General features: G+C 43.5%; 1 protein-coding gene across 4 annotated transcripts; it reads left to right on the forward strand.

Annotated features, from left to right (window-relative positions):
* The first annotated feature begins 10,840 nt into the window (after window positions 1-10,840).
* UBXN2B (UBX domain protein 2B) lies at window positions 10,841-82,548 on the forward strand. 4 transcript variants are annotated; one of them, XM_077492734.1, is made up of 9 exons: window positions 10,841-11,144; window positions 29,039-29,142; window positions 34,910-34,942; window positions 37,911-38,034; window positions 39,282-39,374; window positions 42,647-42,756; window positions 46,149-46,286; window positions 48,421-48,582; window positions 82,346-82,548. In XM_077492734.1, the coding sequence occupies exons 1-9, from the start codon at window positions 11,001-11,003 to the stop codon at window positions 82,461-82,463; spliced, it is 1,026 nt and encodes a 341-aa protein (XP_077348860.1). In that variant the 5' UTR covers window positions 10,841-11,000; the 3' UTR covers window positions 82,464-82,548. The 4 variants fall into 4 exon arrangements, with proteins under 4 accessions (XP_077348860.1, XP_077348859.1, XP_077348862.1 ...); XM_077492733.1 differs by lacking the exon at window positions 82,346-82,548 and adding an exon at window positions 66,892-80,998; XM_077492736.1 differs by lacking the exon at window positions 82,346-82,548 and adding an exon at window positions 73,131-80,998.
* The last annotated feature ends 61,631 nt before the right edge of the window (window positions 82,549-144,179 follow it).

Consider the following 144,179-nt stretch of genomic DNA (forward strand, 5'->3'; position numbering starts at 1 on the left):
CTGCTGTAAAGGCTTTTAAAGGGTTGCCTATGGATAGTAAAATGTACGTCATTTGACACCGTTGTGTGGGCATGCACAATTTTAAAGCATGTTTGGTATCTATTTACTCAGCATGACATCGTCTTTTATATTTTACAAAAAAATTGGGTTATGTATTGTGTTTGTTTGCATTAACATTTAAAAAGTATTTGTTTCCCAAAAACTGCGCTTGAAAAACTGCTGCGCAAATACCACGTGACATAAAAAAATTACAAAACCCACCAATTTATCCCTTAGGGCCTCTGCTTTAAATATATATATATGTTTGGGGTTCTAAAAAAAATTCTAGAAAATAGAAAAAACACATTTCACATGTAAACAAAAAGTGTCATAAAATGCCTGGTCTTCAAGTGGTTAAAGAAGCTCTTCAGTTGTTTATTTTTTTAATTTATTTTGGCTATAGTTAGCTGATGGGAGTGGCAAATAAAATAATATCTGGGTCATGCGCAGACTAAAGTAAATGTTGAATTCTGACTTAAAGCCTGCTACCAGATGCAGCTTGTCCCTTGCCACTAAAGCCTGTCACTTGCCACTATAAAGCCTGTCACCAAATAAAGCTTGTCACTAAAGCCTGCCTTCAGATTCAGCTCGTCACTTGCCACTAAAGCCTACCTCTAGATGCAGCTTGTCACTTGCCACTAAAGCCTACCACCAGATGCAACTTCTCACTTGCCACTATAAAGCTGGCCACCAGATGCAGCTTTGTCACAGTTTTCTCTGTGCATTCAAGCCTCTTTGTCCTATGCTTTATCTCAGATCAGGGGGCATCTGGCATTATTTTCTCAAGGAGTGGGAAACCTAGATCCCACTCATGCACAGTTTAACCACTTCAATACAGGGCACTTATACACCTTCCTGCCCAGACCAATTTTCAGCTTTCAGCGCTGTTGCAATTTGAATGACAATTGCACGGTCATGCTACACTGTACCCAAACTAAATTTTTATCATTTTGTTCCCACAAATAGAGCGTTCTTTTGGTGGTATTTTATCACCTCTGGGATTTGTATTTTCTGCTAAACAAATAAAAAAAGACCCAACATTTTGAAAAAAAAATTGTAAATAAGGACGTTTTCTCCTTCACTGATGGGGCTGCACTGACGGGCACCGTTGAGGTGGCACTGATGAGGTGGCATTGATGGGCACTAATATGCGGCACTGATATGAGGCACGGATGGGCACTGATTGGCAGCACAGATGACATGGATGGGTACTGATAGGCAGCACGGATGGGCACTGATAGGTGGCATGGGTGGGCACTGATACGTGGCACTGATGTACTGTAACATGTGATACTGATGGATGCCAATCAGTGACAAACAATAATGCCTGCCAGTGATGCCCATTGTGGGCACTGAATGGCATCAATTGTGGGCACTGATTGACATCCATTGTGGGCACTGATTGGCATCCCTGGTTGTGTAGGGTGGCATACCTGGTGGTGGGCATCCCTGGTGGTCTGTGGCCCAGTGTGGGCATCCTCTAGGGGGCTGCACTGATAATCGATCAGCACAGACCCCTGTCAGAGGAGCAGCTGATCGGCTCTCCTCTACTCGCGTCTGACAGACGCAAGTGAGGAAAAGCCGATCACTGGCTCTTCCTGTTTACATCATGATCAGCCATGATTGAACGCGGCTGATCACATGGTAAAGAGACTCCGTCAGAGACTCTTTACCTAGATCATAGTTGCGGTGTGTCAGACTGACACACCACAACAACGATCGCCGCGATGCACACCCCCGGGGGCTTAATATCCTGAAGATGTCATATGACGTCTCCTCAGGATATTTAAACCACTTTGCCGCCGTAATTTTAACATATGGCGGATGACAAGTGGTTAAAGTAGGGTTCGGTTCCTATGGGAATCTAATGCCGTCGCTCACCTTGGCCCAGTTTCTAACAGGCCACGGACTGATACTGGTCTGCAGCCCAGGGGTTGGCAACCTCTGCCTTAAAGGGTCTGTTCACCTTTACCAAAACATGCCTATGCGGAGGCGTGACCGGATGTGAAAGTGAGCAGATGTGAGGTACTTGAGCTCCTGATCCTGACACTTCCATGCAGACTATCCTGCACTATTGGAGAACTTCTCGCCCACCTGTGAAACTTAGCTTTCCCTAACAGAGTAAGCAGCACAACATCCGCTCGATCCCCTCTCTTCCCTGTCTTTCCTCCACAGCCGCCTTCTTGCCCACGTGGCCTTCACCCTCCATCATGTCTGTCAGCACACATACCTCTCCAGGACAGGAGGCGGCTGACTCTCCATCCAGAGAAGAGGTACTAGCAGCTATCGCCTCCAGCTCGGCGAGACTCACAGCAAAGGTGGATGACATGGCTACTGAAATTAGCCATATCAGAAATGACATGGATAATTTTCATTCCCGGATCGCTGAGACAGAGAACCATATCTCAGCAGTTGAGGATATTGTACATTCTGACTCCAGGGAACTGCAGGCTCTAAAGATTCAAGTTAAAGCTTTGCAAGAGCGGGCGATCAATACTGAGAATCGCCTGCGGAGAAACAACATAAGAATCCTGGGCTTGCCAGAAAGGACAGTGGTCAAATTGGCACACAGAGTCCCGCCAACGCCTCCTGCTCCAGACAACCCACCGATGACCTTTCCTGCTGCATCTCTTAAATTACAGGGACCGTGATCATTGGCTGCTGCAAGAGCAACCCCTGACCAGAAGTTTGAAAATACCAAACTCCTCTTATCCCCGACTACTTACAGGAAATACAGCAATGCGGCAGATCCTACACTGATGTTCATAAGAGGCACCGTGACAAGAATATCTGCTTCAGTCTGCTGTATCCCAGCAGAATGCGAGTTGTCGATGGAGATCGGGTCCGTTTCTTTGACACCCCTGAAGTGGCTGCAGATTGGCTTGATGCCCGTTGAACTGGGTATGCTAACTTTTAGACATGTGCAAAAGGAAAAAATTTGTTTAGTTTCGTTTTAATTCGTTAATTCATTAATTTCGTTTAGTTATATTCGTTAACTTCCTTAAATTCGTTTTCGGATTTCGTTTAGTTTTCTACCGAATTCGAAAAATCGGCCACATTCGAAAATATTTCAACCAAATTCGAAAATATTTCTACTGGATTCGAAATGATTTCAACATGATTCGACATTATTTTAACCGCATTCTAAATGTTTTCAACATGATTCGACATTATTTCAACCACATTCGAAAATATTTTGTGACCTGACTTTAGGGCCATGTATCTCGGGTCACTTGGTGCTAGAAACTCCAAATTTGGATATGTTGTAGTGCTAGTACTATTGTGTTTGCATACCAAATTTGGGGTTTTTAGCTATAAGTGACCCCGAGATATGTGGCCCCAAAATCGGGTCGCAAAATGTTATTCTCTGCTCTAATAACTAATAACATTTTGCGATCCGATTTTGGGGCCACATATCTCGGGGTCACTTATAGCTAGAAACCCCAAATACTATACTATACACAATAATACTAGCACTACAACATATCCAAATTTGAAGTGCCTAGCACCAAGTGACCCCGAGATACATGGCCCTAAATTCGGGTCACAAAATATTTTCGAATGCGGTTGAAATAATGTCGAATCATGTTGAAATCATTTCGAATGCAGTTGAAATAATGTTGAATCATGTTGAAATCATTTTGAATGTATTCGAAATTATTTTGAATCATGTCGAATTCATTCGTTATATTTCTTTCGTATTCGTTGTAACTTGTTATTTTTTTATTCGGACATTCGGATGCATCCGAATGTCCGAAAGATGCAAAATTCGGCCGAATTTCGATTCGTTACGAAACGAATTGCACAAGCCTACTAACTTTCATTTGAGATGCTTGCAATAGTGGCTATCTTGTCTATTCCCTGGTTCTTTCTGTGAAGATCCCCCCACCCCAAAACCCCCCCCCCCACCGCACAGTGTTTTTTCCACCACCTGGCACTGAAAATGTTGACTAGACTCTTGTCCGCACAACGTTACCCAGTGCTACACTGGATTTAGTCTAATTGCCTTACCAGTTTTTGTTCTGTTTTGGGTACGAGGCTCCTATCTTCATCCTACCTAGTTTTTGTAGGGTTGTTAGATATGAGCAGGGTATGCAGTTTTGGGTTTTGTTTTCTACCTATAGCACTAACCCCCAAAGGAGCTGCTGGTTTGATTGGGCTTACCGTTACCTTCTTCACCTCGATTTGCGTCTAGGGGTTTCCAGTAGTAGATGGTCCAGAAACTTTAGAGACTGACGACAGATCCGCTTAAAGGGATTTTTATTTGCAAAAACGTAGTTAAGGAACAGTCTCTTAGTATAGGATCAGAGGTTTAGGAGGAAAGTTCAGGTACTCTTAGTGTCAAAGTCAATAATAAAGAACTTGCTTACTTCGACTAAATCCAGAGAATAGCCTTCACAGCTGGATGTTATCTCAAGTTGGATAGTCCCTCTCTCACAAGGCCTAGCAGCCAACAAAGTGCTTAAAGGAATAAGTCTCTGCCACAGACGTTATTGTAGAACATGAAGGGCACTAGGACTTGTAGAACACTTGTTTGGTACCAGGATCTTTCAGCCAGTTTGGCGATACCCACAAAATTGGATTCACTTAGGTACTTCAGCCCTACCAGGCTCTTGCTAAGAAGCCAACCCGTGCGTGGCCTTCTTCTGAATACTCCTTCCCTGGATAGCTACGAAGTTGCTGGGCCTCTCCATGTCCGGAAATGGCACCGGACCACCTCTGAATCCTTTTCTTAGCTTCCTTGCCCCGGGCTAGCCAGCCCCGAGACATAAAGTCGGGTGGATCCGCAGGGGGACCAGGCCCATGGAGTCAGAACATACTTCTGGACCGGAACCCCGAACCATGTGACATCCACATCTTAAGTACCCTCTCCCAGAAAGCACAGCAAGAGTGACACTCTCACTGGGCGGGCTCCAAGAGAAAGTAACCTTAAAGCACCCAACCAAACTGCACTTCCATGCCTGCCAGAAGAAACAGCGACCCCTATGGCCAGGCCGAACACCCTATAGTCCAGTCAGACTAATGCTGAGGTCAACATTTGGAACAATTATACCTAAACCAAACTGCAGTTCAGGTGTAACATTACATTTCAAAACATATAGTGCATGCTCTTCAGGAGCCAGCGCTACACACTGCCACTGCCAATCTAGACGATGTCCCCATCGTCTAGGCAAAAGAAATAAAAATAGTTCCAAACCTAGAAAACTTGAGTACCTGAACTTTGGGGTAGGAATGGGGAAAAGGGAAGAACAATAAAACTTTAAACATTATTAAAACATTTACCTAAACCACCCACTCTCCAGCAGCTTGATAGATGTTCTTTGGTGAATCCTAAAAGAAAGAAGAAAATACACAGCCAACAAATTGCACACAAACTTATTAGAAGGCAGGGTTCCATCCCAGTCTCAATGGAGCCCTCTCTCCTAAACTTTAAAACATTTTTTTTCTTTCAACAGGTAAAAACAGTACTATTGGTGCCGACTCATGCCACCTAGTGGTAAAAGTCACTGAAGTGCAGTCTTTACCTAAAGCAGGTACTGTGACCCATAAGGTAAACTTGACACGGTGTTCTGTTGAACTGACCCTGTTTAAATACCCCACAGTTACTGATTTTCTTCTTTCCTTTTTCAGGAAATCAGGGATAAAAAGTAAAACTCTTTTTTTTTAAGTCCATAAAAAAAAAGTTCCGGTAGCCTTTCTCCTACCAATAGAAACGCGGGTCTGGTAAGGTCAAGTCTTTTCCCGTGCATCCACAGTAGTGATAAAATAAACGGCACTATCTTTCTCCGATCGGCAAATAACAACCTTGTCCCCATAAATGTGCCGACCGTAACTCCAATGCTGTAGACATTCGACAAAGCGTTCATACAGCTCCAGTGAAAAGGCCTTCTTACGAAGCAGCTTTGGTACTTTTAAATAGTTCCAAACATCGTCCTCGTACCATGCCACACGGTTCTCCTCAATTACATCCATAATTTCCCTCGGAATTCCAGTCCATATTCATTGGCTACTCTTTTGTTAAGGAGCCGCTGCAACCTTGCAAGCCTTGGCAGCGCACGGGCACTTCCCTCCCTGGGAGGTATACAGGAGTTTGAGGACCATTGCACCAACACGGCAGAGTCCTTCTGAAGTGTGGGTAAATTCACGGGTTTGGGCAAAGTCACATACACCGTGATGGGGTTTGCCGCACTCGTCGTTCCACCCCCTGAAGTAAGGGACAACCAGCCCAAAACATCTGTACAAGTGGTGGCTACATCATCCCCTCCAGCCCATAACAACTCCTGGGACAGTGTCTCAAAAATGTCATCGTACCCCGTATCTGACAAGGACTCTAAGGCCGCGTACACACGGGCGGATTGTCTGCCCAACTAAGTTCGTCAGACAATCCGACAGACAGTCCGTCCAACTTTCGAATGAACGGACTTGACCACACACGATGAACAGACAGTCCGCCGAAAGCTTGCGCGATGACGTGTACGGCACGTACGACGGGACTAGAAATTCGACGTCCAATACACTGCAATGCAACCTTCGGCCGTGTAAATCCTTTCTGAGCATGCGCCATACTTACTCCGTCGAACTAGCCTACTCACGAGCGGATTGTCCGCTGAACCGTGTTTCAGCGGACAAAATTACGGAAATTCTGAAAGACTAAGTCCGTCAGACTGTCCGCTGAAAAAGTCCGCTGAAGCCCACACACGAGCGGATTGTCCGCTGAAACACGGTTCAGCGGACTAAGTTGGGCAGACAATCCGCCCGTGGGTACGCGGCCTAACACTGAGTCCCGGTACTCTACTGCCGGTAAATAGTTCACTACAGTTTTACTTACAGTCTGCGTAGCTTTCCCCGAAGCAATCTTCTTCCACCGACTGGGTCCAGCCGGATTCAGTATCGGTCTTCCGTTGCGATTCCGGGAAGATTTTGTACACCCCACTTTCTCCAAAGCAGGCATGGTGACTTCGGTAATGGTGGTTGAAGCAGTGTCCATCTGCTCCAGAGTGGTCTCTCCAACAGTAGCAGTCGAAGAAGTAGCGGCATCTCCCTCAGGGGTGTCAACAGCAACAGGTATCACTTCTGTGGAAGGCCTCACTAAAGGAGCAAATATGGCCGCCTCCTCGGTTGTCACACCTGTGGCCCAGTCCACGCAGTAGGGCCACGGTAGCGCGATTGACTGTTCCACTTTGAAGAAGTATTCCCCACAAGCAGGACAGCGGACAAATGGCTGGGGGTTCACAAACAGTCCCTCACACCTTCCACATAGCATCCCCAGGGCCTCAACATCTCCTGATGCGTACAGGATGAACCGCCCTTGAGGGGCCAGGCGAATCCCTGTGTCGGTCAAAGTAGCTCCCGGGAGTCTCACACCCATAAGACCTTCTCCTGACGGCATATGGGGTCCCATGCTGGGTGGCTCTCCCGGAGCTTGGAACATTTTTGTGTTAAAAGTCTCTTTTCTCCGCGTCCAGAAAAGCCAACCTGCTTCTTCCACTCCCGCAACACACTCACACGGTGCCTCGTGCAAGGAAACGAAACAGGCTAGACTCCTCCCACTGGTTCCTTCAACTGCGCAACTCGCTGGCTTTTTCCAGGCTCCTCCCACGCTTACGCACCAACAGTGGATGTCCATCATTTCACAAAATGTCGTAGTCAAAAAAACACAACCCTGTGTCCTGTATTCACCACGTGCATAGTTCTTTGATTGGTTTGATTTGGCTTACCATTACCTTCTTCACCTCGATTTGCATCTAGGGGTTTCCCGTGGTAGATGGCCCAGCAACTTTAGAGACTGACGACAGATCCGCTTAAAGAGATTTTTATTTGCAAAAATGTAGTTAAGGAACAGTCTCTTACTATAGGATCAGAAGGTTAGGAGGAAAGTTCAGGTACTCTTAGGGTCAAGGTCAATAATAAAGAACTTGCTTACTTCGACTAAATCCAGAGAATAGCCATTCACAGCTTAATGTTCACTCAAGTCCCTCTCTCACAAGGCCTAGCAGCCAAAAAGGTGCTTAAGTCAGGAATAAGTCTCTGCCACAGACATTATTGTAGAACATGCAGGAAACTAGGACTTGTAGAACACTCGTGTGGTACCAGGATCTTTCAGCCGGTTTGGCGATACCCACAAAATTGGATTCACTTAGGTACTTCAGCCCTACCAGGCTCTTGCTAAAAAGCCAACCCATGCGTGGCCTTCTTCTGAAGAGTACTCCCCTGGATAGCTACGATGTTGCTGGGCCTCTCCATGACCGGAGACAGAACCGGACCACCTCTGAATCCTTTCCTTAGCTTCCTTGCCTCGGGCTAGCCAGCCCCGAGACATAAAGTCGGGTGGATCTGCACCCCAGGCCATAGCTTTCCTGGGGGCTGCTCACTAAGACCAGGCCCATGGAGTCAGAACATACTTCTGGACAGGAACCCCGAACCACGTGACATCCGCATCTTAAGTACCCTCTCCCAGAAAGCACAGCAAGAGTGACAATCCCACTGGGCGGGCTCTGAGAGAGAGTAACCTTAAAGCACCAACTAAACTGAGTTTCCATGCCTGCCACAAGAGACAGTGCCCCCTATGGCCAGGTCGAACACCCTATAGTCCAGTCAGACTGATGCAGAGGTCAAAATTTGGAACAATTATACCCAAACCAAACTGCAGTTCAGGTGTAACATTAAATTTCAAAACATATAGTGCGTGCCTTTGAGGAGCCGGCGCTACATACCTGTTTGTTTGCTAAACTTTTATGGTACTGCTTTGCTGTGATTGTGCTGCTCATGAGTTGTCCTCTGATATTTATATCCTTACATGCTGACTTATTTCAGATCTAACGTCACCATGGCTGACACTGTCTCCTTTACTGTTCTTTCCTGGAACATCAGGGGCCTAAATTCAAAATTTAGGACAGCCCTTTTGTTTCAATACCTGAAATCCCACTCGCCTCAACTAGTCCTCTTGCAGGAGACTCACCTCAAGGGCAGTAAAATCATGACCCCGAAAAAAAAAACGTCAATACAAAAGGCATTTCATGCCACCTACTCCACGTTTGCCAGGGGGGTTTCAATTCTAATGCACAAAACATTTACATGTTTGATTGAAGAGATATGTACCGACAAACAGGGTAAATTTGTATTATTGGTCTTTACTTTATGGTCTTAAAGATATGTAGTGATTAACATATATGTTCCTCCACCTTTCTCACCTGCATTGTTGTATGCTGTTCAGGAGAGGATTATTCCCCTCTGCCCTGCAAGGATACTGATTATGGGATATTTTAATGCCATATTGTCCTCTGAGCTAGATAGACCTTAGCTGGGTGCCCACAGTACGAATACCGGTGCCTCAGAGAGGAGGGGGAGAGGAGCAGGGCTTCATATGCCTGGATCGCTGGACTGTGGAACAGGTAAGTGTCCGATTGTTAAAAGTCAGCAGTTACACTTTTTGTAGCTGCTGACTTTTAATTTTTTTTTTTTTCGGTGGAACTCCGCTTTAAGGCATACACTAGAGGGCAATATATTTCCCAGCAATGCAGCCTGAACAGTGCCCATCTATGCAGCAGTGCCCATCAATGCAACCTGGCCAGTGGCCATCTATGCAGTCTGACCAGTGTCCAGCAATGCAGCCTGACCAGTGCCAATCTATGCAGCCTCACCAGAGCCCATCAATGCAGTCTGACCAGTGCCCATCTATGCAGCCTGGCCAGTTCCCATCTATGCAGCCTGGCCAGTGCCCATCTATGCAGCCTCACCAGTGCCCATCAATGCAGCCTGACCAGTGCCCATCTATGCAGCCTCACCAGAGCCCATCAATGCAGTCTGACCAGTGCCCATCTATGCAGCCTGGCCAGTGCCCATCTATGCAGCCTCACCAGTGCCCATCAATGAAGCCTGGCCAGTGCCCATCTATGCAGTCTGACCAGTATCCAGCAATGCAGCCTGACCAGTGCCCATCTATGCAGCCTCGCCAGTGCCCATCTATGCAGCCTGACCAGTGTGCATATATGCAGCCTGAACAGTGCCCATCTATGCAGCCTGAACAGTGCCCATCTATGCAGCCTCACCAGTGCCCATCTCTGCAGCCTGGCCAGTGCCCATCTATGCAGTTTGACCAGTGTACAGCAATGCAGCCTGAGCAGTGCTTATAGTATGTACAAGTGAGACCAAGTGCATGCACATTTCCAGACAATTTCCATGTGTAGGGTAGCCCATTCATTTTAAAGCCCCTGACTCTTGCAAAAATGTGCCAAACACAAAGATCTGAACCTAATATAATGGATTGAAATCACCTGAAAACCATGCTCTTATGCTAGGTTCCTATCTTTGCGTGTCGGCAAAAACAACATGCACTTTCCCAAAACGCAGAGAAACATGCTGTGCTTTAGCAGACGTGCAGTGGCCCCCAACATATCTGCAAATGTGTGCACTTTCACATGCGCTAAACCGCCACAGCACCATGCTATTAAGTGTGATTTGATTTTGGAAAGACTTCTTTTCTCCATTTCTCACCATAGGACAGCCCTATGAGGGGAATGGCCTGCTGTCCACACAAAAACACGCCCTGTGCTTAGTCGCACCTGTAAGTGTGAGCCAGTCAAGCCTTATTTCTGTGACACTGACACTTCTTCAATATTATTTAGTAGTTTGCAGGCCAGCTGCAGGCCAATATTATTTAGTAGATTGCAGGCTATGATATTTTGTGACAGGAATTATTTCTGAGGGAATTATCGCCAGACCCAGAGCTGTACTACCATAGAAGAGCACTATACTGTGTGGATCACGTGGAGGAATGACGTCACTCGCAGCCCACACACGCTACACGAAGTGCCTAGCGAGTCTGCGCGGAATGGAGGGTTGCTATGACCACAGGCTAAGCGCCGGTTGGTGACAGACATGTCGGGAGAGATGTAGGCCAGCCCGTGATACGTCAGCGGGGGACGAGTTGGCCTAGTGGCCCGCAGCACTTTACAATAAACATGGAGGAGACAGAGAACGAGATCGATGGAGAAGACGTTCCGACAGCAGAAGCGGGAGGAGCTGATGGCGGAGATGAAAGCACGAGGGAGGAGACAGGAGAGGGGGCGGGGCCACGGCTCAGGCCGTCCATCCTGGACATCCAGGTGTGTGATTAGTGAGGCGCTCAGTGCATGTCCTGTGTGATCATAGAGCACGGCTTCATCACTGTGTTGTCATTGGGCGGCACCCTCTACAGGGCTGGGAAAGCTTCTGACTATATAAGGAGTGGGCCTGCTAAATAATGGGGATGAACAGTGCATGTTCGAATGAGAGCTAAACTTAAACCCCCTTTCACGCTGAGCTGGTTTGCAGGCGTTTTAGCGCCTAAAAACCGCCTCTTATTCATTTCAGTGCGACTTTTCACAATGAGGCAGGTTCGCAGGCGTTTTAACACCTAAAAACTGTCTCTTATTCATTTCAGTGCGACTTTTCACAATGAGGCGGTTCGCAGGCGTTTTAGTGCCTAAAAACCGCCTCTTATTCATTTCAGTGCGACTTTTTCACACTGGGGCGGTGTGCTTGCGGGACATTAGGAAAAGTCCTTCAAGCAGCATCTCTGTATACAGCGCTCCCAATACGCCCTGCCCATTAAAATGAATGGGCAGCGTTTCTGAAGCGATTTGAAAGCATCGCAACACGGTTGTTTTTAACCCCTTCTTTGGGGTTTAAAACGCAGCTTAAAGAGTGCTAAAACGATTGGTACTTTAGCGCTGACGTGGCCACGGCTCGGCGTGGAAGGGGTCTTAGGAAAATTTGTGGGAATTCCTCCTGCTGAATGTCCCATAATGCATTGTTTGACCAAGGACGTGCGCTTGACATCTGGCCAGCAGACAGCCAATCATAGATGGCGAAGGGCGCATGTACACTATATTAGAAAAAGTATTGGGGCGCCTGCCTTTACATGCACAGTAACTTTAAAGCGGAGTTCTACCCAAAAGTGGTGGAAAAAATGTTCCACCCAAAAGTGGTGACTGCCAAAAGTTTTTTTCACCTTGAGTGCCGGTTCACACTAATGTGATGCCAGACATCGCATGTAATTCGCAGCGCACTGCTGTTCACATTACATGCGATGTCTGTGCGGGTGCGATGTCAGCCATACAGATAGTATGGCTGATATTGCACCGCATTCGGTCCAAACACGCACAGGACCCTTTTTTCTGTTCGGACTAGAATAGGATCGCATGTGTGTTCACACATATGCGATCCGATTCATGTCCGAACTGTCAGTTCGCAGTGTGATATGGGGGTCTCGTTAACATATAATGACACTCCCCAGCAGTTCGCATATGGCAGTGTGAATTGCCGTGCGTGTCGAGTGCGATGCGGGAACCCGCAGTTGATTCGCAGGGTTCTCGCATCGCACTAGTGTGAACCGGCACTATTGCATAGGATGCATTTAACCACTTCAGCCCCGGAAAGATTTACCCCCTTCCTGACCAGAGCACTTTTTTGCGATTCGGCACTAAGTCGATTTAACTGACAATTGCGCGGTTGTGCGATGTGGCTCCCAAACAAAATTGACATCCTTTTTTCCCCCCACATATAGAGCTCTCTTTTGGTGGTATTTGATCACCTCTGTGCTTTTTATTTTTTGCGCTATAAACAAAAAAAAAAAAGGCATCAATTTTGGAAAAAAATGCATTATTGTTTGCTATAATACAGTGCCTTGCGAAAGTATTCGGCCCCCTTGAACTTTTCAACCTTTTGCCACATTTCAGGCTTCAAACGTAAAGATATAAAATTTAAATTTTTTGTGAAGAATCACCAACAAGTGGGACACAATTGTGAAGTGGAAACGAAATCTATTGGATATTTTAAACTTTTTTAGCAAATAAAAAACTGAAAAGTGGTGCGTGCAAAATTATTCGGCCCCTTTACTTTCAGTGCAGCAAACTCACTCCAGAAGTTCAGCGAGGATCTCTGAATGATCCAATGTTGTCCTAAATGACTGATGGTGATAAATAGAATCCACCTGTGTGTAATCAAGTCTCTGTATAAATGCTCTGTGATAGTCTCAGGGTTCTGTTGAAAGCGCAGAGAGCATCATGAAGACCAAGGAACACACCAGGCAGGTCCATAATACTGTTGTGGAGAAGTTTAAAACCGGATTTGGATACAAAAAGATTTCCCAAGCTTTAAACATCCCAAGGAGCACTGTGCAAGCGATCATTTTGAAATGGAAGGAGTATCAGACCACTGTAAATCTACCAAGACCTGGCCGTCCCTCTAAACTTTCAGCTCAGACAAGGAGAAGACTGATCAGAGATGCAGCCAAGAGGCCCATGATCACTCTGGATGAACTGCAGAGAACTACAGCTGAGGTGGGAGAGTCTGTCCATAGACCAACAATCAGTCGTACACTGCACAAATCTGGCCTTTATGGAAGAGTGGCAAGAAGAAAGCCATTTCTCAAAGATATCCATAAAAAGCCTCGTCTAAAGTTTGCCACAAGCCACCTGGGAGACACACCAAACATGTGGAAGAAGGTGCTCTGGTCAGATGAAACCAAAATCCAACTTTTTGCCCACAATGCAAAACGATATGTTTGGCGTAAAAGCAACACAGCTCATCACCCTCAACACACCATCCCCACTGTCAAACATGGTGGTGGCAGCATCATGGTGGTGGCAGCATCATGGTTTGGGCCTGCTTTTCTTCAGCAGGGACAGGGAAGATGGTTAAAATTGAGGGGAAGATGGATGCAGCCAAATACAGGACCATTTTGGATGAAAACCTGTTGGAGTCTGCAAAAGACCTGAAACTGGGATGGAGATTTATCTTCCAACAAGACAATGATCCCAAACATACAGCAAAATCTACAAAGTAATGGTTCACAAATAAACGTATCCAGGTGTTAGAATGGTCAAGTCAAAGTCCAGACCTGAATCCAATCGAGAATCTGTGGAAAGAGCTGAAAACTGCTGTTCACAAACGCTCTCCATCCAACCTCACTGAGCTCGAGCTGTTTTGCAAGGAAGAATGGGCAAGAATTTCAGTCTCTCGATGTGCAAAACTGATAGAGACATACCCCAAGCGACTTGCAGCTGTAATCGCAGCAAAAGGTGGCTCTACAAAGTATTAACGCAAGGGGGCCGAATAATTTTGCACGCCCCATTTTTCATTTTTTTTATTAGTTAAAAAAGTTTCAAAAATCCAATAGATTTCGTTCCACTTCACAATTGTGTCCCACTTGTTGGTGATTCTTCACAAAAAATAAAAATTTTCTATCTTCATATTTGAAGCCTGAAATGTGGCCAAAGGTTGAAAAGTTCAAGGGGGCCGAATACTTTCGCAAGGCACTGTATATATCCCCCAAAAATATATTAAAATGTATTTTTTTCCCTCAGTTTAGGTTTTGATACGTATTCTACATATTTTTGGTAAAAAAAAAAAAAATTGCAATAAGCGTTTATTGATTGGTTTGCGCAGAAGTTTACAAAATAGGGGATAGTTTTATGGCATTTTTATTAATAATTTTTTTTTACTAGTAATGGCGGCGATCAGCGATTTTTATCGTGACTGCGACATTATGGCGGACACATCGGACAGTTTCAACACATTTTTGGGACCATTGGCATTAATACAGTGATCAATGCTATAAAATTGCATTGATTACTGTAAAAATGTCACTGGCAGTGAAGGGGTTAACCACTAGGGGGCGGGGAGGGGTTAAGTGTGTTCTGGGGAGTGTTTCTAACTGTCTGGGGGGTGGGCTGTGTGTGACGTGACACTGATCGCAGCTCCCGATGACAGGGAGACGATGATCAGTGTCCTGTCATTAGGCAGAACGGGGAGATGCTGTTTACATCAGCAGCTCCGTGACATGAAGGTCCCGCGGGCATGGTCGCAGAGCTCGCGGCAGGCACACGCACTACGGGAAATTAAAAGTAACATACAAGTACGTTACTTTGCCCAGCCGTGCCATTCTGCCAATGTGTATATATATGCCGACAGCAATTGGTAGGTGAAACACAAGGGTTTATAACCCCTTTAAAGTGGTTGTAAACCCTTACAACACACTTTGACCTACAGGTAAGCCTAGATTAAGGCTTACCTATAGGTCCAAGAAATATCTCCTAAACCTACGGCGGTCAACGGCGATATGCCGCGAGTGGCGGCTCCCGTGCACATGCGTGGGAGTGACGTCATTGCGGCTTCGCCGAAGGACAGTGGCGGAGCAGCGAGACCCACCGAGAAGATGGATGTGCCAGACTACAGGGGACAGCGGTGACTTCGCTGGCTCCTGTGTCAGGTAAGTGACACATAATGAGCTACTATGCGATGCATAGTAGTCCATTATGCTTTACCTTTGCAGGGAATGAAAGAGGAAGTAAACCCATCAGGGTTTACTTCCTCTTTAAATGCAAAGTGCAGAGGTCAATAGTATGATTACAGATTACAAGGGTTAGCCCCCTTTCACACTGGGGTGCATTGCAGGTGCTACAGCGCTAAAAATAGCGCCTACAAAGCACCCTGAAACAGCCGCTGCTTTGTCTCCATTGTGAAAGCCCCGAGGACTTTCACACTGGAGCGGTGCGCTAGCAGGACAGTAAAAAAAGTCCTGCAAGCAGCATCTTTGGAGCAGTGCGTATACCGCTCCTCCACCACTCCTGCCCATTGAAATCAATGGTGCTTTGCTGCGGTTTTTAACCCTTTCTCGGCCACTAGCGAAGGTTAAAACCGCCCCGCTATCGGCCGAATAGCGCTGCAAATCCGACCGTAAAGCACTGCTAAAAATAGCAGCACTTTACTGCCGACGCACCTCCAGCCCCAGTGTGAAAGGGGCCTGCGGATTAAGTACCACAGACTGCAGGGGTCAGCAGTATGTAATACAGAATGAGGAAGATGGTCTGCAACTCCTTGCTTGCTCTTTAACCACTTGCCACCCGCCAATTGTGAAATGACGGCTGCAAAGTGGTTTCAAAATCCTGACCGAACGTCATAGGACATCCTCAGGATTTTGAGCCGCTGCGCGCCCCCGGGGGCATGCATCACGGCGATCGTTGTTCCGGAGTGTCAGTCTGATACCCCGCAACTACGATCTCGGTAAAGAGTCTCCGACGGAGACTCTTTACCACGTGATCAGCCGTGTCCAATCACGGCTGATCACAGTGTAAATAGGAAGAGCCGGTGATCGGCTTTTCCTCACTCGCGTCTGTCAGACGCGAGTAGAGGAGAGCCGATCGGCTGCTCCTCTGACGGGGGGGGGGGGTCTGTGCTGATCGATTATCAGTGCAGACCCCCCCCCGAGGATGCCCACACTGGACCACCAGGGACGCCACCAGACCACCAGGGATGCCCAGCACTAGGTATGCCACCCTAGACCACCAGGGATGCCAGTCAGTGCCCACAATGGGCATCACTGATTGGCATGCATTATTGTTTGGCACTGATTGGCATCCATCCGTACAAAATATGCAATACAATGTCGCTTATCAGTGGCCATCCGTGCCAACTATCAGTGCCCATCCATGTCCATCTATGCCGCCTATCCATGCCCATCTGTGCCGCCTATCCATGCCCATTCATGCCAATCCATGCCAGCTATCAGTGCCAATTTGTGCCACCTGTCAGTGTCCATCCGTGTCGCCCATCAGTGCCACCTATCAGTGCCACATATCAGTGCCCATCAATGCCACTTCATTGGTGCCAGCTCATCAGTGCCCGTCAGTGCAGCCCCATTAGTGCCCATCAGTGAAGGAGAAAACTTACTTATTTACAAAGTTTTGAAACTGAAACAAAAAAAAAATTTTTCAAAATTTGCGGTCTTTTTTATTTGTTTAGCAAAAAATAAAAACCGTAGAGGTGATCAAATACCACCAAAAGAAAGCTCTATTTGTGTGAAAAAAAAATAAAAATTTCATTTGGGTACAGTGTAGCATGACCGTGCAATTGTCATTCAAAGTGTGACAGCGCTGAAAGCTCAAAATTGGTCTGGGCAGGAAGGTGTTTAAGGTCCTGATATTGAAGTGGTTAAAATCTTCAAAATGTATCGATTCTCCATAAAAAGACAGAATAGCAGATAGCAGATGTACACGCATTTCAGCTTTGTGGGCCTTGTTCTCTACATCTTCACTACATTTGCTGTCTGTTATGCACTGTACACATGGTCAGACTTTCCGACGGAAAATGTGCGATCGGATCTTGTTGTTGGAAAATCCGGTCAGACATCTTTTCTCATGATTGCCATTGCAGCTGTGCGACTGCCTTTCAGCACCCAGGTAGCTGTGAAAAAAAAATTCTAATCTTATTGGGAAGTAGCACCTTACCTCTGCTCTATTTTATGTAATGCAGAGTGCATGGATCACTAGTGCGTCATGCAAAGTGTAGGGATCAGCAGTATTTAATGCAGAGTGCACCGGTCAGTAGTGTGTAAGACAGAGTGCAGAGGCTAGCAGTATGTAATGCACAATGCAGGCATTAGCATTGTGTAATGCAAAGTACCAAGGTTACTAATTTGTAAATACAGAGGTTAGTAATGTGTAACGCACAGTGCAGGGGTCAGTAGTGTGTAATGTGAATGCAGAGATCAGTAGTATGTAACATAGGGTAAGGATCAGCAGTAACACATGTGCATGTATGTAACACATGTGCATGGGTCAGCAGTATTTAATGCAAAGTGCACAGATCACCCACACCTGGCCCTCCCCAACCAGCCCTTGCTTTATCACCAAAGGTTCTCTATGACTGACAGTTCCAATGCCTGCACCCTGTGCCGAGGTGAGGTGAACAGGGTAAATCAATGCAGCAGTAAAGAGTGTATCCTAAAATATAAGTAAAGGCAAAACTTTTTTTTTATTTATTTATTTATTTTTTTTGTTTTGGATAAAGGGTAGAGGAATTAGAACATCTGGTTCTTATTTCTAGCTGTGCCCTTTTTAGGGAGATTCACCCTCTTTTTTTTCTCCTGTTTACCGATATTCACCGAATGTAAAAGTAAAAGAAAATCCAAAATGTTGGGTTGTCCACAGAACTGTAATAGAGGGGAAATCTTCCAGTGGTGATATTAGTTCTGGTGACCCTGTTAACAATCAGGGAGTCACTTGCTTTATAAGGATTTCCTCTTATTTCCTGTTTGGTTGAGACAGGAAGTACAGGAAAATCTCCCCAATGGGACACTGAAATGTTTTTGTTTATATAGCCAAAAAAAAAAAATGAAATAAAAACCCAGTGGTGAATATTACTACCAAAAGAAAGCTCTATTTGTGTTAAAAAAAAAAAAAAAAAAAGATACAAATGTAAATTGCATGACCAAGTGATTGTAAAGGATCGTTTTTTTAAAATTCTTTTTAATAGGGGTTACTTTGCGGGCGCGATCCAGAGTCCAGCATTTGTGTCCACAGACACGAATGCTGGACTCGGCCCCACCCCCCCAGCACCTGTGTTATTGGATTTGATTGACAGCAGCGGGAGCCAATGGCTGTGCTGCTATCAATCTATCCAATCAAGAACAGGAACCTGTGGAGAGAGGGACAGTGTGTCCCTGCACGAAGGGATGAAGGGGCTCGGGTAAGTAAAATGGGGGTGCCGGTGACTGCCAGGTGTTTTTTCACCTTATTGCATAGGATGCATTAAGGTGAAAAAATACAAAGGTTTACAACCCCTTTAGGCTGGATTCACACCTATGCATTTTTAGTGTTTTTTTTTTTTTTAATTTTGCAGATTTGCACTACAGAACGTGTTCCATAGGAAACCATGTTAAATGGACTACAGTGCAAATCTGCAAAATGCAAAAAGCACTAAAACTACATATGTGTGAATCCAGCCTAAAATAGCACAGTGCTGAATAGCAAAAAAGAACCTGGTCAAGAGGGAGTTAAACCTTCCTAATGTCAAATGGTTAAATTGTGAGCTCTGAGCAGGGCCTTCCTAAACCTCCTATCTTGAGGCCACACACATCGGATGTATTGCTAACTCTTCTAGAGACTCCTTTCCTCCTGGCAGCAGAGTTTTGAAACACTTGTAAACTCATGTAATGCATTTAAGTGAGTGAGGCACTTTGGGGTTAATTCATTTTAATGGCAAGAATAGTCGTTTATAAACAATGAATATATAAAAGAGATCAATTCAGTGGAAATTTTTTTTATCAGTATGTGATAATGTTTCTTTATATAATTTCTAATTGTATATGCACATGAAAGTACCGTATATACTCGAGTATAAGCCAAGATTTTCAGCCTCTTTTTTGAGGCTGAAAGTGCCCCCCTCGGCTTATACTCGAGTCATCGCCGTCTGCCTGCCCGATCAGCGTGTCGTGCAGACAGACGGCGGACATTCTACTATTCAAAAGCCGCGCCTCCGTCTGTGATAGGCGGAACACTCAATTTCCCAGCAGTCAGTGTTCCGCCTATCACGGACATCCGCTCATCCTCATACTGCGGACGAGGATGAGAGGATGTCCGTGATAGGCGGAACACAGACTGCTGGGAAATTGAGTGTTCCGCCTATCACAGACGGAGGCGCGGCTTTTGAACAGAGGAATGGCCGCCGAGGCGCCGACGAAGAGCGGCGATCCTGGCATGGCAGAAGGACGGAGGCTCGGATGGGACGGAGGCACGGGACGACGGAGGCTCGGACGGGACGGAGGCATGGGACGACGGAGACACGGGACGACGGAGGCACGGGACGGAGGCACGGGACGGAGGCACGGGACGACGGAGGCTCGGGACACAGGTAGGCTGGACACACAAGGCTGCACGGGCACACACACAGGGATGGATGGACACACACACACAGGGATGGATGGACACACACACACAGGGATGGATGGACACACACACACAGGGATGGATGGACACACACACACAGGGATGGATGGATGGACACACACACAGGGATGGATGGATGGACACACACAGGGATGGATGGATGGACACACACACAGGGATGGATGGATGGACACACACACAGGGATGGATGGATGGACACACACAGGGATGGATGGATGGACACACACAGGGATGGACGGACACACACACAGGGATGGACGGACACACAGGGATGGACGGACACACAGGGATGGACAGGCATGTCTCACCCTCGGCTTATACACGAGTCAATAAGTTTCCCAGTTTTTTGGGGGTAAATTGGGGGCCTCGGCTTATATTCGGGTCGGCCTATACTCGAGTATATACGGGTAGCCGTATTTGCTCATTACAGGCACTGCCAAAACGTAGCTAAAGTAGATCTTCAGTCATTTTTTTTTCAACTTTCCATCTATTAAATCTTCTGCCCTTTTTGTTTTAACTTTGGATAGTAAAACTTTTTTTTTTCTGCCAGTAAATACCTACTACAGCCCACTTCGTGTTTCTTGCCTGGTCATTAGCCTAGGCTTATGACATCATGCACAGCTTTCTCTCTAATGCCCCATACAGACGGTCGGATTTTCACCAGGGAATTGTGTGATGACAGACTGCCTAAAATCCGACCATTAGTACGCTCCATCAGACAATTGTTGGCCAACTTTCCACCAGCAAATGTTGGATGGCAGGCTAGTAAATTTTTGGCGGACAACGGTCTGTTGTCAGACTTTCCTATCGTCTGTACACAATTTCATCAGACAAAAGTCCAAATTACAAACACTAATGCTGAGAATCAATGCCTACCAAACACAACATTCGCAGAAGGTGCCCAAAGTGTGGTGCTCAAGAGCTGAAATTCCATGCAGTACGTCACTACGTTCCTGTTTGTTGGCCAACAATTGTGTACTGTTTGTATGCAAGACAAGTGCACACGCCCTTCGGACAAAAGTCTGGCGCTTTGTCTGCCAACAATCCGATCGTGTGTACGAGCCTTAACTCTTGTGAGAATTTGCCAGGGAGGGAGGGAGGCGGGTCATACGAGGGCCAATGAAGGCTGCAGAGCTAGAGGTGTGCTTCTGTGTGTCTGTGTAAATCCAGGAAATTAACAGGCAGCAACTTCAGCTGCCCACAGTTAAAATGGCTGCAGCCAGACTCAGTGGTGGGAGATTTCTGCAGCATATTTGTACAGAATCACAGTATATATAAAATAATATGCAAAGCTGTTAGAGGGAAGCTTCAGAATGGCAAAGATGTTTTTATTACAAATTATGTAAGCAGACTGCAGTTCCTCTTTAAAGCAGTGTTCCAGCCGCAATTTTTTTTTTTTTTTTAAAGTCAACAGCTACAAACACTGTAGCTGCTGACTTTTAATAAGGACACTTACCTGTCCAGCGAGCCCGCGATGTCGGAAGCCCAAGACCGATCCGTCCATCGGATCGGGTGCTGGTTCCACCATCTTAACGAAGGGAAACAGGCAGTGGAGCCTTGCGGCTTCACTGCCAATTTCCTACTGCACATGCACGAGTCACACTACGTTTTGTGAATGGCCCCATTGTTTTCTGGGATACACACATGTCCCAGAAGACAACGGGGCAGCTCGCCGAAGAGGAGGAAGCACTGTGGAATAGGAAGAGGCAGATTAGACTGCCTAGCAACAGGGGTTTCTGGTAAGTAAAAAAAATTTTTTTGCACATTTCTTTTTTTTTTTGTGAATGTTAATATAATTTTTTTTTAGGGTGGCCCTCCACTTTAATCACTTGACCTTTGGAAGGTTTTACCCCCTTCATAACCAGACCATTTTTTGCTATTCAGTACTAATTGCACGGTCATATAACATTGTACCCAAATTAAATTTATATCCCTTTTTCACACAAATAGAGCTTTTGTTTTTTATAACATTTTCTGTTATAAAACATATCCAATCAAATAAAATTTCTTCATAAGTTTAGGCCAAAATGTATTCTGTTACATATCTGGTATAAAACAAAATATCCCAATAAGTGTATATTAATTGGTTTGTGCAAAAAAGATAGCGTCTACAAACTATGGTGTGTATAAATACTGGAATTTACACAGCTTTTACTTTCTGACTACCTATCACATTTCTAGATTGACTGTGTTAGGCCCCTTTCACATATGCGGACCACTTGTCCGTTTTTCATCCATTGGTTGTTGGATAAAAAACAGACATCAGTGGAAAAATGGATGATCATCTATTTACATCCGCTTCCATCAGCATCTGTTTTTTGGAACCAATAAATGCCCTATTTTTCTTCTGTTAAAAAAATGGATTGGATGAAAAACATGCAAAAAACAGATGTAAACAGACAAACGGTCCATTTTGCATGAAAGAATGGTTGCGGGACTCAAGTGGTTAAGAACTATAGCTGGCAGATGTAAAAAGCGGATGACACACTGATGTAAACTTCACACGTTTTTTTTTTTTTTTTTTAAAGATGTGACCGAACGGATGAAATGAACGGTCTGCATGTGTGAAAGGGGCCTTAGTGTTGTGGACAATCGGGGACTGGCGCTAACTGACACTGGCTGGGAGGGTGACTAACTGACATCACTAGTGACACTAATAGAATGATAAGTGATAATAACTGTAACTGATCAGGAGGACAATCGAGAAGTTACCTGTGTGACTAACAGCATTGCATGACCGCGCAATTGTCAGCTAAAGCGACGCAGTGCCGTAACGCAAAAAAAATGGTCATTAAGGGGCAAATTCCTCCGGGGCTGAAGTTAACATGAACAAAAAACATAGCACATTGCAAAAGTTAAACTTAGGTAGTAATCAAATCTTATAGACATACACAGACCATAAACGAGTTGCAGTTTATTCATGTAAGCAAGTCACATAATGGTGCATTGTAGTTGCCCGTGGTGTAGGACAATATATTCCATATCATAAAGTCAGTTAAAATAGCAAAATTTAGATGGTATATTCTGAGTGTACAGTTCACCGTATGTTGGAAACATGACTGCATCCCATAAAGCTCAACCCGTTTCATGGATTCACTCCACTTCTTTAGGAGCAGATGCTAGCATATCTGCACAAAACACATTTCTCTTATAGTCCTAATATGGTTATTGGCTGTACTCATCTATGGTAGCAGCACCTCTTATCCATCATGGTTATACATGGTTCATTTTATTTACTTTACTTTATAGATACTTTCTAAGTTATTACTCTGCACCATCACTGAGTACACTAGGATGAGCCCTATCCTGCTGGGGACATGTGTTTGTGCACCCGGTCCTCCCATTGGCCTCCTATACCTCAGCCCCCAGGACAGATACTCTTAGTGGCCTTTATATGACAGAGCCACAGAATTTGAACTTTGCACCGTTTGTAAGTATTTGTTGGTTGGACAGTTTCTTTGCTTTCGGTTTCGACTTTACTTCTTTTCCGATGTTTGGCCTAAATTCTAGACCACATTGGTATTTATATGTCTTTTGCAGATATGCTAGCATCCGCTTCCAAAGTAGAACAAATCCACAAAACGCCCCAAGCTTTATGGGATGCAGTCATGTTTCGAACATACGGTGAACTTTAACATGGAAATATTGTCCTACACCACGGGTAACTGCAATGTGCCATTATGTGTCATTATGTACATAAACTGCAACTCGTTTATGGTGTGTGTAGGTATAATAGGATTTTTATAACAGCTTGCCTGTAAAATACACAGAGCCATAGTGGTAGCTATATAGGTTATATAGGCCACCTTTAGGTGATGGACACTGGCACACACTAGACAGGAAGTTTTACTCCCTATATAACCCCTCCCCTTACCGGGAGTACCTCAGTTTTTGTAGCAAAGCAATACATGTGTATATTAGAAGAGGGGAGGGACCTCTGTGTCCCATGATGTACTCCAAGAAAAGAATTTTACAGGTAAGCTGTTATAAAAATCCTATTTTCTTTATTGTACATCACGGGACACAGAGCCATATTAGTAACTATATGGGATGTCCCAGAGCAATGCTATCTGAGGGGAGGGAGACACAAATAAAAGCAGGGTGTCATCAGACCTGAGGATCTTTACTGCTGCCTGCAGCACACTGCTCCCAAAGGCGATATCCTCCTGTCTTTTTACATCCGCGTGATAGAATCTGGTGAATGTGTGGACTGAAGACCAAGTTTCGGCCTTGCAGATTTGAGCCATGGAGGCCTGGTGATGCCCTGCCCACAAAGCACTCCTGGTGGAGTGCACTTTGATTTGAAAAGGTGGAATTTTCCCTTTCAAACCATAAGCCTGAACAATCACTTGCCAAATCCACTTAGAGATACTGGATTTTGATGCTGCCTGTCCTTTTCTAAGACCTTCAGGCAACACAAACAAAACATTTGTTTTCCAAATCTGAGCAGTCACCTTCAAGTAGACTTTGACTGCTCTCACTACATCAAGAGAATGTAGCGAATTTCCTTCAGGTAGAACAATATCCTGGTTTAGATGAAAACCTGACACTACCTTCGGTAGAAAGTTAGGATGAGGACGCAATACCACCTTATCCTTGCGAATAAATATGGCTCTTTACAGTAAAGAGCATCCAAATCTGAATATCTTCTTGCAGAAGATATGACAACCAGAAAAACTAACTTCCTTGTCAAAAGGATCAAGGGAGTATGCCATATCAGCTCAAAAGGCTGTTTTTTAAAGCCGACAAAACTAGATTCAGGTCCCAAGGTTTCAAGGGTGACCTAACCGGAGGATTAAGCCGTGTTACCACGCTGTATGAAATTCCGGACCAGAGAATGCGAAGCAAGTGGACATTGGAACAATACAGATAAGGCCAAGACTTGACCTTTGATGGTACTCTACGCAAACTTATTCTCTAATCCCATTTGTAGAAAGCAAGAATTCTACCTATAACATATTTTCTAGGATGCCAACCCCTGGATTCAAACCAGGAAACATATGCCCTGCAGATGCTATAATACATGACTCTGGAAGCTGACTTCCTTGCATTAATCGAGGTAGATATCACTGAACCCGAAAGGCCACGATTCATAAAAATGTGGGTTTCAATAGCCAAACCGTAAAATGTAGCGCTTGTAAGGTAGGATGGAATACTGGTCCCTGCGAGAGCAGGTCTGGACTTGGTGGTAGGGTCCATGGGTCCCCTACTGCCATCCTTACGATCACTGCATACCATGACCTTCTGGGCCACGCTGGGGCCACAAGAACCACCGACTTCTTGTCCTGCTTGATCCTGCGAAGAAGACGAGGTAGCATTAGAATAGGAGGGAATGCATAAATCAGTGACATAAATCAGAATCCACACATGAGCGGGTCCCTTGTTCCTGACACAAAGTTGTCGACTTTGTTGTTGAAACTGGACGCAAACAGACCCACATCCGGGACCCCTCCATCTTTGGCACATGACCAGGAAGATGTCGGGATGAAGGGACTATTCCCCCGGGAACAACTGTTGGCGACTCAAGTAGTCTGCCTGACAATTCTCTATCCCTAGAATGAATTGCCGATATGCATGGCACATGTTCTTCTGCCCAGGCTAGGATATGGTTTACCTCTCCCTGGGCTGCATGATTTCTGGTGCCCCCTTGGTGATTGATATAAGCCACCGCTGTGGCATTGTCGGATTGAATCCTGTCCAGACAATTCTGCAACCTGAACATCCAGGACCTTAGGGCTAAACGTGCTGCCCGAATCTCTAGAATGTTGATGGGCAAGGTCCTTTCAGTCCTGGACCATTTTCCTTGGACAGCCGCTTCTTCCAGGACTGCTCCCCAATCTGAAAGGCTGGCATCTGTTGTTACCACCTTCCAGGTAACTGGCATGAAGGCTTTCCCCTTCTTCAGATTCTTGGATATCCTCCACCAACTGAGGCTCTGGCGCACTTTTGGCGACAGACGCATTCAAAATATAGCACTTGGACCTTCTTGTTCCAAGCAGATAGGATAATGTTTTGCAGCAGTCTCGACTGAAATTGAGCATAAAGAACTGCTTTGAATGGAAACACCATCTTTCCCAACAACCTCATGCAAAGGCGAATAGAAGATCCTTCTTTGCCCTGACCACCTGAACCAGCTCTTTTATGGAACTGATTTTTGCCTGGGGTAAAAACAGCCTTTTCTGGGCTGTATCTATGATCAGACCCAAGTACTCTAGCCTTCTTAATGGTTTTAAAGAAGATTTCTCTAGATTGAGGATCCAACCTAGTTATTTCAGGTAGTTGACTGTGGTGACCATGCTTTGGTCTAAACGGGCTACTGACCGGTCTATCAAGAGCAGGTCATCTAGGTATGCCATAATTGTTATACCTTGGGCCCTTAACTTGGCCAGAAGAGGGGCTAGAACTTTTGTAAACACCGGAGGTGCAGTAGCTAGACCGAAAGGCAAAGCTACAAACTGAAAATTGAGTTTTTCTACCTCGAAACGCAGATACTTCTGGTGAGCCGGAAATATAGGCACATGCAGGTATGCATCCTTGATGTCGATTGACTCCAGACGTTCTCCTCTTTGTAGGATGGAGACAACTGATTGGATTGATTCCATGCGAAAAGAGCGGATATTCAGGAATCGGTTTAAATCTTTGAGATCTAGAATGGGTCTGACATCTCCATTTGGTTTTTGGCACAGTGAAAAGGTTTGAATAAAACCCCAACCCCTACTCTTCCATGGGGACCACCATGATCACTTTTTGAGACCCAAGTTGGTCTATCGCTTGAAAGAGAGACTTATTTTTCTCTGGATTTTTGGGGAAGTTTGACCTGATGAAACGAGGAGACGTAAACTCTCGGAACTCTAGTTTGTAAACTAGATCTATTGTGGAGACCACCCATCTGTCTCCAAGCTCTTCCTGCCAGACCCTTGAGAACTGCAAAAGCCTTCCCCCCACTCGAGTGGGGGCACCCCTTCATAAAGAGGCTTTAGTATTCTGTCTTGTAGGTTTCCTGCCCCAGGACTTCTTTTGACCCTAAGGTTTACCAATTGAACCTGACGACAGAGGCCATCGCAACTGCCTGGAGGCTGCAGTCCCTGGCCCTGGAGAAGGAGCCTGTTTAAATGAGGAACGTTTACTCCTTTTCTTTACTGGCAAAACAGTACTCTTTCTACTTGATATTTTTTGGATATATTTGTCCAAATCATCCCCAAACAGCCTTTCACCGTGGAAAGGAAAACCAGCCAGGTGCCATGGCGCTTCGGCTGACCAACTTTTCAACCATAAGATTCTCCTGCTGAGACCCTCAGCAGGAGGGAGAGGCCAGGAGCATTGACAAGGGACCTAAGAAGAGGAGGATCTGGGCTGCTCTGTGCAAAACCAATTGCACAGGGCAGGTGAGTATAACAGGTTTGTTATTGTAACCACTTCAGCCCTGGAAGGTTTTACTCCCTTAATGACCAGGCCATTTTTTGCGATATGGCACTGTGTTACTTTAACTGACAATTGCGTGGTCGTGCAACACTGTACCCAAATAAAATGTATGTCCGTTTTTTCCCAACAAATCGGGAGTGCTTTCTAACTGCGTGGAGGTTTCTCTGACTGGATGAAGATAGAGATTGGTGTTCCTACTTAGCAGGAACACAAGTTCTCCATCTTATTCCTTGTCAAAACGGCGATCTGCCTCTCTGCAAAACGATCGCAGATGATTGGCATACCCTGTATAGAGGTCGACCGATATATCGGCCGATATTTGGCATTTTTTAATTAATCGGCATCGGCCGATTGTGCTGATAAAAAAAAGGCCGATCATATCTCTTGCAAATGATTTCTGTAATAGAAGTCAGTGCAAGTTGCCTGAAATCTTCAGTGGAGGGACTTCTCCATTCTGGGAAGTCTGCAAAGAAAAGACCAAAGAGATGCAATGTTTACACTTATCAATGACCTGAACTCTGTGTGTAGAGTTCTCAGTTTAACCATTTAAAGACTAAATCTTTTCTGACACTTGTTGCTTACAAGTAAAAATCCTGTATTTCCTGCTAGAAAATCCCTTAGAACCCCCAAAAATTATATATATTTTTTAGCAGAGACCCTAGGGAATAAAATAGCGGTTGTTGCAATATTTTATGTGACATGGTATTTGCGCAGAGGTCTTTCAAAAAATACACTAATGATTTAAAAAACTAAAACAGTAGTCCCATTTTTTTTTGTCCAAAAGTTTTGATTACCTGTTTTTGTGTATTTAATATTTAAGATATAGTTGTTTTTTTTTTTAAATCTAAATTATACATACAAGTGAACTGATTGGAGGTTTGTTTTGTTTAATAAATGTTTAAATGTAAGAAATTTTCTGTATCACTTATTACGTAAGCGGGCAGGCATTGAAGGTAAAACGCTGCTAGTCTTAGCGTCGCTTTACCGTCATTTTAGCGGCGCTATTCAGCTAATAGCAGGGCACTTATAACCCTGCTAGCAGCCGAGGAAGGGGTTAAATGCGCCCGTGAAGCGCTACTGCCAAATCGCATTGCAGGCGCTTTGGCAGCGGTGTCCATTCATTTCAATGGGCTTGAGTGGTGGAGGAGAGGTATACACCGCTCTAAAGATGCTGCTTGCAGGACTTTTTTTAATGTCCTGCCAGCACATCGCCTCAGTGTGAAAGCACTCCGGCTCTCACACAGACTGCAGGGGAGCCGTTTTGCAGGCACTTTACAGGCGATATTTTTAGCCCAAAAGCGCCTAAAAAACGCCCCAGTGTGAAAGGTGTCTGTTAGCTTTTATGAGATGAAAGGGAAAAAAAAAATCGGCCTAACATATCGGCCCAAAAAAAATCGGCATCATATATCGGCCATCAGCCGCTGCGATTTCTAAATATCGGCATCGGCCAGAAAAAAACCCATATCGGTCAACCTTTAACCCTGTATTCAATCAGCGCATGGTCACGCCTCCAGTAGCTGCTGGACAAAATCACATACAGGTACGAGATTTCATGCAACAGAGCTGACTGCCCACAGTAAATATGCGGTAGGCGGTCACAAGTGGTTAAAAAAAAAGGAGACTTTACAATCACTGTATTTAACATGCATGGCGATGCATCAAATATCACAAATAAGTTGTGACCTTGGAGAGCAGTTATCCCTTTTTTTTTTTTATAAGTTTTACATTTTAATTTTTTTATTTACATTGTAGTCAGCAAAATTGTAATGTTGCAATGTATGATGGTACACGCCTCGCACATTATCTAATGCCATGCTTGCTGAGTTCTCTTTTTTTTCCCCATTTAGTTGGCCTTGGAACGCCTATGTGAGGATCAGTCCAGAGACCAACCATCAGAGTCTGATGGGCCTGATTCTTTCTTGGAACCTCATCCAGAGCATCATGAAGAAAGGTAGATAGTATATGTACAGTATATATTTTACAGTTGACCTTTTGATCAGGAGACACGCTCTTAGAGAAAATGATCGAGACTGGAGTAAACAGAATCTGGGGCAGCTGTACATGGAAACCAATCATCTTCTTTTTGTTCAGTTAAAGCCAAATTTTAATCTTTAAACATTTTTTAAAATTGGGCCCCAGAAGCTTTTAGCCATACTGTGTCAGTAAGCGCAGCATATTGGCACATTATGTTAGACTTACCTGGCTAGTGATCCCCTCCAGAACTATGCTGTCAGCACTCCAGTCAGTCACAGATGTTGCCATCTTTTCCCAGTTTTCCTTTTAGGCTCTGACTCTTCAGCTGCTGCGTTGGCTGGGCCATAATGACGTTATTCTCGCTCATGCACACGGGAGTCACATGAGATTGCAGAGCCCATAAGCACCCCTTTTCCAATGAATCTCCTTAAATAAAAGGTGTTAATTTAAATGAAACAACATACACAAATATCATTGGAAAATATTAGGCTGCAGCTTTTTATTGGGGTCAATAGCTCTTAAAAACATTTTTTTTAAATAAACTTCCTTTAAATGTATTTAAATAACCATAAACAAACCAATAATATGTCAAACAAATAGCAAACCCAAAAGCTCAGTCACCAAGACTCGAGCTGAATGTAAGGCCCGATGCACACAGGACGTTTTTACAGCTTAAATACGCCTCTCCATGTTATTCTATGTGTCCGTGCACATACAGGCTTTTAGGAGCTGTAAGTGGCATACACGTTTTCAAGCTGTAAAAAAAAAAAAAAATCCAGGGCCAGCGCATTCTGAAACATCTAACGCTGGTAAAAGCTGCTAAACGCGGCTTAAAGCTGGATACAGCCCCTTTAAGCCTCGTCAAGCTTTTTTTTTTTTTTTCACATATCAAACTCAATGGTTTCCTATTGATTTGAATAGAAGTCGGACCACAAGTCGGATCGTGATGGTCCGATGCGTTGCGGCCTGTGCACTGAGGATCTTGAAGGGGAACCCTCGGCAAAATGAGAAGAAAAACTGGTATGGGGTTCCCCCCCAAAAGGATACCAGACCCTTTGGTCTGGTATGGATTTTACGGGAAACCCCCATGCCAAAAAAATTGGCTTGGGGTCCCCCCAAAATCCATACCAGACCCTTATCTGAACACGCAGCCCAGCAGGTCAGGAAAGGGGTGGGGGGGTGAGCAAGCACCCCCCCTCCTTGACCATACCAGGACACATGCCCATCAACATGGGGACAAAGCACCCTGGCTGGTGGTTGTTGGGGTCTGCAAGCAGGGGGCTTATCGGAATCTGGAAGCCCCCTTTAACATAGGGGCACCCAGATCCCGGCCCCCCCACCTTATGTGAATGAGCATGAGGTACATTGTACCCCTACCTATTTACAGAAAAAAAGTGTCAAAAATATGTTTGGAACTCTCATATTTGTATCTGGAGGGTATGGCACAGCAAAACTATCTGGTGCGCTTACTTCTGCAGTATATTAATGAAAACTGTCATAGAAACATCTAGGTTTTTGTTTAATTAACAAGTCAGGGCAGTGAGAAAATTTACTTCAGGGACCTCAAATTAAAACTATAATCAGAAATGTTTTGTGTATTGTTACCCATAATTCTGTTTCAAACTTAGGATAAGTTTAAAGTAAATCAATGGTCAGAGAATAAACATAAATTTTTAACATCAGCATTGTGAAAGCAATATCATTTTTTTATTTTGGACCGGGGCGGACTGACCATTCGGGCACTCGGGCACCATGAGAGGCTCAGTCTGCCCCTGGATGTGCCCACAGCTTATCATGCAGGATAGAGCAAGTTTATGTGCCGTGGAGGCAGTGAGTTATGTCATCCCTGCCTACAGGGAATACCACCTGGTAGATGGGCACTGGGCAAGAAGGAACACTCAGTCAGCCTGGCTGGTGACTGGGGAAAAGCACTCCGTGTATAGATGTCGGTTTAACACATAGGGAATAGCACTAAGTGCTATTCCCTATATATAACTGACATCTATGCACTGAGTGCTTTTCCCTTAACACTGATAGCTGTATACTGAGTGCGATTCCTTCTATACAACACTGATATATGTACACTTTGGTGGAAAGAACACCCCTTATATTGGTGGTCAGTGAGTATAATGTCCCTGACATTGGTGGTCTGCAGAAAGCATGTTCCTTACATTGGTGGTCTGCAGAAAGCATGTTTCTTACATTAGTGGTCAGCGGAAAGAATGTTCATTACATTGGTGGTCAGTGGGAAGAATGTTCCTTACTTTGGTGGTCAGAGAGAATAATGTTTTTTATTGCATCGGTGGTCAGCGAGAATAATGCTTCTTACATTGGTGGTCAGTGAGAATAATGTCTTACATTGGTGGTCAGTGGGAAGAATGCTCCTTAAATTGGTGGTCAGTGAGAATAATATTCCTTACATCGGTGGCCTGTGGAAAGAATACCACTTACAATGGTGGTCATTGGGAGGAATGCCCCTTATATTGGGGGTCAGATAAAATGTTATAAAGTAAATAAAAATGTAAAGCACACCCATGACCCCCGCACACACGCTCTATATGAAAAGCTGTATGTAGCACGAGCACATGTATGTAAACAATAATTGTGTCACACATGTATGGGATCATCAAGAACGTTGGAGTAAGACCCCTTTCACACCGCCGAGCCTATAGCGTCGGTGGTAAAATGCGGCTTTTTACAGTCGGATTTGCAGCGCATTTCAGCCGCTAGCGGGGCGCTTTTACCCCCCGCTAGCGGCCGAGAAAGGGTTAAAACCACCCGCAATAGCGGCGTTTTGCCGGCGGTAATACAGCGTGCCCCATTGATTTCAATGGGGAGCAGCGGTGGAGGAGCGGTAAACACACAGCTCTAAAGAAGTTGCTGGCAGGACTTTTGCCTGATGCCCTGCCAGTGCAACGCTCCAGTGTGAAAGCCCTTGGACTTTCACACTGGAGACAAAGGAGCAGCAGTTTGGGGGCGGATTGTAGGCGCTATTTCTAACGCTATAGCGCCTGCAAAACGCCCTCGGTGTGAAAGGGGTCTAAGAGCAATTCTAGGGCCATAATTTTGTAACATGCTAGACAGAGCTTTTTATTTTTTATTGTATATATTTTATCAAACTGTTCAGCTAGGAAGACATTTGTTGCATTGTGTTAATTTATGAAATCCTTAATTTTAGAAATGTACCATTGTTGCACTTTCTTTAATGTAAGTTTATTCTTCTTTATATTCTTTACGAAACATTTATTTTGAACATAGTGTAGAGAAATTCTGTGACAAACGCATGTAGTGTGGGCAGTGCAATGTGTAGGTGGGGCTTTGTGTAGTTATGGCTTGAGTGTGGGTGGGATTAGATGGGTGGGCACAGGGGGCCCCAGGATCTCCTATTGCCCGGGGGGCCATGAGTTGTCAGTAACCAATAAAAGCTTACATAAAAAAATCTCCTTTCACATTGTGAGTGCTGCCTGTGAGCTGACCACCTCTTTCCACAACTTCCTGGATTCCTTGCATGCTCTGCAGCTTCCCCTCTGTTGTTCACTTTCAATTTCTAAAGACTACATATCCCATGATACCTTGCTGCCAACCTGTTGAACATGAAAGCAAGTGCTTGGTGGATTACTATATTCCTTATTTCTTTTACATTCTTACAAAAAATCATTATTTGATACATTTCCCCCACATCATCGATTTGTTTACTATAACAGTGATAGGCAAGGTTATGGTGCCTATCAACATAGCAAGCAACACATTTCACTTTGTTGTGGTTTAGTGCTAGTTTGGTAGGTAGCTGTGGGCTCCAATACTTTGTACATTGCTCTTTAACTGGTTTTGTACGCCATATAGTCAAATGACAACCAGAAGGGACCGCTGTAGTTCTGGGAGGACGTCATAAGACGTCCTCCCATTCTTTCCACGTAAGCATGCCCTTGGGGGTGCGTGGCGATCGGTGGTTAGCTGTGTCCATATCCACAGGAGGTTTAAAATCTTGTCAGTTTATTTGTATTTTTAGATTCCATCACTTCCTTAGCTTTCACTTCCTGTTAGGTCATCTCCCAGAAGCCTTCACTTCCTTGTTGCTTCACAGAAGTGGGTGTGATAGGGGTGTGTTCACCACTCTGGACCACACCTTCCTCATTACAATACTAGCTTCCACCTACTTCCTATACAATCTGATCGTACAATCTTCTTTGGATCTCCCATCAGCTATGTAGTACAAGGGCCTGTCTGGTTTGATACAAATTGAATGAGTTGTTCAGGTGTTTCCTCCTATTTCTTACTTCTGGTAAATATAAAGGAAATCGTACAGAGATTGTACAGTCAGATTGCATAGTGTATGGCCATCTTTATGCATGTACATAGGAGGGAGTGGACGGAGACACTCAGTTGTCAGGCCTCATTCACATCTCTACGTAGCAAAAAAACTCACATTCCCGGCTGTGTTTGTTTTGGGTGTTTTGGAGCGTTTTCACTTGTGAATGGGCTGCCCTACTTGCAACAATTGCCCCTGAGAAGCTCCAGAATTTTTGTGGAGCGGAGCATGGTGTGTTACTGTTGTTTTTGGTGTGTTTGCCACACTTGGAGTGCCTTTAATAAGTAATGACAACACAAACACGATGCACATTTGCAGTGTTTCTGAAATGCATGACAAAGTGCACATTTTTAAATGCATTTGGAAGCACACAGATGTGAATGGAGCCTCGTTGTTCTTGTGTAAATGCACAATTTCATTGTCAGGCTCCACTCACACCTAGAGTAGTGGGAGTGCATGTTTTTTGCCTAGTTTTTCCATTGACTCCAATGGACTGCGCTACACGTGGCAAAATAGCTCATGGAAGATTTTGGCGTGATTCAAGTTGCTAATTTTTTTACAGCATTTTTCATGTGTTTTTTCATGTGGCAATTTGTGTGTTTGCTTCTGTGTTTGGTGTGCTGTTATCAATAAATGACACTGAAAGCACAACTAGGTAATTGTGTAAAAACAATTCCATAGCTCAACTCACCAGCCAGTCTGCTGACCAACCAAATTAACCTGTCTAACCGTCTTTTAAAAGCAGGGGTTTAGTAAGCACACATTTGCAAACGCATGTGAAAGCTGCAAGGCCTCATCACAGCACCCTGTGTTGCTTGCAGTCCTAACACTACAAATTTATAAGTGTCTCCACAGTGGAAGCACATGCATGGAATGGTTAGATGTGGGACACGTGAGGCTGCAGGCTGCCCAAGCTGCCTTAAAGGAACAGGAGCACACTGGACACCTAACAACAGCACAATGGCTCAGTGTGCTCCTGTTCCTTTAAGGGGGCTTGAGCAGCCTCCAGGCTCACCTGTCCTACATCCCTTGCTTTTAACAGACAGTTAGACAGGTTCATTTGGTTGGTCAGCAGAATTGTTTTTGTCTTACATGTATTTGCCCTCCACGTGCTCCTCACTGTGAAGGCCAGTTATGGGTGTGGGCAGTGGCCAGTTTTTTGCAACTAGGTAATTGTAGCTGTATAAATGTGGCCATACACTATACAATCTCCTTTAGATGTATCAAAACTATATAATAGGAGGATACACCATCTATCCACCCAGGCAGGTCCTTGCACTACATCAGGGGTGTTCTGTGAGCTGCATGCGGCCCCATGGAGTTTGACTGTAAAGGACACTGTATTCTTTTCTTTAATGGCCTCATTTCTTTTTATGAAAACAGTAGAATGATAAGATTTACTAAAAAGCTGTAATTTTGTTTTGTCTGTCCACAGCACGTTCTCCCAAAATGATTTTGGCTTCCTTAGGTAAGTTTTGTCAAAACTCTTTGATCAGTTTTTCTCTTTTGTCCACGTCCAGGGAGATTAGAAACAATGCCATGGGCTGTAATCTTCTTGACAATGTTGTGCACAGTGGACACAGGAACATTAAGATCTCTGGAGATGGACTTGTGACCTTTAGATTGTCCATGCTTTCCCACAATTTTTGTTCTCAAATCCTCAGACAATTCTTTGCTGTTTCTCTTCTCCATGTGGCACACAACAGAAAGGTTGAGTCAATTTTTCACCATTTTAGCTGGTTACCGGTGTGATTTCTAAATTATCAGTACCTGTTAATTGATACAGATGAGTTTAATCACAAATTACAGGAGCATCACAAACTTGGAATGCAATTATTTCTTACAATTTTGAGAAGGTGCCAATAATTTTGTCCAGTCCATTTTTGGAGTTTTATGTGGAATGTGTCAGATTTGGCTTTTTGTTTCTCCACTTTTTTGTGTCATAACAATACAAACAAAAGAAACATGAGAATGCCTAAACATTTGTAATTGCAACCATTTTCTGGACGAAATGGTGCATTATCTGACAGAAATGCAGGGATGCCAATATTTTTGGCCAAGTCTGTATGTTATCTATAAATCGGTAATTGTATTCTTATATAGATTCTGTTACCTCAGTCACGTTTACCCCCGCTCTTAAAATCGCCCAATTTCAGCACGATTTCAAAGCCGCCGACCAGTGCAATTTCATGTGTGGCTTGCCGACATCTGTGCGACTTCATGCAAAGATGTGTGTACACGCCGCACATTAAAAATCACCAACAACATTGCAGGAACCTTTTCAAAATTGGTGGGAATATTTTAACATTTTTATTTATATAAAATAAAAAAACCTAGTAGTGATTAAACTAGATTCACCAAAAGAAAGCTCTATTTTAGAAATGGGAGGCACCTGAGCTAAATGTCAAGTGTTGTTTGTTGCAAGGGGTCATTATGGGGTACTGAGTGTAGATTAATGAGAAAGAAAATTATTTTAAACAACTGTAATATCAGGCTGCAACAAAACAAAATGAAAAAAGTGAAATGTACTAACATAACAAAAATGCACGTTTCAAACAAAAATGTGAAAGATTATCCATCAACATTTGAAAACCTATAAGTACAGGTCCATGTTTCACCAACCCTTGTGGACTCTTATGCTGCGTACACACAACCGGACTTTCTGGCAGAAAAGGTCCAACGGTGTTCCCGACGGACTTTCGACGGAGTTACGACGGACTTGCTCACACACGAACGGACTAAAGTCCTTTCGAAAGTCTGTTCGTTTTGAACATGATGACGTACAACGAGACTAGAAAAGGAAGTTCTATAGCCAGTAGCCAATAGCTTTCCTTGTGTCATATTTGGTCCGTCGGACCTGCATGCAGACGAACGGTTTGCCCGATAAGAATTAAGTCTGTCAGACAGATTTGAAACATGTTCTATTTCTAGGTCCGTCTGAATTTTTTTAAGAAAAACAATCGGATTAGCCCACACACGATCGGAATATCCAACGGAATGATTCCGTCGGACCTATTCTGCCGGAAAGTCCGGTCGTGTGTACGCGGCATTACTCAGTGTGATGGAGGAACCTTTCAATCTAAAAGAGCCTAAAACAGCATCGTTTCCTTTTTTTGTTTATAAGAAAAAAATTTTGTACATCAGCTACACAAAACAACTTGCAGTGTAAAATACAGAAATTGTGGACATATCGATAGTGCAGGTACAATTCAAGGAGAAACATATTAGTAAACCCCCCAGATCAGTGCAGGGACAATCAGCTATTCCATAGAATGACCACACAAGTTCTCCCAACATTCTTGATCATCGCAATGAGGTATAACCTATAATAACACTGAAAATAGTGTAGTAAGATGAAGCAGGCATGACTCTGGCTTGTCTGCCAAGGAAGTTCAGTTTCCCTCACTCAGGTCCCTAATCAAGCTCCAAAATGGATTAATGTGCGGGCATGTCCAACATATATGTAGCAATGTACTGTCAGCCTGGTGGCCTCGCCAACAGCTAGAAGAGACCAAGGGGTAGATCTTGTGCAGAAGGGTGGGTACCAGTGCAACAAGACTTTATACCCAACCTCTTGAAGTCTGCTAGCGGTAGAGTAACGATGCACAAAGAAAAAAATAAGGTCTCTCTGGTCATTTGAGAGGGTTTGGTCCAAACCTTGTTCCCACTTCCATAAGAAGGGAGGTACATAGTCCTCTGTGGGTTGTAGTAAAGGAGTATGAAATTCATATTTTAAGCCGGGAATAGCTATAATCTGCATGAGCTATTTAAGTACAGTATGCACATGTGTCTCTACTAACTACTGAACCTTGCCAGCTGGATGGCATAGACTAGTACCAGAAAGGACCAAGGCTTGGTGCAGAAGACATCAGGAGAGCTGGATAAAATGTCCTTTATTTGCAAAAACGCAGCCTATTATTTGCATACAAAGGTGCCCTGTGGGTGTGTTAAAAGTAGGGCATGCTTTTTCATTCGTTTTTGGCCCCGGAAGATTTTACCCCCTTCCTGACTAGAGCATTTTTTGCAATTCGGCACTGCGTCACTTTAACTGACAATTGCCCCGTCGTGCGACATTACAGCAAAACAAAATTAACATCCCTTTTTTCCCACAAATAGAGCTTTCTTTTGGTGGTATTTAATTTCCTCTGTGGCTGCCATTGTGCCGACGTATATCGGCGTGCATTGGTAGGCAAGTGGTTAATGTCTTCATTCATGTCTTTCTTTGTCTTCTTAAAGCTTAAAACAGAAAATTATCAGCTAGAGATGGTGGTAGGAGTGGTTAAATGGTAGATGCTTGATTTCCATGAATTAGTTTGGGAATGGTGGCAGCGGAAGCATAACCCGAGTACTTGGAAAGTGAATTTCTATATTGGAAACAAATATTGTACATTGTTCTTACATTCATGTAAGTTGATAATAATCAATAAGATTTATAGCATTTCTAGGATCCATTCCCCTGGGAAAATTGTGAATGAGCTTTTTAAAGAAGCAAAAGAACACGGAGCTTTGACCGCAGAAGAAGTCAGCAAATCATTAGAAAAAAATGTCTTGCAAGCTAAGGTAAGAGCTTCGGTGCATACAGTATCTATTGGCTGTTTATTTAACCACTTAAGCCCCTGACTATTTTGCTGGCCAAAGACCAGAACACTTTCTGCAATTTGGCACTGCGTCGCTTTAACTGACAATTGAGCGGTCGTGCGGCGTGGCTCCCAATCAAAACGGACATCTTTTTTTCCCACAAATAGAGCTTTTTGAAGAAAAAAAACGCATTCTTTTTTACATTTTGCTATAAAAAATATCCCCCAAAAATCTATAAAAAAACATTTTTTTCCTCAGTTTAGGCTGATACATATTCTTCTACATATTTTTGTTAAAAAAAATCACAATATGCGTTTATTGATTGGTTTGCGCAAAAAAGCATTTACAAAAAAGGGGACAGTTTTATGGCATTTTTGTAAATTTTTTTTTTTTACTAGTAATGGTGGCAATCGGCGATTTTTATCATGACTGCGACATTATGGCTGACACATCGGACATTCTTGACACATTTTTGGGACCATTGTCACTTATACAGCAATCAGTGCTATACAAATGCACTGATTCCTGTGTAAATGACACTGGCAGTGAAGGGGTTAACCACTAGGTGGCAGTGTAGGGGTTAAGTGTGTCCTGGGGGCGTGTTTCTAACTGAGGGGGGCGTGGCTGTATGTAACACATCAATGATCTCTGCTCCGATGACAGACAGCAGAGATAAGAGACACTGTCACTAGGCAGAATGGGGAGATGCTTGTTTACATTAGCATCTCCCCATTCTTCCTCCCCGTGAGACGATCTGACCCAGCGCGCACACGCAACCGCACGGCGGCAAATTTAAAATGATGTACAGGTACGCCCATTTTCCAGTCCGTGCCATTCTACCGTGACATATATCAGCGTGCGCCAGTCGGCAAGTGGATAACTGAACATTTAGACAAAAAAGAGAAGTGGGAACCAATCCCCCTTTGTGTGTCTCCCTGCAGAAGCTGAAAGTGGGAGGGAGAGGAGGAGAAGCAGAGGAGGAGGAGGAGGAGAAGCAGACTTTCAGCTGCTGCAGGGAGAAACACACAGGGGATCTACAATGGTGTGCTAATTTATCTTACAACAGGGCAAACTAACATAGACAAAGGTGTGTTATATACTTTATACAAGGCATTTTTTTCAGACTCTATCTACAGTATGAATAATTGTATTTAATATAACTATACTAACAGTAACCTATGCATCAACTTTGTAAAAGATGTATTTCTTGTTTCTTTTTATGTTTCTAGTCATTTACCGGAGGTGGTTATAAACTGGGTGATTCAGCCATAAAGCGGTCTGAATATATACACGATGATGAGCTTTTTCCTGGAGGACCAGATGTATGTGTTCGTCATATCTTTTGTTTGGTTGACTGAATGAGTGTATTGTTGCTACAATCACAGGCTGAGGGAAGGGGGGGTCTGCAACCAGTCTCTATTACCTAAATACTGTGTAGTCTGCAGGAAGATCCAGGACCTTACTTATTATCTGGAAAGGTTTACTGAACCACAAGAATGATGTGCAAGATTAAATCAGATCTTTCTGCATGTAAATCAGTTCACTAATTTATATTTTAACTGTATTTAAACTTGTTCATATACAGTGCTCTGTTGGTCAGGGTTCTTTTCTTTCTCAGAGAATAGGTGCAGGTAGGTACTCCCCTCTTCCCAGTCACCGCTTGTCTCCGCCCCCTACCCAGCTCTCACTACCGTCTCTTGGTTCAACTTCCTACCCATCTCCCAGTGTACCCCCAGCAACAACCCCCCCCCCTCGACAACAATAGACCCCTCCAACAACAATGCATTTGCTAGCAGCCAGCATCACTAGATCCCTTCTTCAACTGTAGATTCCTCCCAGCAACAATTGAACCCCCAGCAACATTAGATCTCCCCAGGGACAATAGATTGCCCAGCAACCAGCATCAATAGACCCTCCAGCAAACCCCACCACACCTTGCCATTACATACATTTAGTGCTGGAGGTGCCAGAACTGTGTTCTAGCCTGTTTCTGCTGAAATAAAGCCCTGCTGTTGGTTATCTTTTGGTGAATTAAAGTGATTGTAAAGGCAGAAGGTTTTTTATCTTGGTGCATGTTATGCATTAAGATAAAAAGCCTTCTGTGTGCAGCAGCCCCCCTAATACTTACCTGAGGTCCCTCTAGATTCAGCGATGTTGCAGGAGTGTCTAGGCTGCCCAGGAGCGCCCCCCCCCCCTATTGGCTGAGATAGCAGCGCGGCACAATTGGCTGTCTGCTGCTGTTAGTCAGTCGGCCAATGAGGAGAAAAGGGGGGGGCGGGCTGCGGCTCCGTGTCTGAATGGACACAGGGAGATGTGGCTCGATTCGGGTGGCCCCATAGCAAGCTGCTTGCTGTAGGGGGACCCAACAGGAGGGAGGGGCCAGGAGAACCAAAGAGGGGCCGGAAAAGAGAAGGATTTGGGCTGCTCTGTGCAAAACCATTACACAGGGCAGGTAAGTATAACATGTTTTGTTATTTTTAACAAAAAAAAAAAAAAAAGACTTTACCATCACTTTAAATTCCCTCTATTTTAACTGGTTCCCAACTGGCTCACGTACTTATACTGCGGCACAATGGCACCGCTGGTCGAAACCCCGTACAGGGTCCCTATAAGAGCCTCCACGAGAGCCAGCACAGGGATTTGTAAACACACAAATTCCTGTTCTGTCACGGGAGAGGAGACATATCGTTTGTTCCTACTAAGTAGGAACAGCGATATGTCTCCTCCCCCAGTCAGTCCGATCCCCATACAGTTAGAACACACACATAGGGAACACATATTTAACCCCTTGATCGCCCCCCTAGTGTTAACCCCTTCCCTACCAGTGACATTTACAAAGTAAACAGTGCATATTTCTAGCACTGATCGCTGTATGAATGTCAGTGGTCCCAAAAATATGTCAAACGTGTCCAATCTGTCCAACGCAACGTCACAGTATGGCTAAAAATTGCAGATCACCGCCATTACTAGTTAAAAAAAAAAAAAAATAATGATAAAAATGCCATAAATCTTTCCCATAGTTTGTAGACACAATAACTTTTGAGCAAACCATATCAATCAACCATAAACCATAACCAATCAATATATGCTTATTGTGATTTTTATTTTTATTTTTTAACCAAAAATATGTAGAAGAATATATATTGGCCTAAACTGATGTAGTAATTTGTTTTTTAAAAACATTTTTGGGAATATTTATTATCCCCCAAAAATTTTAATATTTTATTATATAAAAACATTTTTCGGGATATTTATTATGGCAAAAGTAAAGTTTCAAAATTGTCGCTCTTTTTCGTTTATAGCACAAAAAATAAAAACTTCAGAGGTGATCAAATACCACCAAAAGAAAGCTCTATTTAAGGGGGGGGTGCAAATTTAGTTGGGGTACAGCATTGCATGACCACGCAATTGTCAGTTAAAGAGACGCAGTGCCAAATTGTAAAAAGTGCTCTGGTCAGGAAGGGGGTAAAATCTTCCGGGGCTGAAGTGGTTAAAGTTTGTGCAAAAAAATGCAAAATCTTAATTTTGCACATATTGACTCTGAATCTGGTTGAGTGCATCTACTGCTGCACTTCACTAGTAGTGTTCAGTGAGTCTGCTTATCAGATATGAGGGCAGGAGTGCTGGCTGCCTGCTATACGGCCATATTTGCAGTATGTCTGCTGTGGTCTTGGTTTGGGCCTTGCCAGCTGCAAAATGCCATTGATACTATATGCTGGCCCTATTTTTTTGTTTTCAATTTCTCAAGCATCCATACACTTTATTTAGGTACATTTAACATTATATTTATATAAATGAATCCCTGAAATTATTCTGTATCCATAATTTTCTCAGATTTAAAATTTACCATTGCATATAGGGAATTAAAACTGGTGTGGGCAGCACTGTGCATGATTGGCAGTTATAATTAGGTTGGGGTGATTCCAGCTATCATTTGTTTCTGCACACCCAGTTGCTCCCTGTATGTATTGATAGCCATGTCAAGAATTACAATTGTGTGGGAGGGACTAGCAGGAAACAGTAATTAATAGATTGTGAAAAGCAGGTAATTAGAAGGGCACAGCTGATATATTACTCGTTGGTAGTGTGAAAATGGTCACCTTGGGCTTTAACACAAGCTACTGTATGCTTTATTGTGACATTTTGTGATTAGAGTGGTGCAGTCGGTGTCATCATGTTTTACCTTGAGACTTTTTCGTTTGACTCTCTACATATAACTGTTATCATTCAGCTGCGTCACTGATTGCTGTGTCAAGGCTGACTGACCATTTCAAGGGCATTTCTATGTGTCCGTGCCACTGCACTGGTAATCCCTATCTCCTCTGATGCCAATGCTACTGATTGTCCATGACCTTTACCATAGTTCTGCTGAAGCTAATAGCAAAAGTCCAAAAATCCACAAAAGCAAATACAGAGCTGCAGAATTTTGTGTTTACATTTTTTTCTCTCGATATGATGAAGACGATTTAGTATACTGTACTTTATTATAAGCCGTTAATCTGTAGTCCATGAGCCTGTTGCTTTAGCTTACCACGTGTATAAATAGTATGCCTTTAATGACATTGGTGAATTTAATCAGCTTTATTTTTGGCAGGTTCAAATATTGCTTAAACTCTGGAGTAATGGGTTCAGTTTAGATGACGGAGAGCTGAGGTCTTATACAGATCCAGTGAACGCCCAAGTTCTGGAATCCATTAAGAAAGGGTAATATTTTTTACAATTATGTGGACATGTAGTTGTATACAGCTGGTTACATTATTTAAAGTAGAGCTCCATTCTACAGGTGAAATTAGTCAGATTGTAATGCGATCCATGAAATATTGCAGCTGTGCTGAAGTTAGAAAATCTTTTGTAACTAGATTCAGCAGGTTGTTCGGCAGATTTACAGCCTTTATAACATGATTCTCTGTTTTCCCACTTCCTATTATTCTAAAAAATATTAAAGTGATTGAAAACCTACGGAAAAAAAAGAAACCTGCAAGACAAAGGCATAATGAGCTAGTATGCATAGCATACTAGCTCATTATGAAATACTTACCTTAGATTGAAGCCCCCTCAATGGTCCCAGCACACCACTGTAGCAGGCGACATGTCTCCCGGAGTTATTTCCAGGTATCACGGGCTCCGGTGCTGTGATTGACCAGAGCTGCGATGATGTTACTCCCATGCATGTGGCACGGTAAAGCCACAGCAGCTGAAGAAACGGCACGAGCGATTAGTTTCTTCAATGCGCATGTGCTGATGACGTCGCCACCTGCTGATACAGTGAATATCTCCTATACGTTGCAAGTTTAGGATATATTCATGGTACCTACAGGTAAGCATTATTATAGGCTTACCTGTTCAGTAGCTCACAAAAGTGAGCACACCCCTTACGTTTTTGTAAATATTTAATTATATCTTTTTATGTGACAACACTGAAGAAATTACACTTTTCTACAATGTAAAGTAGAGAGTGTATAGCTTGTATAACACTGTAAATTTGCTGTACCCTCAAAATAACTCAACAGTCATTAATGTCAAAACTGCAGGAAACAAAAGTGAGTACACCCAGAAAATGTCGAAATTGGGCCCAAAGTTTCAATATTTTGTGTGGCCATCATTATTTTCCAGCACTGTATTAACCCTCTTGGGCATTAAGTTCACCAGAGCTTCACAGGTTCTCACTGGAGGTGGTGGATATTAGAGACCTTGCGCTGCTCCACCTTCAGTTTGAGGATGCCCCACAGATGCTCAATAGGGTTTAGGTCTGGAGACACGCTTGACCAGTCCATCACCTTTACCCTCAGCTTCTTTATCAAGGCAGTGGTCTTCTTTAGCAAGGCAGTGGTCATCTTGGAGGTGTGTTTGGGGTCGTCCTCATGTTGGAATACTGTCCTGTGGCCCAGTCTCCGAAGGGAGGGGATCATGCTCTGCTTCAGTATGTCACAGTACATGTTGGCATTTATGGCTCCCTCAGTGAACTGTAGTTCCCCAGTTCAGGCAGCACTCATGCAGCCCCAGGCCATGATACTCCCACCACCATGCTTGAATGTAGGCAAGACACACTTTTCTTTGTACTCCTCACCTGGTTGCTGCCACACACGCTTGACATCATCTGAAACAAATAAGTTTATCTTGGTCTCATCAGACCACAGGATATGATTCCAGTAATCCATGTCCTTAGTCTGCTTGTCTTCAGAAAACTGTATGCGGGCTTTCTTGTGCATCATCTTTAGAAGAGGACCTACCTTATGGGACAACAGACATGCATACCAATTTGATGCATTGTGTGGCGTATGGTTTAAACACTGACAGGCTGACCCCCCACCTCTTCAACCTCTGCAGCAATGCTGGCAGCACTCATATGCCCTGCGTCACCCCCCCATCCCAAAGCACCTCTTCCCGACAACCCTGGCCGTTGGTTGCTGGGTGTCATACCTGATCATGTGCAGCGCTATCTGTTTGCAGATCGAACAGAAGCAGCTTCCTTGGCTTTAAAGGATAGGAGGGTTTGATTCCACCTTAAGGCAGTTAGCATATTGACTTCCACAAACTCAGTCGTGCCTAAAAATGGAGAGCACCTGAGCATATGCAGAGCAGGGAGAGACAATGTATTACTGGATTTTAAACAGTATAGATACTTTTTTTTTATGTTTTACATCGCTATACCTGCAAAAGGGGCTAGCCTGAAGTGATCTAGCAAGACTTAATTTTCTGACTAAAGTTCCACTTTAGTGCCCATACTGTCTGATATCCAGTAATGTACTGTCTCACCCTACTTTGCACATGCTCAGTTGCTCTCTATTTTTAGGCACTGGTGAATTTGTAGAGGCGGATCTGCTGACAGGCTTAAAGCAGAACTAAACCCTCCTATCCTTTACAGTCAAGGAAACTGCTTCTGTTTGATCTGGAACTGCCATGGTGCTACATATGTGATTAGTTATGAAACCAGCCATTTGATGGTTTGACAGTTTGGTTGAGGAAACAAGCAAATGTGACAGTTAGCAATCCCAGCATTCCAGGATTGTAACTTTTTTGAAACTGTTAAATCAATGGGTTCAGTTCCACTTTACGATGGACTTCAGCAAAATTGCAACCTCCAGCAAGAAGAAACGGGGGGCAATGCTGGAAGAAACTTACAGCACACACTAATTTTGTTAGCATAATTATTAATCTGAAATGTATGATCCTTGTTAAAAAATCATTATTTTTTATCAAATTTTTATGGGTAAAGTTCTGCTTTTAAGGGAGAAGAATTTTTTTTCTACCTTAATGATATTTGATAATCACTTTTCAGAATTTAATGAAAGGAGTTGATAAGCTTCGACTCCTCCCAGACTCAGCATGTAGCTTTGCTTTTGTCACACAGTGACGTGTAGCTCTAGCCACTGTCTTTGTTAGGTGTTCGGGGAGCAGCAAAAAATGTGCCCCAAATGCCTGTTTCTAATGACAGTGTGAACAGGGACTTAGAATGGTAGCTTGGTGTTAAACCTGATGAGTATACTTATAGACAAATAGCATGAGAGACCTAATCACAGACTGTTCACAGGAATAAGTACAAAATAATACAGCAAAGCCCTTATTATTAGAGTATAAATGGTTAAGAGAAACTACAAAAATTGTTGTATTCTGTCTCAAATATAGAGATATTTGCAACTTAGTAGTACCCTTAGAGATAACAGATCACAAATGCTAGTGGACAGCAATCATTCTGCCTGCCACATACCCCAAATTTGCAGATTTTTTTTTTTTTTCAGGCAACCTCCACTTTCCATTGTTGTTGGTATGCACCTCTGTAAAATATGCGAATGTACGGGTAAAAGGCAATGTATAGCACCAATTATTTTAGTCTATTTCAGACAGCACCTCTTACCTAAACTGTCATTATGCACATTGAGCTCTTGGATCATTATTATTGGGTTGAATCAGATATCTGTTTTCCCATGTTATCAACTGAAGAAACCCATTCTGCTTTCCTACTGGCTTGGTGATCGCTGGATGGTGGTTCCGGTTATGATGACTTTTTACCAGGGGACTTTGACATCACTGTTTTTGTATATAAATGCAAATGATATCTGAGCTAAAATGATTGTTTGAATATTGATTTATTTCAGGGAAATCCCAGAAGAACTCCAGCACCTGGTTCATAGTGGCCAAGTCAGCTTAGATATGGAAGACCATCAAGACCAGGAATATATTAAGCCAAGATTAAAATTCAAAGCCTTCAGTGGTGAGGGGAAAAAACTTGGAAGGTATACATGTAGCCTTTTTTTTTTTGTTTTTATAAGCCTACTAATTCAGTGGTGGTCAACTTGAACATTTTAGAGAGCCTCAAATGCAGCCCCCAACACTGCCAGATAGTCAGTACAGTAGCAGCGCAATGTTACATTTCAACACTCAATAATTTCACCCCTGTTGCATTTTTTTGCAGCATATCACAATGCAGACTAGCAATAATATCAGTGAGTGCAATAATAACCTCCATCATTGATGTTAGTGGAAACAATAACCAGCCCCAGCATTGATGTCAGCGGATGCAATTATAACCCCAGCATTGGTGTCTGTGAGTGCAATAATAACTCCAAACCTTGGTGTCAGTGGATGTAAAAATAAACCCTAGCATTGTTGTCAGTGACCTCAATGATAACCCCAGAATTTGTGTAGATGAGTACAACAATAACCCTCAATATTAGTGCCAGTGGATGCAATAATATCTCCTAACACTTATGCCAGTGACTGCAATAATAACTGCCCCCCCCCCTGCACTGGTGGTCATGGCAGAGAAAGTTATCCCCACTATCACCTCCCCCTTTCCCGAATTGGTGTTAACCCAACCCACAACATTTGTGGTCATGGCAGTAAAAGCTAACCCCCCCTGCATTGGTGGTCATGGTTGTGAAATGTAACCCCCCCCCCCATTGGTGATCACTTACCTAATAACATGCTCCCACACCACTCTCTTTGCTCAGAACAGTACAGCCTCTCTCTTAATGCTGAGATTTGGAATGCAGAGAGCGTTCTAGCACTCCACACCCCCGCTGCCACTATGCTGCCTATATGGTGCCCAGTAGCCTTCAGGCTGCATACAGAGGGCCTTGCTTTGGGCATCAGGATAATAATCTCTGTTTGCTATAGCATTGAAAACCCATATTTGGTATGTATAGGCTTGACTTGCATCAACCTATACTAATACAGTGAACATAGTATAATTAACTTATAACTAAAGACATTTTTTTCTGGATTGTGTCAAAAAGGATTAGAACACCTGTCAGGTTGTTTTTGCTGTCTATGTCACCATTAAGGGCATTTCACCCTCTCTATTTGTAATATTTACCATTATCACCAAGAGTAAAAGTGAAGGAAAATCCAAAATTTTAGCTTGTCCTCAAAACCGTATTAGATGGGAAATGTTCCAATAGGTACAATAATTCTGGTGACAACCATTGATTCCCTCACTTTGGAGAGAATTTCCCTCACTTCTTGTTTTGACTACGGGACAGGAAGTGAAGAGAAATCTCCCCAATGGGACAAACATTGCAAAAAATAAAAATAGAATGCTCCCTTACACTCCCTTACTCTATCCAAAAGAGTAAGCAAAAACTTTTGGAAACAAAAGTTTTGCTTTTAGTTCTACAAAAATATTTTGTGTCTGTACACCAAGCACATGGTTTGCAAATGGTGGCAATATTAAACCATATGTTTATATAATCATCTTAAAAATGTAACTAACCCCTTGACAGGCCTACTTTGTCTCATTTATTATGATAGACATGATGTAGTAGTGAAAATAAATAGATACTTTATAAGCAGTATACATCAAGCAATGCAGCCCTCAGATGATCCTTCATCACATCCTTCATCCAACCTGAGTGATTTTGGAGCTACTGTAAGTGAGGAAAGTTAGAGATATCCTACCTATGCACAAATCACCTTCTGAAAATGTGTGGGAGCTCATTAGCAACTAAATGCAGGTTTGTTGGCACATCAATGCGATCTGCGGTTTGTTTCCCATTCAGTGGGTTCTTAAAGTGCTTCCTAGGGCCGAAAAAGTTGCCTGCCTCATTTCCTCAGTGCACCAAAAGGCAACGCATGTATTCTTTATTACATCTACTAAAGGATGCTGAGGGGCAGTTGCGTTTGTCTACTCTGTGTATGTGTTAGGGTGCTATTTAAAATGAGTACTAATACACAGCAATAAACTGCACATTGTAGTGCTGTACTTTAAACATTTGGCAGGGGTATCTGGATCACGGAGCTGACTAAGGAGATTTACAAGTCTTTTAAAAGATATATATTGTATATGTATTTCACTCATGTATTTTGCTGTTTGCTTGTAGTTCTGCATTAGCTAAACCTTGACACTTTTCTTGTTTTGCACTCTTACAGCTTAACACCTGAAATAATAAGTACACCTTCATCCCCAGAAGAAGAACATAAGCCATTTTTAAATTCTGAAATTGAACTTGATGAGCATGTGCCAACAACAAAAATTCAGATCAGACTGGCTGATGGGACTCGTCTAATCCAAAGATTCAATCTCAGCCATAGGTAACATTATATAGATGCGTGCAAAAATAATGTATTTGCAGTCTGTAATGCTCATGATTTTTTTTAAAGGTTAAAGAGGCGTTCTGCCCCCCCCCCCATCCCCCCCGCCACGAAAGAATTAAAAGTCAGCAGCTACAAATACTGTAGCTGCTGACTTTTACTATTAGGTCACTTACCTGTCCAAGTTTCCTGTTATGTTTGCACCTCAGCCAATTTTTGGATCAGCTCTCGGGTGCTGCCACCACCATGCCTTGAAGGGGAAAGCGGTAATGAAAAGCTTTTCGGCTTCAAGCAGGTTCTCTACTCTGCATGCGAGAAGCACTCTGCGCATTATAACTGTCCCGGCGGTGGAGGAAGGAGGAGGAGGGCTGAACTTCCGAGGGACGGTGCCGCAGCGCTGTGACCCGGAAGTGGGGAAGCTTACCTGTCAAAAACAGATACCGTTCCCTTTTCCCCCCTGAAAGGTGCCAAATGGGGCACCGGAAAGGGGGGGGGGGGTAGATAAGCGAAAGTTCCACTTTTAGGTGAAACTTTAACAAGCATAATATAGTTAATAAATCTAATTGAAATGTTCTTGCTGAATTTAGAATTTTTATGCAAGGGTTAGGAAAGCACTTTTTTCATTGAATAAATGTTTATTGTTTTGAAAAAAGGGAGAAGGTTACAGTTTTGACAGTGCCCAAAAGTTTGTGATATAGGAGGGTATATACAATGTAAAACAATCTTGTAAATGAACAAGACAAACAGCGCACAACAATGCTAGTGGAAAGGCAGCACAATCAATCAATGGTCCGTGATTAGCACAATGCTCATGGGGTCATCAGCTAGGATGAATCTCTAGGGAACACGTTTGCATCGGCAGCTGCATAGAATATCCTCATGGAACATGCAAAACAGAATGAAGCAGGGTGCCAGATGAGTGTCAGAATATAACAACTACGTTTTCATAAGTAGCCACTTACATGAAATAAACCTGTAAACCACTCCGAGGTCGGTGTGGCATGCACAGCCACAGCTCTCTCTGATCTGGGTGAACCAGCAGCAGCTGCAAGGCATAGAGGAGGACCCACTAGGGCAGGGATATGCAATTATTGGACCTCCAGCTGTTGCAAAACTACAAGTCCCATCATGCTCTGCCTCTGGGTGTCATGCTTGTGGCTGTCAGAGTCTTTCTATGCCTCATGGGACTTATAGTTCTGCAACAGCTGAAGGTCCACTAATTGCATATCCCTGCACTAGTGTAAGACAGTCGGCGGCGTCTCTCGACTCACTCCGGTCAACAGGAGATGGTGACAGGTAGTGAATTACAGATGGGCGGGCCGCAATGCTTTTCTGAGGCCCCCTCCTCCTTTTTCAAGCTTGATAAACCAGTGGGCATTAGGCCTAAGAATTGATGGTGGTAGCTAAAGCAACAGGAGGAAAGGATAGAGAGGGAAATTGTAGGGGAGAAATGGTTGAAAGGAGGAAGGGGAGGGTGTGGCCAGACTTCGGTGTCACTCTGGGGAGGAGGGGGGGACCAGCAGTGGAAATCAAACAGTCATCTAAAGTGTGGTGAGCTGTCAAAAGTATCATGTTTTAAAGATTCTGCGAACCTTGCAGCTGGGCTCTATACCCTGACAGGACGTTTGCAGAGAAGAATAGGAAAAAAATAATTTGGTTAGTGGAAAGTGGGGAAGGGGTGGTGGTAAGTAGTGTATGATACCACTTACTTTTTAACAACGCTATATTTAATACTGTAAATGCCCTGCTGCAGTTAAGATTGATTTTCTATTTCATCTGTAAAAAAAAATATTTTTTCACTTACTGCAGAATGCATACTTATTTATCTTGTCTTGCAGCATCACTTCTGCCCTCATTCCAAAGGCTTTCCAGGAAGCAGATCTCACTGGTCAGCAAATTACCATTCATTCAAAGCCCTAGATAAATCAGGCTGCTTTGATAAATACATTTTATTACTATTAAAAGGCGCAATAAATAAGTGAAATACAATAATACAGGCTCATAGTACACACTGCAAATTATAGGTATTGGTAGGCACTGTGAGAACAATATGGCATAAGTGAGAATGTCTTTTTTAATCAATCTATTTTGTTGTAAATGTGTATGTGGTAAGTTGAGACAATTGCAAGTACAATATAAACCCAGGTTAGTTTATTATTTAAGAAAAAGAGCTTGGTAGGTATTGGTGCTGCTGGGCTACATCTCTCTTGATGCAAAGTCACTCTTCTATGCAAGATGTTCTGTCATTGAATATGCACAGCTGCTTCTCAAGTTAATAGGACAAGCACAGGGATTCAAACACTCTATAAGGAATATATTAACCAGACTGCATTACAGAAACTGTCTGTCACATAGACCTATTTAGCGAGATATGAAAAAACAGAACTGGCATCCATTAGTAACACATTTTACACAGCAATATTGGCAACATTACCTGAAAGTTATCTGTAATAAAATTGGTTTACAGGAACGCGTTTTTTTTTACATACTCTTTCACTTTTCTTCGTATTGGTGATTGTTTGATTCCGCAAATCAGAAAGATGTGATATGAAAAATGTGTCAGCAAATCTGTGTTTCTGTGTGGAAGTTTGGTGCATTAGATACTAGTATTGTAATTTTCTATATGCCTAGAGGAACAGTAGTGGTATAAGTAAGCTACAGATGAATGTAGATGCAATTTTTATTCATTTGCAGCAGGTTTGTCTTCCATTTATAAAATGTAGTTCTTTCTTGTCCATTGTGGAAAACAGTCATATACTGTTGTCGAGTTCTGCTGCCGTATACAGGATTATTGGACAATGGCAAACATTTTTAGGCCGGCACAGGATAACCCACAAGTTTTTTTCATAGTATCCTCGGATGGATTTTTTTTTTTTTTTAGGTCCGCCTTTAAAAGATTAACCATGTTTTTACTAGATTCTTTTATTTTCTACAATCAAGATTCCTCATTACATTGCTGCTTGTGCTGGTCTCTTTATATTAGCTGTCCAGACCAGTCTTTCCTCAGGCTAGCTTTGGAGTGCTGTACCTGAACCTTCTGCAGGGCACTAGGAAGTGATCTTTGCACACTGGGCTCCGCTTGTGGTGCTTTCCAGAGCCAGTATTTATAAAAGGCGCAGAGCGCATTCCAAGCCCAGAGCCGTTGCATCGTCTCAGAGCTTGCTCTGTCTCTCAAGACTCACTTTGTAAGTATGAGAGAACAAGTGTGGTCTCTGTAATTGGTTACTAAAGGTAGAAATAAATAAACTTGTACCATCATCTAGGATTCTAGAAATGAAGAATTGGGAGCCTGGTCCCCAACCAGGCTAGCACAAAGGACATTAGGGCAATTTGGACTACAGTGCCTTGCGAAAGTATTCGGCCCCCTTGAACTTTTCAAACTTTTGCCAGATTTCAGGCTTCAAACATAAAGATATAAAATTTTAATTTTTTGTGAAGAATCACCAACAAGTGGGACACAATTGTGAAGTGGAACGAAATCTATTGGATAATTTAAACTTTTTTAGCAAATAAAAAAATTAAAAGTGGGGCGTGCAAAATTATTCGGCCCCCTTGCGTTAATACTTTGTAGAGCCACCTTTTGCTGCGATTACAGCTGCAAGTCGCTTGGGGTATGTCTCTATCAGTTTTGCACATCGAGAGACTGAAATTCTTCCTTGCAAAACAGCTCGAGCTCAGTGAGGTTGGATGGAGAGCGTTTGTGAACAGCAGTTTTCAGCTCTTTCCACAGATTCTCGATTGGATTCAGGTCTGGACTTTGACTTGGCCATTCTAACACCTGGATACGTTTATTTGTGAACCATTCCTTTGTAGATTTTGCTGTATGTTTGGGATCATTGTCTTGTTGGAAGATAAATCTCCGTCCCAGTTTCAGGTCTTTTGCAGACTCCAACAGGTTTTCATCCAGAATGGTCCTGTATTTGACTGCATCCATCTTCCCCTCAATTTTAACCATCTTCCCTGTCCCTGCTGAAGAAAAGCAGGCCCAAACCATGATGCTGCCACCACCATGTTTGACAGTGGGGATGGTGTGTTGAGGGTGATGAGCTGTGTTGCTTTTACGCCAAACATATCGTTTTGCATTGTGGGCAAAAAGTTCGATTTTGGTTTCATCTGACCAGAGCACCTTCTTCCACATGTTTGGTGTGTCTCCCAGGTGGCTTGTGGCAAACTTTAGACGAGACTTTTTATGGATATCTTTGAGAAATGGCTTTCTTCTTGCCACTCTTCCATAAAGGCCAGATTTGTGCAGTGTATGACTGATTGTTGTCCTATGGACAGACTCTCCCACCTCAGCTGTAGTTCTCTGCAGTTTATCCAGAGTGATCATGGGCCTCTTGGCTGCATCTCTGATCAGTCTTCTCCTTGTCTGAGCTGAAAGTTTAGAGGGACGGCCAGGTCTTGGTAGATTTGCAGTGGTCTGATACTCCTTCCATTTCAAAATGATCGCTTGCACAGTGCTCCTTGGGATGTTTAAAGCTTGGGAAATCTTTTTGTATCCAAATCCGGCTTTAAACTTCTCCACAACAGTATTACGGACCTGCCTGGTGTGTTCCTTGGTCTTCATGATGCTCTCTGCGCTTTCAACGGAACCCTGAGACTATCACAGAGCAGGTGCATTTATACAGAGACTCGATTACACACAGGTGGATTATATTTATCACCATCAGTCATTTAGGACAACATTGGATCATTCAGAGATCCTCGCTGAACTTCTGGAGTGAGTTTGCTGCACTGAAAGTAAAGGGGCCGAATAATTTTGCACTCACCACTTTTCAGTTTTTTTTGCAAAAAAAGTTTAAATTATCCAATAGATTTCATTCCACTTCACAATTGTGTCCCACTTGTTAGTGATTCGTCACAAAAAATTAAAATTTTATATCTTTATGTTTGAAGCCTGAAATGTGGCAAAAGGTTGAAAAGTTCAAGGGGGCCGAATACTTTCGCAAGGCACTGTAGATGTGTAACAAGTATACAATTGTAAAAGATATAAAAATGGTTTTATTAATACAAACATAATTGTCAATTACAAATAAAAACATGACAACAATTCATATATGTCACCAAAACACTTAATCCCAGAATGGGGGGATCACAGTGGGACAATTCATCACAAAAAACAACTCAACTAGTTTCACGGACAGTGGCCGCTTCTTCAGGATGGTATCTGGAATGAATTAACAGATGATCAAAGAACAGTGTAACTGCCCTAAGGCATGAACAGTAATAAAACTTTTAATATGACACGAAATTTAAACAAAGTATTTAGTACATAAGGGGAGAGGAAGTGCTTACCCGTGTCCCGACAGGCCCTGATCGCAAGATATAACCACCAAAGGGGGGGGTCCCCCGTGGTGACTCGGGGGAGCTAAAAAGTTACACATCTATACTTGTCTTACCGTACTGTGATAGTCCAAATTGCCCTCATGTTCTTTGTGGTAGCCTGGTTGGGGACCAGGCTCCCAATTCTTCATCTCCACTTTGTAAGTAGGCCATTTGGTCTAAGCATTGGGAGCTACCTTGTTATTTAGACTGCTGAGAGCCTTCAGACTTTCAGCTTCCTACCAATTTTACCACGAAAGGGATTAAGGTTTAGAAATTGTGCACTGATGTCTTTTAAGAGAGGTGAAGTGTCACGCACGCTCTCTTTTCCACCATTCAGGATTGAGTTGGCATTTTCCTGCCGCTGTTCCTGCTTGAATGAGCCCTGTGGAACTCTGATCCTTGGTCCATTACTGCTGCCCAAATTAGTGCTTTGATCATCTCTGGCCGACTAGCCTTACACCTGCATCCAGTGGTTTGGTTTGTAAATACCTGAGGTTTTGCCTTGTACCTTGAGCTATGTTGCTTTCCCATCTTGCAGGTGCAATGTATCCAGTTCTAGATATGGGGGGGTGGCCAGTCTTGCTATAACATGTGCCTAAAGCTCACACTCCTCTAGAGACTCGTGTGCTCCTTGCAGCGTACCTACTAATATGACCAACATTTGTCCTCTGCTGGAATCTGTGTTTGTGACTCTGACTGGCCACAACCAACTCAACTTACAGTGCCTTGCGAAAGTATTCGGCCCCCTTGAACTTTTCAACCTTTTGCCACATTTCAGGCTTCAAACATAAAGATATAAAATTTTAATTTTTTGTGAAGAATCACCAGCAAGTGGGACACAATTGTGAAGTGGAACGAAATCTATTGGATATTTTAAACTTTTTTAGCAAATAAAAAACTGAAAAGTGGTGCGTGCAAAATTATTCGGCCCCTTTACTTTCAGTGCAGCAAACTCACTCCAGAAGTTCAGCGAGGATCTCTGAATGATCCAATGTTGTCCTAAATGACTGATGGTGATAAATAGAATCCACCTGTGTGTAATCAAGTCTCTGTATAAATGCACCTACTCTGTGATAGTCTCAGGGTTCTGTTGAAAGCGCAGAGAGCATCATGAAGACCAAGGAACACACCAGGCAGGTCCGTAATACTGTTGTGGAGAAGTTTAAAGCTGGATTTGGATACAAAAAGATTTCCCAAGCTTTAAACATCCCAAGGAGCACTGTGCAAGCGATCATTTTGAAATGGAAGGAGTATCCGACCACTGCAAATCTACCAAGACCTGGCCGTCCCTCTAAACTTTCAGCTCAGACAAGGAGAAGACTGATCAGAGATGCAGCCAAGAGGCCCATGATCACTCTGGATGAACTGCAGAGAACTACAGCTGAGGTGGGAGAATCTGTCCATAGGACAACAATCAGTTGTACACTGCACAAATCTGGCCTTTATGGAAGAGTGGCAAGAAGAAAGCCATTTCTCAAAGATATCCATAAAAAGTCTCGTCTAAAGTTTGCCACAAGCCACCTGGGAGACACACCAAACATGTGGAAGAAGGTGCTCTGGTCAGATGAAACCAAAATCGAACTTTTTGCCCACAATGCAAAACGATATGTTTGGCGTAAAAGCAACACAGCTCATCACCCTCAACACACCATCACCACTGTCAAACATGGTGGTGGCAGCATCATGGTTTGGGCCTGCTTTTCTTCAGCAGGGACAGGGAAGATGGTTAAAATTGAGGGGAAGATGGATGCAGCCAAATACAGGACCATTCTGGATGAAAACCTGTAGGAGTCTGCAAAAGACCTGAAACTGGGACAGAGATTTATCTTCCAACAAGACAATGATCCCAAACATACAGCAAAATCTACAAAGGAATGGTTCACAAATAAACGTATCCAGGTGTTAGAATGGCCAAGTCAAAGTCCAGACCTGAATCCAATCGAGAATCTGTGGAAAGAGCTAAAAACTGCTGTTCATAAACGCTCTCCATCCAACCTCACTGAGCTCAAGCTGTTTTGCATGGAAGAATGGGCAAGAATTTCAGTCTCTCGATGTGCAAAACTGATAGAGACATACCCCAAGCCACTTGCAGCTGTAATCGCAGCAAAAGGTGGCTCTACAAAGTATTAACGCAAGGGGGCCGAATAATTTTGCACGCCCCACTTTTCATTTTTTTATTAGTTAAAAAAGTTTCAAAAATCCAATAGATTTCGTTCCACTTCACAATTGTGTCCCACTTGTTGGTGATTCTTCACAAAAAATAAAAATTTTATATCTTTATGTTTGAAGCCTGAAATGTGGCAAAAGGTTGAAAAGTTCAAGGGGGCCGAATACTTTCGCAAGGCACTGTAGATTCTCAGATTCTCCATCTGATCCATCTGATCTGCTTTAGTGACCATTACGGGCATAGACTCTCACTGAAGCACACTTCATTGCTGCCTTCCACAGACTCTCCATTTCATCTGCTTTAGAGGCCTTTGAGCCATTACTAATTGAAACTCTCTCTCTCTGATGAGTCTCTCCAGTCCCTGATGGACGTACCTACCTCTGAGGAGTCAAGGTCTTCTGCTATCACTCCCAAACGTCAACTGTTATTGATGCTGTATGCACCACTTTAAAAGTAGAGGATCAGCCTGTTGCCTCCACAAGTGCTGCTCCCCCCAGTCTAAGATTCTTTAGAGCCCCAAAGACGACCAAGACCTTCCCAGTACATCCAGTGTTCTCATTCTGCCTTTATAAAAACTGGAAACATCCTGAAAAATTGCTGGTATCTCTCCCAACTGCCTAACAGTTCTGTACCTTTTTAAAGGAGGACTTTGTCAAAACATGGTCACCCCCTCTGTGGATCTGCCATTATTCTGCCTTAAAGCATCTACCATCCCAGTGGAGGAAATCACCTGTCTTTAACCACTTGCCACCCAGGCCAATTCTGACATTTCTCTACTATATGTAAAAATCATAATATTTTTTGCTAGAAAATTGCATAGAACCCCCAAACATTATATATGTTTTTTTTTTAGCAAAGACCCTAGAGAATACAATGGCAGTTGTTGCAACTTTTTATCCCGCACGGTATTTGCGCAGCAATTTTTCAAACAAGTTTTCATTGGAAAAGAACAGTTTTGTGCTTTAAAAAAAACAAACAGTAAAGTTACCCTATTTTTTGCATAATGTGAAAGATGAAGTCACGCCAAGTAAATAGATACCTAACAACATGTCACGCTTCAAAATTGCACACGCTTGTGGAATGGCGCAAAACTTCTGTACTTAAAAATCCCCATAGGCGAAGATTTAAAAATGTTTACTGGTTACATGTTTTGAGTTACAGAGGAGGTCTAAGGCTAGAATTATTACTTGCTCTAACATTCACGGCGATACCTCACGTGTGGTTTGAACACCGTTTTCATATGTGTGCGGGACTTACATATGCATTCACTTCTGCGTGTGAGCACACAGGGAAAGGGCGATTTTTTTTTTTTTTTTTTAATTGTTAATTTTACTTTTTTTTTTTGTTTGACACTTTCAAAAATATATAATTTTATTTATCACTTTTATTCCTATTACAAGGAATGTAAACATCCCTTGTAATAGGAATATGGCATGATCGGTCCTCTTTACAGTGAGATATGGGGTTAATAAGACTCCACATCTCACCTCTAGGCTGGGAAGCCTGAAATAAAAAATAAAACGATCTCCCAGCCAAGGTGGCTCTGTTTGTTTGAATGCAGATGCTGGGCGTGACGTCATAACATCACGCCCGTCCTCCGAAAGACCATAGAGACTCCGGCGACCATCTGGTCTGCTGGAAATGTCAATGGTCACCATCTGGGGCCGGTGGATCCTGTGTCCGACTCACTAATGGATTTGGTGAGTTGGTAGATGCACCAGAGGGCAGTGGGAGGGGGGGCGTCCCCTCTCACTGCCCGTAAGAACGATCAAGTGGTGGAACAGCCACTATGATCATTCTTATGGTGTAGGGAGTCGCCGGCTGAAAAAGCCGATATCTAAATGATGCCTGTAGCTGCAGGCATCATTTAGATACACCCACTCAAAGTCAAGGATGTCATATGACATACGGCGGGTGGGAAGTGGTTAAGGACCCTACTGATAAATGGCTGTAGGCCCTCTCTCTCTGACAGGTCCTGCACTTTAACCTTTTTTTTAGCTGTGACCTTGATCTGTAAAACCCTTACTGATTGGTCTAAGGTTATTAGAAGGAATCTGGTCACAATGGCAGTTGATTCCTTGGTCAGAAAACATTTAGAACTCCTGCCTGCACCTTTGAGATACTGTGTTGGACAGATTGTTGAAAGTCTTTTGTCTCATTTCCCATAGGAGACTTTTAACCACTTATGGACCACTGCACATCGATATACGTCCTGACTTTGAAGAGGAATATCGTTGTTATGGCAGAAGCTAGCTGCCATAACCCCCGTATTCTTTTCTTTGGCCAGTGGTCCTCTTTCAGATTAAAGTGGTGTCTGTGGCGGATACCCCCCGCCGCGCTCCGGTGACCTCTGCTGCTTACCGGAGCCGTCGGCAGCGGCGGAGGCGATGGAATGTTGTGTCTTCCTTGGCATGGAGATGACTGAGGGGAAGATGGCCCCCACCCGTCTCCATATCATTGCGGGGCAGAAGCGACGTTAAAACCCATAGCTCTTAAACTGCCTTTTTTTAAATTATTATTGCATTTCAGTGTAGATCTGTGCTCTTTTTGACCCCAGATTTCATATTTAAGAGGTCCTGTCATTCTTTTTTTCTATTACAAGGGATGTTTACATTCCTTGTAATAGGAATAAAAGTGAGCGATTTTTTTTTTTTTTTTTTTTTTTACCACTTTAAGACCGGACCATTTTGCTGGCTTAAGACCAGACCACTTTTTGTGATTCGGCACTGCATCGCTTTAACTGACCATTGTGTGGTCATGCGACGTGGCTCCCAAACAAACTTGAAGTCCTTTTTTCCCCCACAAATAGAGCTTTGTTTTGGTGGTATTTGATCACGCCTGCGGTTTTTATTTTTTGCGCTATAAACAAAAATAGAGTGACAATTTTGAAAAAAAAACGCCAAATTTTTTACTTTTTGTTATAATAAATATCCCCGAAAATATATAAAAAAGCATTTTTTTTCCGTCAGTTTAGGCCCGATATGTATTCTACATATTTTTGGTAAAAAAAACGCAATAAGCGATTATTGATTGGTTTGCGCAAAAGTTATAGTGTTTACAAAATAGGGGATAGTTTTATGGCATTTTTATTAATAATTTCTTTTTTACTAGTAATGGCAGCGATCAGTGATTTTTATTGTGACTGCGACATTGTGGCGGACACACCAGAAATTTTTGACACATTTTTGGGACCATTGTCGTTTATACAGCAATCAATGCTATACAAATGCATTGAATCCTGTGTAAATGACACTGGCAGTGAAGGGGTTAACCAGGGGGTGGCTGTGTAGGGGTTAAGTGTTCCTAGGGGCGTGTTAACTTACTGTGGGGGGCTGGGCTTTGTGTTAGTGAACACTGATCTCTGCTCTAATCACATGGAGCAGAGATCAGCATCACTTGTTGCTAGGCAGAACGGGGAGATGTTGTTTACAACGGCTTCTCCCAGTTCAGCCGCCCAGTGAGACGATCGCGGGTATGACCACGGCGATCGGGTCCGCGGGACCCGCGACAGGACTCACGGGGGTCCTGACCGGCACGCGAGCGAGCGATGGCAGGGCGGCATTTAAAAATGGACGTACCTATACGCCAATATGCCTGCCCGTGCCATTCTGCCGACGGTCGGGAAACTGGTTGAAATAAAAAATAAAAGGTAAAATAAATAAGAAAAAAAAAATATTTTAGCCACTTAAGGACCAGCTTCATTTTGAGATTTTGCTATTTACATGTTCAAAACTGTTTGTTTGTTTTTTGCTAGAAAATTACGTAGAAAAAAAACAATATATAATGTTTGTGGGTTCTAACACCCGAGAGAATAAAATGGCGGTCATTGCAATACTTTTTTTCACATCGTATTTGCGCAGCAGTCTTACAACACTGTTTTTGGAAAAAATTCACTTTTTTGAATAAAAAAATAAGACCGCAGTAAAATTAGCCCAATTTTTTTCATATTGTGAAAGATAATGTTACGAGTAAATTGATACCCAACAAGTCACGCTTCAAAATTGCACCCGCTCGTGGAATGACGACAAACTTTTACCCTTAAAAATCTCCATAGGCGACGTTTAGAAAAAATTCTAAAGGTTGCATGTTTACAGAGGAGGTCTAGGGCTAGAATTATTGCTCTCGCTCTACCGATCACAGTGATACCTCACATGTGTGATTTGAACACCGTTTTCATATGCGGGCGCTACTCATGTATGGGTTCGCTTCTGCACACGAGCTCGGTGGGAAGGGGGGTGTTTAAAAAAGATTTTTTTTATTATTATTATTTATTTTACCTTTTATTTCTACACTGTTTAAAAAAAAAAGTCACTTTTATTCCTATTATAAGGAATGTAAACATCCCTTGTAATAGAAAAAAGCATGACAGGTTGAGATCTGTGGTCAAAAAGTCCGCAGATCTCATATTTAGACTAAAATGCAAAGAAGGGGATACCGCCATAACAATATCCTCCTTCAAACAGCCGACGTAAAACTGCGGCGGGCGGTCTGTAAGTGGTTAAATGCGCCCCGTCCTGCCGAGTTCGTGCGCAGGAGCGAACGCATACGCATATGAAAACGGTGTTCAAACCACATATGTTAGGTATCGCCATGATCGGTAGAGCAAGAGCAATAATTCTAGCCCTAGACCTCCTCTGTAACTCAAAACATGCAACCTGTAGAATTTTTTTTAAACGTCGCCAATGAGATTTTTAAGGGTAAAAATTTGTCCCCATTCCACAAGCGGGCGCAATTTGGAAGCGTGACATGTTGGGTATCAATTTACTCGGCATAACATTTTCTTTCACAACATAAAAAAAATTGGGCTAACTTTACTGATGTCTTATTTTTTAATTCAAAAAAGTGTATTCATTCCAAAAAAAATGTGCTTGTAAGGGTCCTTTCACACGGGCGGATCAGTGCTGATCCGCCCTGTGGATATCCGCTTGCTCAGCGGGGATTGCCTGAGCGATCTCCGCTGAGCAGGAAGATGACAGGTCTGTCTCTGCACACTGCGCAGGGATGGACCTGTCACAGCGCCGCTCTACCCTATGGGAGATCGGATGATGACGGACCACAGTGTCCGTTGTCACCCAATACGATGACGGATGGAAAAATTGCTTTTTCCTCCGTCACACTTTTTCGGATCGGAGCGGGTTGGATGTCAGCGGACATGTCACCGCTGACATCCAACGCTCCATAGAGCTCTATGGAGCATCCATTCAGGTACGCCTGAAAAACTGACAGGTGGACCTGAACGGATCGGTAGTGTGAAAGGGGCCTAATACTGCTGCGCAAATATGGTGTGACAGAAAGTATTGCAACGACCGCCATTCTATTCTCTAGTGGGGTGTTAGAAATAAAAATTTAGAATGTTTGGGGGTTCTAAGTAATTTTCTTGTTCACATCGGTTCCAGTCCTAAAGGTGCTTACTAATGTCCCACACACATAGCTGGGTCAGTTTAGACAGGAGCCAATTACCTTCCAACGTGTCTTTAAAGGCTATTTCACTTTTATAATATATAGAAGCCTCTACTAATGCCCTTTCTGCACCAGCCATCCCAATGTGCTTATCTCTCACCTCATTTTTAGCAGCTTTTAATTTTCATCTATTTCAGTTTTTATGAAATGGTTTATCATCCTGTAGATCTGGGTGCCCAACCTTATAAAGAGCGAGGGCCACTTAAGCAAATTGGTAACTGGATGCGGGCCACAATGAGCGGAGTGGGAGGATGACAGGTCCATGTCCACGGACACAGCCCACTCTACTCTATGGGACCTCTGATCCAATCCGATTCGCCCAGAGGGAAGGGGTCGATCCCTTTCAATTTTTTTAAGGTAGGCGAGTGTAAACAGACACAAGTCCATTTACATCTGCTGCTCCATAGAGGTGAATAGTAAGTCCGATGGGTCAGACCAATCCTAAGGCTGCTTTCACACTGATGCGCTGACCGCAGGTGCAGCGCAGTGAACCTGTGGATTTTCTGCTGGTTAGTTGCACTTTGCCGTAAACTTCTGTTATATCCTGCAGGTGTGGCGCATTTTCTGAAGGCACAACAAACCCGCAGGTAATAACAGAAGTCTACGGCTCAATGCAGGTAACCCACAGCTGCACTGCACCTGCGGATCAGTTTGAAAGCAGCCCAGTAACCACTGCAAAACAGATCTATTTATATATACTGTGAATTTAGTAGTAAACTTACCTTTAATAACCGTCTTCTATTCTGGTATCGCTGGCTGTTGCTGTCCTAGGTGGAGTGCATTTGATATCACTCCGCCTGTGACAGGAGCAGGCACTATACAGTAAGCATTGGCTTATGTTGCTCTGCAGCCACTTGCTTCCACTTCCAACGGCTTCATTCACAAAACTGCTGCTCTGGGATGGCTGGTCGGAAACCCGTGATCTGGGCTTGCCAACCTCTCATCTTAGAGCAGGAGGTCGAGGGCCACATCAGAGGCAGTGGCGGCTGGTGAAGTTTTAGGATGGGGGGGCGCCAGACCCCGCCCTTCCTTTTTGACCCCTCCCACTTGGTTAAAATGGGCGTGGTTTCAGCGAGATAGCAGGTGTGGCTCTAAGGTGGTGTGGTTAGCGTCTTAGAGGGAGGGACAGTAGGCCCAGATCCTACACAACAATAGAAATGTGTATTCTAGAAAGTTTAACAATCAGCAGATAAAGATACTCCAAACACCTGATGTTAGCACTTCAATCATCCCAGCACCATGGTTGCTGTGGTGTCAGGATGATTGAAGCACATTATTTCTATTATTACATTGTCAATTACACCATCAATTTTACCAAGTGTTTATTAATTAAACCGATCATTGTCACCAAAGGGCATCTGAGGTAATCCAAACCTCAATACCTAAATTGTTATAATAGTGCAGCTTTACCTTTGAGATATTAATAGACATTTCATTGTTTGAAAGTTGCTACAAATATATCTTCTATTACAGGAAAATGCTGCTGGACACAAGGCTGAATTATACACCAAAAAGCTACATACTGCACTCAATAAAAGTGCTCTAGTGCAATAACTTCAAAATTCATATATAAATTATCAAATTATCAAAGTGCTACAGTGCAAATTGTTTCACATTATTATAACGCTATTAAACAAAAAAATAAAGTACTCGTGTGTATTCCAAATAAATATAAATATTCCAACTGGCTTCATAAAACATAAATTGAACCGATTCTGTGAGAAATCCACACTAAAGTGTAATAAACAGATTCCAACAAAGTGCTTCTGTGCCAAGTATAAATAAACTGAGTCCCAGAAAGTTAATAACTTATTAGGTGAACTAGTGCAATAAGAATCAACTCCAGCTTCACTGCTGTGCAGCCACCACTACGCATGCACAGTTCAGAATCAGACATTTTTTTTCCCCCAAAGTGTTTTACTGACAACCATTTGTGAGTTGTGGTTGGCCAGGCTGCCAAGGGAGCCAGAAGTACTCACTGCATGCTTCCCCGCAGAAATTGCAGGTAGCAGGGGCAGAATTTGTGATGACAGGCCAGGCTACTGCTGAGCAAGACAGGTAATCTTAGGCTTGGTTCACATTGCAGCGATGCGGGAACCCTGCAAATCCAGTATGGGTTCCTGCATCGCATACAACTTACAGGCAATTCACACTGCCCTTTGCAAACTGCTGGGGGGGTCAATACAATGTTAATGAATCCTCCAGTAAAGTTTGCATATCGCAGTGCGAACTGTGAATTTGGACAGGAATCAGATCACATGGGTGTGAACACTCATGTGATCCGATTCTGGTGCGGACCAAAAAATGGGTCCTGCGTGAGTTTGGTCCGAATTCAATTTCAGCCATTTGCATCACACAGACATCACATGAGATTTGCACAGCAGTTCGGTGCGAATCGCATGTGATGTCTGACATCGCAGCAGTGTGAACCGGGCCTAAATGTGCCCCTCTTCTACTCTGGTGTTTGAGGGATCTCAGGGAGATTCACAGCAACCAGGCATGCAGAGAAAGCAGGGACAGGAGGTGTGCAGTCTGTGAGGCTGAAAAGGAGCCATTATAGTGACCTCTGTTATCAAGCCCAAGTAGAGGAAGGGGAGAGCAGGGGGGAGGATCAAAGAGGCACTGTGCAGTGGTTGGAAGAACATCAGAGACAGTAGCTGGCTGGAGAGGACTTTACCTCCATTATCAAGCACATGGAGAGGAGGGGGGAGCGCATGGGAAGGATCAGAGGCATCTGCTTTGCAGCTACAGGGCTAGAGTTTTGTCAGGGACAGGCTGGAGCCATGTGATATCAAGTGTACTCACTGGCAGGGCTCTTCTATTTGCTGTTATGTCCAAAGTTAGTGCGGGAGGGAACAAGCAAAGTTACAGCTGCCCAGGAAAGCTGCAGATCAGAACAGCAGAGCTCTCTCTGTGTTCTCTCCAGACAGGCAGGGGCATGCTCAATCGCTCAGAGAGAAATAAAACCACAAAAAATCCAGCAGCTTTAAAAAATGTTACAGATACCCCCCCCACCCCCTTCTCCATGGGAGCACAGCATCGGCACTTACCTTGATGACTGTGTTCTCCGCTCCTCTCCTGCGGTGTGCTCCACTCCTCATACTTCCTGTTTTCTCTCTCGGGTGCAATGGGAGAGAGAAGACAGGAAGTGACACCTGAGTCAGATGTCAATCAAACCGCCCGGCCGTAGTAATACATACTACGGCGCCGGGCGGAAACTACTCATCAGTCTAGGATTCACCCCACTCTTCGCTTTTGCATGAAAGTTCTGTGGTTGAGGATAGCTTTCTTTGAGACAGTCCCATTTGCCTAGTGTCACTACAGATTTTTGACACAACTTGCTGTTGTGGGACAAATCATTGTAGTCCTTGGACAGACTGATTTGTCTGGCACTGAAGACCAGGTTGTCCCAGACTTGATGGCTCAAGAATCTGGCTGTGGAGCTGGGGAAGGCCTTACTTCATGTCTTCTAAAAGGTCCTTATGCAGGATACCATCCTGTCGGGCTGGGGAAACCCTGGCACCCTGTTGATGCAGGGAATTAGGACGTTGGAGGAGTCTTATCCCCAGATCAATATTCTGGTACTTCAGGTGATTTTGGTTGTCCTTGAAACATGACCTCCTGGCTGGATGGTCCCCATTTAATCCAGCCAAACAACACCACAACAGTGGCATATATTAGCCATCAGGAAGAGATCAGAAGTCTTGCTGCAACTAGATGAAGTGGACCCTGTCCTGGGCAGAACTTTACGCTACAGCATTGTCCACCATTTACATCTTAGGTTTAGACAATTGACAGGCAGACTTCCTCAGCCAGCAGCTCTTGCATCCAGGGGAGTGATTTCTACACCAGACCTCTTGGCTTTCAGGTTCAAGAAAAACTGGGCAGGTTCCTCTCCAGGTAAAGACCTGGGTAGGTTCCTCTCCAGGTACAGGGTCCTCCAGCAGAAGCAATGGATGCTTTATAGACTCTGTGGGATCAGTACATCCTGATCTGTGCTTTTCCTTCCTGAAATTCCTTCCTAGCCTTATTTCTTTGCAGGAACGAGATGGAGGGCATGCCGATGATCCTCATAGCTCTAGATTAGCCCAAGTGGATTTGACTCACATGGTAAGACACCTGGCACACACCTTGTGGGCTCTTCAGTTCATCCAGATCTTCTGTCTCATGGACCCAATTTCCAATCCTGCTTTATAGTCGCTGGCTATAACGACATAGTTGTTGAAGCCCAGGTCCTGAGGGAGAAACACCTCCCTGTCTGTTATTCTCCCAATGCAGAAAGGTACAAAGTCTACTTCTCACAAGGTCTATCACCGTACGTAGAAAGCGTACTTTGCTTGGTACGAGAAGCAGGGCTAACCCCCCCCCCCCCCCAGTACGTCTGGACCAGCATTTCACCCTCTGCAACATTAAGGGTCAGGCTCTTCCCTCTTATTTTAGAGACCAGTGGTTTTCAATTATTTGATTAAGACCTTTGGGCAGGGTATCTCCCACATTGCCTCCCCAGTTTGATGTCCCATAACTCTGTGGGATCTGAATTTGGTTTTCTCGTTACTTTAAAATAGCCCTTTGAATCAAGGGTATTTTCCCTTTCCTCTCTTACCCATAAGGTGGCATTATTGTTGCCTCTGTGAGGCAAATATCTAAGCGTGTGGCCTTATCGTTTAAAGAACCCTTTTTGGTCTTGTACAAGTGGAAGGTGGTGTTGAAATCCAGAATGTCCTTTCTACCTAGGGTAGATTTAGCCTCATATCTTAACCAGAACATCATTTGTCTATCCATCTGTCTGGCTCCAGTTCATCAGAAATCAATATCCCTCCATCTAATAGATATGGTTTAGGATGGGAGAGTCTATCGTTCAGCCATTGCTTCCTTCTTTGTTATTCTGGATGGGTCCTGAAAAGGTAACACCGCTTCTTGCTCCACCATTTATCAGTGGCTTAGACAGACACTCAAGCTTATGGTTTCAAGAATGAGATGCCATTATTGCTCATTAAAGCGCATCCTAACTAGATCTGTAAATACCTCTTGGGCTTTTTGGGATTGGGCTATTCTTTCTCAAGGCTGCCACCCTGTTATCTTCTGTTCAGATGTTTTACGAGTGGATATTCAGGCCCCATCTGATGCCACCTTGAGGTGTAATGTCCTTCAGGTGGCTTTTTGAGCTGTAGGCAGTGCACAGTTCTGTTCTTTTTTTGTTCATGGGCCTGTTAGTGTTTTGTTTGCTTTTCCCACCCTACAGTTGGACTGCTTTTGGATGCCCCAGCCAGTATATGACTTATGCCCCTCAATGGATCCAAGAAAAGGATATTATATTAAGCAAAAAAATCCTATTTTCTTTATCTGATCTCTTTCAGGATCGTGGATGTGCGCCAGTTTATTACGCAGTCTCGATCAGAATTTGCACACACTGACTTTACTTTGGTCACCACTTTTCCAAACACAGAACTGACAGATGAGAACCAAACGCTGGAAGAAGCTGATTTACTGAACACTGTGCTTCTTCAGAGAATAAAGTAACAATGGTTATTCATGAGCTATAGCTGAAGAAATATAAAAAGTGTCCTTCACAGCCTCCAACCAGTAAAGGCCAGTAAAAACTCAGACTCACGTGACTGTTCCATTTATGCATTTGATTTTTGTATTTTGTTGGTCTCTGTAAAAAAATGATTATTGCAATTTATCATTTTGTTTTGATAGCAAGTTGCATTTCAGAACATCCTGCTAAACTTGATGAGGTGTACAGTGTGTGTTACTCATGTTTGAGGTCACTGCATTTTAATACAGATCGTGACAGGTTCCAGACAGGTAGACAGTTTACTCTGGACACTGCAGATGGTGTTTCTTTTTCATTTTTGTCAATAGAAGCACTTTTTTTTCCTGGTAGCTTAACTAATGTAGTCCTGGAGCCATTTTTTCAATTTATTGTTTACATATTTCAAAAATAATTTTAGGCCCAAAAAATACTTAAAACCCCCAATGTTATATATTTTTTTAAACCATCACCCCAGAGAATAAAATGGTGGTAGTTCTAATTTTGTGTCACATGATATTAGCGCAATAATTTATCAAATGTAAAATTTCAGTAAAAAATACTAATGTTAATTTTATGGTATATAAACACAATAAATTATGCAATTTTTGGTAAAATACAAATAGATACCCAAGCCTTAAAATTGTGTCCATTTGTAAAATGTGAAAAACCTTCAAAACCCTCAATTTTGAAAAAGGGACACTTTAAAAGCCCCCTATGGGTCATCAGTTTAACATTTACATATGTACTCTGGTGCTAAAATGATTTCTGTCACTCTGGCGTCGATATGTAACACGGAGGGCAATCACGATTTTCATACGTCCCAATGTATGTGTTTTCATATGTCTGTGGGGCTTTAAAAATTATATTTTTTTTTTCATGTGTCGCTTCAAATGTTTTAAACTTTTTTTTTTTTTTTTACACATAACTTTTATTGCTAAAACATAGGGACCAACAGCCCCCTATGTGATAACATATAATTGACAGGTTCTTTTTATGAGACATCTGTTGTCTATTGGATCCTGGATGTACTCCACTGCAGCTAATGGAACACAGATCATGTTCCATCAGCTGCTTCACTGGGCACTGATCCCAGTGATTGACAGCTCAGGACCAGGAAGTGACATCATATATGCCGCTTCCTGGACCATTCACTGGGGGCAGGTCTGTGAAGGAGTATTTTCATAGAGCTGCCCCCACCCTTCCAAGCAACACCCACGATGACTGCATGGGGCAGGAGATGGGACAGTAGAGCCCAGTAAATTTGGTAAAGCAAGGGTCGGGTGGGGGAGGCGTTACATTGCTCCTGTTGTGGAAGTGATTGGCACTTCCAGATGAAAGCTGACAGTCGGCTTTACAAATGTAAGCACACTGCGGCTGGTATAGCAGCTGGGAATGAGTTTAAAAACACACGTTGCCAGTACTGTGTTTTAAAACAGCGCTGGGACTAAAGTAGTTCATTTGCTGTATCCATGCATTTCGATTGAACTGATTGGATTCTTCCATCCTTTGTTTAGCCATATTACCCTTTCATAACTAGGACTCATTTTCCTGCATTGTGTTTAAAGCTTTTATTCGATACACTGTTTAAAAAAAAAAATCTATATTTAATGTCATTTGATTTATCATAATCGTACAGTACAGGGCAGGAGGTCATATGCTACACCTGCAAGTGAATAAATGATGAATGAGAAACGCTCCCAGTGCACCCTCATATTATTCTACCTATTCCGGGGGGACTCCAGTTTTTTTCTAATGTCTTTAGGTGATTGACATTTCCTATGGGGTAGTTTTTTTTTTTTTAAACCATTCTTTTTAATTTTACTTTACTACTTTGCCTGACACTTCTATCAAAATCCAACTGTTTATTGGCTTGAGGCTCACTAGTAGTTCCCAGATTGGTTACCCTAAATGTACATCTTTAGAACTATACCTAGACTCCGCAGCAGCACAAGCCAGCCTTCAATGTTTGCTTCAGACACTGGTTCCTGCAGTAGGAGCACACCTTGCCATGCAGTGCAACAAGTGTATTTAGCTGAAGGGGGCACCTATACCCTGAAGACTTCTTTGGGGGTATGCCCACAGTCACGTGTGAATTTTGGTCCCCACTGAGAACCTACAGTGGGCATAAAGTATGACAGGGTTTCCTTGTATACGTGACTGTGTCTTTTTTCACATGTGGGTGTTATTCACTTTATTGTGTCATCCCCTTCTGTAAACATCTCTACTACATTGGTGAAAGGCAACATTATTAGAACATTTATCTCTTTTTAGGCAGGTTTTGCCCACACAGCATTGCTGCTTGGGTGGTGACGTAGTTGTGCTTTGCTTTCTGGCTGACGCACTTGGCAGGTCAGACCAGGTCAGATTCATTACAAAATTTCGAACACAATGGAAAACCATTAGAGAAGTTCTGAACACTGGCATATTCTTACTTCTAACTCTCAACTTGCGAAGGTAGTGGGACCATATCCTCAGATAGTAGCAAGAAGGGCTAATAACTTGATGGACCTTTTGGTCCACTCAGAGTCCTCTAGAGTTCACCAAAGGACCAGAAATCTAAAATAACAGGAATGTACACCTGTGGGCACTGTAGCATGTAGGGGCAACCAAAATATATGAAATCAAAAGTTTAATTAACTGTTCAACAGACAAGATCATATTTACATGTTGGAATGTCCTTGCCACAGATCCTACATTTAGGAAAGCAAAAAGACCCCTTAGTTTTGGGGAGCAAATCCGTGCAATTAAAAAGAAGAAATCAGACTTAGAATCTGACCAAAACCTGATCCCCATGGTACAGTGCTTTAGAAAGGTACAGTACATGATGGGAAGATGGAAGGCCTCAAAGTAAAGGGCATAATTGCCCTGAAACTACCACAAAGAAAAAGAGATTTTGACAGAGTCCTACAACAGGTAGAAAAGAGGTGGATTTTTGAACTGGGTACTCTTTCCAAATGGTATGAACCATGAACTGAACTTTGGAATCTTCCTGGAACAATAAATATTTCTTACAATATATGAACCTGTAGGACATCTTATTAAAAGGATACTGCCTCCATCTAAATATGAATTGGGCCAATCTCTCTGTCCTCTCCCCTTTTAGCTATACTCAAAAAAAAAAACACCTCCTTTAGAGATTGATATACGATCCCCTTACTCTAAGTAGTTATGTGAATGAGGGTGTCACTATATTGAAGAGACACAATTATGTTGATTATCTTCACTATTGTAGATCGACACTGCTCAGTTGGGCTCTTTACCTAATTGATATCTCAATCTAGATAGAGGACAGTCTTCCCCTCTCTCCATTCAAGTGGTGCTTGTGGGCCCAGTGTGTGTGTGTTCATTTTATTAATAACAATGTTGTTATTGTGGTGATCGGTTGAGGGTTGAGGCTTAATATTGTTATGATGTTTTGAGTCCAAAAAAATGTGTTCGTTTTTTCATACCGCATACCTTCTGGGGTCACTTAATACCAACTCTTTTGGGATGTTCTCCCAACTTTTTCTCTATTGCACTCTTTTGGTATGTAGACCCACCCAAATTTTTGGTGAAATGGCGGATACGTGAAAAAATGTCCCTCACTGATTCCCCTCTGCTGCACTGTATATTTATGCACTTCCACTTGCCTTTTCTGCTAAGAATACAAGAAGCACATCTGCTGATCTTCCAGCTGCCTTTTGTTCCAGAGACACAGCCACATGAGATCAGTTAGTTTATGGGAAATCACGGCTCCTTTCTGAGACATGCTAATATCCTCTTATTTCACATGCACTCATCCCCTCACTTAGCAATGGTCGAGACAAGGCACAAGGAAGCTGACAAAAGGGGCATATTAGCACTTGTGTTGCAGATGGCACTGAGAAAAACCAGCAAAGCACTCAGGGTAATAGCTCCCTCTCAGGTGTGTAACAGATGGCCTATGTGACTAAAGCAGATTTCATTGCAACTACGTACGTCTGAACTCTTTACTTCTTTGCTCTTCTAGAACCTTTGGTCTCCAAGGCCCAAAGCATTCTTCTACTTCTCCGCCACATGAATTTATTCATTGGTATGACCCTAAGTCTCCTAACCTTTCTGAGGAAGATATTGAGGAAGGTGAGGTGGAACCCATTAAAGTAACCTACAGACAAGTTCTCTTCCTTTTATGTTATGAGGCACAAGCCAAGACTCCATGCGATTTGAGTTCTTCTGTGAGCTCACATGTTAATGCAGGTAAATGCTGCCATTTCAGTTCTCACTAAGTATATCACTGTTTCTCTTGAAGATATTCTCTCTTTTAAGGATTCTGTTGATAGACACTTTAAAACCCTATTTGACGGCAACCTTTGCTGTCATCCATTCTATTTTAGAAACCTTTGGCTTTGCACTTATCAGTCAAGACCTTTTTTACAAGGTGTTGCTTGTGTTAAACCTCCATTCAAACCTTCTGTGTCTCCATGGGATCTGAATTTGGTACTTTAAGTTGTTTAATAACCTCCCAATGACCAAGTAGGGATATTCCATTGAGGAATAAAGTGGCCTTTTTTGTGGCCATTGCCTTTTGTCAGACTTGTCCCTGAATGGGTTTCTCCTTCTCAAACTGAACCTTTTCTTGTCATAAATAGGGACAATGTGGTCCTGCAACCCAGACCCTCCTTCCTCACCAAGGTAGTCTCTTCCTTTCATCTCATTCCGAATATTGTTCTCCCTTTTTTATGGCCTGCTTCAAAATGTGTCAAGGAGATTTTTCTCCACAGCCTGGATGTGGTCAGAGCAGTTAGGATCTACGTAGCTGCAAAATCTTCCTTTAGAGAATCCCCATTTTGTCCTCCCTGAATGAACATTCTGCTTCTTCTTCTTCCACCTTTTCTAGGTGGCTCAGGCTTCTTGTTTCCAGAGCTTATGCCTTCAAGTAATGGCTTCTTCTCTTTCCTACCAGGGCCCATCCCCCCCAGATCTGTCTGTGTTTCTTGGACCTTTCAGCATTGAGCATCTGTTTTATAGGTTTGCAAGGCAGCAACTTGATCTTCATGCTATCTCATAGTGTTTCTGGGTGAATTTTTAGGCCCATTCTAATGCAAGCTTTGGTTGCAAGGTGGTTCAAGTTATCTTATGAGTGTTTCGGGTACATTGATTCCTCCTCTGTTTATTGCTTGGGGACAGACCATGGTCTATAACTTTCTGTTCTGTACTGTATAATTAGGATAATGGAAATTTAGACTTATGGAATATACTGGCATCTTGGAGTACTCCCTTCTGTCCTCTGCTTCTCCTTATTGCTTGCTACAAAACTGGAGTCCCACAGAGTGAGTGGAATAATATGAGTGTAATATGAGTGTTCCCTTTGCCAGTGTCCAGACACCCGAAGGTAGCAGCATGTAACCCATGGTCTATGGCTTCCTGTTCTGTGTAATGTACTGTACTCCAAGATATGGAAAAACTTCTGCCATCAAATATGATATAAGGAGGCTTACTGGATTATACAGATGAGAAAATGAGAGGAGATGAGAGACGTACAGAGCAGGGAGAGCAGAACATCCAATAACAACATCCTTGGATCTATGTCCTAAGTACTGATGAGAAGATTCCAGTTTTGACTCTGAAAGGCTCCATATGTCTACACACAATACTATATTGGCTCTGGTGGCTGTTGGCAAATCATCCTAACTTCAGAAGGTCCACTGGAGAAGATTCCAGCAAACCGTCCATATCTAGGTGTTGAGACACCACTGTTTGTTTGACCCATTTGGTATAAGCTGAATAGGGTCCTTATGTTCGGGTAAGCCTCCTTATATCATATTTGGTGGCAGAAGTTTTTCACAGCTGTGACTCATTTGTTTTCTTGGGTAATTGATCATCACTATTTGGCAACACAAACTCTATAAGCTCACTATTTTTATATATAAACTGTTTGAGTTTTGTTATTATTGTGTTATTAATTCTTTCTCACATAATAATTTATTATTCATTATTAGTATTCATACCTGTAATATTTATGTTTAGCGCTGCACTGTTTATACCTATTAATAGCTGATGTTCTGTGGTTTAAATGATCGACCAGCTTATTTTATTTCATAGGGTCTGTGATCTTAAGATATCCTTTCTACACCTTGTGACACCAATGCAATGAAGTTCGTGGTGCTGTGGAGTCAGAAAATATCTTGCTATTGGAGTTGATAAAGTATTTTTATAAAAAATATGAGGGTTATTTATTATTATTATTCAGGATTTATATAGCGCCAGCAATTTACGCAGCGCTTTACAATATAAAAAGGAGACAATACAGTTACAATACAATATAATTCAAGAGGATTAAGAGGGCCCTGCTCAGAAGAGTTTACAATCTAATAGGGTGGGGCAGGTGGTACAAAAGGTTATAACTGTCGGGAATGAGCTGATGGAAGTGGTAGGAGATTAGTTAGAGACATGATAGGCTTCCCTGAAGAGATGAGTTTTCAGGGATCGCCTGAAGGTAGCAAGAGTAGGGGATAGCCGGACCAGTGGAGGTAGCGAGTTCCAGAGGATGGGAGAAGCTCTGGAGAAATCCTGGAGATGAGCATGGGAGGAGGAGGAGAGTAGGAGGTCTTGAGAAGGTTATTAACTTCATAATAACCATTAAATACTGAAAAATAATTTCTGTGTGCCCTTGCACATATTGCAAATATTTTCACATTAGTAAAAAAATATATAACTATGATGAACCTCTTATCCAGATGCTGGTAAGTAGCTACATTGTAACTGCCTGTTTAATGTTAACAGAAGGTATTATCACAGTCCTTATGGTGCTCTCTAGTTCTGAAATCAGGTTTACACCAAATCTGAGACCTTCTGTCTGGGACGGATCTATGCACAGTCTTGTCAGTTTGACTGGGCTGCTATCGAACAGTCATGGGGAGGCAAAGAGGATCCAGCCAGTGTGTTTTCTTGTAATTGCAGTGCAATTGCTGTCTTTTTGAAGTAGATCATTTTTGGAAATGGAAAAAAATAAGGCCTCTTCTGTCATTTTCTTTCTTTAATTCCACATTAAATCATGTGATTCAACTTGCTAGCAAGTTTTCAGAACCTCAGTCACATTTGGGTGAATGTGGCCATTAGTACTACACACCACTGGTCCTAAATTGGACCATGTGGGAAAAAGTCAGTCTATTGAAGATTACCTGCCAGTCCAGGTAAATTACCCTCCCTGAATTCTTCTACTACCTAATTCTATTGTTAGTGCCAAACTGTGTAAAAGTTCCATGTTAGATAGATGCAGGGCCTACACAAAATTGATAACACTCTTCACATCTTTATGTGAGTGTTTAGGCTTGGTGATTGACCAGTCCTATACACAAGCCCTTTGCTGTTTTGGGTGAAATAAGTCCCCATTTCTTTCTACCAACAGGTCAGCCTGAGCATTGCCACACTGGAGCATGCATATAGATATTCAATTGAGCATTATAAAGTCACTTTCTTTCTCATTTTGTTGAGGAACACAGAAAGTCATATACCATTGGGTTATACTGCGAACTAGAGAAAGATTGGACACTGACAAAGAAAAAAAGCCAGCGCAGGATAAACTCGCCTACTACTGGCATGCCTCCGTTTTTGCTAGTGTCCTGGGAGAATGGTCATCTTTTCTTCAACTCTGCTGGGCAAAGTCTTTTTTTACTAGCCTTTTTTGTTTCTTTCTTCAGTTGTTTCTTAAATTAAGATTTTTTTCACTGCATCACTTCTTGAGCTGGTGTCTACTATGGCAGCTATCAGATCAGCCATTCCTAGATTTGGAGTGCTGCACAGGGATAGCCTGGAAGTGAGCTGCGGTCACTGTTTTTTTTCAGATCCCAATCTGTTTTTAGAGTAAGCGTAGTCTTCTGCCATTACCTCAGATTTACAACAGATTGTTTTGACCCTTAATTAATGTGGTACGTATTACTCTGCCTCTGAAGGATTAGCCTGCTATCCCCAGTCTTGGGTCATTCAGAGCCCCTACAGCAGCCTTCCCATTGCACCCACTCTTTGAGGTTGAGCACAGCAGTGCACAGGGTTATTTTTAGCGGGGGCTGCTGTCAGTCAATTGTGCTTCTCCAATCATGTCCTCTTTCAGAAATGTAGAGAGGTATGAAGTGCTCAGTGTCCTCATACCCTGGAACTCTAAAAAAAGAGGACCTAAGATTTATTTGGTCTGAGGCTATAAAAGCCTTCTCTCACCTAAGGAGACTGTCTTCCTTTACAAAGACATTGTTTGCAATGCCTCTGTCCAATCCCAGTCTTTGGAGAGGTGTTCCATTTTGGTCAGACTTAGCCCTTGTACACACGGTCGGACATTCTGACAACCAAATCCGTTGGATTTTGTCCGACGGATTTTGTCGGAAACTGTTGCATACACACGGTCGGACAAAATTGACGGAAAATCCGATTGAACATAACGTGATGACGTTATTTCGTTACGACGGGACTACGTTCAGGCTAGTAGCCAATAGCTTTGGTCTAGGAATTTGATCTGAGCATGCGTGGCACTTTGTCCGTCGGAGTAGGCTACACATGATTGGAGTATGTCCGATCGGAGCATTTTGTCGGAAAATTTTACGGACAAGTTGGAAAACTTGGTCCGACGGAAACAGTCCGATGGAGACCACACACAGTCGGATTATCTGACAAAACAGTCCAATAGGACACATTCCGTCTGAATCTCTGACCGTGTGTACAAGGGCTTAGGCTATGAGCCCTTCCTTATTGTTTTTAGTTCCTTCTCCTGGTTGGATCAGATAAAACAATTTAATATTATGGTGAATGTTTAGTTGTTCCCTAATACTGTATCTCCTCACTAGTGTGTGCTTTTGGTCTTCTGGCATTAGCTTCAATATTATTGCCACCTGGTCTTGTTCTCTTTTTGCCAGGTGAGGTGTTTAGCCTCATCCAGTGCTAGCTTTTGGAGTTCGTTTTTAAGGAACTAGAACCGAGCACAGTCCCCAGTTGTTGGGCCTCATAGCGGTGGTTTGCAGTTGCCCATCCCCTGATACTATATGACTTTCTGTGTCTCCCAATGGACAAGAAAGAGAAAATATTTTTCGTAAATTCATGTTCTTGGGTTTCATTGAAGTACACAGGTCCCACCCCTCTGTTTATGATCATGCTCTTAGTACTGCTTTGCTACAAAACTGAGGCATGCTTGTAGTAGAAGGGGTTATCTTGCTGACCTACAGTTTTGTTTGGCAGTGGTCATTTTTCCTGTAGGCAGCAGTATAACCTGACAGTATATGGCTTGCTGTGCCCTTCAATATACTCCAAGAAAAAGATTTTATGGTGAGTACAAATAAACAATTATGTGCATGAGGCTCTATGTAGCGCTCGTGGAATGACTGTTAAGAGTTATGTAAGACTTATGATCTAATACTGTAAGATATACACTACCTATAGTTCCTGTTTTAGTTTTAGATTAGGTCTCAAAAGGTATGTAGTCATGCACACAGATTTGAAATTAGTTATGACAAACAGAAGTATTTTCTTTCTAGTGTCCAGTTGCAATGCATATGTAAGTAACTACATCTAGACTATTGCAGTTGGTATGAAAATCCTTAAACTTTTTCTAGCTTTTGTAAAGTGTTACTTTGGTAACATAGTTCTTTACCTTTGTAAAATGTCTCACCTCAGGACCCATGGAAAAAACCTTTCCATGACATTTAAACAATGCTTTACTCACTATTTAGTATAAGTGCTGTGAATGAGTTGGTTCAGTTTTTTAAGAAGACTTTGTCCTTTAGCTTTTATATGAAATTGTGATTTTAAAGGACCAATCCCCCCACAAATATTTTCTTGATTTTTTTTTTTGGTGAAGTGGAACTAGTTCGATCTCCAGAAGGTCTCTTCTATTATTCTACACCAGGGATCTCCAAACCATGGCCCTCCAGCTATTGCAGAACTACACACGAGGCATTGTAAAACTCTGACATTCACAGACATGACTAGGCATGATGGGAATTGTAGTTCCTGAACAACTGGAGGCACATAGTTTGGAGACCCCTGTTCTACACCATTGCAAGATAATTTCTTCCCACCCCCACAAGCTCTGATAAGCCTCTATATTTGTTATAATCCTATAGAGATCCTTATAGTTTTTTCCTTTGTTCTGTATTCCATCCTTTGTGGTGGTTTACCTTAAAGCGGAGGTCCACCCTAAAGTGGACCTTCCGCTCATCGGAACCCTCCTCCCCTCCGGCGCCACAATTGGCACCTTTCAGGGGGGAGGGGGGTGCAGATACCTGTACAGTACAGGTATCTGCACCCACTTCCGAGATAGCTCTCTGCGGAAAGGGGCGTAGATTACGCCCCTTTCTGCAAGTGCCCCGCTGCCTGCTGGGAAACACACAGATCCCAGAGGCAGCGGGGACCGTCCTTATTGCGCAGCGCGACTCGCGCATGCGCAGTAGGGAACCGGGAAATGAAGCCGAAAGGCTCCATTTCCTGATTCCCATACCCAAGATGGCAGCGGCAGCACCCGAGAGACGATCTAGAGATCGGCTTCGGGTGCCGTCATCGCGGGCGCGCTGGACAGGTAAGTGTCACTATTTTAAAAGTCAGCAGCTGCAGTATTTGTAGCTGCTGGCTTTTAAAAAAAAAAATGCGGAGTCCCGGCGGACTCCCGCTTTAATGGTGTAAATGTATAAAATTTTCTTTAAATAAAATCTGATAAAAAAAACCTCTAAAGGGTCTATTAGAGGGTGTGGGATACTATGGGCAGTATGTTTTGCCCTTTAGTTGATTCTCTGTAAGAATATGAGGAGACATCAGGCAAGTGACAAAGGTGGCTCATTGAGGGTAGGAAAGAGATTTTGCAGCTGTGATCTGGAGATTCTGTAAAGATTGGACCATGAGGATTTCACCCACATGAAAGAAATGTAGTTTAGATGTAGCTGTGATGTAATGTTAGCATTGCTCTGCATTTTCCTCTTCATCCAGGCTCTTACATATGTTAGGGCTCATTCACACAATAATGCATGTTGCAGTGACATGCATTAATGCACATTGTGAGCTTTTTTTTGGGGGGGGAGATTTCCTTTTAATGAAATGGCAAATTACATTTTCCACTGTATTCTGATAAGATAAGGTTGCTTTACTAAAGAGGTAGAAGCGTTTCACTTAGCAAAGTCAAAGTTAACTTTGCAAAGTGAATATTTCTTAATAAGGTGAAGCTGTGTTCATTTGAAATACACACATGGTTTGGATATTCCAAGTGAAAGGCTCTTTCACTTATTCACTAACATAAACTTTGCAAAGTATAGTTTCTCACTAGTACTTTAGTAAATCAATCCCAATGCACTGAACAGACCCTATTGTAGACCATGAATTTTCTGATGTTTATACATTGTACCCGCTTTGGAAAATAAATGCATGACAGTACATCTAGATAGGAGCCCTCAATATTGCATTTGTCTGACATTGCCAAGCTTTATTAGAAAGCCATTTCCTACACCAGCTGGATCTTTGTAATTTATGTTGAATAATGTTGTTGCATGTTTTCTTATGCACTTTATTACTATTAGCTTTCAGTGAAAGCCTGGTAAAAATAATTATTTATGATTCTGTTTAGTAATGTGTTTATTTTATTTCATGAGTTGATTTGTGTTTTTAAGCTGAAATCTAAGGGCTCATGCACACAGATGCATTTGGGCATATACTGCAAAAAGTTTGTGTTTCTATGCCTGGGACTCACAGGTTTTGGCAAACTGGCCGCATAAAGGGGCATTCATCTGTTCCTCTCCATTTGTAACAGGCATACAACCGCAGAATCTAACAGCCTGTCATTGATTTGTAAGGGAAGAAAGAGAGGACAGATCTCTGGTGCCGCACATCCACGGAGTCCTATGGTGGTATGAGAGAGACATCCTCAGCCTGGGCTTCCGCCAGGCCACGCCCCCAACACGTTTCCCTCCGCCCCCTAATTTGATTTGTACAGGCTGCTGGTCTTGGCTGTACACCAACCCCTTTGACTCCCGTTTGCAGAAATACGCTGAATTCATGTGGTATATACCTGAATGCGTCCAGTAGACCTAAACATCCTAGGGCAGGGGGAGGCAACCTATTGAGCACAGTGTGCCGAAAAATGTTTTCAAAGGAATTGAGCATGCCGATTTTATAACAAAAAAATGTCAACTTCACACTCTCAATCACAAAAAGGATTTTTTATAAAGTAAATGCTGTAAACTACTTTAGTATTGAGAAATTGACATCCTGCACTCTCATGCCTCAGGGTCAGCCCTAATTCCTGCAACTCCACACCTCAGATCACTGTCCTCCTTGCAAATCTGTTTCACCACTGTACCCCCCTGCTCGTCTGTCCCACCACTGTAACCTCTGCTCATCTGCCCTACTACTGTAACCCCCTGCTCATCTGCCCCACCACTGTACCTCTCTGCACATCTGCTCCTCCACTGTACCCCCTTGCTCTTCTGTCCCACCACTGTAACCCACCTGCTCATCTGCCCCATCAATGTACCCCCTTTTCTAATCTCCCCCACCACTGTACCTCCCTGCACATATGCTCCACCGCCATATCCCCATGCTCTTCTGTCTCACTACTGAATCACCTTCTCATCCGTCCTAACACTGAATCCATCTGCCCCTTCACTGTAACCCGCTTTCTCATCTGCCCCACCAATGTACCTCCTTCACATCTGTCTAACCTCTGTTCCTTCTTCTGCCCCACCTCTGTTCCCCCTGCTCATCTGTCCCACTAATACACCTCCTTTCACATTTGCCCCACTGCTCAGGTCAGGGGTATTTTCTAAAAGGAGTGGGCCTGTGTGCAGGATCATAAGTTGGCCCCCTCGCTGAGAATAACTGTGGCGTTCTGCTCCACAGGAAAAGTTGGCTCTGGCTTAAAGGGACACAGAGTGCAGTAGTAAGTGACACAGAGATTCAGGAGTAATTTTAACACAGTTCCCAGAAGCTCAATAGTAATTCCACAAACCTTCACCTGATTGGGGTTTTCTCTATCACAGTGAGATCCCTTCTTTCTGAGATTAGTAGTTGCAACCAAGTGAATCATCTTCCTCCAGATGGTGTGTGGGGCTAGCAGGACCGTGATTGACTTTAGCAGTGGCCAATGACAGTCCTCCTCTTCCTGGAAACAGGGACCGCCCCCCCAGCAAAACTGAACCCAATCTCTTCCCCATCACAAAAGCTGACGATCGCAGCTACAGCTAAGTTAGAGAATCAAACAATGTTTCCACACCTACAATATGTGGGGGTGCAGTGCCTCCCCCTCAGTGCAGGTGGGGCGTGGGGAATCCTGAAATTGGAATGCATTATTGTCTCACTGACACTTCCCTGCGCTACCCTGCTGATGGGGAGGGAGTCGAGTGCCAGAAAAAGAGGCTTTGTGTGCCCCGGCTTGCCTACCCTTGTCCTAGGGCATGTGCACGCTACATAATAGCTATTATTCATGCAAGTTTTTGTAGTACATTGTAGTTTATATTACACTAATGGTCTTATTATGGCCCCCTTATTTAGTAAGATAGCACTCTAAAGGTGATTGCTGCTTGGTTACCTGTTTCCCATTGCTTTTTAAATAAAGGCCACATAGAAGAACCCAGAACGTGCAATGTTTAAACACATCATTATAGGCCCTTCATTCATAGTTCCAAGAAGTCTCCACATCTGGCAATGTGTTCTAACAGGATAAAATAAGCCTTTAACATAAAATGGAAAGTGCTTGCATGACATCATCACCTTTAGATTGCATGACACTGTTGTTATTATTACTGAGCTTGTTTAGATATTTTTGATATTGTATGTACCATCTCCTGGCTGTAAATGCACTGCACAATGTCACAGTCTGCAAATAAGCAAAGAAGGTGTCTCATGGATGAATAACTATGACTACGTTTTACATTTAATTTTTTGCAATAAAAGCAAATATTATTTTTATTTTAGACACTATTACAATAAAAACACCTTAAAATGGCCATATGCTTCCTTTTTCAGTTTTGGCTGAATAGTGATGGAGCAGCATGCTAGGTGGATTGTAACTGAAAAAATTGAAAAGGGCATTGACACCCTGGACGTACCCAGGTGCAAGAAAATGGGGGCACTAATGCAACTGCCAAATATGAGAATTACTTTACACTTAAAAAAAATGGCCAAAAAGCCGGGGTCATCTTATACGCTAGGTATAAAATGCAGCTTGCTGTATGTCAGCACGCCGGATGTGTGGCAATACTGTATGTAGCGCTTCATATTCCCTATATTTCCTCCTCCTTGCTGGAGCCATACCTCGCTGAGCCAATCACAGCAAGCGATGTATTGTATTAATGAATACAGTGCCTACTCTGATTGAAGTAACAACCTCTGCCAATCTGAGCAGGCTACATACAGTAGCCTGCTTGGATTGGCTTTGAGAGTCAGAAAGGTGAGGTCTGCCAATCCGAGCAGGCTTTGTATTCATTAATAGAATGCATCGCTCACTGTGATTGGCTCAGCGCGGTATGGCTCCAGCAAGAAGAAGGAAATATAGGGAATATGAAGCCTCGGAAAGGGGGTCATCTTATACAATGAGTATAGGCAATAACTGTAGAAAAAACAGTAAAATTAGGGGGTCTTATACGCCCGGTCGCCTTTATGCACCGGAAAATACGGTAATATAAAACATATGATATATGAATGACATAAAAAGTAAGTGTATTTCTAGTTCTTGAGAAAAGTCAGAAAAACCTGTGGCATGAAGTTCACATTATGGCAGCATCAGCACTCTTCCGTGTATCTCTTTTTTTTTTTGTATCCTGGTATTCCTGATACTATGAGATTTATAAATGAGTATGCTAACTCCCTGGGCACAAGACGAATAGGTGTAATACATACAATAGCATGGTAATACAACCCCTGGCAAAAGGTATAGGATCACCACTCTTGGAAAATGGTCATTCAGTTGTTTTAATTATGTAGGAAAAAAATAATCACAGACATGCCTCAAAACTATTTTCATTTAACATTCCAACTTTCTGGCTTTAAGAAACAGTTCAAAAAAGGAAGAAAACTGTAGTCAGTTGCAACTGTTTTTGCAGATCAAGCAAAGTAAAATAATATGGAATCACTATGTACCTCGCAGTTCTAAAACAAACATCTGCATCAGATTACATTCTGAAAAACTACGGTATGTCATCATCACCAAACTTCCTTTCAATTGATAGAATAAGAAAAGTGTCCAAAATCTCATTATAAATGTGTGCATTTATTGAAGATTTAATGACTATCATCTCCCCCTTACCTTTACCTGACATGCAACCACATTTTATCAATTTGCATGTTTTCCTCAGGCACTCGTCTTCATACATTTCATTGGAATGGCATCAAACCAAAGTTCCAGCATCTTCATCCTTCCCAATGCAGATTTGTAATTCATCACTGAATATCACTTTCATCCACAGTCCATAATTTCTTTTCTTGAAAGAATAAAAAGAAGAGTTCCCCTTGGGGTTTTCAGGCAACAACAAGAAGCAGAAATAAATTCGTAAAAATGTATATGTGTTTTATTGGTTCAACGGCTTATTTGCCATCATAGATTAAAAATACAGGCTCTGGTATATAATATTATAGCATATCAGTGGATAAAGAGTATATACAACCTTTAATACAAAATAGGTTATAGGAATAATTTACAAATACAACACTTTTTCAAAAGTTGCAAATAGCACCCGGGCTGCCCCAATGCATTTTGACCTTCAGAGAGTCACGGTCTTCTTCAGGGGGTAAAAAACAACAGATGCCTGGTGAAAGGAGTAGTTATATTGTATATTCTGCAGATGATGAAAGAAAAAAAGGACTTTCAATATAGTACATTTTAACCGAAAAATTAATATAGTATCAGAAATTTGTTTCGATAATATTTACCAATTCCACCGAACCAATGCTTTTCAACCAGAGACTTCTAATAAAATCTGAAAAACTGAACAATGCCTTCCCTCAAAGGGTCATCCTGGACACAGGGCTCCCGCCCCTCTTGGGTTTTACGTGGTTTCCTATTGCTTTGCTACAAAACTGCTACAAAACTGAGGTGCCTCCCATATGGGAGGGCTTATATAGGGGAGGAATTCTCCTTAATTGGGGGTTAACCAGTGTCCAATCACCAGAGGTGCCTATATAACCCACTATGTAATGAAGCTCCTGTGTCCCGTGATGTACTCTCAAGAAAAGGATTTTACAGGTAAGCTGTATATAAAAATCCTATTATATATCTATATACAAGAAAGATATAGTCTAGAGATTATTAATAAAAATTCATAATCAATCGGTTCATCACCTTTGCTATTAACTATATAATCCTAAATTATTCCATGTCAAAACAACTTACTTTTATATCATCAGTATAAGGTATGCAGGGAGCTTGATTAAACACTAGATGGCACCAAGCATTCAAATAAGTCCAAAATGGGGCTGAAAAAACTGCTAAATACAAAGGGAGAAAGATTGGTAAGTGAGCATAAATAAACAGGCTTGCCCTGCCCAATGATGTCATTAAAGCTAGACAGAGAGTTTACCTGTGCACAATAGAACCCGCCTGATCTATTAAGGATCCCCAACCCATCACATCAATAGATGAACAGGGCCAAGATGGAAGGAATGGAGAAAGGCAAACCAAAACCTCTAACAAAGAGGGGTGTGAGCATCGAACAAACAACAAAGTCTCTGAGTTTCCACAGAGTAGTCTGAGAATAACTTCAGCTTGGTATTTTCATAGCACAGCTCACCCTGGGCCCTGGCTTCACAAAGTGCAAAGTTATAGTCCAAATAATTAAGAGACTTCAAAATTAATGTATGTGGCAGGGTGCCTGAGGGGCCCCAGACAGCATACGATGCGCACGTTCCACCACAAACAAACATCCAAGAAAGTGGTGTGAAGCAACAGAGTACAAAGCAGATTTTCAGGGATTTGAGGAGGGTCCGCGGGCTGTCAAACTGGGGAGAACATGTTTCGAAGGCATGGCCTTGCCTTCTTCATCATGCTGATGAAGAAGGAAAGGCCGCACCTTCGAAACACGTTCTGATTGGCCAGTGTGTGGGTGGCTCCCCAGTTTGACAGCCCTGGACCACTCCTACCCAGAGACACACAGCCAACGTCTCCATGAGGCTTATCTAGGCTCCAGCTGCAGCTAACACACGGCACTCGTGGATCCCTCAATAGAGACTTTCCGGCAGTCCTCCTGTGATCTTGTGACACTGCACGTGAAAGCTCCCATCCGCTCTAACACTCTTCAAGTGCTCCAACATTTTTCACACAAGTATTTTTAGGGTTGTTTTATACTTATATACTGAATAAAATCCTAAGCAGTTTAAAGAATTGGATTTGTGCTTCTCTCTCCTCCTTTTGCTTTCCTTTTGTTCACAGTGATCAGGTTCCCCAGCCCGCGTCTGAAGCAGCCTCGCTCCCTTTACAGCCTCCATTTAGAGACTTTTTTAGAGACTAATTTTTAGGGGTTCATCCCCCAGAACTTTCAATCCACTTACCATTTACATGGTTGCACCTTTATGTATCAGCATGCAGATGCATGCTTTTTCATAAAAAGAGTTAAACTTTAAGCTTTTTCATCAGGTGGTTAAGCGCTGAACATTGTACCAATATCCATTCATCTATCCCTCCCTCCGTTCAACCATCTATCCACCCCTCCTTCCAACCATCCCCCCCTCCAACCATCTCTTCATCCAACCATCACTCCCTCCATCCAACTATCCATCCCTCCATCCATCACTCTTTCCATCCATCCATCCCTCTATCCATTCATCCCTCCCTCTGCTTACTTTATCTTTACCATAAACATTGCTAGTGTCACAATAGTGCCCTCAGAGTTTCCCACAATTTAGAAACAGGCCAGGGCTTTTGCACACCAACTGCCTGAGCCCATTCAGTGTATTTGCAGCACAGATGCCGTGTAAAGCCTGTCATTAAAATAAATGGTTGTATGCTGCTGTATTCCTCTATACAGTGGTGCGATCATAAACATGGGTACAGCATCATACAATCATTCATGTCAATGGTGGGCTGTACAGTGCACCTGGGCTGCCTGGATGGAGGAAATTCACCTGCAATTACACTAAATTGGCTAAGCCACCTGTGTGCAAGAGCCCTGAATCTCAATAAAAGTAATATGAACTTTCTCTCAGTACATTCTCTCCCCTCTCATGTTAGTGTAAATTATATGGTGGTCGATACCATCATCGTATGCTATGTATTCAAGAGAGCTAAATCACAACACTGCACTCTATTTAGTGCATGCCTGAATGCTACACTCTGTACATAGCACGCTCCTGAACCCTGCACTATGTACATAGAAAACTCTTGATCTCTGCACTGTGTATGTAGCGCATTCCTGAACCCTGCACTGTGAACATAGCACACTCCTAAACTCTACTGTGTATGTAGCACACACCTGATCCCTGCACTATGTACATAGGGCACTCCTGATTTCTGCACTGTGCACCCCACTGCCTCCCTGTCTATCCCACTGCCCCCCTGACCACTCTGCAGCCCCCCTGTCCACTCTGCTGCCCCCAGTCCATTCCGCCGCTATAAGGATCTTTTTTCTGTGGTTAGGGTGGTTTGCTTTGGGATGCCTTGGACACAATGGACTGATCTGGGGTGTTGTAGATAGAATGGGCTACTTTGGTGTGGTGTTAATATTGTAGGTTGCTATAGGTAGGGTGAGCTACTTTGGACTGTCTGTGGAAGATTGGGGTGCAGTGGATAGTAGGGGTGCTGTAGGTGGGGTGGGCGAATTTAGGCCCCTCCCACTGTTAAGGCAATGTGGTCACACCCTGTGTCTGCCGTGGCATGCACAGCACGCCATGTCACTACTCTCTTTAAGTCACTCAAAAGTGTCCAAGGTCTTTTACAATCCTATTGTTTATTGTGTATACTGCAAAAAATAAAATAAAAAATGATGTGCACCAGTAAAGTGTTTTGGTTTGGCTTGAAGAAAAGGTGGCAACCCTAGCTCTAGCCTCTAGCACGTTTACTTTAACCTTAAGCCCAGGTTCACACTATAACACGCTGCGGAATGCACAGGAGCACTGTGCGTCCCTTTTCCCCCATTTCAGGGATGAATCGGGGCCGATTCTATGCCTGAATTCGGCCCTGAAACAGAGCCAAAGATGCACGCGTTTTTTCTGCATTGCGCTCCGCAACCGCCCCGGAGATATAAGAACCGGCTCCATAGGGAGCCAGTCACATTCTCCTACTATGCGAATTAGATGCGGGGAAACGCACATCTAATTGGCATAGGTGTGAACGGGGGCTTAAAGTGTACAGAGCAGCAGATTGATCCCTGGAAGTGTCCTCCACATCCCCCACATTCTGCTACAGATTGCCACAGCAATCCAGTCTATAAAGCCATCCAGATCTGGTAGATAAGACCCAGATTCATTTGCAGCTGTTGTATTTTAGTGATCAGTACTTTCCTCTCTGCATAGCAGAGTGGACACGGACCTGTCATCTGCCTGCTCAGTGGGGATCAATGGAGAGATCCCCCGCTGAGCAGGCGGATCTGCTGGATGGAGTCCACCCCATGTGAAAGGGGCCTAAAAGTTAGAAAGACTTTGGGATTTATTTATATTTGCAATAACTGTGACAAACAATCAATGTGAGAAATGTTTGCACAATTTCAAGGGAAACCCACAATGAAAAAATGCCATATGTTTTAAATACCTCAATCAGGGGAAAAACATGCATTATAGCTGTTAGATGGTGCAGACAATCATAGGAAACAAGCAGGCAAAATATGGAAATATTTTGTTGTGGCTATGCAAATGTTATCATATATATGCAGTAATTTTTGTAAAATAAATAGACCCATTAGCAGCCCATAGATGAGTCAGTTCTTTTGAATTTGGATGTCAGAATCCTGCTGAGCTATTGTATTCTGACAGTGGGGAGACTTCCCTGCTGTCAGAACACACTGATCAGCGCTGCAGTCTATAGGCTGCCGTGCCGATTGGATGTGGAAAATCCAACAGGGTGGTTGTACAGAAGTTGGTCAGTAAATTGACTTCTATAAAGCCAGGGTGCCCATACACAGATTGAATTTCAGATGCTCCTTGCTGAACCGGACAAAATTCCTTAGCAACTGATTCAATTTAATATGTATGTAGCAATGTGGACTACAATTATAAAGTATGTTCCTCCGGTATTTCTATGCATTGCATGTCCCCCTAGTGCCCAGTGTTATCAACTGACATCATGTTTGTGAGCCAAGCTAAAGGGATTGTGGGATATGTAGTTCTTCAGACTGTTAATTGTTTGACATGACTCCATACCTGGACTACATATCCCAGGGATCTTTGCTGCCATCAGTGAGGTTGCTGGGAGAAACTATATAAGAAGCCAAAGCCCTGCCCTACACTCGCTTCCTCCTGGGCCTGAAGTAAGACGGACCTCTCTGTGCAAGGAGAGAGAGGTCATGGCCTACCATGCGGTGCACCACATTCCAACTGGGCGAGAGGGGCCTAGCTCTGCTTGCTGTTCATTAGACATCCATTCAGGACCACCTCGGTCGCCCGCCAACCTATGTTCAGAGCTTTGCATTGGGAGATCGATACGGCGGAACTGCTGCACGTATCGCTACAGGAGCTGCTGTCCGGAGGATACTAAATCGGCCTGGTCATTGGTGAGAGGGCAATCACCCACCTTTACAAATCCTTTTCTCACAGTTTCACTGGGACACTTTGAACAGATCATAAACAAAAAAGTCAGTGCTACTACCCATGCATCACATAGAAAGTAGAGCTCCCGGGTGCTCGATCCACAGTCATTGGCTTAGTAGAGAAATGAGGAAGAGATGATCTGCACTCCGGTGATTGCTCTTAAAAAAATTTGTATTTATTAACAAGCCACAGTGACCAAACACAAATAAGAAATCAGTGACCAAACGCAAATAAGAAATGTTTCTTATTTGCGTTTTGTCACTGTGGCTTGTTAATAAATACAACATTTTTTAAGAGCAATCACCGGAGTGCGGATCATCTTTTCCTCACTTTGCACAGACATCTTTACCTTGGGAATACTTTACAGAACTTATCTTGAACACTGTGCATAGACACCTTTAGCTAGTACCATTTCAATAAATCTTATTACTTGCTATTACACCTTATTGGATACAATTAAAGAGCTCCTACGTGCTTGTGAAGACCATCAGATCTGCAACAAGGACATTACTGTCATTACTGCTACAAGGGTCCTTATAACATTGTCATTAAGTCTGACCTTCCATTAGGGTTAAAGGATAACAGGCTGGCCTAGGTTTCCCCCTTTAGAAGTTTTTCAGTATAACCATCTAACTTGTTTATCCTTTCAGGTAGAATTCCACTGTGCATGTGTATATACTAGACTGTTTTACCTGCAAATATTTGTTTGTATTATTTGGAGGAATTCCTTTGCTGTGTTGGTGCTGTTGCCCAAAACTCAGCAGATCTACAGTGCCTTGCGAAAGTATTCGGCCCCCTTGAACTTTTCAACCTTTTGCCACATTTCAGGCTTCAAACATAAAGATATAAAAATTTTATTTTTTGTGAAGAATCACCAACAAGTGGGACACAATTGTGAAGTGGAACAAAATCTATTGGATTTTTGAAACTTTTTTAACTAATAAAAAAATGAAAAGTGGGGCGTGCAAAATTATTCGGCCCCCTTGCGTTAATACTTTGTAGAGCCACCTTTTGCTGCGATTACAGCTGCAAGTCGCTTGGGGTATGTCTCTATCAGTTTTGCACATCGAGAGACTGAAATTCTTGCCCATTCTTCCTTGCAAAACAGCTCAAGCTCAGTGAGGTTGGATGGAGAGCGTTTGTGAACAGCAGTTTTCAGCTCTTTCCACAGATTCTCGATTGGATTCAGGTCTGGACTTTGACTTGGCCATTCTAACACCTGGATACGTTTATTTGTGAACCATTCCTTTGTAGATTTTGCTGTATGTTTGGGATCATTGTCTTGGAAGATAAATCTCCGTCCCAGTTTCAGGTCTTTTGCAGACTCCAACAGGTTTTCATCCAGAATGGTCCTGTATTTGGCTGCATCCATCTTCCCCTCAATTTTAACCATCTTCCCTGTCCCTGCTGAAGAAAAGCAGGCCCAAACCATGATGCTGCCACCACCATGTTTGACAGTGGGGATGGTGTGTTGAGGGTGATGAGCTGTGTTGCTTTTACGCCAAACATATCGTTTTGCATTGTGGGCAAAAAGTTTGATTTTGGTTTCATCTGACCAGAGCACCTTCTTCCACATGTTTGGTGTGTCTCCCAGGTGGCTTGTGGCAAACTTTAGACAAGACTTTTTATGGATATCTTTGAGAAATGGCTTTCTTCTTGCCACTCTTCCATAAAGGCCAGATTTGTGCAGTGTACGACTGATTGTTCTCCTATGGACAGACTCTCCCACCTCAGCTGTAGTTCTCTGCAGTTCATCCAGAGTGATCATGGGCCTCTTGGCTGCATCTCTGATCAGTCTTCTCCTTGTCTGAGCTGAAAGTTTAGCGGGACGGCCAGGTCTTGGTAGATTTGCAGTGGTCTGATACTCCTTCCATTTCAAAATGATCGCTTGCACAGTGCTCCTTGGGATGTTTAAAGCTTGGGAAATCTTTTTGTATCCAAATCCGGCTTTAAACTTCTCCACAACAGTATTACGGACCTGCCTGGTGTGTTCCTTGGTCTTCATGATGCTCTCTGCACTTTCAACAGAACCCTGAGACTATCACAGAGCAGGTGCATTTATACAGAGACTTGATTACACACAGGTGGATTCTATTTATCACCATCAGTCATTTAGGACAACATTGGATCATTCAGAGATCCTCGCTGAACTTCTGGAGTGAGTTTGCTGCACTGAAAGTAAAGGGGCCGAATAATTTTGCACGCACCACTTTTCAGTTTTTTATTTGCTAAAAAAGTTTAAAATATCTAATAGATTTTGTTCCACTTCACAATTGTGTCCCACTTGTTGGTGATTCTTCACAAAAAATTAAAATGTTATATCTTTATGTTTGAAGCCTGAAATGTGGCAAAAGGTTGAAAAGTTCAAGGGGGCCGAATACTTTCGCAAGGCACTGTATTACCTCCTCTTTGTGACAATATCTTCTTTGAACTGTTCCAGTAAACATTACCAGAACGTAAACACACACAGTTGTCTGGTTTATTACTTTAAGGTGGTGAAAAGATGTCTGAACCCATAGTCTCATATGGGTTGGAATGTTCATCAGGTCATGGCAGTGCAGATGAGCAGGTAATTTCAAGCAGCCCCTTAGGGGGTCATGCTACATGTACTATAAGAAGCTAACGTCTGATTGGTTTCTCTGGGTGATAGGATTTTGCACATAGTGATGGCACATATTATTTTGTAATAAAGACTGGTAGGCTGTCAAACTGTCACAACACTCACGATGTGGGGCTGCATGAAATGTATTGAACATTTCTAGACAGACTGCTCCCTTCATATCACAATAATCGGTAATTACCACTACAAATCATTATTGTTAAAATGAATTATGAGAAACCCAGATGTATTTGTGAACAAGCGATAGTTCCTAGAACAAATAATTTTAATTACAAAGATACAATTGATGGAATTTTCCCATTATAGATAAATTATCTCTGTTCCAGTGAGTTTACCAAGAACTGTATACATTCAAGTTCAAGTTCTGCATAATGCAGCATGTTGAAAGAGTGATTGGTTATTGGAATGCATCCAAGAGATAGCCATAGGTAAGATTAAACAGTGTTTACATGGTTCAAAGTACAACTAAAGGCAGCCTAAATATTTTTAGTGAACCATTAACAAAGCTCATGAAAATGACACACATTATTAAATATAATGAATAAAATCATTGTTACCTAATTTTGCACCTGCAATTGCTTGCTCTCACCCCCCTCCCTGAGCCTGTGCCGCTGGATTCAGATAGTGCTGCTGGGAGGAGTCTTACAAAGATAGCACGTCATTGCCCTCCACTCTACTAGCGTCTGTGTCTTGCACAGGGAACTACAGTTCCCATGATTCAATGGGCAGTAGACAGAGGCAAAGACAGGACATGGGAAGGGCATAGGAGGGGCATAGGCTAGCTGAATTTGAGAAGAGTGGGTGGAGCCTTGGTGTTTCTTCTAAGTTATATGACACGCTAGAGCTTTCTAAGCAAAGTAAGCAACACCCACTAATTACGTCACGCCGCCACCCTGTAGTCTCCTCAATAACGGCATAACACAAAAGGGGACAACTGAGGCATTTGGAAAATGAGGAAGACCTGTTCTCTCCACAATAAAGGAAGCTGACAGGCTGGAGGGGGAGCAGGTCAATTTCTCTATATGCTTGCATTTGCATGACACCAAGACAGACATATTGTACATTCTAGACAAAACACAAAAGAAGAGAGCGTAAAGCCGCCCTAGTGTAACTCAGCTTCAATATGGTAAAGCCGAGTAAATAATATGGTAAAGTTAAAAACACTACAATGCTCAAACTCACATTGTGTGAAGATAGATACAGCAAAAGGATTCCACTGGGACCGCAATAACCACCTTAAGATCCCAACAGGGGAAGGGGGAGTCATGGACGTTCAACCTAGCTGCCCGGATCCTGGATGGACACTCGAAGGCTATCCACCACCGAGCTCAACGTGCAGATCTTAATGCACTTGCATCCCGTCCCACCAACACTTCTCTTCGAGGACACACAAACCCACACAAGCAGGATACAAGGGGGAAGAGAGTGAGGAAGTCACACAGTTTTGGAGGCATTGCCTCCTTCCTCAGGTCACTCAGGCTTTCAGACTGGGGAGGCATGAGAGGCGCTTTTCAGGTGCTATTTTTAGAGTTAAAACACCTGAAATGCACCTCAGTGTGAAAGGGGTCTGTCCAAAAGAGGAACTGTCCAAAAAAAAGTCATTCCCACATGGCTGCCAGAAAAACCATTAGGTAGCCACAGATGTAGACAATGTAAGGCATGCCCTTATATTCCCACTATTAAAGAATGTGAGAATCCAAAAAATTTGGAAATCATTAAAATACAATACAAATACAATTCTGCAATTCAGACGTAGAGAATTGGAGCAGGTTAATGACAATGCACAAAAAAGAGATAGATCAATTGCTAGTCATGTCCTTGAAAAGTATGGTGGTAAAGCTGAGGTATTAACATTTTGGGCCAAAGAACAATTTAAATTGGGATCAAGGACAGGTGACCTGGATAAACATCTTTTAAAGTTGGAAGCGAGATGGCCTTAATGAAAGCTTTACATTTCTATCTTGTGTACATAACTAAAAATCTTTTGATTTATTGTCTAATAGCCTTGTCTAATATTAATACTTGTATGGATCATATTGGTATTTAGGAAAGGGAAAGAATATAAATTAACTGTATATCCCTTTTGCTCAAAAGGAACTGTATATATGTACAGGACAATGATATATGGGATAGGAGCAATTAATAATTTGTGATTGCTTTGTAGTTCTGATTTTCATCCACAAGATGGTGATAGGATTCCCCTAAGCAATGAGCATGTGCAGCAGCCATTTTAGAGAGTCAGGTTATAAATATAGAGACTGCAAACAAAATACACCAATTTGTTTTCCCCCATGTGAGTCAGCTACTCTTGGTTGCTCATTGTCTTAAATTTTTTTTATTTTTCTACCTCCAATGAAGCTCTATACGAAGAGTGAAACGTGTTAGGTTTAGGTGATTTGATTTTGGAAGCACCTTCTGACTTTATTTTCATTTAGGTACACATGATTTAATTTTTGTCCTGACACATTGTTTTCCCCCTCCCCTCCATTTTTCTTTTTTGTGGGGTGAGATATGCCTTGTATCAAGGTAGTCTTGATTAAGAGAGAAGCTTTTTTGTGGATATGGTTATATGTGGGGCTCGTTCATCAGTGGTTGTTTGTGTCCACATGGATGAGTGTAACCATAGTGCATATCTGAGAGATAGATAATTTCATAGGGCAGAAGATAGCCCATATAGAACCCTGTTCTATGGAAGAAAAATCACTACATTCTCTTGATGTGGTAAGAGCAGTCTACTTAAAGATGACTGCTCAGGTTCTGAAAACTGATGTTTTGTTCGTATTGCCTGAAGGTCCTAAACGAGGACAGGCAGCATGGAAATCTACTATTCTAAATGGATTTGACAAGTAATCATTCTTGCTTATGGTTTAAAGAGGTAGTTTCTACCCTCTCAAATCAAAACACACTCCTCTAGGGCTATTAGTGCTTTGTGGGCAGTGCACCACCAAGCCTCCATGGCTCAAATCTGCAAGGCCACAACTTGGTCTTCAATCCATACATTTACCATATTCTATCAGGTGGAAGTAAAAAGACATGAGGATCTCGCCTTTGGGCGCAGTGTACTGCAGGCAGCAGTATAAGTCCTCTGATCTCATGGTGCCCTACTTTTGTTGTGTCTCTACAGCTTACCTGTAAAATCCTTTTCTTTTGAAGTACATCACGGAACACAGAGGTTCCGCCCCTTTTTCTAGTATGCACGTGTAATGCTTTGCTACAAAACTGATATACTCCCAGTATGGGAGGGGTTATATAGTGAGGTAACTTCCTTTTTAGGGTGTGCTAGTGTCCAGCACCTGAAGGTGGACTATAACCCACATAGAAATTACTATGGCTCTGTGTCAGTGATGTACTTCAAAAGAAAATGATTTTACAGGTAAGCTGTTATACAAATTCTATTTTTTTTTTATTAAAAATAATAAATATGTTATACTCAGCTGTGCTACACAATGGTATTACGAACCTCTTCTTCTAGGGTCCCCCCGACAGAAATCTATTTCCTCCTCTTCTTTTTGTGCCCCCATATCAAGCCACGCTCCATAAACACACATAGCATGGCTTGGCCCACCCCTGCTGCCTTCTCACAACATTTAATTGACAGTTGCAGCTGTGTTAGGAGGAAGAGAAGGAGAGAAAAAATCCAGCCATACACAACTCTGGATTGATTGAGAACTCAGGCAAGTATTGGGGGAGGCAGCGAGTTGTAAAATTATTGTAGGGAATTCATTAAGGTAAGAAAACTTTTTGATGTTAGTTACGCTCCTGAGCCCTGTGCTCTCTGCTGTACACACTCTTGAGCACTGTGCCCTGTGCTAAGCACACTCCTAAGCCATGCACTCAATGCATTACGCAATCCTGAGCCTTGCATCCTTTGTGATACACAGTTCTGAGCCCTCACACTTTGCATTAAAGTGGTTGTAAAGGTAGAAGGTTTTGTTATCTTAATGTAGCAGCCCCACTCATACTTACCTGAGCCCAGCTCGATCCAGCGATGTTGCATGAGAGACTTGGCTGTCCAGGACTCTCCTTCTTCATTGGCTGAAACAGCAGCAAAGTGCCATTTTGTCCTTCTACTGGTAATCAAAGTCAGTGAGCCAATGAGGGGAGAGAGGGGGCAGGGCCGCAGCTACGTGTCTAAATAGCCACAAGGAGCTGTGACTTTGCTCGGGTGTCCCCACAGCAAACACTCAACAGAAGGGAGGGGCCAGGAGCACCGAAGAGGGGCCCGAGAAGAGGAGGGCCTGGGCTGCTCTGTGTAAAAGAGGTGTGCATTGATAAGAAGAAAAAAATCAATATTTAGTACACTTTGACACAGAGAAATGCAATTACTTGTATTACATTATTCACCTTCCATCGGAGTTTAGCAGGTTTGTTCCAGTTTGTGGAAATATGCTACTTTTTTCAGTGTTTATCCAGCGCTCGGGAGGTTTTTGTGAACTGCCGCTCACTGTGCCAGGAGCACACAGGCGCTCGCTCTTGGCACAGCTCTATTGGTGCTAAGGCACCGCTGTCGAGAGGCCCCATATTTGCTTGCGCTCGGGGCCTAGGGGTTAATGATAAACAGGACAAATAGAGAGGATGAATCTCCCTAACGGGGGCACAGACAGCAATAAAAAAAACTAACAGCCATTCTAGCCCTGCTCCACTCCATTCAAAACTTAAAAAGAAGTTTTGCCTTTAATTATGCTTTAAGTATACTGTATATGCTTTCTGATACCCAAGGAACAGCACACACCTTGTAAGACCACCAGTACAAGTGAATGACTGTAGATAAATGTGCTCGGGTAAACGCCAATGGCTTCTCATCAGTATTTATCTGCAACTACTCATACAGTGCTTCTCCCCAGAAATTCCACTTTTGCATTTGGGAAAAAACGCTGCATACACATGCATGGGTAAACACTGATGCAGAATCCATCAATGTTTACCTGAAAACACCCATATACAGCCATTCACTTGTATTCCCACTGGTTCATACCAGTACGGATTGTCATTTGATTTGAACGTTCAAAATCGCATTACAAGTCGCACCCATTTCCGGCAATCGAACTATTCAAATCAAGGCAACTCTAGTCGCAGCAACTTTTCTGTGATTTTATTGCGACTTGCATTGACTTCTGTTAAATGATTCTGCTAGGTGGCACATCAAATTTGCACTGATTGGGCTGCTTTGAAAGTCGTGCTGAAGTAGTGTGATTTCAAACTACACTGGTTTGAACCAGGGCATAGTGGATGTACATGGCAAGTTCCTCGGGTGCCAGGAAGCCTCAGGGCATTTTATGCCTCATCACCCAGGAGCTGCTAAGTGTCTGTGTATATGAGGCCTAAATAGACCCCACTCATTACAATTGCAATGATTTTTAGACTTGATTGTAACACGTTTTATTTATATTGGCTGTTCCAGGTTTACAAATAGAGCAAAGTGAAAATGTGTCTGAGATCAGAGTCAGTTATCAGATGCAATACCAGGAAAGCTAGTAAATTGAACTTGCTTGTATTTGGCCTTGACCAAAGTAGATGGCTATCTAAAACCTGTGAACTCTAGCTCCAGTGCTTACGTAGACTATTGAGCAATAAGAAACAATATAGAAAGGTGCTCTTCTATTCAGCACATTTTCAGCCTTTACAGCAAGAATACGTTTAAAAAAGGGCAAATTAAAATATAATACAAGCCCACTGTGCTTTTGCGAGTAGTATAGTATGCCATATATGCTTAATTACAATAGAAAATAGTGTTGGGTTTTTATAAGAACAAGAGTGAACACACTGGGACATTTACAACTACCCATCATACTTGAATAATGGAGTGGGATCTAGACTGCTGAGTTATGGCCCGTACACACGAGCGGATTTTCCGTCAGAAAAAAACTTGAATGGTTTTTCTGACAGAATTCCTCTCAAGCTTGGCTTGCATACACATGGTCACACAAAAGTTCTCTGAACTTTCGACCGTCAAGAACAAAGTGACGTAAAACACTACGACGAGCCGAGAAAATTAAGTTCAATGCTTCCAAGCATGCGTCAAATTGTTTCTGAGCACGCGTAGGAATTGTGCACGTCGGAATTTGTACAGACGATTTGAAATTTCCGATCTGAACTTTTTCAGACTGAAAAATAGAGAACCTGCTCTCAATATTTTGCTGGCTGGAATTCTGCCAGCAAAAGTCCGATGGAGCATACCCATGGTTGGAATTTCTGACCAAAAGCTCACATCCAACTTTTGCTGGCAGAATTTCTGATCGTGTGTATGGGGCTTTAGTTATGTTGATGTATTGGGGATTCACTGCACTGCAGTACTGGTTTCTTACGACGTGCTTCTCAGGGTATATTATTTAACTATCCTGCACTGTAAAAAGGTACACTGCAATACCTTTTTCTGTTTTTTTACTGTGTAAATTTAAGAAATCAATCAAATATTTGAAAAAAAAATCAAAAAAAGAACAAGAGTGGGTTGGCCAAAACAATGCACTGCAATTTGCATAATTGCACAAAGGCACATACATCATGGTTTAGTGTGTGATAGTGTGGATGAGCTTTAATTTTTTTCTAAGTCTGTCTATGGTGCTAGTAACAGAAGCACAATACATATAGGAGTGTAGTGGCTATTCTCTGCTCTTTTAAACTATCTATGCCCACAATTTACCAAGGGGCACCCTGTATCTTTCTATTTATCTCCATTTGACCCCTGCGTCTATGTGAGTTATGTTTAAACACAATTTATTCCTTAAAGGCTAAGTTTACCGTTTACATACAGTGCCCTGAAAAAGTATTCATACCCCTTGAAACTGTCCACATTTTGCCATGTTATAACCAAGAATGTAACAGTAATTTGTTGGGATTTTATGTGATAGACCGATACAAAGTGGCACATAAACGTTTCAAAATTGTGAAGTGGAAGGCAAATGATAAATGGTTTTCCAAATTTTTCAGAGCATATTCATGTGTTAGAATGGCCCAGTCAAAGTCCAGGTCTAAATCAAATTGAGAGTCTGTGGCAAGACTTGACAATTGCTGTTCACAGACGCTCTCCATCCAATCTGACAGAGCTTGAACTATTTTACAAAGAAGAATGGGCAAACATTTCACTTTCTAGATATGCAAAGCTGGTAGAGACATCCCCAAAAAGACTTGCAGCTGCAATTGCAGTCAAAGGTGGATCTACAAAGTATTGACTCGGGGGACTGAATACAAATGCACGCCACACTTTTCACATATTTATTTGTAAAATATTTTAAAAAACATTTATTATTTTCCTTCAACTTCCCAATTATGTGCCACTTTGTGTTGGTCTATCACATAAAATCCCAATAAAATACATTTACATTTTTGGGTGTAACATGACCAAATACAGAAAATTTCAAGGGGTATGAATACTTTTTCAAGGCACTGTAAACTGGTCCACGCAGACAAGGGGCACCAGTAGTTTTAAAATCCACTATGCCATTTGTAAAAAATATGTATTGCAAATTCCATACCTGCAGGCCTTTTCTGTCATGTAGCCTGGCTGAAATATTGTTTACATACATACATACATTTACAATGTTTACATTCCTAGGTAGCTTATTTCCAGGATATGGGCTACATCAAAATGGTGGCTAAGCCTTCCTGTTTGAGGACAACTAAGCCTGCATTCACACCTGATCAGAGCATATTCCTGATGATTTAAAAGCCTTTTTTTTTTCAAGCGTTTTACAGTGAGGGCAGTTCTTTAGGAGATGAGAAATTCTTCAGGCATAAAAATAAATGCAAAAACAGGCATATTGTATGTTTACAAGCATTTCCCATAGTCCCATTTCCCAAGTCTATGGAATCAGAAACGATGACTACGCAAAAAAAAAAAAAAGCTCATGTAGTTGGTTGACCATATGGGGGGACTGAACAATGCATAGTTAGAAAGAATAGGTTTAGGCCTAGTCAGGCGTAAGGTAACAAGCAAAAAAGTGCTCAGATGCTCAGATGTGAATGGGGCTAAAGTAGTGATCTCATGCACATGGGCAGAAAAAACAACGCTTTTAGAAGCTTTTTTTATGCCTTTGTATACAGATCTATATTAGCCAATGTGTGCTTGCACATTGAGGCATTTAGATTTGTATTTTAGTTCAGAGAGGAGCATACTGCCATAATTTAAGCACATATGTGCATAATTTCACTCTAGTAGCTAGAACAAATGAATATTCCAGTAGAATTATTATACACCTGTAGTGCTTACCCCCGAAGGAGCGGCTGAATTTTCCTGGGCTTAACGATTACCTCCACCAGCTCGTACTTGTTGTCCTTGTCTAGGGGTTCCCAGGGTTGATAACCCAGTAACTGTAGAGACCGCCACTTGAATTCCTTGTTAGGATTTTTATTTTGCATAAAACAGTTGAACAAACTCAGTCTCTAAGTTGGGAATAGAGGGTATCAGGATAAAGTTTAGCTCAGGTGCTCAGAAGTGCTGACTTCAAATAAAGTCTCTCTCTGTACACAATCCAGGGAATAGCCACTCGCAACTGGACTCTTTAACTGTTGGATAAATCCTTGAGCTTGGATTTAGCAGCCAACAGGTAATTCTAGCTTTGCAAAGTCTCTCACACAGACTTGAAGAACTTAGTTGAAACCAGAAGGATAGCAGTAGGAACTTTTCTTACTGTACCAGAATCTTTCAGCCGGTCCGGCGATACTGTAAGAAATGTGGATTCAATCAATGTCCATGGCAGCTCAGCTTCCAGGCTCTTACTGAGCAGCCAGCCTTGTGCGTGGCTCTCTTACTGAAGAGTCCTCCCCTGGTTGCATGTAGAGTTGCTGGGCCTCTCCAAACCCGAGACGGCACCAGAACACCTTAGAATCCTCCTTCCAGTTACTGCACCTCGGACTAGCCAGTTCCGAGGCTCAGAAACGGATGGATCCGCACCCCAGGCCATGAGGGCCCCTGGGGGCTGGTCAGGAGGACTAGGACCACGGAGTCAGCAACAACCTCTGGACCGGAACCCAGAACCACGTGACTTCAGCACCTTAAGTACCCTCTTCCGGAATACACAGCAAGACAAACTCCCACTGATTGGCTCAGAGAGAGAGATTGGTACCTAATGTGTCCAACCAGACTGTGTTCTAAGGCCCCTGTCACAATCAAGGTAGGGAGGCCGAGATGCTGAGAGGGCTCCCCTTGCGGCCGAGTGCAGTACAACCCTGAAGATGACACAGGGATGCAGTGCCCACAGTAGCACAGGTTGCCAGGTAGCAGTAGTAGATGAAAGAGCTGAGAAGACCAGTCTCCGGGGGCAACTGTGCAAGGAAGTCCAATGGCAGGGTCAAGGCCAGGCCGAGGGTCATACACGGGAGATCAGTCCTGAGGTCAGAGCAACGGGTCCTGAGCTGGAGACCGGAGAGCAGGAGTCAAGCCAAGCCGAGGTCGGGTGCCGGGAGCAGACAAGGAATATCGGGTACAAGCCAGAGGTCGGAGCCAGGAGAACAACAGAAGCAGGTCAAACAAGCCGGGTCGGTAAACAGGAGATCAAACAGCAGGAATCACGGGCACAGGTACTCAGGAGAAGCTGACGATAATCCAGCGATGCGGCACTGTCAGGTGAACGTTTAAATAGGCACGGTGCCTGGGTTACGTCGTGTGCGCGCCATAGCGTTCGTACGCCTACGACGTGTAACGTTATGCGTTCGTCCTACACCGCGTACTCGCACTCGATCAGACGCAACATCGGGCGTTCGTCTAGGAACCACATTGCGCCTCCGTGTGCGCTGACGCGCGTTAACACGATTGTACCTCGCAAGGTTATGCCTATTTCCCTGACAGCTCCTCATGGGTGCAAACCCTACCTATGCTAAAACTAAATTTACAACATAGCGCGTACTCATTAGGAGTACCGACGCTACACACCTTTAACCTCTTTAGGACCACCCACCCGCATTGTACTGTAGACAGGTAAGTGATGTATCTTTATGTTGCTGGCCTCTTCCAGGAACAAAACACACTCCCCCTCCCCCCAACACAGGGCTCCGTACAGAGTGAATGATCTCATTGTTTCTTCTCCTTGCAAAGCAAGCTTTTTTAGTAAAAAGCAGCACATAATACACACATAAACACTTGTTAGACACATTATTAACCCCTTGATTACTCCAAGATCTTAACCCCTTCCCAGCCAGTGTCATTGGTACATTGACAGTGTAGTATAGTATATCATTGATCATTGTCAGTCAGTTCCCACCCAGTGTCATTTAGCGTTAGATTGTCTGCTGCCCTATCACAGTCCCCTATAAGTCATGCTCACCATCATTACTAGCATAAAAAAAATGTATTTATAGTATATACAGTGCATTGAAAAAGTATTCATACCACTTGAAATTTTCCACATTTTGTCACGTTACAACCATGTAAATGTATTTTATTGGGATTTTATGTGATAGACCAAAACAAAGTGGCACATAATTGGGAAGTTGAAGGAAAATGATAAATGGTTTTCCAAATATTTTACAATAAATATGGGAAAAGTGTGGCCTGCATTTGTATTCAGCCCCCCTGAGTCAATACTTTGTAGAACCACCTTTTTATAGCTGCAAGTCTTTTTGGGAATGTCTCTACCAGCTTTGCACATCTAGAGAGAGACATTTTTGCTCATTCTTCTTTGCAAAATAGCTCAAGCTCTATCAGATTGGATAGAGGACATCTGTGAACAGCAATTTTCAGATCTTTCCACGGATTCTCAATTGGATTTAGGTCTGGACCATTCTAACACATGAATAGGGATGAGCTGAACACCCCCCGGTTCGGTTCGCACCAGAACTTTCGAACGGACCGAAAATTCGAACGAACTTTAGAACCCCATTGAAGTCTATGGGACTCGAACGTTCGAAATAAAAAGTGCTAATTTTAATGGCTAATATGCAAGATACTGTCCTAAAAAGGGTTTGGGGACCTGGCTCCTGCCCCAGGGGACATGGGTCAATGCCTAAAATGTTTTTTTTTTAAATGGCCGTTTTGGCGGGAGCACTGATTTTAACTATTAAAGTGAAAAAAAGTGAAATATTCCTTTAAATATCGTGCCTGTGGGGTGTCTATAGTATGCCTGTGAAGTGCCACGTGTTTCCCGTGTTTAGAACAGTCCCTGCACAAAATGACATTTAACGGAAATAACGTAATTTAAAACTGCTTGCGGTTTTAATGTTATATCTGGTTTCGGCAATATGGATGAAAATCATTGAGAAAAATGGCATGGGTAGCCCCCCCTGCCCATTACCAGCCCCTTTGGGTCTTTTAAGGATATTAAGGGGAACCCCGTACCCAGGCCCTATATACTCAGAACAGCAGTATACAGGCGGTGCAAACAAGACAGGGACTGTGTAGGTTTGTTGTGTTAAGTAGAATCTGTTTGTAATTTTCAACTGGTACATTTGTAAAGTGTAGCTCCAGTCAAAAAATGTTAAACAGGGGCTGAAAAATTGGGCCTTAGGCACTGGTACTGGTGCCACGACACTGCAACCTCTCCCATATACTCTAGTTGTAGTGCAGGAATGAGCCCTGCTGCAAAGCATTACATCAAAAATTGTAATTAAACGCCCCTGTTAAACAGGGGCAGAAAAATTGGGCTGCTGGTGCTGGTGCCACAACACTGCAACCTCTCCCATATACTCTAGTTGTGGTGCAGGAATGAGCCCTGCTGCAAAGCATTGCATCAAAAATTTTAATTTAACGCCCCTGTTAAACAGGGGCTGAAAACTTGGGCTGCCAGTACTGGTGCTGGTGCCACGACACTGCAACCTCTCCCATATACTCTAGTTGTGGTGCAAAGCATTGCATCAAAAATTGTAATTAAACGCCCCTGTTTAACGAACCAAAATTGTTCTTCCAACATATCAGCGGAGGAGGAAGAGGATAGACAATCAACATAACAGGACAGTCAGTCAGCATCAGCATAGGCAGTCTTGAAGGGATGTGATATTTAAAAAAAAATTATTCGGTTACATCAGCTTCAGGTGCTTGGTAGCTGTGGGTGATCCAAGACTGATTCATCTTGATGAAGGTCAGTCGATCAACTGAGTCGGTGGACAGGCGCACCCTGTGATCGGTAACAAAGCCACCAGCAGCACTGAAGGTGCGTTCCGAAAGAACGCTGGATGCAGGACAGGCCAGTAGCTCAATTGCATACTGTGCAAGCCAGTGATCCATCCTCAAGACCCAGTAAGCCAGAGGATTTTCGGTGGGAAAGGTGTCCAAGTCTGACCTTGCCCGTAGGTATTCCTGCAACATGTAAATCAGACGCTGGCAATGGTTGCTGGAACCGATCATACCTTGGGGCTACTGACTGCAAGCTCTATTTAAAAAGAGCAAGATAGCTAGTGTGACAGAGCGAGGCTCTGTCTCTATGAAATTGGAGGAAAACGAGACGCAGACACAGAGTTTGCATATCTCCAGCCCTGTGTCTGGGTCTTGATGTTAACGAGCAGGGTGTGTGCCCAGCTGCATATAAGCCATATAAATGAAGGGCTGTTGGTGTAGGAGGAGGAGGAGTGTGAACAGCTTGCTGCTGGCTGAAGAGTGGTTTGCCCTGTGGGAGACTGTAGTCCGTGTAAGGGACTGGGAAAGGCTGACAACCTTGAGAGTCAGGAAGACTAAGGAAGTCGGTGAGTCCAGGGGGCTGGAAAGAGTTGACAAATCTGTTGGGAGCAAGCAGAGGAACTGTTGACAATTGAGAGCCAGGTGGCTTGGTATGTTCATTTGTGTGCTGAATGAATTTAAACCCCTGCGTGGGATTACTGGATGAACTTATATTTTGTTTTCTTATAATAAACGTGGGCTACCAGGCCCTTAACCATAAACCGCCTGCCTGATGTAGACTAAAACGTGCATCTACCAATTGAGTTTAATCACCCCGAACATTACAAGTGGTGGAGAATGCGGGCATGTAGACGGTGGAATCCGGGTCCTTGCTCCATGGTGAGTCGCATCAGGAACTACTGCTAGCTGTGTGTGGCAGCCAGGCGAACAGCATTGCGTATACGTTTATTTGATGGACTGTGTTGCATGCAGGTTGTGTACCTGTGAAGGAAGAATTAAACATCAGATTTTTTTTTTTTCCTTTCTCTGCTGAGAACTGTTACAAGCTGCTGTGTGCATGTGATTGCAAGGATGAGGCAGTCAAAAAGCAAGAAGTTCATGTTTAATCAAGTTAAAGAGGATGTTGTTCCTGGCAGCCTGAGCCCAAAGGTGCCACAGCATGACGCAAGGAGGCCTCTGCGCTGCATCCGTTGTAGTGAGTGGGGACATGCTGTTGCCCATTGCCCCTTGTCACAGGAATGTTTGTGGAATAACCAAGCTGGATGGGAGGTTGATGAATTCTGGAGCTCATCTACTAATGATTGTGATCAGCTGTGTCCTCAGAAGTGGTATCCAATGGCAACGAGTGAGAGCCAGTCATGGAGGAGATGCCAAGAAGTGAGCTCAGCATGGTCTGAGAAGATGTCTCCACCTTGTAGGACCAGTAAAAAGGGGCCAGTGACATGTGAGACAGCGAATGAATGGTTCAAGCGGAATCGCAAAGAGTCGGGTGCACTGCAAGGGGCTGAGATCTTGGCCTCTGACTATATGCAACCCATGCTGCCTACAGAGGAGGTGGGAGACTTCCTTGTAAGATTTGAAAAAGTTGCTGTAAAGAGAAAATGGCCTAGGGACCGGTGGCCAAAACTGCTGCAAACCTTATTGCGGATAGAGTTCCGGTCGGTTTACCATTTGATGGATGGGGGCCAGGATGACTATCGCAAGTTTAAAGAGGAAATCCTTCTTAGAGGAGAGTTCCATCGTATCATGGGCCGCCAGCAATGCTCCAGGATGGGAGAAGTGTCGCCGGAAGTCCTAGGAATTGGAAATCCAGAGAAACGTAAGGTTTTCTGTCATGGCCACTTAGGCAAAGGGGTCAGTCCAGAAAGGAGAGTATATCAGCCTGAATCCTGCATGAGGTATAGCCAACCAGCTTTGGAGCGCAAGTCTGCAGTTACCCCTAGCAACAAGGATCTTGTGTTACCTACAGGGGGCCTCAGTGGGTCCAGAAAGGCTGCAGATTTGCTCCATGGCCACATGGGGGAGTCAGCCTATGGAGACACCACACCAGTGAGACAACGCACTCAAGTGAAGGCTATGACACCAGCTGCAGGAACTGGTAAGACTGTTTCAGTTTGTGATGCTGAACCCAGTGAAGTGGGAGTATGTCCAGTGGGGAGATCCGCAGTACAAATGGACATAGACTTTCTGCATTGTGCTACCCAGAGCAGTGGGGAGGCGCAGCGTAAAGCCCAACTAGACGCAGGGCTAAAGACTGAAAAGGACATGGGGACTCTGCATATGCCTGCTATGATCCAGCAGATGGCTGGGAAAATTGAGCTAGGGGTGACCAAAACAGTGCCGGTACCATGTTCCCTAGTGACAGCTGCTGCAGGGTTGCCCAGGGAAACTTCCAAGGAGCTTGCAGTGTTGGAGCCGAGAGTTTTCCAGGTCAGCTATGGAGCTGCCCAAATAGGCAAAAGTGCTCCTTTACAGAGAGCAGGTGCTGTGAAGAGTCGCTCAGAGGTTATGGTGGCTCATAAACAAACCACAAAAACAGCAGTTGTGTCTACATGTAATGAGAATGCTAATGATCGTACTAACAAAAGTGATACTATTGCTAAACGTGATGAGTATAATGACATTGAAACATGTATTTCTTGTAATGTCATATCTGAGAGTGAGGTTGGTAATGTGTTCACTACCAGTGATGAGAGTAGGAGATCTCCCATGACAGGCAGAGGCACAGGATTGTCCATGGAAGTCTCATGGGGTCTCCATGTGTTGGAGTCAGAGGCTGTCCAGGATGGCTCTGGTGCTATGCTGGTGGAACAAGGGGGGACTAATTCACACAGTGAGAGCGTGTGGGCGCAGCCCCACAACCCTATGTGTAGCCCAGTAGGCAAAGGGTTAATTCAGCCTGCAAAAGTTGTGGGTACAAAGCTGAATGTGTCTGTAGTGCCACCAGAAAAAGGTGTTCAAAATGGTGTGCTGCACCAAGCTTTAGGTGAAGCATCACCCCAATGCAACGTTGATAAAAGTGTGGTGTCACAAAATGATGTATATAGAAGTGAGGAATGTGCAGTTAAAGCTAATGAATCCCAGGTTTCTGTGCGGCTTTCTACAGCAGGTGATGCAACGCTGTGGAACGCCCATGGTGGAACCACAATGGACTGGGACAGCTGGGCCAAACAATTGCTAGCCATGCTGGGTAAGGCTAGCTTAAATAACAAGGGTGTGGACACAACTGCTATGCCAGACAGGGGGATCGCAGAGCCGTCGGTGGTTGAGGGCGCCTTGGTCCTTGCAAAGGTTGCTGCCCTCCACTCTGAGGAAACAGTTCAGGGCACTGGCATCGCAGATGTGTTGTCCACAGCCCCACAGCTAAGTGATATTGAGTATCAAAGTGATAGTGTGACTTGTAATGACCTGCAGAGGCTCACCAACACTGGTGCAGAAGGGATAAGTGTGAGACATGTGTCTGACAGCTCTCCAGGGGAACAACAGGCCGTGATGATGAGTACCTCCAAGGAGGATGAGGTCTCTTCAAATGTCTCACCTTCTCAACCTGCAGTCGCTGAGCCCCTCCATGTCTTGGACAGGGTAGAAGACCCTAGAAAGTTCTGGTGTTTAGACATGGGATGTTTAGAGATGACAGAAACTTTACTGGAAATGCTAGAGTTGGTAAAAATGAACTCGCTGTATACTTGGGTATCTCCACCGCAGTTGGACCAGGTGGTGCTGCGTAGCACCAATGGGTGGAGCCAAGTGGTACAGGCAGTGCTGGGAAACCTTGACCAACAGTGGAATTGGTGGGACCAATGGTTACCCATTTGGCACAGGATCTCCAGATTCTCTGTGAGCGTACTTCTAGTTATTGATTGGTATGGAAGGCACGCGAGAGAACTGCTTGAGATATCAGAGGTCTCTCCGTCTGATGCGATGACTAGAAACATCTCTGCTGGTGTGGTCCGAGGTGCGGCGGAGCAGTGGTCAGTAGAGGGCGCAGATACTGCCTTACCCGCTAGGCCTCATGAGAAGGAAGGGCCCAGAATGGACTCGGCAGTAGCAGAGATGCTTTCTGTCACTGGCCCAGAGGTACAAGTTAAGGTGCCCGGAGACACTATGGGAGAAAGTGTTAATGTTGGTTGCCGTAACAATGTAATGTGTACACCTGAAAAAAATGGTTTATGCTTGGGTCAGGGTAGTTTGTTAGAACAGGTACCCATGGAGTGTTGGACAACGGGTGAGATGGAGCTGTGCTATGGTCCCGTCGGATGTAGTCCCTCCTCAGGTCTTCTTCTAACAAACACTGAGTTGGAAAGCACTGATGATATGGAAAGCTGTGATCTGTTAAGAGTTCGTTCTGCAAACAATGATTTGGTTGCAGTGGGTACCAAGAGAAACTGTTTTAAACCTGAAATACCGATGGTGAAGGGTAAAATGGGTATTTGTAAGGTGAAAAGAAGGCTCAAGGAAGGCAGAGTTCCCCCAAGAAAAGTGAATAAGCCCAGGGACCCCAAAAGAAGAGGAAGGCTGAGTATAGGAAAATATAGGAACCTGTTAAGATCCAGGGGGGAATGTTCCTGGAAGCGCACCCGGAAAAAAGGTTGGGCCTACGTGGCTGACAGCCAGCACAGAGGTGTCCCAACCATCATGATGGGTGCTGGTGTTCCTCCCTCCGGATCGAAACAAAGGGGGGGGATATGTGACAGAGCGAGGCTCTGTCTCTATGAAATTGGAGGAAAACGAGACGCAGACACAGAGTTTGCATATCTCCAGCCCTGTGTCTGGGTCTTGATGTTAACGAGCAGGGTGTGTGCCCAGCTGCATATAAGCCATATAAATGAAGGGCTGTTGGTGTAGGAGGAGGAGGAGTGTGAACAGCTTGCTGCTGGCTGAAGAGTGGTTTGCCCTGTGGGAGACTGTAGTCCGTGTAAGGGACTGGGAAAGGCTGACAACCTTGAGAGTCAGGAAGACTAAGGAAGTCGGTGAGTCCAGGGGGCTGGAAAGAGTTGACAAATCTGTTGGGAGCAAGCAGAGGAACTGTTGACAATTGAGAGCCAGGTGGCTTGGTATGTTCATTTGTGTGCTGAATGAATTTAAACCCCTGCGTGGGATTACTGGATGAACTTATATTTTGTTTTCTTATAATAAACGTGGGCTACCAGGCCCTTAACCATAAACCGCCTGCCTGATGTAGACTAAAACGTGCATCTACCAATTGAGTTTAATCACCCCGAACATTACACTAGCTATATAGGTGGATATAATGGTGTATTCTGTGGTCAGGGCACGCAGACAGCACGCACAATCTCCTACAACTGACTGCAAGCTCTATTTAAAAAGAGCAAGATAGCTAGCTATATAGGTGGATATAATGGTGTATTCTGCGGTCAGGGCATGCAGACAGCACGCACAATCTCCTACAACTGACTGCAAGCTCTATTTAAAACGAGCAAGATAGCTAGCTATATAGGTGGATATAACGGTGTATTCTGTGATCAGGGCATGCAAACAGCATGCACAATCTCCTATAACTGACTGCAAGCTCTATTTAAAAAGAGCAAGATAGCTAGCTATATAGGTGGATATAACGGTGTATTCTGCGGTCAGGGCACGCAAACAGCACGCACAATCTCCTACAACTGACTGCAAGCTCTATTTAAAAAGAGCAAGATAGCTAGCTATATAGGTGGATGTTTTTATTAAATTTGACTGCTACCAAACATAACTTATGACATAACAAACTTTACAAGGTTACATAAAAAAAGTAATTTAACATTAACTAGAACTTAATTACTTAGCGCCACTTTGCTTACATAACGGAGACAAAATAAGATCTCGTACTTGGTCATCAAACATACTGTCAAAGACCTTATCCCAGTCACTACGCTCCTTCTTTTTCTTCTTTTTCTTACCAATAATTTTACTACTACAACCAGGTATAGGACCTTTTTCCTCACCCAAACCTTCCCTTCTTTCTTTATCCTGAGCTGCACCAACCTCCATTTCCATCACTTTACTATTCCCCCACTCATCCCCCGATACTGACGAATCTGAGGATTCAACCCCTTTACCTGGGAGACGACGCGGAGAGAGAGAAGCCGGGCCAGGAGATCTAAGGGGGCTCCTACTCCGGGAGGAGCTCCTTACCGGTTCCGGCTTCTGACGTATCGACCCCCTTCTCAAAACCCTTCCTCCCCTCCCCTCTGCCGGACTCCGTCCCCGACGGGCCACCACTTTGCCACTTGGGGTACTCCCAGCAAGAGGAGGAGCAGGAGAGATACTTTTGTCCCCAGAAACCTTCGCTGTAGAGGTATCCTCAGGACAAGCTACACCTTCCATTGGTACATTCAATTCGGATGACCCCCCACCTCCAGGCACATCAGCAGTACCAGGGGTCTCCTCAACAAGAGGGGTTTTAGCTGCCCCTGAAGGTTCTCTCCGTGCCCCCTCGGCCACATTCTGTCTTTCACCCACATTTCCCCTTCCGGGCCTAGGGGGGGGGGGCTTCCCCTCTGGATTGACCACCAGACGGGCCATCACCCCTATAGGCCTTAGGACACCTACTAAAGGGGTGACCCATTTGTCCACACAGGTTACAACAAATCAGGCCGCAAGCTTCACCAGAGTGACCAAACTTGTTGCACCTTATGCATCTCACTACTGTACAATCCGCACTTAGATGGGTCGGACATCCACATTTAAAGCACCGCCTGGGTTGTCCTGGATAGAACACCAGGATTCGGTCCCTTCCAATAAACGCACTACCGGGAACATGCGCCACCGTATTCCCAGCTCTCCGCAACCGAATCCTGGTGTTCCACGCCCCAGTCCAAACCCCTCGCTCATCTAAACTTTTGCTCAGGGGACACTGCAGTTGACCATGCCTACTTAGTAGGGTTGCCACCTCATCCCTTTAAACCCGAACACATATGAATTGCACAGGTTCTCTGGCTGATTGAGGTGGTAATTAAACTCACTTGGTGCCTTATATGCATTTAATTAGCCTCAGAACCTGTGTAATTCATATGTGTTCGGATTTAAAGGGATGAGGTGGCAACTCTACTACTTAGCCATGTTGCAATGTCCTCTGGCGGCAAACTTTTGTTCCTCACCAAAATTGTTAGACTCTTCACATCCTCCTGCCGACTCAGAGGGATGATCCTGAAGCCTTTCCAGGGATCCGACCCCCTAATCAAGCCAAAGGAAGTGATGAAAATTTCCATAATCACAACATTGGTAAAGCTAAGATCAAAATCAGGAGATCCTGCGGGGTGAATGACCGCAAAGATCTCGCTGACCTTGATGCCTAATGACAAAACCATGTCAACTACCTGACCTCTACTGGGGCATTGACCCTCCCCCTCCCATCTCAGTTGCACCACATTACGGCGCTTGCGCTCTGGACCACCTGTACCCCGAGACCACGAATTGGCCCCGGAGAATTGGTCAGTCGGGGGGACACGAAAATTACCGGCACCAAACTGATTGTACAGGTGGTCCAGAGACACATTTGAACCAGCCACGTTCGCATAAGAGCGCTTCTCCCCTAGCGCATTTAGGAGCCTGACCTCCGGTGAACCCCTTAAAACAGGCCTGGGGGAGGACACCCCCTCCACAGGACCTGAATGAGCGGCACCAACCTCCTCAGTTTGCCTATCACCTTCTACCTCCATATTCTCTTGCCGGACTACTGGAGAGCTCACCTCCAAGTCATTCAATGGCTGGTCACATATGAGAGCATCCAGGCTGTCCGACTCACCCACCTCCGTATGTGCCCCACAGGAATCCACCTCAACCTGTCCCTTATTGTTCTGCTGGGACTCCTCCAGATGTTTGATATAAGCCATTGCCGGACTGTTGTCCCCTAGATCACCCATGGGACAATCACCCCATGCTGACACCTGGCCAGGTTGAAAACTATCAGGCTCTTCCATACAGGCATCACTGACTCCACCCACTTCCTCCCGCTGGGCCGTTTCGCCGGAAGTCACCGACCGGAAATGCTCCATGCGGTCAACTTCCGTTTCCGGGCAGTGCGTCACTTCCGGCGCGACCACAGCTTTCCCACCCATAGAAACCGCGCCAGTCTTTCCCGCCAAACATTCTTTTACTTCCTGTTTGTCACCACCTCCTCTCCCAACGCGGGAAGACGGCGTCTCACTAGGCTGTGCCGCCATTACTTTACTGCTGGCCGTTACTGTATTCCCTACAGCAACGGCCATGCTGGCTTGAACTTTTTTCCCACCCTCACCCTTGAGTCCTTTCCCCTTGCCCTTGGACCGGCTTGCAGCAGCGGCAGCCGACAAAGCCACTGACGGCGTGCCCTGTCCGCAAACACCGGCTGGGTTCACCAGGGGTTGACAAGGTAAGTTCATTGTCTTTTTATCTTCCTCTAGTCTCTTAAGCTGTACTATCAAGTTTTGCTTCACCCTCAGACCCTGGCTCGGTACTGCTTCACCGGAGTCTACCATTACCACCGGGATCACAGCCCTGCTTGCAGGCTGAGAACCCCCAGGTTTACCAAGACCCTCCACAGTATTACCTGAGCTCATGGTCATAGGTTTAGAGTCCATCACGCCATCCGGGATTTGTTTCACCCTCTGACCCTGGCTCACAACCGCATCACCGGAGTTCACCGCTACCACTGGGATCACAGCCTTGCTTGCAGGCTGAGTACCCCCAGGTTTGCTGGGACCCTCCGCGGTGTTACCTGAACCAGTGGTCGTGGGTTTAGAGTTCATACCATTTCTCTCCACAGCTGTCTCTTTTGAAGTCAAAACATTCGGTTCCTTCTCCTCTTCTGCTGACATCTCATCTTCTGAAAGGTCAGCCGCCTCTATCATGGGCTCTACTGTCTGCGATAGACGTTGTTTATGGCGCCTTACCGCCTTGGACCCTCCATCTACATCTGCCTCTCCACGGGTGTCCTCCATAGAGGGATCTCCCATCTCTCCTTCAGGCGTTGCGGCTATGGTTAAACGCTGCTTGCGGCGTCTTCCTGCTTGAGAACCTTCCTCACACGCCACTCTCATGACCTTATCTATGCCCAATAAAAAGTCTCTCGCTTGAAGCACTTTCAATTAGGTTTGACAAAAGCCCACTAAGCATGTTACACTGCTTTTTCAGCCCGTCAATGGCAACTTTAAAATCTGGTCTCTTTCCGACACCCGATCTGTCGCGTCTATTCCTCAGCTCGGCCAAAATTTTCATTTTTTCGCAGTAACAGCGAGAAGCCTTTACCATTAAGCTCTTGGCTTTCCTTTTCCTCTCCGCAGATTTCTCCACGTCTTCTCCTGGCTGTCTCAGAGACCAGTCAACCAAGTCAAGCTGGTTTTCCAAGTACATGAAATCAAAAAATATTAACAAAGTGCAGACAGGGAAATGCATATACTAATGTTCAAATATTAGTCCATCATCCCATCAACAAAAAATGTTTTGCTTGTAATCTCCAACGTGTTTTAAACACACCACACCGATATAGGAAAAGTGTCATCAGAGTTTGCAGGAAAAAAGAGGACTTCCACCACCAACACTACTGCCGCTTACCAGCTACACTGATCCCATCTCAGAGACCAGATATCGCCAAATCAAAAACGCTTCCTCTGAGTCAGGACTGCATGGAGGGTGTATCCTCTTTAAGCGCTTGGTTCAAATGGTTAGAAGAATCCTACGGCCACACCGCTTATTCCAATGGTTAGAAAAGTCCTACGGCCACACCGCTCATTGCCCAGCACATATAATAACGAAAGGAATCGCCATAGTGTGATATAGTCACGAAATTTAATATAATAAAAAAGATTGCACTTACATCAAGTAGAAAAAACTTTGCTTTGTAAAACAAACAAATTCGCCGGCCGGCTTAGTAACGCTGCCCGTCGCTTCCGGGTCCAGCGTAGATCGCGGTGACGTCAGTATGTCGCTCCTCCCTACGCCGTTTCGTTATAGGTAACGTCTTCCAGGGGCACAGGCGGCGTACTGACTCACCGCATTAAATAGCACTGTGTACAATTAACTCCGCCCCGCTCTGAGCTTCCATTGACCATGTCAGTTAAGGGCAAGATTCCCTATAATGTGGGCGGAAATGAGATCACTTCCGCCACATGTGATCAGCTGTAATGAGATCACTTCCGCCCCATGTGATCAGCTGAAATGAGATCACTTCCGCCACATGTGATCAGCTGTAATGAGATCACTTCCGCCACATGTGATCAGCTATATTGTAAACAACATCGGCCATATTAAATCTAAAAGTAACCATATTAGATCTGGGCAAAAATTACTTTATATCAAACCGAGCGCCAGGATATGCATTGACCTTGCGGCCAGCACATTCAAATCAATAGGCATATCGGAGCAAGGGGAAATAATTAATTAATTTGAGACAAAAAAGACAATATATAAATTATCTAAAAAATAAAATGAAAATTATTTTAAAAGACAAAAATATATATCTAAAAAATATAAAAAAAAATTATAAAAAAAAAGGGAAAAAAAAGGTTTAATTCCCTTACATTATTATTTCTACCTATAGGATTACCAGCCACTATTCTACATATTTCTGAGGGGAACCTATAAAAAATATAGAAAATATATAAGGACCCCATTTAATTCAAATGGATCGTATATGGTATGTCAGAAACCTCTCTTTTAAGATTGTTTATTGGTGGGCTATTTATGTAAATTGCCACCCCACAAATAATAATAACAAACGTTAATCTGCCATCATAATAGTGGGGCTCTCTAAAGACACCTCAAGAGAAAATTCATTTTATTAAAAAAATAGTAAAAATAAATGCAGAGCAAAATTCACGTTACTTGGTCATAGAGAAACTCACAGTGGGTTCACAGCTTATCTTATCACCTGCCATCTAACTATTATCAATAAAAGCGTTAACATCCACTTCCACATTAAGGCCATAAGGAGTATAACAACGTACCCTATGTATCCAAGTCATTTCTAACTTGGATAATTCTCTTACCAGAGAGCTTCCCCTCCAATGAGCACTGTATTTATCTATTCCCAAGAACAACGTGTTAGCTGGGTTGCGATTATGATGAATAGCATAATGTTTTGACACTGAGTGAAATCTGAACCCGTTTCTTATATTGGTTAGATGTTCACCCAAACGCACCTGCATGGTGCGTTTGGTCCTACCTATATATTGGAACCCACAGGGACATTGTAAGAGATACACCACCCCCGTGGAACTACATGTGATGAACGGTTCGATTATGTGTTCCCTAGATGTACTTGTAGAAATGAAAGATTCAGTTTTCCTCTGTTTATTTTTGTTTAGTGCGCAAATTTGGCATTTGCGACACTGATGATATCCTGACATGTTCTGGAAAAAAGATATCTTTTTAGTGGGCGGATCTACAGCATTCGGAGCAATTCTATCTCGGAGCGAGGGTGCTCCCCTAAACACCACCTGAGGTTTAGCCGGTAAAAAAGTTTTAATGATCCTATCATTCCCCAACAGATGCCAATGTTTGCAAAGCAATTTTTTAATGAGGTAATGTTGAGTTGAAAATGTGGTAATGAAAGGTATAACCGGTCTCTCCCTCTTTTTCTTATTGTTGTTTGGGCCTACAGTTAGCAAGATAGAACGATCAATCTCTCCTATTTGGTGCATTATCTGATTCAACGACTCAACCTCATAGCCCTTCTCTATTAATCTGTTTTTAATTATATCTGCCTGCAGCTTATAATCAACGAGGTCAGTACAGTTTCGCCTCATTCTCAAAAATTGACTTTTTGGGACCGAGTCCAACCATACCTCATGATGGCAACTTCCTTTGGGTATAAACGCATTCCTATCAGTCTTCTTGAAAAAAGAGACTGTCTTAAGTGTATCACCACTCTTCCAAATAGTTAAATCCAAAAAGTTAATTCTCTCTTGATTAGCCTCATATGTGAACTTAATACCTCTCTCATTATTGTTTAAGTTAATAAAAAATTCTTCCAATTCCAAAACTGTCCCATCCCATAGGAGGAGGACGTCATCTATATATCTAGCCCAAAAGGACAGATGAGGACTCTTGTCCTTATAGACAACGTTCTCCTCCCACTTGGCCAAAAACAAATTGGCGAGGCTGGGGGCATATTTTGCCCCCATAGCTACACCGCGAATTTGTCGGTAGTATTCTTGTTCAAACCAAAAATAATTATGATTGGCCGGCCGCGTAATCCAAAAGATCCATAATGAATGTTTGTTGCACCTTAGATGTAGTGGAGAAACCCTCCAAAAAATATTTTACCGCAGAGATTCCCATGGCATGCGGAATTATAGTGTACAAGGAAGACACGTCTGCTGTTACTAGGAAGGTGGAGACACCCACTTTTAATTCTGACAGTAAATTAATTACATGTCTGGTGTCCTTGATGTATGATGGCATACATTGAACCAAGGGTTGAAGAAAGAAGTCCATGTACTTGCCCACCCGGGCCGTGACGGAGTCAATACCACTCACGATCGGACGGCCCGGGGGGCAAGTAAGACTCTTGTGGATCTTGGGCAATTTACATAAATAGCCCACCAATAAACAATCTTAAAAGAGAGGTTTCTGACATACCATATACGATCCATTTGAATTAAATGGGGTCCTTATATATTTTCTATATTTTTTATAGGTTCCCCTCAGAAATATGTAGAATAGTGGCTGGTAATCCTATAGGTAGAAATAATAATGTAAGGGAATTAAACCTTTTTTTCCCTTTTTTTTATAATTTTTTTTTATATTTTTTAGATATATATTTTTGTCTTTTAAAATAATTTTCATTTTATTTTTTAGATAATTTATATATTGTCTTTTTTGTCTCAAATTAATTAATTATTTCCCCTTGCTCCGATATGCCTATTGATTTGAATGTGCTGGCCGCAAGGTCAATGCATATCCTGGCGCTCGGTTTGATATAAAGTAATTTTTGCCCAGATCTAATATGGTTACTTTTAGATTTAATATGGCCGATGTTGTTTACAATATAGCTGATCACATGTGGCGGAAGTGATCTCATTACAGCTGATCACATGTGGCGGAAGTGATCTCATTTCAGCTGATCACATGGGGCGGAAGTGATCTCATTACAGCTGATCACATGTGGCGGAAGTGATCTCATTTCCGCCCACATTATAGGGAATCTTGCCCTTAACTGACATGGTCAATGGAAGCTCAGAGCGGGGCGGAGTTAATTGTACACAGTGCTATTTAATGCGGTGAGTCAGTACGCCGCCTTTGCCCCTGGAAGACGTTACCTATAACGAAACGGCATAGGGAGGAGCGACGTACTGACGTCACCGCGATCTACGCTGGACCCGGAAGCGACGGGCAGCGTTACTAAGCCGGCCGGCGAATTTGTTTGTTTTACAAAGCAAAGTTTTTTCTACTTGATGTAAGTGCAATCTTTTTTATTATATTAAATTTCGTGACTATATCACACTATGGCGATTCCTTTCGTTATTATATGTGCTGGGCAATGAGCGGTGTGGCCGTAGGATTTTTCTAACCATTGGAATAAGCGGTGTGGCCGTAGGATTCTTCTAACCATTTGAACCAAGCGCTTAAAGAGGATACACCCTCCATGCAGTCCTGACTCAGAGGAAGCGTTTTTGATTTGGCGATATCTGGTCTCTGAGATGGGATCAGTGTAGCTGGTAAGCGGCAGTAGTGTTGGTGGTGGAAGTCCTCTTTTTTCCTGCAAACTCTGATGACACTTTTCCTATATCGGTGTGGTGTGTTTAAAACACGTTGGAGATTACAAGCAAAACATTTTTTGTTGATGGGATGATGGACTAATATTTGAACATTAGTATATGCATTTCCCTGTCTGCACTTTGTTAATATTTTTTGATTTCATGCTTTATTTATTCACTCATTTGCTTCACATAGCATTTATCGGATCAGTATAGCGCAGCTTATTTGGGAATAATTATTTGAATTGTGGGTATCTCACGGTTAAAGCTGCTGCTGCGTTTATAATTCACATTTTTTTTTTTGTTTTGTTTCATTACTTCACATTAAGTTTACATAGGAACAGCGCTGTATTTTTTAGGTTTTTATTCTGTTTTGATATTGATACACGAATATAGCAGCAGTTCAACACTATCACAGTGATATTAGCTAAACACTTTGAGAGTATGGATATTTTTGAGTATAGAGCATCCAAAAAGGTGAACATAGAGGGTGTTTTTGAACAATTTAAAGAGGATGAGGGGGATCTGAGTGGACTTTTTATGCGATTAAAAAATCTTACAGTCTCAGAGGTACACACACAGTGGGATATCGCCTTCTTGGAAACTTATATTAAAAAAAGTATGGTCCCTCGAAGTTTACGCTGGGAGGTGTGCCCCCAAAAAGGTGAAACTGAATTGGAGGAATGGTTTCGATATTTTAATGAGGCAGGAGTCAATTTCCTCCAATTCTTGGTATCTAGAAAAAATAGTAAATTAGTACGTCTAGATGGGGAGATTAAAGTTTTGAAAGATAAATTATTGCCACATAAGGACAAAGAAGAATATAAGGATAGGAGCACAGCTTTGCTCAAAGCGTTAGATAAAGAAGAAAGAGAACAAAAGATAAAAAAAAGGAAAAAGTTCAATAGGGATTTTGAGGATTACCAGTCTAATAGTGTGTTTGCATGGCAAAAGAAATTGAGAGAGGAACAAATATTATGTTCAGACTCACAAATGGAAGTAGGGACCCAGGGAGGAGGCACTTCTGAACAGGAGCCCTCTCAAATACAACATATGCCCGTAGCAGGTCAAGGTCAGAAAACTCCAAAGAAATCTGTTAGTAAACTTAATAAAAAAGAGAGAAGGGTGTCGTATTCATCTCCCCAAAAAAATTCTAACACTGGGAGAATGGGATATTATGATAGGGAATATCGTCAGCCCTTTAACCCAGAACAATCTCATTATGGTAGAGATCCTTATGGAAACATAGGAAGAATAGAAAGACCATATAACCATTTCATATCTAATGAGAGACCTTTCAATTATGGTGCACCACCTAATCATTATGGTGGCCAACGACCTTACCATGACAATTGGAGAGGGGAGGATTTTGAGTATGGGGTGGAGACCCGGAATCGTTTCTTCCCCTTACACGATAGGGAAGGTCCGAATAATCAAAGTACACAAAATTACACTCAAAAAGGAAGGGATTATGGCGACTCAAGAGTGGATCCCCCTAGGTCGGGAGCAAATAGTCAAACTCAGCAGAATTGGGGTTTTCCCAAGGCAAATCAAGGTGTAAAAAGGGCAATAGAAAACAAAGAGGAACCAGAGGGGGGAGGAGAGCACAATCAAAAAAAAATCAAAGAAATAAATGGGGACGGTATTTTTAACCTAAGCTCTCAAACTCTCACTATGGCTGAAACAGCCCTTCTCAATAAAGGCTTAAAATATGCACCTCCTAAGAAATTAAATAAGTTTCAAACGTACATGGACATACATAAGTATGTCCGTACTATCAATATAAAGAGACACTTTACGCTTACTCCAACTACTCAATATGAAAGTACGCAACAGGAATACATTCATACAGGTCTCTCTAATGCATCCACTTTTAATCCCCCTGGTGTATTGGCCCCATCGGTTAGGGTCTTTAGGGATGTTCTCCTACGTGATTTGGAGTCCATTAAAATTAAAAACATCAAAATGGAAAAAAACTTAGAAGAGGGTTTAGACTCATTATGCCAGAACAAAAATCTGGTAATACGCCCAGCGGATAAGGGGGGGGGGAATAGTGGTTTTGGACCGCAAAGATTACCTGGCAGAGATGCATAGGATAGTGGATGATAAAGACACCTATATGATCCTCCCGGGTAATCCGGTCATTCAATATAAAAAAACGTTGCAATTATTGGTGGATAAGGGTTCTCGTTTGAGTATATTAAATGAAAAAGAAAAAATCTTTTTGATCCCTAAAGCACCACGAACCCCAGTTTTGTATTATCTTCCCAAGATCCACAAGAGTCTTACTTGCCCCCCGGGCCGTCCGATCGTGAGTGGTATTGACTCCGTCACGGCCCGGGTGGGCAAGTACATAGACTTCTTTCTTCAACCCTTGGTTCAATGTATGCCATCATACATCAAGGACACCAGACATGTAATTAATTTACTGTCAGAATTAAAAGTGGGTGTCTCCACCTTCCTAGTAACAGCAGACGTGTCTTCCTTGTACACTATAATTCCGCATGCCATGGGAATCTCTGCGGTAAAATATTTTTTGGAGGGTTTCTCCACTACATCTAAGGTGCAACAAACATTCATTATGGATCTTTTGGATTACGCGGCCAATCATAATTATTTTTGGTTTGAACAAGAATACTACCGACAAATTCGCGGTGTAGCTATGGGGGCAAAATATGCCCCCAGCCTCGCCAATTTGTTTTTGGCCAAGTGGGAGGAGGACGTCGTCTATAAGGACAAGAGTCCTCATCTGTCCTTTTGGGCTAGATATATAGATGACGTCCTCCTCCTATGGGATGGGACAGTTTTGGAATTGGAAGAATTTTTTATTAACTTAAACAATAATGAGAGAGGTATTAAGTTCACATATGAGGCTAATCAAGAGAGAATTAACTTTTTGGATTTAACTATTTGGAAGAGTGGTGATACACTTAAGACAGTCTCTTTTTTCAAGAAGACTGATAGGAATGCGTTTATACCCAAAGGGAGTTGCCATCATGAGGTATGGTTGGACTCGGTCCCAAAAAGTCAATTTTTGAGAATGAGGCGAAACTGTACTGACCTCGTTGATTATAAGCTGCAGGCAGATATAATTAAAAACAGATTAATAGAGAAGGGCTATGAGGTTGAGTCGTTGAATCAGATAATGCACCAAATAGGAGAGATTGATCGTTCTATCTTGCTAACTGTAGGCCCAAACAACAATAAGAAAAAGAGGGAGAGACCGGTTATACCTTTCATTACCACATTTTCAACTCAACATTACCTCATTAAAAAATTGCTTTGCAAACATTGGCATCTGTTGGGGAATGATAGGATCATTAAAACTTTTTTACCGGCTAAACCTCAGGTGGTGTTTAGGGGAGCACCCTCGCTCCGAGATAGAATTGCTCCGAATGCTGTAGATCCGCCCACTAAAAAGATATCTTTTTTCCAGAACATGTCAGGATATCATCAGTGTCGCAAATGCCAAATTTGCGCACTAAACAAAAATAAACAGAGGAAAACTGAATCTTTCATTTCTACAAGTACATCTAGGGAACACATAATCGAACCGTTCATCACATGTAGTTCCACGGGGGTGGTGTATCTCTTACAATGTCCCTGTGGGTTCCAATATATAGGTAGGACCAAACGCACCATGCAGGTGCGTTTGGGTGAACATCTAACCAATATAAGAAACGGGTTCAGATTTCACTCAGTGTCAAAACATTATGCTATTCATCATAATCGCAACCCAGCTAACACGTTGTTCTTGGGAATAGATAAATACAGTGCTCATTGGAGGGGAAGCTCTCTGGTAAGAGAATTATCCAAGTTAGAAATGACTTGGATACATAGGGTACGTTGTTATACTCCTTATGGCCTTAATGTGGAAGTGGATGTTAACGCTTTTATTGATAATAGTTAGATGGCAGGTGATAAGATAAGCTGTGAACCCACTGTGAGTTTCTCTATGACCAAGTAACGTGAATTTTGCTCTGCATTTATTTTTACTATTTTTTTAATAAAATGAATTTTCTCTTGAGGTGTCTTTAGAGAGCCCCACTATTATGATGGCAGATTAACGTTTGTTATTATTATTTGTGGGGTGGCAATTTACATAAATAGCCCACCAATAAACAATCTTAAAAGAGAGGTTTCTGACATACCATATACGATCCATTTGAATTAAATGGGGTCCTTATATATTTTCTATATTTTTTATAGGTTCCCCTCAGAAATATGTAGAATAGTGGCTGGTAATCCTATAGGTAGAAATAATAATGTAAGGGAATTAAACCTTTTTTTCCCTTTTTTTTATAAATTTTTTTATATTTTTTAGATATATATTTTTGTCTTTTAAAATAATTTTCATTTTATTTTTTAGATAATTTATATATTGTCTTTTTTGTCTCAAATTAATTAATTATTTCCCCTTGCTCCGATATGCCTATTGATTTGAATGTGCTGGCCGCAAGGTCAATGCATATCCTGGCGCTCGGTTTGATATAAAGTAATTTTTGCCCAGATCTAATATGGTTACTTTTAGATTTAATATGGCCGATGTTGTTTACAATATAGCTGATCACATGTGGCGGAAGTGATCTCATTACAGCTGATCACATGTGGCGGAAGTGATCTCATTTCAGCTGATCACATGGGGCGGAAGTGATCTCATTACAGCTGATCACATGTGGCGGAAGTGATCTCATTTCCGCCCACATTATAGGGAATCTTGCCCTTAACTGACATGGTCAATGGAAGCTCAGAGCGGGGCGGAGTTAATTGTACACAGTGCTATTTAATGCGGTGAGTCAGTACGCCGCCTGTGCCCCTGGAAGACGTTACCTATAACGAAACGGCGTAGGGAGGAGCGACGTACTGACGTCACCGCGATCTACGCTGGACCCGGAAGCGACGGGCAGCGTTACTAAGCCGGCCGGCGAATTTGTTTGTTTTAGAAAGCAAAGTTTTTTCTACTTGATGTAAGTGCAATCTTTTTTATTATATTAAATTTCGTGACTATATCACACTATGGCGATTCCTTTCGTTATTATATGTGCTGGGCAATGAGCGGTGTGGCCGTAGGATTTTTCTAACCATTGGAATAAGCGGTGTGGCCGTAGGATTCTTCTAACCATTTGAACCAAGCGCTTAAAGAGGATACACCCTCCATGCAGTCCTGACTCAGAGGAAGCGTTTTTGATTTGGCGATATCTGGTCTCTGAGATGGGATCAGTGTAGCTGGTAAGCGGCAGTAGTGTTGGTGGTGGAAGTCCTCTTTTTTCCTGCAAACTCTGATGACACTTTTCCTATATCGGTGTGGTGTGTTTAAAACACGTTGGAGATTACAAGCAAAACATTTTTTGTTGATGGGATGATGGACTAATATTTGAACATTAGTATATGCATTTCCCTGTCTGCACTTTGTTAATATTTTTTGATTTCATGCTTTATTTATTCACTCATTTGCTTCACATAGCATTTATCGGATCAGTATAGCGCAGCTTATTTGGGAATAATTATTTGAATTGTGGGTATCTCACGGTTAAAGCTGCTGCTGCGTTTATAATTCACATTTTATTTTTTTTATTTTTTGTTTTGTTTCATTACTTCACATTAAGTTTACATAGGAACAGCGCTGTATTTTTTAGGTTTTTATTCTGGTTTTCTAAGTACAGCCTCTCCTCCTTAACGAACTCCTGGAGTTTTAGGGCACCACGCCTTTCCTCAGGCTGAGAAACAGCCACCTGGCCTGGGCTGACTGAAGCCATCAGCTCCCTCTCCTCCTCCACCACTCTGGAAGTCCTCAGAGATCAGAGCACGCAGCCAGCACACACAAGCTCCTACAGCTGACTGCAAGCTCTATTACAAAAGAGCAATATAGCTAGCTATGTAGGTGGATATAACAGTGTATTCTGCGGTCAGGGCACGCAGACAGCACGCACAATCTCCTACAACTGACTGCAAGCTCTATTTAAAAAGAGCAAGATAGCTAGCTATATAGGTGGATATAACATGTATTCTGCGGTCAGGGCACACAGACAGCACGCACAATCTCCTACAACTGACTGCAAGCTCTATTTAAAAAGAGCAAGATAGCTAGCTATATAGGTGGATATAATGGTGTATTCTGCGGTCAGGGCACACAGACAGCACGCACAATCTCCTACAACTGACTGCAAGCTCTATTTAAAAAGAGCAAGATAGCTAGATATATAGGTGGATATTTTTTAATAGATAACTGCTACCAATCATACAAACTTTACATTACAAAACAAATATCAGTTTACATTCACTTTACAAAGTAACTAACAACAACAAACTATACAATCAAAAGGGGAAAAACAATTTTTACATGTCATCCTCCCCCACCTCACCCCCAGAAGAAAAATCTATGAGTAGAGCTTCACCTCTACTACTAGGCCCTGATGGTGGCCCAGGATCCACCTCAGGTGGTGGAGCCCTCTTTTTCTTCTTCTTCCCTTGTTTTTTCCTGATCGTGACCCAAGCAACTTCACCCTCCTCATCCGACACCTCTTTTGGGCGCTTCTGAGCCCCTTTAACTGAAACCTCCATCTCCTCCTCCCCAGACCTATCATCCCCAGCCGAAGATTCGGATGAAGAGACAGTGACCAGGCGCCTTCCTGGCCTACATCTCTGAGGAAGGGGAGTGGGAACAGAAACCTGGGAGTTGGAACCTTGTGCCCCCCCACCCGAAAGAGAAGGCCCAACCACCCCCACCTGACCAATATCTTGACCAGACACCTGGACTTCAACACCAGGGGCCTGGGCAACATCTACAGGCCGTACCCCTTTCTCTTTTTGAGGGACCCTACTTGCTTTTTGGGTTCGGGATGCACCCTGCGGTTCTGCCGCTGGAGTACTATCCTGCCTTTCTCCTCTAGAACTCTGCCCAGCAGGAGGCGGAGCACTATCCCCACCTGGCCCACCATCTGCTGCAGCTTCACCCCTGTAGGCCCTGGGGCACCTACTAAAGGGATGCCCCATTTGACCACAAAGGTTGCAGCAGATCAATCCGCAAGTGTCACCTGAGTGCCCAAACTTATTACACTTAGTGCAGCGCACGATTGTGCAATCTGCACTCAGGTGGGTTGGACACCCGCACCTGAAACACCTACGGGGCTGACCTGGGTAAAACACCAGGATTCTGTCCCTTCCCAGGAAAGCACTCCCTGGGACATGCGCAACCGTGTTGCCAGATCTTTTCAAGCGAATCCTGGTGTTCCATGCTCCAGTCCATACCCCACGCTCATCTAGGCATTTGTTCAGAGGACACTGCAACTGGCCGTGTCTTCCCAGCCAAGTTGCTATGTCCTCCGGGGGCAGGCTCTCATTCCTCACTAATACTGTAAGATTTTTGATCTCCTCCTGTCTACTCAAAGGGATCAAACGGAACCCCTTCCAAGGATCAGCCCCCCTAACTAACCCAAAGGCGGTTATAAAACGCTCCATGGTCACTGCGTTGGTGAAGCTGACATCAAAGTCAGGGGAACCTGATGGGTGAATTACAGCAAATAACTCAGCCACCCTGAACCCCAATGCCAGGACCATGTCGACTACTTGACCCCTCGTGGGGCACTGACCCTCACCCTCCCATCTCAATTGAACTACATTCCTACGCTTGCGCTCCGGACCACCTGCCCCCCTAGACCAAGAGTTGGCCCCGGAGGTCTGACCAGTTGGGGGTACCCTAAAATTACTGGCCCCGAACTGATGGTACAAGTGGTCCAGAGGCACGCTGGACCCAGCCACATTGGCGTAGGAACGCCTTTCACCAAGGGCTGTCAGTAACCTTACCCCCGGTGTACCCCTTAGCACGGGTTCCGGAGGAGGAGCTTCTGTCACTGACACTGGGGGTACAACATGGGAAGAAACCCCCTCCCCCCCAGCATGAGAACTCACATTCCCCATATTATTTACACCAGGCTGAACCTTAGAATGAGTTTCCTCTTCAGAGCTGTAAAACAACGCATTCCAAGATTCCTGCCACTCTACCTCCATATGGGCCCCGCAGGAATCTACCAATACTTGACTTTGCTTTGATTGAGATCCCTCCAAGCCGCAAATGAACGCCATTGCAGGGTTCTCATCATCTAGCTCACCCATTGGGCAGTCACCCCAGGCTGAAACTTGCTCTGGCACTATACAGCTTGACATTTCAACACCATTATTTATATTCACATTCTCCTGACCGGAAAGAGGACCGGAAGCCTTAGCAGATTTTGGCCGAAAATGACCTCCGTGGTCAACTTCCGGTCCCGCCACCGTCACTTCCGGCCGCGAGCTAATCCCACCAGGAACCAACCCGCCCACCGGAAGTGCATCATCACCTCTTACCACGCTACTATTGGCCTCGCGGTCAGAAGCACCACCCCTCCTCCCGCGGGAAGACAGCGTTTTCTTATTCACGGCCGCCATTCCCAAACCATCAGACGCCATGCCGCCGGCCGACACTGTACCGCTTCCCACAGCGGCAGCCAAGCTGGCTTGACTTTCACATACCCTAGTCCCCTTACCCTGAGACCGGCTTGTGGCAGTGGCAGCCGACAACGCCACTGACGGCATGCCCTGCTTGCAACCACCGGCTGGGATCACTGGGGACTGCACAGGTAAGTCCATCTTTTCTTTGCTTACTAGCCTAGCAAGCTGAACCACTGGTATCTTCTTATCTTTAGCGATACTCTTGTCTTTATTGTCCCTTTGCTGCCTCCTTCCCACTTCACTTCTAACCTGCCCTCTGGGGACACAGCCTCGTTCATAGGCTGGCAACCCTTGGGCTTACCTGACCCCTCTGTAGGACTAGCGGAGTTAGCAGTTTTGTCACCAGGGATACTCTTCACACTACCAGCCTTCTCTGCACTCTTCCTCACCGGAACTGTCTCTTTACAAATCACTTGCTTTCTTTCAACCACAGTCTTTCTCTCCAGTTTGTCACTGTCCATCTCTCCTTCCGCCACACCTTCTGTCTCTTCATGGCCGGCTTCCACAGAAGGACCCGCCATTTCCTCTTCCAAGGTTATGTCTGGGGCTGAACGCTGTCTGCGGCGTCTCCCTGCCTGGGTCCCCTCGTCACACGCAATTCTCATCGCTTTGTCCACATTAGATAGAAAATCTTTCTCACTAGAAGCACTGTCAATCAGGTTGGATAACAGCTCACCAATCATGTTGCACTGCTTCTTCAATCCGTCTATCACCGTCTTATACTCCTGTCTCTTTACAACGCCCGATCTGTCTCTCCGCGCACAATCTCCTACAACTGACTGCAAGCTCTATTTAAAAAGAGCAAGATAGCTAGCTATATAGGTGGATATAACATGTATTCTGCGGTCAGGGCACACAGACAGCACGCACAATCTCCTACAACTGACTGCAAGCTCTATTTAAAAAGAGCAAGATAGCTAGCTATATAGGTGGATATAACGGTGTATTCTGCGGTCAGGGCACGCAGACGACACGCACAATCTCCTACAACTGACTGCAAGCTCTATTTAAAAAGAGCAAGATAGCTAGCTATATAGGTGGATATTTTTTTAATAATTATCTGCTACCAATCATACAAATTTTCATTACAAATCAAATATCAGTTAACATTCACTTTACAAATAAACAAACAATAAACTATACAATCAAAGGGAAAACAACTTTACATGTCATCTTCCCCATCTACTTCTTCAGAGGAAAAATCTATAAATAGGGCATCACTTCTACTATTAGGCCTTGGCAATGGCCTAGGTTCCACCTCAGGTGGTGGAGCCCTCTTTTTCTTTTTCTTTCCCTGTTTCTTCCTGATTGTGACCCATGCCACCTCACCCTCCTCATCAGACACCTCTTTTGGGCGTTTCTGAGCCCCTTTTATTGAGACTTCCATCTCCTCTTCCCTAGACCTATCCTCACTGGCCGAGGAATCGGACAAAGGGGCAGCGACCAGACGCCTACCTGGCCGACATCTACGAGGAAGAGGAGTAGGAACAGAAACTTGGGAATGGGAACCCTGAGTTTTCTCACCCGAAGGAGGAGGCCCAACTACCTCAGCTTGACCAACATTTTGGTCAGACATTTGGGCTTCAACAACAGGGGCCTGGACAGCTTCAGCAGGCTGTACTCTTTTCTCCTTTTGAGGAACCCTACTTGCCCTTTGGGCTCGAGACTCCCCTTGCGACTCAGGAACACCCTCCTGACTCTCCCCCCTTGAATTCTGCCCAGTAGGGGGCGGAGCACTATCCCTCCCTGGCCTATCACCTGCTGCTGCTTCACCCCTGTAAGCCCTGGGGCACCTACTAAAGGGATGCCCCATCTGTCCACAAAGGTTGCAGCAAATTAATCCGCAGGTGTCACCTGAGTGCCCAAACTTGTTGCATTTGGTGCAGCGCATAACTGTGCAGTCCGCACTCAAATGGGTTGGACACCCACATCTAAAACAATGGCGGGGCTGGCCCGGGTAGAACACCAGGATTCTGTCCCTACCCAGGAACGCACTCCCTGGGACGTGTGCAACTGTGTTGCCAGATCTTCTTAAGCGAATCCTAGTGTTCCATGCCCCAGTCCATACCCCGCGTTCGTCCAGGCATTTATTCAAAGGACACAGCAACTGACCGTGTCTACCCAGCCAAGTCGCTATGTCCTCCGGAGGCAGGCTCTCATTTCTTACTAAAACTGTAAGACTTTTAATATCCTCCTGTCTGCTCAATGGGATCAGGCGGAAACCCTTCCAAGGGTCAGTCCCCCTGACTAGCCCAAAAGCAGTAATGAATCGCTCCATGGTCACTGCATTAGTAAAGCTGACATCAAAGTCCGGGGAACCCGATGGGTGAATTACAGCAAATAATTCCTCCACCTTGAACCCCAACGCCAGGACCATGTCCACAACTTGCCCTCTCGTGGGGCACTGACCAGTACTCTCCCACCTTAGTTGGACTACATTTCTACGCTAGCGCTCTGGACCACCTGTCCCCCTAGACCAAGAGTTGGCCCCAGAGGTCTGATCAGCCGGAGGCACTCTAAAATTACTGGCCCCGAACTGATGGTACAGGTGGTCCAGAGGCACACTGGACCCAACCACATTGGCGTAGGAGCGTTTTTCGCCAAGAGCCGTCAGCAATCTTACCTCCGGCGTACCCCTTAATACGGGTCCCGGAGGAGGAGCTTCTGTCACTAATACTGGGGGAACAGCTTGGGAAGAGGTTTTTCCCCTCCCAGCACAAGAACTCACATTCCCCCCACCATTTACACCACTCTGATCCTCCAGGGAAACTTCTTCTTCAGAACTATCAAAAAGAGCATTCCAAGCTTCCTGCCATTCTACCTCCATATGGGCCCCACAGGGATCCACCAACACCTGGCCCTGTTCCTGCTGGGATCCCTCTAAGCCACGAATATATGCCATCGCGGGATTCTCCCCATCCAACTCACCCATTGGGCAGTCACCCCAGGCAGTGACTTGACCTGGCTCTATATTATTTGATGTTACAATACAAATATTAGTATTTCCCTGACCGGAAGGAGGGCCCGAAATCATAGTAGTCACCGGCTGGATGTGTCCCTCGCGGCCTATTTCCGGTTCCGCCATCGTCACTTCCGGTCGCGGGCTAACCCCGCCGGAAGTCAACCCGCGCACCGGAAGTGCGTCATCCCCCTCTATTACACTACCATTGGCCTCTCGACCAGAAGCACCGCCCCTCCTCCCACGGGAAGACGGCGTTTTTTTGCACACTGCCGCCATTGCTGAGTTAGCAGACGCTATGCCGCCGGCTGATACTGTACCGCTCCCCACAGCGGCAGCCAAGCTGGCCAGACTCTTCCCATCCTCCACACACACCCCAGCTCCCTTACCCTGAGACCGACTTGCGGCAGTGGCGGCCGACAACGCAACTGACGGCGTGCCCTGCTTGCAACTGTCGGCTGGGATCATTAGGGACTGTGTTGGTAAGTCCATTTTCTCTAGTCTAGCCAGCTGAACCACCGGAATCTTCTTCTCCTTGGTATCTTTCTTCTCTTTATTGTCTCTTTGTTGCTTCCTTCCTACATCATTGGGGTCTAACCTGCCTTCATGGGACACAGCCTCGTTCATAGGCTGGCAACCCTTAGGCTTACCTGACCCCTCTGTAAGATTACTGGAGTCAGCAGTTTTGTCTTTAGAGACATTTTTCACTTTTCCAGGTTCCTCTGTACCTTTACTCACTGGGACTGTCTCTTTGCAGGTCAATGGCTTTCCCTCACCCACAGTCTTTCTCACTGGTTTCTCACCATCCATCTTTCCTTCCACCACTTTTTCTGTCTCTTCACGGGTGGCCACCTCAGAGGGACCCGCCATTTCCTCCTCTTGCGTTGTGTTCGAGGCTGGATACAGTCTACGGCGTCTCCCTGCCTGGGTCCCCTCGTCACACGCAATTCTCATCGCTTTGTCCACGTTAGATAGAAAGTCTTTCTCACCAGAAGCACTGTCAATCAGGTTGGATAACAGCTCACCCATCATGCTGCACTGCTTCTTCAACCCGTCTATCACCGTCTTGAACTCCTGTCTCTTTACAACACTCGATCTGTCTCTCCGGTTCCTTAGCTCCGCCAGGACCTTCATTTTCTCGCAGTAGCTGCGGGAAGCCTTCACAATTAAGCTTTTAGCTTTCTTCCTTCTGTCTGCAGATTTCTCCGCATCCTCTCCTGGCTGTCTCAGAGACCAATCTGCAAGATCCAGCTGGTTCTCCAAAAACAACCTCTCCTCCTTGACGAGCTCCAGGAGCTTAGGGGCTCCACGTCCTTCATTAGGCTGAGAAACAGGCACCTGGCCTGGGCTTACTGAAGTCATCAGCTCCCTCTCTTCCTCCACCACTCTGGAAGTCCTCAGAGATCAGAGCACGCAGCCAGCACGCACAAGCTCCTAACACTGACTGAAAGCTCTATTTAAAAAGAGCAAGATAGCTAGCTATATAGGTGGATATAACGGTGTATTCTGCGGTCATGGCACGCAGACAGCACGCACAATCTCCTACGACTGACTGCAAGCTCTATTTAAAAAGAGCAAGATAGCTAGCTATATAGGTGGATATAATGGTGTATTCTGTGGTCAGGGCACGCAGACAGCACGCACAATCTCCTACAACTGACTGCAAGCTCTATTTAAAAAGAGCAAGATAGCTAGCTATATAGATGGATATAACGGTGTATTCTGCAGTCAGGGCACGCAGACAGCACGCACAATCTCCTACAACTGACTGCAAGCTCTATTTAAAAAGAGCAAGATAGCTAGCTATATATAGGTGGATATAACGGTGTATTCTGCGGTCATGGCACGCAGACAGCACGCACAATCTCCTACAACTGACTGCAAGCTCTATTTAAAAAGAGCAAGATAGCTAGCTATATAGGTGGATATAACGGTGTATTCTGCGCTCAGGGCCCGCAGACAACAACCACTACAGAAGAGCAAGAACGCAAAATCGGCCGATAATGAACTGTGTATACTGTGTTGAAGGTACACAGAACACCCACTAACTCCTACAGACGCCAACACACTACACAAGGCCGCCGCGCTGGCGGCCTTATATAGTGTGGGGCGTGTACTACACAGCCTGAGCTATAATTGGCCACAGGCATCCTGCCTGTGGTCAATCATGGCTCTCCTCGCTGCTGTCGCTGTGATTGGCCAAGCATGCGGGGTCATAGTGCATGCTTGGCCAATCATGAGCCAGCAATGCACTGCGATGGCGCAGTGCATTGTGGGCCGTGAGCGCCACGCGAATTTGGCGCAAACGCCCCATAACGTTCAGTATGCAACAAATGGACGAACAGCCGATGTTCGAGTTGAACGTATGTTCGACTCGAACAGGAAGCTCATCCCTATACATGAATATGCTTTGATTTAAACCATTCCATTGTAGCTCTGGCTGTATGTTTAGGGTCGTTGTCCTGCTGGAAGGTGAACCTCCACCCATTCTCAAGCCTTTTGCAGACTCTACCAGGTTTTCTTCTAAGATTGCCCTGTATTTGGCTCCATCCATCTTCCCATCAACTTTGACCAGCTTCCCTGTCCCTGCTGAAGAAAACAACTCCCACGATATTGATGCTGCCAATACCATGTTTCACGGTGGGGATGATGTGTTCAGAATGATGTGCAGTGTTAGTTTTATTAACACACATCCATATATTATGCTTATTCATAAGTATAAAATTGTATAGCCTGTAGATGTAACCTCAGAGATACTTCCTTCCTTTGCTCGGCTCACCTGAGCTGGGTCTCTGTTTGTGTTGTTTTTCTCCACTGCAGTTAAATAATGTTGCACCTATTTGGATCGACTATCTCATCTTAATGGTCTTGTTTGGAGACTCCCTAACCTGAATTGACAACCTCTCCAGCTCAGTAGGTATGTCTCTGGCTGCTATCTCATCTTTGATGGTATCCGAGAGACCATGAGAAAAAGCAGCCACGAAGACCTCATTGTTCCAAGCAACCTCTGCTGCCAGAGTACGGAATTCAATGGTGTAATCAGCAACAGTTCTCATACTCTGTTTGATGGACATGAGGTTATTGGCAGCAGGAGTGGAGTGTGTGGGAATGTCAAATACCCTTTTAAAGGAAGCCACAAACTCGAGGTAACCCAGGACGAGATTTGCATCTCCCATAGAGGGTTTGCCCAGGCCAAGGCTCTCTCATAAAGCAAAGAAATTAAGCCTACTTTGCTTTTAGGCCTGGGAAACACCTGGGGCAGCATCTCAAAGTATATCACAACCTGGTTGAGAATCCCTCTGCATTTAACTGGAGAGTCCCCAAATTGCTGGGGAAGCAGAACAGAGCACAACATACCTCTTATAGAGGGAATATTCGAGGTGGGTGCCTACACAGAGACGGGAGCAGCAGCAGAGATGGCCTGCAACACAGGTTATACCAGAACAGCCTCAGTGGGAGGATCTAGATGAGCAGTGAGAATCAGGAGTGTCCGTAACGCTATGGCAAACTAATTAATGCAGTGATTCTGCTCATCCAATCTGGAAAAAAATATTACCAATAAGTGGATTGCCTGCATCTACTGAATTCATGGCCTACTGTCAGGAACCATGAATCAGACTAAGACAGACGTGCAGTAAAAATCACACTATTTAACAAAATGGTCAAATGGTACTAACAGAGCAAACATAGTCAAAACATAGCCAGGGTTTGGTAGCCAGAGCGGGTAGTCTGAACAAGCCAGTGAAACAGGAATCCAGAGATCAGCATAGTAGAGGCAGTAAACAGGATCAGAAAACAGAAGGGAAGCAAAGGCAAACGTTTTTAACAGGAAAACACAGCAGAGAGTATCCTGATATGTTGACCAGGCGAAGGAACGGGAGATCTGATCCAGGCAGTTTATATAGCCAGCAGGGCTAGCTGATGAGCAAGAAATAAAGACCAGGTGAGTCACTGTGGAATGAAGAGTACTGGTAATTAACTTAAAAATGACAAAAAACACTGCGCTATCTCTAGAAAACCAGCCGCTGACACACTAAAAGTGGAAATCTTAGTAGGATCAATGTAAGGAAAAGTGCCGCGCTAAATGAAATAAATATAATAAATGTGCAAACATAGACCTCTATTCAAAAAAATGCAAACTTATGCTTAGTTGTCGGGTGACCCCTATACAAATTAAATATGTGTATGTAGGTTACACGTGAAAAAAACAAAATACAAAAGAAAGATTAATTAACAAAGTCCTCCAGTGAAGATTAGTGCAATGTCTACACAAGGAACAAATAACAGTCCCCCTCTGCGTGAAGAGTAAATGACAAAAGTCTTCCAGGAAGTCCAAAATAGTGCACAATACACCCTTGTGTGAACACCACCACCTGGTACAAATTTGAGGCTTACCGGACGCCTATGACCCAAACGGACATATGCCCGAAGGATCAGAACAGCTTTAATATGAAAACGATTGGATGGTGTCCAGGGAACCGTAAAGTATGGAACTGGTTGGTGTGAAAACACCTCCAAGACCAAACCCGATGCCAAATGTCCTCCAATCAGAAAAGCAGATCACACTCCACTTCTTGGATTTCCCCGTTCCCCAGGGATATTTTCTGTTGCCAGATTTTTCTACTTGTCCTCTCACGTCTTGATCTTTTTTTTATTTTTTTGCTTCCAAACCAAAAAAAGAAAAAAAGGCATCAGGTTTGGTCTTGGAGGAGTTTTCTCACCAACCAGTTCCATACTTCACGTTTCCCTGGAGACCATCCAATCGTTTTCATATTAAAGCTGTTCTGATCCTTCAGGCATATGTCCGTTTGGGTCATAGGCGTCCGGTAAGCCTCAAATTTGTTCCAGGTGGTGGCGTTCACACAAGGGTGTATTGTGCACTTTTTTGGACTTTCTGGAAGACTTATCATTTACTCTTCATGCAGAGGGGGGCTGTTGTTTGTTCCTCGTGTAGACATTGCACTAATCTTCACTGGAGGACTTTGTTAATTAATCTTTCTTTTGTATTTTGTTTTTTTCACGTGTAACCTACATACACATATTTAATTTGTATAGGGGTCACCCGACAACTAAGCATAAGTTTGCATTTTTTTGTATAGAGGTCTATGTTTGCACATTTATTATATTTATTTCATTTAGCGCGGCACTTTTCCTTATACTGGTAATTAACTAACAGCTGGGCACAGCTTCTTAGGATATGAAATGTTGGATTTCTATTATCTTGACTCTGCCACTTATAGTTGTCACATAAGCCTAAGGAAAACAGTATACTTGTACACTGTTAGTTTGGCTGCATTCATAAAGTAACATTAAAAGTTAGATTTTTTTTCTTAAAAAGGATAATGCTTACTAGCTTTCACAACATTATTTCACACAAATGTTGTTTTTGTCCTGTTCTAGCAGTCCCTGCTAGCGTTGTAGTCTCCTTTAGTTGCCTCCATAGAGAACTTAGCTCAGCCCCCCAGTTTGTAGCCACCGAACCGGCGTGCGTTCCACAAAACCGGAAGTGAGAAGGATGTGGGAAATGATGTTGATCACGGCGGGGATACCCGCGATCGTCTCACGAGGAGGCTGAATGGGGAGATGCCGATGTAAACAGCATCTTCCCGTTCTGCCTAGCAACAAGTGACACTGATCTCTGCTCCCTGTGATTGGAGCAGAGATTAGTGTTCACCAGAACACAGCCCAGCCCCCCACAGTTAGTAACACGCCCCTAGGACACACTTAACCCCATACACTGCCACACCCTGGTTAACCCCTTCACTGCCAGTGTCATTTACACCGGAATCAGTGCATTTGTATAGCACTGATTTCTGTATAAATGACAATGGTCTCAAAAATGTGTCAAAAATGTTCGATGTGTCCGCCATAATGTTGCAGTCACAATAAAAATCGCTGATCGCTGCCATTACTAGTAAAAAAAAAAATATTAATAAAAATGCCATAAAACTATCCCCTATTTTGTAAGCGCTATAAATTTTGCGCAAACCAATCAATAATCATTTATTGCCAATTTTTATACCAAAACTATGTAGAAGAATACATATCGGCCTAAAAGGAGAAAAACATTTTTTTTATATATTTTTGGGGGATATTTATTATAGCAAAAAGTAAAAAATAATGCGTTTTTTTTTTCAAAATTGTCGCTCTTTTTTTGTTTATAGCGCAAAAAATAAAAACCACAGGGATGATCAAATACCACCAAAAGAAGGCTCTATTTGTGGGAAAAAAAGGACGTCAATTTTGTTTGGGAGCCACGTCGCACGTCCGCGCAATTGTCAGTTAAAGCGACGCAGAGCCGAATCGCAAAAAGTGGTCTGGTCTTAAACCAGCAAAATGGTCTGGTCTGAAAGTGGTTAAAAAAATATATATTTTCCTTTATTTCAAATTTTGCTCCCAAATTAGGAAAACTCTATGATCTGCTGGGACCAATTTATTAAAACATTGCACAACACACGTGTTAAAATGTTTGTGTTACATTCCTGTTTTTTATTACAAAAGCAACATGGCTGGAAGGAGAGTCAGGTCATGGGTTTTTTGGAACCGTATTTGTCACGGGACAACAAATAAGTTGTTTGTAGCACTTTAAACCATTCCAAACATAGTGACCAAAAGTAACCCCTAGAAATAGAGACTGACAGTAACCTTGGCTTTATAGCCAATAAGAAAGGTAACAACAGTATGCTTGTAACAAAAAAAGGTTGCTCCATAATGTGATATTACACTAATAGAATAAGACATGCAGAATAGATTTAAAGTTCAGAGTAAGTGAATATTTAGCAAATATTTTAAGCCAGGAATCAAGTAGATGTGGTTATTCATGAGCTAATATACAGAAACCAAAGTACCCTACAACCAATTGGCTAGTCAGAAACAGCTTTCAAAATAATTTAGAATCAGAATATGTTTTTTTTTAATCCTTAATGCATAAAAATATCTTTTTTTTTTTAAATAAATGAAGGCCAAGAAGTGAGGTGCCTCTGTTCTTACATACTGTAACTAATATATATATATATATATATATATATATATATATATATATATTTTTTTTTTTTTTTTTTTATAAATGAATGCCAAGAAGTGAGGTGTCTCCAATTTTACATAACTCCAATAATTATGGATCAGTTTGGATAAGTATGTGTAAATAGCTAAACCAATATCTATACAAAATTCCAGTAGTCCACCACGAGTATATACCCTTCCCGAACCACTAATCTCATACCAATGAAATTTTCCATTGACTGTCAGGGTTTTAGCTCTAGTTACCAAGTCTTAGAGAGGAATTTACTGTTCACATGCTTGTTCCATCTTAAAAAAGAAGGCATCAGCTTTGCATCCTTACGATCCTCCCATAGGGAACACTACACTTGTATGCAAATCCGGCAATTCCATCAGCAACTTACCAGGTCTCGACCAACCCCCTACATGTTAACTCCTTTTGAGAGCCTCTGTAGAACACGGCCCCAATTCTCGGGTTTAATCTCCTTAGTATATGCTGCCATAATAGGGTCTAAAAAAACACCCTTGAGGTCTTACCAACTCCAATGGGAGGCAGAATTAGGAAAACAAATCGACCCAGAGGATTGGCAGGTCATGACCATTGCATTGTCTAAATGCTCCAAGAATGTACTCTTCCTGGAGAATGCTTAGAAAGTGTTCTACAGATGGTACTATACCCCGGCCAGACTGGCAAGCTTTATTCCATCATATTCCCCTTTGTGTTTCCGTGGATGTGCTCAGGAGGGTTCAGTGGCACATATTTGGTGGCCATGCCCTAGGGTGCGCAGATTATGGATCAGAATTTATGCACTTCTTCGTAAACCTTTTTAGTGCAACCATAAGAGTGGACCCATATGAGGCGCTATTGGGGAAGCCAATCACGGAACTCCTATGATTGGAACGCCAACTGGCGTTGCATATTTTTACTGCAGCTAAATTGACCATAGCAAAATCCTGGAAAACCCTGGCCCTCAGCTTCAAAGCCATTAATAATCGAGTAAATGATATCATTGTTAACGAGAAGCTGATGGCCATGCTATCCGATACTCGTGATAAATTCCTCCCGGACATGGCAACCTTGGGTGACAAATGCCCACCCATCTCGATTCGATCCAACACTGCTCTCGGTTTTAAAAAAAACTCCAATCCCACCCCGGGGCACCCCCCCTTCTTCTTACACCCATTTAGCTTCCTGTACTATCCTTCTTCCTTCCTCTTGACTTTCTATATTCATGCTGTCTTGTCCACATATTCCTTTTTCCTGATTTCCCGATTCGTGAGTTAGCCTCTGCCGGGAATGAATGGACACTAGCTGAAAAAAACAATTTTTTCTTATTATTTTTATTTTATGATTGCATACAGGAATATGCCATTTGATCTGACATTAGTTACATGAGACTCAGCAAGCTAAAGAACATGTAATAGATAAATGTGTTATGTTCTCTGGGTCCACCGGGCCTATGTGATAGCCCCTAAATTCTTAGGAAACTGTGCAATTCTCTAGGTCCCCAACAAACAGCTTTTTGGTAACTGAAATGTATGCAAGAATGTTTACATGACATGTCCATTACTGTTTTTGTATTCATTTATTGATCTGTATTCTTAATAAAACCCTTTGTACAAGAAAAAAGAAGGCATCAGCAAAAACTCTAGTATTTCTATCCTAATAGATTCAGGTTTACTAAATAATAGCACAATAGTAAAATGCATTTACTGTACATTATAAACATGCTTCAACCAGTTTCACTGTTCAATGCACGCTATAAATCTATAATACCCAATTAATGGTTTGGCAGATAGATAATATTTTAACCACTTAAGCACCAAGCCTCTTTCTGAGATTTGGTGTTTACAAGTTAAAAACAGTTTTGTTTTTTGCTAGAAAATTACTTAGAACCCCCAAACACTATAGATTTTTTTATAACACCCTAGAGAATAAAATGGTGGTCGTTGCAATACTTTCTGTCAGCGTACTTTTTGGAATTAAAAAATAAGACACCAGTAAAATTAGCCCAATTTTTTTTTATATTGTGAAAGATAATGTTACGCCGAGTAAACTGATACCCAACATGTCATGCTTAAAAATTGCACCCGCTCGTGGAATGGCGACAAACATTTACCCTTAAAATCTCTAAAAGCGACATTTAAAAAATTCTACAGGTTGCATGTTTTGAGTTACAGAGGTCTAGGACTAGAATTATTGCTCTCATATGGAGATGGGTGGGGGCCATCTTCCCCTCACTCGTCTCCATACCTAACAGGAAACAGGACCCGATCACCTCCGCTGCTACTGACGGCTCCGGAGAGCGGCGGGAGGGGACCCTCTCCCGCCGCCGATAAAAGTGATCTTGCTGCAAATCTGGTGCAGAGACCACTTTTATCTGAAAGCGAACCGTCCGCTAAAGAAGAAGATACAGAGATTATGGTGTCTAGCTGCTGCCATAACAAATATCTCTCTTCAAAGTACCGACTAGGGATGAGCCGAACATCCCCCCCGGTTCGGTTCGCACCAGAACTTTCGAACAGACCCCAAATTCGTATGAACGTTAGAACCCCATTGAAGTCTATGGGACTCGAACGTTCGAAATTAAAAGTGCTAATTTTAACGGCTAATATGCAAGATACTGTCCTAAAAAGGGTTTGGGGACCTGGCTCCTGCCCCAGGGGACATGGGTCAATGCAAAAAAAAGTTTTAAAAATGGCCGTTTTGGCGGGAGCACTGATTTTAATGACGATTAAAGTGAAAAAAAAGTGAAATATTCCTTTAAATATCGTGCCTGGGGGGTGTCTATAGTATGCCTGTGAAGTGCCACGTGTTTCCTTTGTTTAGAACAGTCCCTGCACAAAATGACATTTAACGGAAATAATGTCATTTCAAACTGCTTGCGGTTTTAATGTTATATCTGGTTCCTGCAATATGGTTGAAAATCATTGAGAAAAATGGCATGGGTAGCCCTCCCTGCCCATTACCAGCCCCTTTGGGACTTGTACGGATATTAAGAGGGACCCCGTACCCATATTAAAAAAAGGAAATACGTGTGGCCCCCAGGCCCTATATACTCAGAACAGCAGTATACAGGCGGTGCAAACAAGACAGGGACTGTGTAGATTTGTTGTGTTAAGTTGAATCTGTTTGTAATTTTCAACTGGTACATTTTTAAAGTGTAGCTCCAGTCAAAAAAACTATTTTTAAGCTTTTTGGAAAACATGGGGAAGGGTTATCACCCCTGTATAATTTGTTTTGCCATCTGTCTTTTTTCATCTCACTTGCTGTTGTCTCCTTCCGTTTGCAGTAGGAGATGTTTGTAAGTTGGATGTTTGAAAGTAGGGGCCTGCCCTATATGCTCTGCAGAAATGGCGGAACAAGGTGTTGGTTTTGCCACAACATTGTAAGCCCTCAAAGTGACTCTTGGTGGGCGCTGGAGCGCCCTGCTGTGAACGATTATATCAAGAATTATAATTACATGCCATTGTTGAACAGTGGTAGAAAAATTGACCTTTGGTGGTTGTGGTGCTAGTGCCACAACACTCACAATTACTCTGGGTGAGCACAGGAACGGGCCCTCCTGTGAAATATTATATCAAGAATTGTAATTACATGTCCCTGTTAAACAGGGGCAGAAAAATTGAGCCTTAGGCACTGGTGCTGGTGCCACGACACTGCAACCTCTCCCATATACTCTAGTTTTAGTGCAGGAATTAGCCCTGCCGCAAAGCATTGCATCAAAAATTGTAATTAAACGCCCTGTTAAACAGGGGCAGAAAAATTGGGCCTTAGGCACTGGTGCTGGTGCCACGACACTGCAACCTCTCCCATATACTCTAGTTTTAGTGCAGGAATTAGCCCTGCCGCAAAGCATTGCATCAAAAATTGTAATTAAACGCCCTGTTAAACAGGGGCAGAAAAATTGGGCCTTAGGCACTGGTGCTGGTGCCACGACACTGCAACCTCTCCCATATACTCTAGTTTTAGTGCAGGAATTAGCCCTGCCGCAAAGCATTGCATCAAAAATTGTAATTAAACGCCCCTGTTAAACAGGGGCAGAAAAATTGGGCCTTAGGCACTGGTGCCACGACACTGCAACCTCTCCCATATACTCTAGTTTTAGTGCAGGAATTAGCCCTGACTGCAAGCTCTATTTAAAACGAGCAAGATAGTTAGCTATATAGGTCGATATAGCGCTGTATACTGGGTTCAGAGCATGCAGACAGCACGCACAATCTCCTACCACTGACTGCAAGCTCTATTTAAAGGCATCCTGCCTGTGGCCAATCATGGCTCTCCTCGCTGCCGGCGCTGTGATTGGCCAAGCATGCGGGGTCACAGTGCATGCTTGGCCAATCATGAGCCAGCAATGCACTGCGATGGCACAGTGCATTGTGGGCTGTGAGCGCCACACGAATTTGGCGCGAACGGCCCATAACGTTCGGAATTCGCCGAACGGGCGAACAGCCGATGTTCGAGTCAAACGTATGTTCGACTCGAACGCGAAGCTCATCCCTAGTACCAACATATAATAACGGCGGGCGGTCCATAAGTGGTTTAACAGTAAGAAATGTAAATTTGGGTTTATCAGTCTGGTGACAATTTATTACCATTGTAGGCTGATGCTTGCAGTCTGTTTACTTAAACAATAGTGCTGAATCTGAATGTTATCATTACATTTTACTTATATATATATATTGTAAACTCTTTTTTTTTTTAATAGCAAACATGTTATACTTACCTGCTCTGTGCAATGATTTTGCACAGAGCAGCCCTGATCCTCTTCTTTTCAGATCTTCTGCTGGTGTTCCTGGCTCCTGCCCACCATAGCAGGAGCGTTTGAATTAGTGCTTCTTCACCATTTAGGGGAAGTCTACTATCTTCATTAATTCATTGGGCGGCACAGTGGTGTAGTGGTTAGCACTCTCACCTAGCAGTAAGAAGGGTCACTGGTTTGAATCCCAACCACGAAACTACCTGCCTGGAGTTTGCATGTTCTCCCTGTGCCTGCGTGGGTTTCCTCCAGGTACTCCGGTTTCCTCCCACAATCCAAAGATATGCTGGTAGGTTAATTGGCTTCCAAAATTGGCCCTTGTATATGAATGGGGACCTTGAGTTGTGGGCTCCTTGGGGGTGGGGACCGACGTGAGTGTGCGGTGTGCAGGGATGGGGACAATTGTAGACACTCACTTAGGTTGAACTGGATGGACTGGTGTCTTTATTCAACCTTGCAAACTATAAAACTATGAATACAAGACTTGTTCTGATTGTTTGACATGGAGATTGTGACATCATCCGCCCATCTCTCCATAAAAATATGAAGAAAAATAAATAAATCTGGAATTAGGATGTAAACCAAGTGTATGAATCAATAGAGAATAGTTCACCAAGCATACAGTGCCTTGGAAAAGTATTCATACCCTTTGAAATACCCCCTTTGTCGTGTTACAACCAAAAATGTAAATGTATTTATTGGAATTTTATGTGATACACCAACACAAAGTGGCACATAATTGTGAAGTGGAAGGCAAATTATAAATGGTTTTAACATTTTTTTTACAGATAATATTGGAAAAGTGTGGCGTGAATTTGTATTCAGCCCCCTTTACTCTGATAGCCCAAACTAAAATCGAATGAAACCAATTGTCTTCAGAAGTCACCTAATTAGTCCACCTGTGTTTAATTTAATCTCAGTATAAATACAGCTGTTCTGTGAAGCCCTCTGAGGTTTGTTAGAACATCTTAGTGAACAAATAGTATCATAAAGGTCAAGGAACACACCAAACAGGTCAGGGATAAAGTTGCGGAGAAGTTTAAAACCGGGTTAGGTTATAAAAATCTCACATCTCGCGTAGGGAGCACTATTCGATCCATCAATACATGTCCTGATATGCTCTGATTTGTTTACGCTTAACTCACTGTATTATATATACATATATATTTTTCTGTATGTTTCATTATATTGAAGACAAATCTTTTTCTTCATTAGACATAACAGTTTGCTTCCATTTAACTCCTAAGGAAGGAAATGAATACTTTTATCCCCGTCTCCCCATTTTTCTGAAACATGTTGGGATTTTGTGTGATCACAATATCTACATGACCCCATTTTTGGAGTCTTTGTGTGGTCCAACAAACAAGCAACTGTATATGTAACATATGTCCTTATTATTGTTTTTAGAAATGCTTTATTGTATATTGTACAATGTGGTTACTATGTAATAAAATTTGTATGTTTTATATACTTCTGTACTTTTGTATTTATCCCTGTTGTTTGAAAGATGTTTTGAAAGAAAGAAATATTTTTGATACAAATTAATGTCTTATGTGTCCGCAGAACCAAAGGTAGCTACTATTTCCTTTTTTCCTGGTGTTGTGGCGCTATCTGTTAGCGGGATACAACAGTAGGAGAAAGGTTCTTTCTTTTCTTTTGATACATGTTATTTGAACTACAGCTCCGGTCTCTTATGATTTGAGGAGTGACACAAGGATATATTTCTTTCAGAAGGGCTCTCTGCCACTGTTAAATTTCAGCAGGCATGACGGAGAAGGTGGTCAATTAATGTTTTTGTGTGCCCAACCAGTGGCCCGCGGAGCCCTCTGATGTGGCCCACGAGCTCCTGCTTTAGGATGGCTGGTTGGCAAGCCCAGATTGCGGGTTCCCGACACGGCATCCCAGAGCATTAGTGTTGTGAATGAAGCCAGCGGTAGGGGAAGCAAGAGGCTGTGTAGCAGAGACACATAAGGCGATGCTTCCTGTATAGCGTCACCTCCTGTCACAGGCAGAGTGATACCAAATGCACTCTGCCTGGAAAAGCAACAGCTGGCGAGACCCGAATTGAAGACTGTTATTAAAGGTATGTTTAATACTATAATCTCAGTGTATATATGGGCATATCTGTTCTGCAGTGGTTACCGGACTGCTTTCAAACTAATCCGCAGGTGCACTGCACCTGTGGATTACCTGCACTGAGCCATAGACCTCTGTTATTAAGTACGGGTTTGGTGCACTTTCAGAAAGTGCACCACGCCTGCAGGAAGTAATAGAATTCTATGGCAAAGTGCAGCTAACCCACAGGAAAGCCAGCGGTGCACTGCTCTGGGTAAGCCACAGCACATCAGTGTGAAAGCAGCCTTAGGCCCCTTTCACAGGATCGGTCCAACCCAATCAGACCCTCCATTCACCTCTATGAAGCGACAAATGTAAAACGACTTGTGTCTGAAGGGGATCTATCCCCTACCATCTGGGCGGATCGGAGGGCTCATAGAGTAGTAGAGTAGAGTGGGCTGTGTTCGTGTCTGCTCTGCATATGTGGAGTGTACACAGACCTGTCATCTGCCCACTCTGCTCATTGTGGCCCGCAACCTGTTACCATGTGGCCCTTGCTCTTCAAAAGGTTGGGCACCCCTGCCCTAAAGGGTTATGCGGGTAGGAGTATAGGTAGGGATAAAAGGGAAAAAAAGATCCCGGGTGAATTCCATTTAACAGGAGTGGTATGACTCAGCTGCTGAGACATAAATGGTGAAGGATCCCATATATGCTAAAAGGACCTTTTGTCGATTTGGTTTGCTGGTGGTGAAGGACCATATGCACATACCTGGCTTGTCTGTCGGACCAGCGGCCGCCAGGGACATGCATATACATCTATAAATGAAATCCGCCTGAAAACCCCAGGGAACGGTAAGCAAGCTTATCTCAAACTATTTGGCTGCAAATCATCTGTGGAATTGTTGAATATATGGGATCTTCTGATAACCATTGTATCATGAGAAATGTCTGACATGTGCTGTGTTAATTAGCCTGACTTGGTGTAGCGTACTTTAACCACTTAACGACCGCCGCATGCCATTGTACGTCATCACAATGGCATGTACAGGCACAAGCACGTATGTGTACATGCTTGCCTTCCAGTGGGTGGGGGATCCGATCCGACCCCCTCCCGCTGGATGCGGCGGTCCGGTTCGCTTCAGGAGCGATCCGGGATGAGGGGATGGCCGTTGGTTTCTGGCCATCCCCTCTCGATCGCTCCTGGCGAATGAGAAGCTTCCTCCCACTGTGTATTGTATACACAGGCAGGGAGGAAGTGATGTCATTCTCCTCGGGGCGGTCTTATTGACCGGACTACGAGGAGAGGACACAGTAAGTCTGCACCAAACACTACACTGACACTAACTAACACACAGGCACACAAACCCCCCCCATCACCCCCCCAATCGCCCCCGATGTCCCCCCGCCCCCCCTCCCCCCCAGTCACAGTGTCACTGATTGCAGTAATCATTTATTTACTGATCACTGCATTCAGTGTCAGTTGTAAAAGTAAAAAGTGTCAGGGCAGTTAGTGTTAGGTCCAGGGTAGCCCCCTACCACCCCCCAATAAAGATTTAACCCCTGATTGCCCTTAGAGTTAACCCTTTCACCCCCTTTTGCCAGTGTCACTAAGCGATCATTTTTCTGATCGCTGCATTAGTGTCGCTAGTGTCGCTAGGTAGCTAGTTAGTTTTTTAGGTTCACCACCAGGTTTTCATAGCGCTAGGTACCCCGATATACTACCCAATAATGGTTTTAACCCCCTGATTGCCCCTAGTTAACCCTTTCACCCCCTTTTGCCAGTGTCACTAAGCGATCATTTTTCTGATTGCTGCATTAGTGTCACTAGTGTCGCTAGGTAGCTAGTTATTTTTTTAGGTTCACCGCCAGGTTTTTATAGCGCTAAGTACCCCCATATACTACCAAATAATGGTTTTAACCCCCTGATTGCCCCTAGTTAACCCTTTCACCAGCGATCACCGTATAAGTGTCACTGGTTCCTCGTCAGGTTTTTATATAGCGCCAGGGACCCCCATATACTACCTAATAAAAATTTGAACCCCCTGATTGCCCCTAGTTAACCCTTTCACCAGTGATCACCGTATAAGTGTTACGGGTGACTCTGGTTAGTTAGTTTGCTTTTTATAGCATCAGGGCACCCACCATTTATTACCCAATAAAGGTTTAACCCCCTGATCACCCGGCGGTGATATCAATTAGGTTTTAGGGTCAGGGTCTGCGTCGCCCCAGGCAGCGCTAGGTTAGTGCCAGTACCGCTAACACCCACGCGCAAAGCATACACCTCCCATAGTGGTATAGAATCTGAACAGATCAATATCTGATCTGATCAGATCTATACTAGCATCCCCAGCAGTTTAGGGTTCCAAAAAAACGCATTGTTAGCAGGATTAGCCCAGATATCTGCTAGCACCTGCGTTTTGCCCCTCCGCCCAGTCCACCCAAGTGCAGTATCGATCGATCACTGTCACTTACAAAACACTAAACACATAACTACAGCGATTGCAGAGTCAGGCCTGATCCCTGCGATCGATAACAGTTTTTTTTGGTAGCGTTTTATATTTAAATCCGGAAGGCAGTGCTTGGTTTTCGGGGTCCAGTACGTGGCTAGGCTCCCAAAAAGTCCCCCACATGTGGTATCCCCGTACTCGGGAGAAGCAGCAGAATTTATTTTGGGGTGTAATTTGACTTATGCCCATAGCATGTGTGAGCAATATATCATTTAGTGACAACTTTGTGCAAAAAAAAAAAAATTGTAATATTCCTGCAACTTGTGGCAAAATATAAAATATTTCATGGACTCAACATGCCTCTCAGTAAATAGCTTGGGGTGTCTACTTTCCAAAATGGGGTCATTT

This window comes from Lithobates pipiens, unplaced genomic scaffold, assembly GCF_037356315.1.
Source record: "Lithobates pipiens isolate NorthernLeopardFrog02 unplaced genomic scaffold, aLitPip1_a1.2 Scaffold_19, whole genome shotgun sequence".
Classification (NCBI taxonomy): domain Eukaryota; kingdom Metazoa; phylum Chordata; class Amphibia; order Anura; family Ranidae; genus Lithobates; species Lithobates pipiens.

Coding starts and splice junctions, on each gene's coding strand:
- UBXN2B (XM_077492733.1), top strand. CDS start 11,001: ATGGAGGAGACAGAGAACGAGATCGATGGAGAAGACGTTCCGACAGCA. Junction 29,143..34,909: donor CCAGAGCATCATGAAGAAAG/GTAGATAGTATA, acceptor GTCTGTCCACAG/CACGTTCTCCCAAAATGATT. Junction 46,287..48,420: donor GAGGGGAAAAAACTTGGAAG/GTATACATGTAG, acceptor GCACTCTTACAG/CTTAACACCTGAAATAATAA.